The sequence below is a fragment of the Candoia aspera genome, chromosome 9, assembly GCF_035149785.1.
Source record: "Candoia aspera isolate rCanAsp1 chromosome 9, rCanAsp1.hap2, whole genome shotgun sequence".
NCBI lineage: Eukaryota > Metazoa > Chordata > Lepidosauria > Squamata > Boidae > Candoia > Candoia aspera.
Window position 1 is genome coordinate 24,633,339 of NC_086161.1, and position 144,179 is coordinate 24,777,517.

Consider the following 144,179-nt stretch of genomic DNA (forward strand, 5'->3'; position numbering starts at 1 on the left):
ACATCCCACAGAACAATCTGACAGGTGAAGAAATCATTCCACCTGTAATTAGAGCTTACGGATTAAAATGCCACATTTTAATCCAGTCGACCAAAACAGAAGGTAATCTGTTTTTCACCAACACATGTCCCAAACTGCACCAAATTTAAACATATTTAAATTGCACCATGTCAAGCCCTTCCTACTCCTTCAGAGACGCCACCACTGCCAAGTAAAGCTGCTGACTGTATTTCTAAGATAGCAATTAACAAGTAATGAATTCGGGATGCTTACTGCCCTTTGAGATAGCTCAAGTTGCGCAGGATGACCTATCAAAGGTAATAATACTCTGTAATTTCTGTGCCGTAGCTCCTGTCAAGATTTTAGCATTCAGGTTTAAACAAAGAAATTGGGCGACTGCTTATACACACTGCTAGATTTTTTTATGCCCCATCAGTGTTAGTTATATAAGCTGCATAGAAAGAAGAAAAATGTTATTCGCAAAAGAATCATGAGGTACCTTTAAATAGAAATAATACTATGTTGTTGGCTGTTGGTTCAGCCTAGAAACCAAATTAACCCGTTTTTCCCCCAATAGATGTGTTTTGTATGAATGAATGCCTCCTTTTTTAGTAATAGAGAAGATACAAACAAGGTTCCTAGCCTTAGTTTTATCTCTGCCACGTGCAGCAGTCCCTAGTGGTAAATGCCACTCAGTTTGGGCATATTTTGGCCACCAGGCTCATGCAGGCTAGAACCTCTAATCCAGACTTCTTTGCAAGACAACATACTTGGGCCTGCATCCCATGACTTTGGCGGTACCTGTTCCTTGAGGCACTCAAAACCAAGTCCATAATTGTTTTCTGCCTTTGTACAATTGATAGAGAGACGGCAGAGTTAATTTGTCACAGCAAATACTGCAATGGGTTTGTAGACACATCAAGTCTATGTAGTCCAGGAGAACAAATGCCAAAATAAATTGGTGTGATAACACAATTTGTTCCTTCTTGACTTTGAGCTAATCGCTGGCTGTGTTTGCACAACGCTTTTCACCAACATGCTACACCTGGTTAGTATTAACCCTGGTTAGGTTTTTAAGCCTTAGAGCAGTGTTTTTCAACCTTGGCAGCTTGAAGATGTGTGGACTTCAACTCCCAGAATTCCCCAGCCAGCAAAGCAAAGCTGGCTGGGGAATTCTGGGAGTTGAAGTCCACACATCTTCAAGCTGCCAAGGTTGAGAAACACTGTCCTAGTGTGAAAATGGCTTCATTCAATAACTGGATTGCATTGTGTATATGCAGCCACCGTAAGGTATAGAAATAGAAACACCTACAAGATGCAGACTTTCCAGAAATTACTGTCCCCAGATTAGCTTAAGCAGAGATTGAGAGCTATTTTGATAACACGGTGTTCTCTCACACACCCTAACATCCCATAACTTCCATCTTCTGCAGCACCCAGGCAGAGTCCATGTTCTAAAGCAGCATTTCCATCACAGATGAAGTATTTCAGCTGCAGTTCTGGCCCCTGAAACTTCATTTCCATGGCTGGTTTGCTGAGAAAAAGCAGGTGTGTACATGGACATGCTAAGAAGACCTAGACTCGAGACCCTGCAGCATTTTAAAAACAGTTCAAAAGAATGCCTTCCTTCTGGCTGGTAGTTCCTTGTTTCCTAAATGGGATTTTTGGTAACAAAGACAATACAAATGTAAGATGGGCGGCGATATAAATTTAATAAATAAAGAAAAATAAATAAAATAATACAAACCGCACTCATAATGCTTCAATGCTAATGGATTTTATTAACTGAACTGGCTCAAAATTCCCTCTTCCTGGAAAACATTTCAAGACTAGAGCCGCTAACAAAAGAACAATCAAAATAGGGGTGGGGTGGGGGAGTAATTCTCTTATCCAGTTTTCCACCATGAACCTTGAAGCCACATCTGCCTATTAAGTGAAGACCTATTAAAGGAGCTAGTAGATAAACTGATGGACGAAATTCTCCAGTTTCTTTTGATTTTCTCGGGCAATGAAAGTTTCAGAGAGGTGAAGAATCGGTTCCTCTTTTTCTGTCACTTCCCTGAACACCTGGAAGAGAAATCAAGATGGGAATCCCTTTTCTCAGAGAGCAGATGGCTGGCAGATTTGACACACATACAGGGCTTTCCTAATTAATAACCAGTAATTAATCCTTTTATGGCAACCAATGAGGCTTTTGCACCATTATCTCACACACACTAGAAGAGAAGGGCACTAACCTTGAAGAAGGAATGTAAGAATGGTTAAGTGAACATCCACTTCGTCCAAGGAAGGAAGAGCAAGTGAGAAAGAAGCTCATGATAACCCTGCCTTGATTCTCTTTGGTATGAGACGGGCAGAGGGAAATTCCGGCAAGCTTTTGAGATTTTTTCACTATACTCTACATCAGTGTTTCTCAACCTTGGCACCTTGAAGATGGGTGGACTTCAACTCCCATCTGCTGGCTGGGGCATTCTGGGAGTTGAAGTCCACCCATCTTCAAGGTGCCAAGGTTGAGAAACACTGTCCTACATCAATAAAGTAGAATTCCAGCAGTCCTTGTGGTGTCTGTTTCCTGCCCTGGTCTTAACTCAAAGGGTTGACCCACATTTTGCACTGTGGTGGAGAGAAGATGACACAGATCTGGTGTTTTCTTATTTTCCAAAGGCTGGCTTCTTCTCAGCTTAAAACCTGCACAGTGTCCCCTTAGCAGTTAAGGGCATTTTTCAAAATACAAATTGATCTGGGACAATCACTGGAGAAAACATTTCCTTGTGGTTTTAGAAACTGACCTGATGCCTGATAAAGTGACCAAAGTTCATATGGCTTTGCGTGTGCAAAAACAGGGAAGCTGTATTTCCATCAGCCTGCACAGAATAAGAGATGTAAGATTGGGTCCCTCACCTTCGGTGAGAATCAGGAGCAATTCCCCCCAATCTTAATTCCTTTATCGTACAGAGCCAGCTGCGGCTAGGGAAGGCTTGCGCTAAACACAAGTGGGGAGCAAGAAGCATTAAGGGGCTGTCACAGGGAGTTCCAAGTGTCAGGAGATGTGGAAAATACTTCAAATTCGAAATGCTCTGTTTGAAATCCTGCACAGTGGAACTTGGATTCTGAAGCTGAGCTGTAAAGGTTTTTGCAGCCTGGAGAATCTCGAGAGTGTTAGGTTCTTACCCCTAATTCTTTGCAGATACGAAGGGCACTGGCAGTCAAGGTCCTATTGGCACATTCTGAAAAATAAGCAAAAGAAACTGCAGTAAAGCATCTGGATGCATTTCAGGGTTAGGACAGGAGACAGGCGGAAATGGCAGGGCTGGTGCGCAGAAAATAAGATGCTTAGCAAAATCCACAGGGTGAGATAGTGTGTTTTCTACACATCCTTGGTTAAATCACCAAAACAAGAACAGCTACTAGTATAATGCAACAGCTGGAAGACTGACCTTTCCAGACTGAGAAGTCCAAGACTGTTTTAGGCTAGCTATTCCCTCTGCTTCAGTCTAATTGGAGTTATGATACGTAACATGAGAACCACCGGAAAACTCAAAAACAGTGTAAATGCAAATTATGAGGATATATTGGTCTTTAAAGTGGATGCAACACACACAAGGATAGGGAGGTTTTGGAAGAGAGAAAAAAAGGATTGAAAAAGATGCTGGATAGAGGAGAAATGTAAAATGTGGGGAATCCTTAACACTGGTTAAAAGGGGACGCGGGAAATGGCTTGTAATCTGATAATTGAAGCCCACACCTGCCATTTTGCATTTTTATAGGCCTCAGCTAAGAGAACTGAATGATTACATAAACAGTAGATGTCGTGAATAAAGCCTGTAAGTATCTCAGAAAATCTTTGCCCTGGAACCTGCTAATATTTTTTTTGCTAAATCTGCATTAACAGTAGTCAGTGAGGGCATGGGGGGGGTGGTAAAAAAGTCAAGATGGCAGCTGCAAAGTTTTTTGGAACCCCCCTCCTTGAATGTCCCTGGTGGTCAGGGGTCAAATTTATGGGAACTGTGTTTTTCCTTTTTTAAGTAGAAACCCCCCCCCCCATCTCCACCAAGCAGTGAAAAACAGTGGCCTTAAAAAACCCCAAGAATATATTTTCAATTCCAGTAGTCAGATGAATTCTCGGAATTGAACATCTTCTATTGAACTCAGGCCAGATCTTGGGTGAGGGAGACTCCACCCAACTGGAGTCAACCATCATGAGATATTCCTGTTCCCCTGCTTAACTTCCTCTTCTGCTGACCCCAACATTTACCCTATGTTCAGCAAAGCTAGTATTCCGCTATTAAAAGTTACTCCCTTTCCTATCTTATGACAATAAGGCCAGCTAAAACAATGGAACTGTGTCAGCAAACCAATCCAGGACTGTCAGCAGCTTGACAGGGTTAAGTTCAGCAGAACCACAAATGATCATTAGCAAGTTCATTAGAGTTCAAACACCTTGTCAACTGCCATTCCAAACCTTATTTTAATGGACTAACTGGGGAGGGAGTTGTCCATTATTCACAAATGACCATTACACTGAAAGTAGATGACTGTGGTGATTATATATCAGTTGTGTGATGACAATGCCTACTGTCAAATAAAAAAAATGTTTATTTATTGGATTTCTATCCCGCCTTTCCTGCAGGATAGGGTTCCTTCATTTCTTTCCACAACAACAATCATGTGAAGTAGTTGGGTTATGAGGTCCAAAGTCACCCAGGGAGTTTCGTGGCTGTGGGTGGACTAGAACCTGGATCTCCTTGCTGCTAGTCCAACATTTCAAAACTACTCCATGCTTGCTTTCACATTTGGTCCACTGCATGCAAAGGGTATTCTATCAAGGTCTGGTAAACTGAGATTTTACTATCATCTTCTTCTCTATAGACTTCTTCTGCTTCTGTTCCAGCCTATGAAGTCCAACATATTTGAAGGGGGTGCCAAATGGGGAAAAATACCAGGGTCAATGTTCTCCAGGCTGTCTTTCTTTTCTCACAGTCCCCTGCTAAGGCCATCAGTCATCCCACAGCAGAGGATGAGCTTCATCTGTCCCACGCTTTTGGCCAGACACATGGGGAGCTCTTGGTAGACCTTCTAGCAGGTGGGTAGGATACTTCATGTTTCAATTAGGGGAAGAGCGAGGGCCACAATGAGTAGGACAAGGATGTCAAGTGGGTAGATCCATGGGACCCCTGAGAGCAAATTACGTCCCATTTTTCCTGATGGGGAGTGGGGACTAATTTAGGATTCATACTACTTTTTTGTGTAATCTGTGATACGAATCAACATGTTGTTGATTTTATGCAATTATGGGGGGGGAGGCGTGCAACAAAATCAGCACGGGAGGAAGGGCCTCTCCTTCCCAACCCCCCAGGTAGGTAATGTATCTCCTTCTTGGTAGCTGCTTGGCCACCACACTTTTACCTTTATTCCAACTGAGTGCTGCATTTTGGTCCCTACATTTCGAATTAGGCTGACGTGCCAAGAGCAACAGACATTTCGCACTGGAACCGGGGCCTTCCTATTCCATACCTCAGCTTCTTAGCTGCTACTCTGCACCAATTACGCACTTACAACTCCACACTGCACCATCTGGGCTTCTAGACTCACCAAAGGAACGGTCCTCTCTTGCTAGCCTCACCAAGACCTGGTATAGCTCCTCCACGTACAAACATTCTACAGGGAAAATGGTTCACATAGTTAGAAAAGCTTGAGGAAGGGGCCAGACCGCCTTCCAAGCAAAGATAGCTCAAGAGGGAATCTTCCCCACTGTGGACAAATGCTCAGATATCACAAGTTGTCCTGCAAGTGAAAATCACTATATCAAATACAGAGCAGGGAATTCAGCAGCATCATTGAGTGCATTTTTAAAATTTCAGACCAGACTAAATCCCTCTCCCCAAAGTCTCGTTACAGCTTATCAATAAAGCACAGGATAAAAAAAGAAAAAAGAAAATATCTTTAAATTCAAGATAGTAACTTATGCCATATTCAATATTCAATGTATTCAATATTCAGTCGAAGGGACAAGCATATTTAAGCATGGTGGAACTGTTTAGACAACTGAAGAAGTTCTGCTGTTCGATAAACCAATATATTGCAAACGCACGGGGTACGAAAAACAGATACGCAGGACGTAGCTGTGTGCTATGATCCCAGAACACACCAGAGGTCCAGCAAGATCAGGAACAGGGAGCAACACTTCTTCACGGACGGCTTTCTTGGGACTACCGATACGCCCAAGAGAGTGTTAGAGTTGTTTTGTGGTGACGAACTCCCGTTTCAGAGTGACCAGTGCTCTAAAAATGCTCTGGAACCCTTCATAATTCTCTGGGGCTTCAGGCGACGAAGAGAGAGATCTCAGAAGAAGACTTTCTGAGAAACACTGCTCTCTCATGCTGATGGTACTGGCCTCTCACCCAACTGGGCACTGCTTTACTCACCAAAAAAGGCTGGCTGTGAGTCAGAGGCAAGCAAGAATTTGGACCAGAGGAAGATGTTCTCTTATCACAGAGGTCTTCCAAACAAATCCACAGCTGCCACCCACCTGCTCCTGCAATAGCTACCTGTCTTCCGTCTACACAGAAAGCTACTCAAAGCTCCAGAAGTCAAGTTCACACCCAGACTAAGAGCAAAACTTGCTCAAAGGCTGCCACCACTTTCCTGGAGAAAATTATGTCTGCCTCCGCCCCCAGGAACCCAGCGGTGAGGCCCACCTGGCTGAGGGAAATCCTGCTCTTGAAGGAAGACAACGGCTTTCTCTAAAGTCTTCAGCAGAGGGCCAAGGAGGCAACAGAGGAACACAAAAAGGTTGAAGCAACCTTCCAGCTGACTTACCTAAGGGAAGAAACAGGATTGCGTGAGGGACCCACCACAGACCTGAACCAGAGAAAGGGAAGGAACCTGCAGCCTGACATTTCTCATCACAGATGGGGAATTACTTGACCTTCTTGTGGGGGGCTCTTCCCTGGGACCATCCCACCTGAAAAGGGGAGAAAGCAGTCTTGTATTCTATTCAGAATACAAGGAAGGTTTGGGAAGGGTGAATGGACGGGTGGGGCTCAACCAAAGACCTGCATGCCCCCCCTCCCCACACCACTTTCCAAACAGGACAAAGGCCTCCAAGCAACTGGAGCAGATTTGAGCCAAAATAGGGGAAACTGGTTTCTTTTTTGCCTGAGATGCATGTTTTTCTTCTCAATAAGAACATGATCTCTTTTTCGATTTTTGTTTTCTCCTTTTTGAAGCGTAAGCTGCCAGAGTTGTCTGGAGTTGGGCAGCCACAAAATGAGTGGAGTGGAGTGAGGAAGGAAGGAAGGGGAGATAGAAAGAGGGAGGGGAGGGGAGGAAGGGAGGAAGGAGAGAAGGAAGGGGAGAAAGAGAGAGGGAGGGAGGGCTCCTCAGTATTTTTCATGCCCAGGTTGATGCTATCAGCAAAAATTTGGTGGGCCATTTGGGTGGGACACAACACAAGGAGGATGCAAGCTCCCCTCCCCTTGTGAAGATGACGGATCTGCTTTGCAGATATTTGTCTCATCACGTTTTAGGAAGCAGGCAATAGCTGTGGAAATTCTGTTCCTGGCTTGGAGGGTGTCTGCCTGCCTTCTGGCACCCAGAAGATGGCACTGTCTATCCAGAAGCTTGGGAGCTGCTGGGTGGGATAGGAACGGCAGCCACTGAGCCAGGCAAAAGATGCCCTGGCGGGAAGCGTGATGAGCTTGGCAGGCCCCCTCGTTCAGCCCCAGCCGCTTAATTACAGAGAGCTTCGCTCCCTTTTGAAAAGAGGGAAGGAGGTTTCAAAGCAGCAACCCACACTTCTGGCATTTGGAGAGACAGGTTGTGAACTCGGGAAGTGTCACGCCTGTGCCAAGAAACAAAAGAAAGAGGAATTGATATGATAATTTGATGTTCTTTTTACAATGGGGAAGAGGAAGAAGCCTTCAGGACCGGGGGTGAGTTTTTTCCTTTCTTCCCACATGATTTGGAAAGAGTAGGAAATGTGACAACAGCATGCTTTCCCCGCATCCTTTGCACGCAAATGCCACGCAGAACAACACCCAAGAGTGACGCTGAGCATCGCTCTTCCCAACAGGAGGGAAGTCCATAAAAGATCCATTCTCCAGGCGCAGTTATCCACAGATGAGATCGTTCTTGCAAAGCCTGAGCCTTTTCAGACCTAGATCTCATCTGCAGTTGCACTGGCCATGCAGAGCTCCTTCCTTTTTCTTAGCTGTTCCTCGTCCTCTGCCGTTGCTCGCTCTTGGTGAAGGTGGTGGGCTCCCCTTTGCCAGATGTGTTTGAGCAGAAGCTGGATAACCATCCTTTGAGTTGAACTTCACTCCTAGGGCTTTCCTGGATGCATTCGTAGAGTTTCTTTGGCGAGTTTGGAAGCACTTTGCCACTGGCTTCTTCTGGGACTTTTCTGACTTCCTGGTTTAGCTCACAGCCCTGGGACTTCCTGGTAGACTTCCATACCAAATACCAACCAGATCTGACCCAGCTTAGCTTCTCAAGATCCCCATTGGTCAGGAATGCTTTAAGGGTTGTCCTGAAACTTGGCTTGGAAGGACCCCTCCAACTCTACAGTCTACATCACAAGCCTGCACTTTTCACACTCGCATAGGGGAAGAAACATTATTGCCATGCGCAGCTTATCACACGATGGTTGGAAAAAGCTGCACGGCTGGGAATAAAAGATGTGGCAGCTGAGATCCCTTTGCCTCTGCCGTCTCTCTTGTTCTTAAAGAAATAGGTTAACCACTGGGCAGTGTCTCTCCTTGCATTTGATACCATTTCCTTGGTGTCCTACTCAAATCAGTTAACCGAGCAATGTTGCCACCTGCTTTAGGTTGACCTGCCAGTTTCTAACAGGGAGGCACCAGAAGGCAAGGTGTGTGGCCTGTCTGCACTCTGGTCCCTGGAAATGTTGAAAACAGGGATGCGTGAAACAAAGCCAGGCCTTCTCCATGAAGGAGTTCAGGCCCTGTGGAGGCAACACAGTTGGCTTTGCTGAAGAGGAGAGACGCTGTCCCCTCAACAAAACAACTGGGTGGCCTTGGCCACTTTGGGCTGGAGGAGAAGGCACTGTCCAAAGTCACGCTAGGCACAGCAGCTTTGGGACTGTCTGCAGCATCCTGGCACCACCCAAACCGGAAGACCATCAGCGCGTGCGGAATGAGCTCGAGGCTGCCTACCTCCTTGCGCAGGCTGGGACATTATTTGTGGGGCCACCCAGTTTGGAAGACCTTTGGATACTTCCTGCTTGCCCAAAATTGTGGCCATGCCAATTGAGCACTGAGCCGGGCAGCTTCAGTGCACACCCAGGGGGTCCAAAACTAAGTTTCAACTTCTTCCCCACTCCTCTCTCAGCCCTTGGCCATCACAAGGCATGCTTCCTGTTGCTTTTGCCTCTCTGCACACCCTTCCATTCCACACTCTGCCCCTTCCTTCCATTCTCTCCATCTCCACCGGCATGGATTCCATTCCTCCATGCTGTTCTGCAAAGCCTAACCCAGGCCAATAATATTTCCCGGGCTGCCTGTATGATCGGCAGGCGGGTGTGCAAGACCCCGTCAAGACCCCTTGGGTCCACGTTTAGCTCCACATCCTATCCCACCAGAAGGTCTAGCAAGAGCCTCCGAGGGATAAAGGTATGTGAGCCCAGAAGGAAAGGGTCAACCACCCAAATCCCTGAGCATGGAGCATTCGGCGGGCCTCTCGGTACTTTGAAGCAGGGCTTCCCAGCCTTGTCCCCGTAGTCACTGTCACTGTCGCCAAAGTCATCGGCTGCCTTCCACAGGAGCTTCTTGGTGAAGGCCGTCTGGGATGTGTCACACACCACGTGATCGCTGGGCACCTGCAGGGGAGAGGAAGAGGAGGCACCCGTCGCTGTCAACTCCTGGAAACGGGGAGGGAGGGGAGCAACTGAGTAAGTTAACGGGTCCAGCTGGGCTGCTGTGAGCCTAAAGCCCCCCGGCGAGAGAGGCCGCATCAGCTTCCCATGAAAGAACTGGGGCAACGCGGTTCGTCTTTCCCGCATTGCCAGAAAAGCTGGGGCAGCCAATCGCTCAAGGCCGGGATGTCTCTATGACAAAGCAGAACGAGGTACGGCAAGTCCTGCCCTGGACCGACATGGCTGCACACACCCCTCCTTTACGTGCCCGCACTGTGATGCCGCTGTGACACCCCCGCCCATGCTCAGATCCCACAAAAACTCCTCTCCCTCCCAAGATACAAGGGTGAGGCATTTCCCCAATTTTAATTTGGGGTTGGGTGGGGGGAAAGATATAGGTAGTGCTTGCTTAACAACTGCCCTGTTTAGTGACTGCTTGAAGTTATGATGTGAAAAACTATAGGTAGTTCTCGCTTAACAACCATTCATTTAGTGATGGTTCAGACTTAACGACAGTGCTGGAAAAACCATCTTACAACTGGACCTCACACTTATAACCGTTGCAGCGACCCCACAGTCACGTGATCACGATTTGGGTGCTTGGCAACTGGTTTGCATTTATGACCATCGCAGCATCCCATGGTCATGTGATCGCCATTTTTGACCTTCCCGGCCAGCTTCCGGCAAGCAAATTCAATGGGGAACCAAGTCATTCGCTTAACAACCACGTGGTTCACTTAACGCCTGCGGTGATTCCCTTAACGACCACTGCAAAAAAGGTTGTAAAATCGGGTTGGATTAACTTAATGACCACTTTGCTTGGCAACTGAAATTCTGGTCCCAATTGTGGTCGTTAAGCGAGGACTACCTGTAACTTTGTGGCAGGTCTTTGCACTTAGGACTGTCACAGCATCCTGTGGTCACGTGATCTCCATTTGCACACTTCACAGCCAGCTTCCAACAAGCAGTCAATGGAGAAGCTGGCAGTAAAATTGCAAGTAGCAGTCACATGATGTCTTGCTTAACAACCGTACTGCTTAGAGACAGAGTTGCCAGTCCCAATTGTATCTTGTTCATCATCAATACAGAAAAGGTAGGTGCAACAATGAACCCTTGTGCAGGTGACTCAGTTTGGTGACACTCCTTACCTCCTCAGCCACCAGCAGTCCACACTGAACCAGCTTGTCCACCGCCTCCTGGCAGTAGTAGTACACAGACTGGCAGGGCTGGGAGGAAGCAGGAAAAGGCGTCAATGTCGACATGGACAGAGGGCCGGCCAACGTGCGCCCCTTGGCCGAGAATGAATTATTCAAAAGTATTTGGCTCCTCCCGTCTCCCGCCTCTGCGATTCTCTGACTGATTTACTGAAATGCTTGCCATCTGTTAGCTTTAATAAAAAGGCCACAATCAGCTATCACAGGGGTGACCAAGATGCTGCTTACCCCCAAGATGGCACCCAAACTACAGAAGTGTGGTTTTCTATGATTGAGGGCCAAAGAAGGAATAAAATATGAGGGGAGGCGCCTGATCAACTTAATTTGAGTTACTGTTAAAGAACGGGTAGGCAGTCTTTCCTGACCCCGAAGTGGCATTCATTCACACACAAACACGTATTTCCTCACACAGGTATCCAATGTACCCGGACCCGTCTGGCTGCAAACATTCCTTATCCCCCCTTCCTCCCAATGTTTTGCAAGAGCAGCAGAAACCACCCCCCTGGTGAACTTCAGCCTTGCAGGGACCAACCTCCTTGGCTATCAGCCACTAATAACCCTTCCTGGTTATTGGGAAAGGGGTTGGGCCCCTTATGGCTATGTCAGCCTTGCGAGATAGTCCAGAGAAGAAGCGCACTCAGCAGTACTAGCTCTATCTTTATTGTAAGGTTATATTAACGAAATCTTGCAAGCCCAAAAGTACATCCCCCCCCCCTGCTCGCCTTTACAGCCCCAGTGTAATGGTTGCCTAATCCCAAATACTCAGTCTCACAAGCTCGGGCTTAAAGATAACTGATTTATTAAAGGAATAGTATGCAAATACAGAGAAAGCTGAGAATGAGCAAAAGCGCGCCAAATACAAACTTAAAAGCTTTGCCTGTGAGCAAGTTCCGCCCCAATCCCTCGTCAGTGCGCACCCCCTCCCAGGTGCTAGGAACCGTTAGACGTGCCTGGGAAAGTAACCTTGAGCAGGAGCGCAAACCCAAACACACATTCCAAGCCTTCAAAACAACGGAGGGCGGAGGAATGGAAAAAGCCTGGATGGGCGAAGGAACACGGGAAAGAAGATGACATGTGAAACGTTACAATGTTAACAGAACATTGAAATGGGTAACATGACACCCAGAAACTAGGGAGGGTCCCTTCTGAGACATTTGCCACGGCCCTTTTCCTTCTGCGGGCTCAGCTGCCTCTTATCTAACTCTTGCCTAGTCTTCAGCTCTTCCTCCTGTCTCCCAAGGTCATTCCCAAAGGCCATTACAGGCTCCTGGGACCCCACTTTCTGCAGCCAAGGGCCCAAGTCTGCCCATCCATAAGTTACAGAGAAGCAAAAGTATTTACAACAGATTTGCCACCCGCTAAAAGGACTCCGCCATCATTTTGATTATGGCTGGGGCACGTGGATGATTTTGCCTTCACAAAGCATTGGGATCACATTCCTGGGCACGGCTGCCCACAGTTCATGCTGCTCAGAGCCTCCCCCAGACCAGGAGTGACATTTGATGTGATGAGGAAACAGCGCACTCTGTTAGACTTGCAACGGCAATTCCATGTCCTGCAAGGGAACCTAACCAGGGAAGAACGGGCAAAGTGGAGCAGCTCCAAAACTTTATTTCTGGCACTAGTTGTTAACTATAAAGCCCTACATGGCATAGGTTACTTGGGGGACTGCCTGTCTCCCATAATATCTGCCTGGCCAATTTGATCCTGCAGGGTTGGTGTGTGTCAGCTTTCCCAGGTAGACCAGGCAGGAAACACAACCAGATGTGCTAATTCTACTTTATTGTAAGGCTACGTTGACAGAATCTTGCAAGTCTGAAAGTACAAATCTCCCGCCGTCTTTTTTTACAGCCTGAGAAACTAGGGAGGTCCCTTCTGAGCCTCTTTCTCTGCCTATTATGCAGCTGTGGGCTATGCCCTCTCTTATCTGACCATTCCCTAGGCAGCATCTCTCCCCAACCCCAGTCTCCCAAGGTCATTCCCACATACTATTACAGCATGCTCCGGGTTCCTTTGATTAAACAATGCCATCTCTTGGCACCCCAGAAGCACACCTTCTCTGGAGCAGCACCTGCCCTCTGGAATGAGGTTGCCCCCAAGAACCAGATGGCCCCCACCCTAGTGGTGTTTTGAAGGGGCTTGAAGACCTGGCTCTTCCCCCAGGCCTTTGGCAAGGCAGAGCGAGACCCCTCCCTTGATCACACTTGCCATCTTTTATCTTTACTTTCTATGTTTTATTGATTTGATTGTAATTTCGTTGATTGTTGGGAGCTGCCCAAAATCATTGCAAGTTGGGCATCTGTGAGGTTTCAGCCCGCCTCTGACTCAGAAAACAAAACTCTTTCTGGGTCAGAAGGGGAAACAGAAACTTACCAGGCAAAAACTGGGAAAGCAAAACCCAGAAATGACTTAGCAGCGCAGGAGAAGTTACAGACACTGACTGGCCAGTCTTCAGAGGAGGATTTGAATCCTCCAGTCAGCGTGCGCAAAAGACATGCAGAAAAGTGCGCGAAGAAGGCAGCCCAATTGGCTTCAGAAGGGAATAGGCGTGCAAGAGATCAGAACAAAAGGCAGACATGCAAAGAGCAAGTTGCCGGAGACAACCAATCCTTTGAGCTCACAGCCCCAGCGGAAGAGTCCTTATCTGCATTGGAAACCTCGTCTGTAGCCAGAGGGGAATCAGCGCCTGCTTTTCCTACTGAAGAGGGCCTGTATCCTGCAACCGCTGCCACAGAGGATCTTCTCCCTGCAGAATCCAGCAACCTCAGCCTTGCATCCAGCTTCAGACCTCACCGCTGCCATTCTGTGCGTTCCAGGCACGCTTCCAGCCTTGCCCAGAATCTTCATTCCAGTTTCATCGTGCTCTAAGCCCCCAGCCTGGCCCAGAATCTCCAGTTCCGTTTTATCGTGATCCCAGCTCCCAGCCTTGTCCAGAGTCTCCAGTCCAGTTTCGTCGTGCTTCTAACCTCAGTCTTGCCCAGGATCTCCAATCCAGTCGTGCTTTGGTTGCCTAGCATTGTTCAGGAACTTCAGACCTATCTTGTTGTGATCCGGGTTCTCAACCTTGTCTAGAACTTGCAGTCCAGTCCAGTCGTGTTTCAAGCTCTTTGCCTAGTCAAGAACCTCCAGTCCAGCCTAGTCATGTGCCAAGTGTCCAGCCTAGCCTGGAGTCTCCAGCCAAGTCCAGCCTTGTTTTGAGTTATCAGCCCTGTCCTGAGTCTTCAGCTCAGTGTACCCAGTCCAGCCTGGTTCATCCAGTTCAGTTCAGTCCTGCCTCTAGAGCCAAGTCTTTCCCAGTGGTTCCAGTTTGGTCTCGCCTAGCTTCCAGGTGCCAGTCTAGTTCGGGTGGTGTTCCAGATCACGGACACTCGTCTCCAGCTCCAGTTTTGCCATGTGCCCTATCCTCTTCCAGTTTCCCAGCTCCGGTCAGCGAATCCTGCTTAGCTGTTTTGCCACAGTCTCCTCCTGCAACCTTGTCAGTTCCCTCGTTGTTGCCCGGGTGGTCTTGATCGGAACCAGCCTACCGCTTGATCACAAGGACTTATTATTGTAAATAGTTGTTTTAATAAAGAGTGGTTTGGATAATAAACCTGTTTGGCCACCTCATAGTCTGAATAGGACAGCATCATACAAGTTTAATTATTATTATGATTATGATTATTATTATTATGATTATGATTATTATTATTAATTTTATCATACCACTTAGAGCAGGGTTTTTCAAAGTTTGCTCCATGGAATTTGCTGGAGTTTCACGAGAGACTAAGGGCAAAAAGTGGGCAAAGTCCACTCGTGTGCAGCCAATCTTCTGTCACTAGAGCTTTGCCTCTTGAGATCTGGGATGTTTTTTTTTTAAAAAACTAACAGGTTCTGCAGCCTGAAAAAAACGGAAAGCCCTTGACCGTGGCCATAATCAAGCTCTGGCCAAATGCTCCTCTCTTCCTTTATCTGCGAAATGGACGCTCATAATACTGACTTACATTACAGGGAGCTTGTTGCAATGACTGACTCTCCTTTCTTTAACTCACAAAAGCTGCCTGCTCACATTTAGGGATTACTTTGTGACAAACCTCTTAATACCTTTAAAAACAAAACACTTCCTAGCCCGCAGAATCTCTTTCCAAGTCCTTCAGGAAGAATGCAAATACAAAATGCATCCTCATGTCCTGAAAAAAAACTCACAGAGCAATAAAACCAGAGTTATCGCTGCACTTCCCCTGATCCGTAAGTCTCTCTGATTCCTTCTGTATTCCCCTTTCAAAACTGCAGATGGAAGCACATTACTGTGAATAGGAATAAAAGATCTTCTGTATTTTGGAAGAGACAAAAGGGACAAATAAGCAGTTGCAGGGTTTTTTAAAACCTGTATCAGGACCTGCCATTGAAAAGGAGTGAGCTGCAAGTAGAGAATCCATTAGCTACTGCAAAATTTATTTACTTATTTATATTTCAAATTTCTATCGCCGCCCATCTCTCCCGAAAAGGGGACTTTGCAAGGGCAAAGTCTGCCGAAATACCACCTGTTTCTCTATAGGCAGTCTATAGGCTACAGCAGTGTTTCTCAACCTCAGAAAATTTAAGATGTGAAGACTTCAACTCCCAGAATTCCCCAGCCAGTCAAAGCTGCTGAGGTTGAGAAATACTGGGTTAGAGATACAATCTGATGCTAAAGGCCCTCTGAAAACCTTGGGTCTGTCCCTTGCTAACTGAAGGGTAAACTGCAATTTTTACCTTTTTAAAAATAGTCTTTATTATTTTTTAACAAAGCAATCTTTAAGCTTAAAGAAAAAAATTAAAAAAGAAATTAAAAGTACCAACTAAAAATACAAACTAAGAAGGAAACTAAGAAAAAAAATCTAGCTTATATTTTATATTTATCAACAGTCACTGGTTTACCAATGAATTCACTATAATATAAGGTTATTGTAAGGTATCAGAGAGTTTCTGCCATAGTAACATACATTGCTGCATCCTTAGATTTGCAGTTGTTATCTTTGAAAAGCAGGGGGTTAACTGAATCATTAGCCCAATAAACTGGATTTGCTGGACAACTGAACCACAGAGTAACTGAATGGACTGGGTTTCATAAAGTAGGCTAAAATGGGATTGGCTCGTTTGTGAGGATGATGGTTTTGGTGCAAACACCTGAGAAGAACTTCTGCAGAAACAGACAAATATTCCCTACCTGGCGTAGGAGGAAATCTTTGGGCAGCAGCTGGACCAGCAGGACAGACTTGCTATGAAGTTCTTCCTGGGCCAGGACAACATCTCCAAGCTGCTCGGGGCTTCCCAAATAGGGCAGCATCTCCACCAGGAGGGCGTTGATGGAACAAGCTGCAAAGGAAGCTGGGGAGAGTCAATGTCATGAGCAGGAGGGGGCCCCTATCCAGGGGGGAAAACGCATGCGCAGTCTAGAGACTTTGAGCTGTCATTCAAAGAAACCCAGAACGGACCAGCCTTGAGTTCTGGAGTTTATCTGTCTGGGTTTTCCCACGCTTCTTCAGTTTAGTAGGATTTTCTGTCTACAATAGCGGTAAATAAAACACTAGAGACTTTCTCCTCGTCTCAGCGTGGTCTTTGCCTAGTCAGGACAGTAAATGTCCTAACAGCCAGGAACCACGCTGAGACAAGGAACTGGTCTCTAATGTTTTATTGCTTGTACATAACAGGAATCCTAACAAACTGAAGAAGTGTGGGAAAAACCCAGACCTATAAACCCCAAAGGTTAAGGCGGTCCCGATCTGTGTCTCTTTGAATGGCTGCCCAATTCCTCAGTGCTATGCATGCACTTAACAGTCTGGATGGGAGCCCCCTGCTCGCCATCCTTACTCATGACAGTAAACCTGCATTTGCCACCAGCCTTTCTCAACTTTGTGACCCTGGAGGAACCCTTGAAATATTTCTCAGGCCTCGGGGGACCCCTGCACATTCAGGCTCCAATATAGGCCAGGAGTTACAAAATTATTGTATTTGTTTCATGGATAGGCCTGTCTAGATGCATTAACAGTATTCTTAAACTATAAATAAAGGATGAAACCGGCTTCTTCAATGTGAAGTTGCATGAATTTGAAATAATTTTTTAAATAAACCGTGATCTCCCAGGGAACCCCTAGTGACCTCTCGCGGAACCCGAGGGTGCCATGGAACCCTGGTTGAGAAACCCTGTTTTACACAATGATATTTGTGTACTTCGTAACACACCACATGAGTGAGACCATTGTTTAGGAGAAATGAAAGACAAGGTTTTCATTGTCCTCCTGAACTCTAAGAGGAGCACTTGTGAACACACACCTGGACAAGATGGTGTGTTTCTTTTTGGCAAGGCAGCTGCAGATCTGTTTATTGAAAAATTCAATGGATTTCTCCCCATGTAAACGTAATTAGAACATCAGAAGATACACAGTTTTAAAGATAATCAAGTATATCAAGATACCTTACAACTGTAGCAAACCTTTTATTTATTTATATTAGAATTTTCAAATACAGTAAAAGTATAAAAAGTTAAAGATAAGAAAAAAAAGGGGGAAAAAGAGAAAGAAAATTATGACTTCTGCCCTTCTTTCTGTTGAGTAGTTGCCATCTTACTCTTTCCCCTCCCTCTTTTTTTCCCCTCTTACTTTGTAATGCCCTTCCCTTTTAATTCTTTCGAGCCCCCAAATCCATAAATCATCAATTCAGTCATTTCTTCTTTCAACAAAAAGTCCATACAAGGTGGACTTCCAAAAAAGTATTTTTTCATTTTTTCCCCAGACCAAATTGGTCCGTTTTGCTATTTCTGCAAGCTAACAAGATGGTGAAATTTACTGGCTCTGGAGATACTTGCAAACCTCACAACTTTTAAAAGAGGTCTGTATTAATAGACAAGTTCCTATTTATTATCAGTCAGTCAGTCAAGCTTTATTTCGGTCAAAGACCAATACCGAACAAAACTAGCTAAAAGAGTAATACAGAATATTATAGTCACTATTATTACCACTATAAACTACATCTGCAGGCCCAAACCGCCCCCCAGAATATTCTTTGTCTAAAACTAAGGTATAAAGCTAAAAATCTAAGATAGAAGTAGTGTCATGACCCCGTTGCAAGGCACAAAGAGCCTCACAACGTGGATCATGATCATTAAGAGAGAGAGGAAGGAGATAATTAAATCAGCGCTTAAACCAAGCACCCAAAGCACCCACACCCATGGAATCATATGCAGCTGAATAGAAGGACTTCAGATAAGCAGCGATAAGCCGCACCTGGTGCCCTGGAGGACACACCTGACCCAAGAGGACAAGGACAGCCACCGGGAAAACGCCCACACAGCCATCAAGAAACCCATCAAGGGGGATTGGGGACAATGAAGGGTGGAGGAGCACGGGACCCCGCAAGAGGGTATATACAGGGCACCTCACCACCGCACCCCCGTTCCCGTTTTTCGTTCTGTCAGAACCGTTTCAATAAACCAGAAATCCTTAATCCCTATTAAGTGAGTCCGTGTCTTATTCGGAGCGAGGCTGACCCTGACAAGTAAAGGTAAAGGTAAAGGTTTCCCTTGACGTAAAGTCCAGTCGAATCCGACTCTAGGGGGCGGTGCTCATCTCCGTTTCTAAGCCTTGGAGCCGGCGTTGTCATAGACACTTCTGGGTCATGTGGCCAGCATGACTCACGGAACGCCGTTACCTTCCCGCCGAAGCGGTACCTATTGATCTACTCACATTTGCATGTTTTCGAACTGCTAGGTGAGCAGGAGCTGGGATTAACAACGGGAGCTCACCCCGCCGCGCGGTTTCGAACCGCCGACCTTCCGATCGACAGCTCAGTGGTTTAACCCACAGCGCCACCGCGTTGGTGGCGAGGCTGACCCTGACAAGTAGGTTAAGCGAAAATAAAGTGACATCTATCTATATATACTTATTTGATTGTTTCGTTCTATACTAGTCTTTGACCAAAATAAAGCTTGACTGACCGACTAACAGACAGACAAGATCCTGGTGTATAACAGCCTTCCTCAAACCAGAGCCCTCCAGATGTTAGGACCAGAAAAATGACAGCTGGCACAGCCAATGGCCATGCTGCAAACTACAGTCCCAAGAACATCTGCAAGGTCCCAAACTGGGGCAGCCCAATGCTTAGCATCCACATGAAGTACGGCTGTTCGAGATGCATTGTAAAGCACCGCTATGGAAGGATGGCTGCTTCCTCCTTCCACTGCTCCGTCTGAGGTCTTGCCCTTTGCTAAATGTTAACTTGAAAGCAACTTCTAGCATGGTCCTGCCTTAGCCATCTGTAAAACCCAACAATAACCGTTTGGCTTTGTGAGGAAAAGAAATTCCCATGAGTTCTGCGCATGGTAGGAAACTAACTGGAGAGCAGCTGGTTTGTTTTCAGAAGTGTGTGTGTGTGAAAGATTGTTCTTCAGTAAGCATAATTCCTACACAAGTCTCAACCTCAAGTCCTGCTTGCTGTGGGACCAAGATGGCTCAGTAATGTAAGGCCACATCCTCAAGTCACCTTCATCTTGTCATACCCCGCTGCATCTTTAATTATTCCTTATTTTGAAGTAGTGTTTTCCCTCTCCTCCCAGCACAAATCTTGTGGTACAGACAATCTGATGATTCAGCCAGGATGCTCACAATGGTGTGACCTCGGCCTAGGATCTGACCAGCTGCTATTGGCCACTTCAGGCAGCCCCCCCCGTCCAGCCACTAGGCACTGTCCTTTTCATCCGTTTTGGCTTGGGCTGCAAGAGTGACTGGATCCCTGGCTCACAGGTGGGGATCTGGCCAGGTAAAGTCTAACTAGGACTTCAAAAAGCGTAGGTCAGGCATTTGGTGGGGTCCTTATGTTTTTTATTCTATTTTTTAAAAATGTGAATTTGTTATAGCTGCTCAACTCCAACGGACTCTTACATACACCTATGTGGAGGTCTTTCAAAAGATTTGAATTAGGAAGGCAGGCAGGCAGTGATTGTTTTAAAATGGGGAAGAGGTGTGTCACTAGTTAAATCCCAAATATTAGAGCAGTGTTTCTCAACCTTGGCAACTTCAAGCTGTGTGGACTTCAACTCCCAGAATTCCCCAGCCAGCATAGCTGGGAGTTGAAGTCCACACAGCTTGAAGTTGCCAAGGTCGAAAAACACTGTATTAGAGGATTTTCACTGATCCTGCTAGGAATGGATTTTGCACAGCTCTTCCATTGGCTTTATTATTTTCTGGTGGTTGGGTGCTGACATTTGGGCTACTTCAGCATCATTTTGCACACACTGTGGGCTATTTACACATATTGCTGGTAGTGGGGTTCATCTTTACGAAGTTCACTTATGGGGGGGGGTGTCTGTTATACATGGGTCTATCCATTGTCCAAAAGTTTTAGATTACCAACCAAAAAACCCCACAACCAATTGCCTGATAGGAAGGGTGTAGGAGATTTTGTGTAATGTGGGAGGGAGCTCTGTTGCCGGTGTGCCTGTGAACACTCTCTGGGTTGATGGGTAGATTTATTCATCACACTGGAACATCGTTTTCCAGAGGATCAATATTCTCATCTTAAAAAAAACACAGTTGCAGCTGACTGATCGATGGACAATCAGAAGGGGTGTGAGTGAGGCAGAGGGAGCTCTACCGATGTGCCTATAAGTTCCTTCCCAGTTCATCCTCCAACTTCTTATACCAAACTGACCATCATTTCTGGTATTTTTTACTGACAGTGGTCTTCAGGGGGACGGACAGGACCATCATCACTCTGACCATTTGGAGTCTCACCCGGAGTGTCCCAACCTTACTCCACCACATGTTATGGCAGTGACGGGTGATGGGTTTTCCTACCGGAAGAGGGGAAAGGAAACAGGGCTTGCTGCTCTGAGATGGCTCCATGTGAAATCTGTAAGGACAGGATCACCCTCTAGCCTCATGGCTGAAGCACAGTCAGGTTCAGCCACAGGAGGGCCAGGGCAGTAGATGAGGACATTCTTTTTTGCTGAGTGTAGAATGGGAGGAATGCACATTAACACCGCGGTTAGGAGTGCCTAGAGTCTGACCGTACCTCCATACCCAGTGACTGCCACTTCCAAACCCCAGCTCTCCTTGTATGGAGAAACAAACCAATCAGCACAATTTGAAGGGGTGGCAAGATGGTCAGAAGGGCTAAGAACAGGGCCTGATGGTGACCGGCCATAGGGAGTGAGAACCAAGGGGGAAAAAATGGCTGGGAAGGGAGCCATGGAGACAGAAGGCTGATGGCTCTGATAGGCAAAGAACCACAGGAGAAATCCAGAACTCAGAAGGTGGAGCGGCCTGGAGAAAAGTTCCTGCTAACTGCTTCTGGCCATACACAAAACTATCCAGCCAGTCTCTCTGGCGTGGTTCTAGCTAAAGTTCTTTGCTACTCCTTTGAAACCATCAACCCAACAGCAAGCCAGATATCTAAGTAGGCTTTGAGAACTGGTATACTTACCCCCAACAGCCTCCTGGATGAAGACAGGCAACAGAGCCGTGCTATGCTGGCTCAACTCCCTGATGGCTGCCTCGGTCTTCTTGGGAGCCACCAAGACATCCCCCAATGAGAGGCTATAAAGGGAAATGCAATCTCGCAGCAGGAACAGACCATGAAGCACCACATCGCGCACCCGGCCAGAAAACGCCACGTCACAGTTGCGCAACAGGATCTCTTCGGTGATCCAAACAAAGTCACGCATTAGTTGAGAAAAAAGAACTCCCTGCCAGAGGTAGGGGGAAAGAAAGCCAGGAAAATAAATACATTATTGATACCTTGCGATTTCCCCTCTTAATTGGGAAAACCCTGATGGGCTTGGGACCACCCTGCCCCTCCCGTGGAAGCCTGGACAAGTTTCAAGATTCTGTTAATATGCCCTGCAACAATAAAAGAGCATTCCTAGAATTTTTGGAATCTCTTTCTCTCTTGGATAGGTCTCCAAAGCAGGGTTGAGTTTCTTTCTCATGCTCCCCTCAGTCTCTGGACTGTGTAATATCTTCTCCAATCCTTCCTTCACGGCTCCTCTTCATACCTTCCCCACGGACAGCTCTGGTTTCCTTTATATGGAGCAACTACACTTTAAGTAGATGTCGTCCTTGTCTGAAATGGCAACACAGCTACCAAAAGAATTCGGCCGTTGATTTTAATCTACTTCTGGGATCGCTAGTCAGGACAGAAGTCACCACGACGGAGGAGAGAAAAGTGCTGGGTCTGGTGCAATCAGCAGCTTTCTGGATCACTCTGGACACGAGTGCTGGGAGAGGTATAACGCTCCCTGTACTTGAAGAAAGCCCAGACCCTCGCTGGCCCTTCTGGAAAAATACCTACTGCAGGTGTGGTGTTCCTTAACAGGTTTATTTTTTGACTGGGGACGCACCCTCAATAACAGGATCTACATCCGGTCATCATTCTTAGAGGGATCGTTCTCTAGGATGCTGTTGGCTTTGATGTTATTAAAAGACAAAACACTATTTCTGAAGATCTTCCATGACTTTCTTACAGTAAAGATGTCACAATTTGGCTAGGACGACTGAAAGGGTAGGAGCAGCAGCACAGCGAATCTTAGGCATAACAGCACTGCTGAAGAAGGGGCTGTTTTTTGGGAGAGCAGGAGAGACAGCCAGGCCTGCAACAGGTCGCTCTCCCTGCTAACTACATGGCCAAACTCCAGGCTTCCAATACAGATGGGGAGAGTCATCAGGTAGAAGTAGATTAAGAAAAGGCAATCTTGCGGACACAATTCCCAGGTCAGCTCATGGCAAATGTCCACTCTATTCTGCACTGGCCAGACTTCCTTCAAGGACTGATCCAGTTTGGGGTATTCCCCTTTAAGGAAGGTTCGAGTGCACAGATGCAAGAGAAAAGAAAGGAAACGAGGAATCCATAGTCCTCTGAGGAGAGCTGAGGACAACTGAGTGTGTTTAGCCTTGGGAGGAGGAGATGAGAAGCACAGGAGATACAGCAAGTCATCATGCACCTTGAGGTTCTACAGAGCAAGCCATTCCCCAACATTTCCAGGGTCTAAAACCCTAAGCTAGACCATGGGAGACAGTGGGAACTCCCCCCCCCACCCCCTGTACTTTCCATTCTTACCTCTTGGTGCTTGTGAACCAGAAGTGCAGACAGGATCTCCACCACCGTGATGGCTGAGCACAACGTACCTGCTGGACAGTTTAGAGCGGGCAGAGTTAGTGAAGGGTATCGTGATGAAAAGCAGAATTAAACCACTGCAGTTAGTAATAGTAATAATGTTTATTTGGTGTTGACCAGCAACATAAAATTAATAAAAATAACAAATAAAATCAAAACAAGTCAAATGAGTACAATTATACAGAGACACCTGTAAATTAAAACAATTATAATATAATCTATAGATCCCTATTACAATAATGATATATTTATTTACCATTAGTAGATCCAGTATATTAATACTATATTGTAAAATATATCCTCAAAAATTTAACTAAACTAACTAAACAAAATATTGATAAAAATAGAAAAGTAAGCAAAAATCCCTACTTATTAAACCAGTTTTCCCTTACTGTCACTGCAGCAGCACAACATTTAGCTACTGCAGGTGTGATGGCTGGTTTTGAGTCCTGAAGAAGATGGTTCTCGTAAAAACTGCCTGGTCTCCCTGGAAATCTTTCTCCTAGGGGGCCACTGCAGTTAGTGACGGGGCTGTTCTGGACCAGCTCTTAGGAAAAGGCTGCTAAACAGGGCAACGCACCCAATCATCGGATCAGGGGGTTTAACTCTGGCCCGAAAAATATGTCACGGAGCCCTTATTTCTACCACTGAAGGCACGCGTGCCCAACTGCCATCTCAAATAATGGAAACGGGTGAAGCTGTGTGAAATTTATTCCACGGGACCCAATTTCTACCCGTTTCATAAATTACGGCAGTCAAGACTGTTATATAGCCATCTTGCAAAGCAGTCTGAAAACAGGCATTACTTTGCATTATTCGCTCTATTTAGAAGCCAGCAAAGATTCCCAGGAACTGAGGTTTGCAGCCAAAAACTTCATCTCCTCTCATAGCAACACAGCGTTAGAAAAAAAGGCAGCCCTAAAATAAGTGAGACATGCTTGGATTGTAGCTGATTAAGTTAACTAATATTTTGGAGGTGGAAATTAGGAGGCACAGGACATAGGGGAAGAACTGTACCTTCTTCATTATTATTATCATCATCATCATCACCACCACCACCACCACCATCATCTCTGAGTCTTATTACTAGGCTGACCATACGTCCTGTTTTGAATGGGACGGTCCCATTTTTTTAACATTTCCAGACCATCCCGTCATTTTAACATAAATGTCCATTTTGTCCTGTTTTCTTAAAAACCTTACTTAAAAATTTGAAAGTTCCTGCGAACCTGTCAGAATGCAGTCTGACTGTGAGTGGAAGGAGGGGGAGCTCAGCAGAAACAGCGGGAAAAAAGCCGCAGAGCTCAACCCGGCGGGAAAAGGAAAAAACAGGATCAGCTGATAGGCGAGCCGACTGGGCGAGCCGACTGGTTCCTGCCTTGAAAGGGCGGGAAGAAAAGAACGTAAAAGCATGGCCAGAGGAGGAATGGCTTTCCTCCGTTCACTAGACTCTCCAGCCCAGCCTTGCCTCTCGCAAATGAAGGAATCCGAAGATTCCCAGCCCGAGAAAACCGGAGAAGTTCCTGCCTGCCAATCCAGCCCGTCGCCCGGCCCTGCCCCGTTTTGCCATCCAATGTCCCATTTTTGTCTCAAGGAAATATGGTCAGCCTACTTATTACCTTGTTTAAATGGGATTTGTCTGGCAACGACACAAAAAAAAGGAAGGTGCAAGAAAATACAACATGGATCCAAAGAGATGATGTCATCTGTACCCCAAGAATGCAGTAAGCGAGTCAAAAAAAGTACCTTTGTGCTACAACTCTATATTCACTTACTGAAAAGCCAATTCTACTGAAAGCATTAATTTTTTTTTTTTGAGAAGAGCGAGCACCATTACTTTGCATCAAGCAGTGCTGCCATGCTGAGTTTCATCCATCCCCGTTTTCTGAGACTGGAATTACCCTTGTCATTTTTACCATCGGTAGTAATTTTGCCTGCAACCTGGAAAAGGATCCTGGTTGTCCAAGTGAAAATCCAAAAGGTCACCATGAGAATCAACATGCAGGCTGGCTCAAATCATGCTCGGAACTAAAAGGGTAGTAAACGAGCAGCAAAGGAACATGGAGCCAAGCTGGAATGTGGAGGAAGGAATGAGAGAGCCGCTAAGGATCTGCAGAAAAGATGTCTCAGTCCCAAGAAAGAGGGAAGTGTGAGAAAGAAACTCAAAATAACCCTGCCTTGATCTTGCTCAGTATAAGATGGACAGAGAGAAACTGGGGCAGGCGGTCAAGATTCTGTTCTTCTACCTTAATACAATGAAAGGCATTCTTGAAAACCCTCCCGTGCCTGTTTCCTGACCTGGCCTACCTTAAAGGGCTGACATCAATCTTGAAAGCCTCTCCCAGTTTCTCCCTGTCCCATCTTATACTAAACAAAATCAAGGCAGGATCATTTTGAGTTTCTTTCTCATGCTTCCCCCTATCTTAGGACCGAGTAACCTTTTCTTCAAGTCCCTCCTTATGGCCTCTTCATACCTTCCCCAAAGGCATCTCTACATTCCTTTACAAGAGCTAACAGCCAGGACATAAACACCCAGAATGTTCCTTGAATACGCTTTGTGGGACCAAAAATAGGGCACGTTTAAAATAGGGACGCGGTGGCGCTGCGGGTTAAACCGCTGAGCTGTCGATCGGAAGGTCGGCGGTTCGAAACCGCGCGGCGGGGTGAGCTCCCGTTGCTCGTCCCAGCTCCTGCTCACCTAGCAGTTCGAAAACATGCAAATGTGAGTAGATCAATAGGTACCGCTTCGGCGGGAAGGTAACGGCGTTCCGAGTCGTCATGCTGGCCACATGACCCGGAAGTGTCTATGACAACGCCGGCTCCAAGGCTTAGAAACGGAGATGAGCACCGCCCCCTAGAGTCGGACACGACTGGACTTTACGTCAAGGGAAACCTTTACCTTTACCTACTAGGCTGGGGACACGAACTGAGTTTTCCCTTTGGGCAGCCAAGGAGAGTTCTGCTTCTGTAAGCCACCACGGGGCACCTTCTACTCTTCTGTACAAGCTGTACTGCACTGAAAGGAACATTATACACGAAGCTGTATCACACTCATAAATCCATTTGCACAGGATGGTTTCTTGCTGGATTGTAATAAGGCACGTACATTCTCTTCAACCTTCTTGCTCTTAAAACCTTCTTCATGTTATGTTTTGCCTTCAGCAGAACAGCTAAAATTTCCTTCTCTCTGAAACAGCCGTGCCCAACCTGGTTCCCTCCTGATGCTTGAGGGTGGGTGGGTGGGATCAGAAAGCCAGGCTGGTTGTGAATGCTAGGAGTTACAGTGCCCCAAAAGATGCCAGTCTGTTTAAGGCTAATCTAGACATTGCTTGGCCTTGATTCTTCCTGCCATATCAACTCTGAACTAGGTCCTAACAATAGTATAGCTCCATGCTACCCCAAGACCTCCACGTGTCCCTGAGCCAAGGAAGCACAGAGTCTCAGCTGGTCCTGCCTTCTATAAATGGAATAATGAGTAAGGAGATTGGTAGAAAGAGGTGGAGGGAAGCTGGGCTACGTCACGCAGGCAAAGATACAGTGGAAGTCATGGGTCAAAGGAAGATTAAAACCAAGCACCAGAGGTGGTCTTGCAGGAGAGAGGAACTTGAATGGGCCAACTGCTCCTTAGGGAAGTTCACCGCTCAGAAGCTGAGCTCTTTCAACACCTGCCAGTTGTCCACCAACTCTGGTCACTTAGAGGTCCTCCCATCTTTTGTCCAAATGGCAGGATTGGGGGTTCATAAAGAGAAGGGCATGAAGCTGGGGGTGGGGGGCTTCAAAGGGCTAGAAAGAAAAAGACAAAAAGATCAGATTCTCAGGCTGCTCCTTAGTTTTAGGAAATTGCCTAACAGCACAACTATTCTTTCTGAAATGTTTATAAGCAACAGGAGAAAACAAAGTTTTTTTGGCTGTTCCTTCTAGCAGAATTCAATGGAATCTCCATACTTTCTTATCACCGCTTTTTTTTCTGCATAGCCTTTAGTAACACGCTATCTTTGCCAGAGAGAATATTATAAGCAAATTTCTATTTCATCCTGAATCCTACAGGCAGTCCTCACTTACCAACCACAATTGGGACTGGAATTTCAGTTGCTAAGTGAAGCAGTCATTAAGCAAATCCGACCCAATTTTATGATGCTTTTTGTGGTGGCCGCTAAGCGAACCACATGGTTGTTAAGTGAATCACGCAGTTCCCCACTGATTTTGCTTGCCAGAAGCCAGCAGAGAAGGTTGAAAATGGTGATCACGTGACCATGGGACACTGCAACAGTCATAAATGTGAACCAGCTGCCAAGTGCCCAAATTGTGATTACGTGACCATGGAGGCACTGTGATGGTTGTAAGTGTGAGGACCGGTCATTAGTAGGTTTTTCTAGCACTGTTGTAAGTCCAAACCATCACTAAACGAATGGTTGTTAAGTGAGGACTACCTGTATTTTCAATAGCAGTTTGGTGAGCTACAAAATACTACCATTGTGCTTCTCTAGGGAGCAAGCCATTGATACAGGTCAGCCTGGCAATGTTTGTGTTTTCCCAGGGTAGAGCAGAAGACAGCAACTCAAATAATTAAATAGCTGGGTTGGCTGTCCACAAGAAGACTGCTGCGCTTGGAGCGTTTTAGTTAGAAAGAAGGTGGGGAAGGTAAAATAGCAGTGTCTGAAACCATACATGGCCTGAGAAACTGGGATAGAGTTTTTCTCCCTCTGTCACAGTACTAGAATTTGGGGTTCTCCATGGAAGCTAAGAATAAAACATTTCCAGGTAAAAAAGTTCTAACTGTGGAACAGCTGTTCCAAGTGCACCAAAAAGCAGCCTGACCTTGATTTGGGTTGGTCCCACCTCTGTTCCAAGATTGGAATGGCCCAATTTTAAGTCTGACTAGTTCCAGGACACTTTGAATAGCCTATTTTGAGATTGGACCACTTCCAGTAGACTTGGAACAGTCATCCCAAGGTTGAAATGTCTCAACCTCCAAACCTTTTACGAGCCTTTCAAGTTAATGCAGGGAGATTCAGAGCCACTCAGAAGTAGTTCTCTGTCTTCCACCTGTTTAGTTGGCTTTAAAAGACCAATTCATGAAGAAGTATGCCATCCATCATTATTAGCTTTGATGCCCACACACCACCTCTCCAGTCAAGGCAGCAACAAAAGCCACCCAGTGCACAAAACCTGTGGAAGAGGATGATCTTCTAACCTAACCCTAACCCAACACATGGACAGACTCAACCATAGTTTCAACTGGGAAACGGCGAGCATCCTAAACCAAGCCAAATCCAAAAACGCCAGAGAATTCCTGGAAGCCTGGCGCTCAGGCAAAGCAGCCATCAGCAGACACATGGAGGTAAACAACATTTACGTACCATTCAAAAGAGACCATAGAAAAGCCAAAAGACCAGAACACTCCCTGGCCAGCAATCAACACCCAGATAGGCAAAAATCAACACTAGGATTAACACAAGATGAACCATCAGACAGCACAATACACCCCAATCAAGGAACTATTAACTCAGGCAATCAACCCAGCAGCAAACAACAGCCCAATGAAGGAACTCCCAAGGAGAGAACAACACCCCCACCAACACAAGCCGGGCAAGCCACGGTCTATAAACTGAGAGCAGGGCCCTCTCCTGTTGGCACTGAAGATGTGGCCTAGCCTGGCAATGAAACGTCTGCAAGAAAACAACAAGGCTCAGAGAGCACCAAGGACACCACAGGACGATCACCTTCTTGTCCTCCTTGTAAACTTGTAAAATCTCACTGGCCACCGTGTGATCCAGAATGCACTTCTATATGGAACCTGGTCTAGCAGAGTTCTTGGGTGGACTCTGTCTCCCACCCCCCAGTAGAAAATACGGCCACCAAAGTGTTTGACAGCGACTTTAATGTTCCCCAAGGAAGCAAGCAAACATGAATTCTGCTCTCAATTCATCCTCACAACACCATCCATGTTCTGAGATCTGCAGCACCTCCATTGGGTATAATGCCTCTCATTCCACATCTTACAGCCATCCATCTTCTCAGTGAAGGAAGAACCTCATGACAGAACTAGATTTCATGGTTATTATTTGAAGAGTACTTTTAGGGAAGGACTGATAGGAAGAGGTTTTGGAGTGTTCCCTCCTCCAAAACTAGAATGGACCAGAAATGCAAAAGACGACAGCTACTGAAAAGTAAGAACACCTTTGAAGATTAGCCGTAGCTTGGAACGGCTGCTTGCATTTCATTCTTTTTGGAATGCCTAAGCAGAGGTGCTCTTTCCTTTCTTTACTTCCCTATCTAGTTCCTTCTTCCTCTCATCCTGTATCCATCCAGTTTTTTCCTTTCTCTTCCATCCCTTCCCAGCGAAGCGCCTCTTCTTCTTATCTCCTCCCCATCCTTCCTGAGTCTAATTTTTTCCTGTTACTGGTAGAATCAGAATATGTGCATGCATGTGTGAGGGAAGGGTAGATGTACACAGATGGAGGAATCAATTTTATAAACGGGATACTTTATTTTGTAGGCAATTAAGTTTACCCCATAGTTAATAATTCATTTTTGCAAACCTGGCCCTGCTCTTGTTTGGAAAATGACTCTTAGGAAGCATACAAGAACACACATTCAGGTACAACACATGCACCCATCTATTAGGGAAAGTGAAACCTCCAGGAATATTTCAGCTGGAGTTGAGAACTCTAGGTTGAGAAGGTACAGTTCTGTTGAATAGGATTTTTATCCATGTTTATATACAGAATGTGTTCACACACGTGTTTATCTGTGTTTACACACATTTTTACTTGTGTTTACATATACAGGTAGGTTGTGATTAGTGCAAGTTTGAATAATGCAATATTTGATAAATTGATACAGGTCGTGTTTAATGTGACCCAAAATTCAGTTAAGGTGAGGCTGCAATCAAGGCTAGGACATGCGCAATTGCGATTGGGGTTTTAGATGCTGCTAATCTTCATGTCCCCTTCCTGGATCACTGCCTTGTCATGGCAAAGGGGCTTGTGTATCTCAATGAAGCCATGAGCTATGCCATGCAGGGCCACCCAAGACGGACAGGTTATGGCGGAGAGTTCTGACAAAACGTGGTCCACGGGAGAAGGAAATGGCAACCCACTCCAGTACCCTTACCAAGAAAACGCCATGGACAGTATCAAAAGGCTAAGAGATATGACGCCGGAAGATGAGCCCCTCAGGTCGGAAGGTGTCCAATATGCTACTGGGGAAGAGCGGAGGGCAATTATGAGTAGCTCCAGAAAGAGTGAAGCGGCCAGGCCAAAGCCGAAGGGACGCTCAGTTGTGGGTGTGTCTGGAAGTGGAAGTGGAAGGAAAGTCCGATGCTGTAAAGAACAATATTGCATAGGAACCTAGAATGTAAGATCTATGAATCAAGGTAAGCTGGATGTGGTCAAACATGAGATGGCAAGATTGAACATCAACATCTTGGGAATCAGCAAACTACAATGGACGGGAATGGGCGAATTTAATTCAGGTGATCATTATATCTACTACTGTGGGCAAGAATTCCTTAGAAGAAATGGAGTAGCCCTCACAGTCAATAAAAGAGTGGGAAAAGTAGTACTGGGGTACAACCTCAGAAACGACAGAATGATCTCAGTTCGAATCCAAGGCAAACCATTCAACATCACAGTAACCCAAGTCTATGCCCCAACCACTGATGCTGAAGAAGCTGAAGCTGACCGGTTCTATGCAGACCCACAGCACCTTCTAGAGCTAACACCAAAAAAAGATGTCCTTTTCATCACAGGGGATTGGAATGCTAAAGTAGGAAGTCAGGAAATAACCGGAATAACAGGCAAGTTCGGCCTTGGAGTACAAAATGAAGCAGGGCAAAGGCTAATAGAGTTTTGTCAAGAGAACATGCTGGTCATAGCAAACACTCTTTTCCAACAACACAAGAGACAACTCTACACATGGACATCACCAGATGGTCAATACTGAAATCAGATTGATTATGTACTTTGCAGCCAAAGATGAAGAAGCTGTATACAGCCAGCAAAAACAAGACCTGGAGCTGACTGTGGCTCAGATCATGAGCTTCTTATCGCAAAATTTATTTATTTATTTATTTACTCTTATTTATATTATTTATTATTGTAATTTTATACTGTGTATTTTATTCATTGTATGATTGTTGTTTTAATTGATTACTGTAAACTGCCCAGAGTCCCCCGGAAGGGAGGAGATGGGCGGGGACAAATTGGATAAATAAAATAAAATAAAATAAAATTTAGGCTTAAATTGAAGAACGCAGGGAAAACCACTAGACCATTCAGGTATGACCTAAATCATATCCCTTATGAATATACAGTGGAGGTGATGAATAGATTTAAGGGACTAGATCTGATAGACAGAGTGCCTGACGAACTATGGACGGAGGTTCGTAACATTGTACAGGAGGCAGCAACTAAAACCATCCAAAAAGAAAAAGAAAGAAAGCAAAGTGGCTGTCTGATGAGGCTTTACAAATAGCTGAGGAAAGAAGGAAAGTGAAAAGCAAGGGAGAAAGGGAAAGATATAACCAACTGAATGCAGATTTCCAGAGAATAGCAAGGAGAGAAGAAGGCCTTCTTAGATGAACAATGCAAAGAAATCGAGGAAAACAATAGAATGGGAAGACTAGAGATCTCTTCAAGAAAACTGGAGATATCAAGGGAGTGTTTTGTGCAAAGATGGGCACGATAAAGGACAAAAAAGGCAGGGACCTAACAGAAGCAGAAGAGATTAAGAAGAGGTGGCAAGAATATCTGGAAGAACTATACGAGAAAGATCTTAATGTCCCTGTTAACCATGATGGTGTGGTCACTGACCTTAAGCCAGACATCCTAGAGAGTGAAGTCAAGTGGGCCTTAGGAAGCATTACTAATAACAAAGCTAGCGGAGATGACAGTACTCCAGCTGAGCTATTTGAAATCCTAAAAGATGCTGTTATTAAAGTGCTGCACTCAATATGCCAACGAATTTGGAAAACCCAACAGTGGCCACAGGATTGGAAAAGGTCAGTTTACGTTCTAATTCCAAAGAAGGGCAATGCCGAAGGATGTTCAAACTACCGCACAATTGTGCTCATTTCACATGCTAGCAAGGCTATGCTCAAAATCCTACAAGCCAGGCTTCAGCAGTATGTGAACCGAGAACTACCAGAAGTACAAGCTGGGTTTCAAAGAGGCAGAAGAACTAGAGATCAAATTGCCAACATTCGCTGGATCATGGAGAAAGCAAGAGAGTTCCAGAAAAACATCGACTTCTGCTTCATTGATTATGCTAAAGCCTTTGATTGTGTGGATCACAGCAAACTGTGGCAAATTCTTAAAGAGATGGGAGTACCGGACCACCTTACCTGTCTCCTGAGAAACCTGTACGCGGGACAGGAAGCAACAGTTAGAACCGGACATAGAACAACCGACTGGTTCAAAATTGGGAAAGGAGTACAACAAGACTGTATTTTGTCACCCTGCTTATTTAACTTATATGCAGAGTACATCATGAGAAACACCGGGCCGGATGAATCACAAACCAGAATTAAGACTGCTGGGAGAAATACCAACAACCTCAGATATGCGGATGATAGCGCCCTAATGGCAGAAAGTGAAGAGGAACTAAAGAGCTTCTTGATGAGGGTGCAAAAGCTGGCTTGAAACTCAACATTAAAAAACTAAGATCATGGCATCTGGCCCCATCACTTCCTGGCAAATAGAAGGGGAAGAAATGGAAGCAGTGACAGATTTTATTTCCTTGGGCTCCAAGATCATCACAGATGGTGACTGCAGCCACGAAATTAAAAGACACTTGCTCCTTGGGAGGAAAGCTATGGCAAACCTAGACGGCATATTAAAAAGCAGAGACATCACTTTGCTGACAAAGGTCCATATAATCAAAGCTATGGTTTTCCCGGTAGTGATGTATGGCTGTGAGTGTTGGACCATAAGGAAGGCTGAGCGCCGAAGAATTGATGCTTTTGAACTGTGGTGCTGGAGAAGAATTTTAAGAGTCCCGTAGACTGCAAGGAGTTCAAATCAGTCAATCCTACAGGAAATCAACCCTGACCATTCATTAGAAGGACAGATACTGAAGCTGAAGCTCAAGTACTTTGGCCACCTAAAGTGAAGAGAAGACTCACTGGAAAAGACCCTGATGCTGGGAAAGACTGAAGGCAAAAGGAGAAGGGGACGGCAGAGGATGAGATGGTGAGATAGCATCACCGATGCAATGAACGTGAATCTGAGTAAACTCTGGGAGACAGTGAAGGACAGGAAGGCCTGGCGTGCTGTGGTCCATGGAGTCACGAAGAGTTGGGCACGACTTAACAACTGAACAACAACAACAAATCTTCATGTGTGCAAAATTGAGAAAAGGAGGATTCTGTCAGAGGAAAACAGTACAATTTATAAAAAGAAGAGGCTTGTTATTACATTAGAGCAAAAATTTGATGTAACTGAACAACATGAACGTGGTCATAGCAACACTAAAACAGAATGAGATGCTGGAATGCCTGAATCTACGGTAGAATTTTGTTGTTTTTATTTTGCTTTCTGTAAGTACTCTGTGACTTCGTTAACCCTAAATTTAAATTATATGTGCATTCTTTTTATCCTTTATTGTGATATTTCATTAATATACAGTACATATAAAAAAATCACGTTTAAAATTTTTCATTGCCTATTTCCGTCGAGCTGGAACCGATAACCATGTTTTCCACTGAGGGATCACTTTGAACAGTGTGAATCTGAATAATGAGCCCATTTCGTGGGATTCATTAATTGCACTGAGACCTACTGATACTGCTCTCCTGTACACTCTTCCTTGGGTGGGGTGGAGGGGAGGATAATCTAAAAGTCAGGGTCATTTTCCTACGTGAATGCAGGGAATCACCTCTGCACCTTCAATCCGAAAGTGACGGTAGGGGAGTGATTTCCTGTCCCTTGTATTTGTCGGCTCTCATGGAATTTCTCTGAAGTAGTGAACTCACTTTCCTTCCATAAAAATCTAAAAATGCACGCCCAAATGCCAGAGATTTCATGGCTGCTTTGGCCAAATTACTTACTTCCTCTGTAACTGATGAAGGTTTTAAGGGGAAAGGAATTGCGTCAGGGACCGCCCAGATGGCCTGTTTTGGGGCTTCCTGGAATTTCAATCAAACGATTAAAGGAAGTGTGTGGATAGTCTGCACTTTGGACCTACGAAACCACCACTCTGGTGTCAAAATTCCTTGTTGTATTTCTTTCTGTTCAGCCCGTAGAAACCTTTCCATTCCCAGCACACGCCGATTCTGCCATCAGAAAAGAATGCAGCGAACCTCTATCAGCTCAGCTAACAGCAGTCCTGACCTTGCTTGACAACGTATTAGCAGAGAGTAGGAACCTCCTATGGCTGGCCTTAGAAGTCAGGCATTTCATCCGCAGACGGGGATGAAATGACAACCAATCCACAACAGGAGAACCACAGATTGCCCATTTCAGAGATGTATACCCTTCAGCACCAGCTTTGCAAATTCCAACTCTGGTATTTATAACAGCTTTTCACACGATACCCACAGACTGGCCTTTTGCCCTGATGTCCTCCTAAGTCTGCAGTCCTACCTGTGCCTGCAAGAGTTTTAAGTTGCCTGAAACTCAGTGGGACTTGTGGGCAGGCAGGCCTGAAATTGTTCTGGAACGCCTTCCGAGATATTCCTGGGATTGATCCCTAGCCAAAATGCACATCTTTGGCGCATTTGCAGTGGCCCAGGAAAGAGAGCATAAAAGAGGCCGAGCGCTGTCTGAGGTTTCTTTCCCAGTGGCCAAGAGACCAAATTATGCTCATTTGCTCTCCTCTTTATTTGCACGCAGTGGTGACTTAGCCAGCTCACTTGGCTGAAGCAGTCTGCAGGATCTGCAACTTTCTGGGAAGAAATTCTCCTCCAAGATATCAGCGCAGCCATCCTATAATCATCTGTATATACCTTCACAAGACACTGCAAACTCAAATTTATGTTGGAAATGTGCACAACATGCTTGGTGGACTTGCAAAAAAGCATGACACTTCTGGGTTCAAATACATAGAACGATACAGAGAATTTTAAAGATCACCATTCAACTGAAAGCAAATTTTTTCTTGCTGGGATTAATGGACAGTCAATTAGAAAAGAGCCATGGAAGATTATTTTTTTAAATAAGATGACTGTTGTGAGGCTATTATATGCGCAAAAATGGAAAGACTCTGAAATACCCACAATGGAGGAATGGTTGGTGAAGCTGACAGAGTTAGCAGAGATGGCAAAATTAACTTGTTTGATTAGAGAAAGATGAACTACATTTATCAGTGACTGGAAACCCCTGATGGGTTTTTCTTGCTGAAAAAAGAGAAAAACTTGTGATTTATGGGTTTGAAGATTGGAAAGGGTAGCTTTTGGAAAAAGGAAATTATGATGTAACCTTAAAGAGAGAGGGTAAAATATAAATGCATTTATAACTGATCGGAAGCTGCTTCTTTATAATATTTTTTCTTTTTCTATTTTCTTTCTTTCTTACTATTCTTCCTTATTTTCCTTGTTTCTTTTCTAATATTTGTATTGCTTTTATCTTGTTAAAAATTCCTTTAATAAAAAATGTATTAAAAAAACCCAAGACATTGCAAACTCAATGCCTACCTCCTGACTGAGACAGTCCCTCTCCCTCAGTCCTAGGAATAAGGAAGCCAGAGCAAACTTCTTCCGAAAATGCTGCCTAGAAAACTGCAGGGACTGGTCCATGTAGGTCACCAGAAGTCAAGAATGACTCAAAGTCAACGTAGAGTCAGTCTAATCTAGTGGTGAAGGTGCTGGATCAGGAGCAGGGAGACCGTGAGTTCTAGTCCCACCTTGGGCACAAAGCCAGCTGGGAGACCTTGGGCCAGTTCCTCCTTCTCAATCCAAGGAAGAAGGTGTCAAAGGCAAACCACTTCCAAAAATGCTGCCTAGAAAACTGAAGGACCTGTCCATGTAGTCACCAAAAGTCAAGAGTGACTCAAAGACACGCACATCCATGCACGCACAAAGTTGTTATCCAGTCCTCAAATGCTAGGCTGAGATTGCTATCCGGATACTGGACATAATTAGGGCATGCATTGTTTTTTTTCCCCCCACATCCCAGCTAGAAATGTCTTCTGGTCCAAAGTTCCTCCCTGTTCTTCTGCTCTTTCTCTGGATGGGAGGGCATTCTAACCACTTCTGGCTCAATATGTAGCTTCATAATGGCTTGATCCCATGTGTCCATGGTTTTTGTGCTTGAAGGTCAGACCTGATTGTCCTTACTATGTTATACATCAGCTAAGTTGGACTGGCGAAGCTTCAAATTACAATGGCTCAACCTCTCGGTTGGAGATTCTCAAGTTTTCTGCAACCATTTCTCACTGAGTCGTTTAGCAATGCCTAAGATTGCCAAGCAAATTCCACACTTGCAGAAGGGACTCCTTTCCAGCTCTGACTTCTTGAATCCATCTAGAATTGTCTTTCTCTCCACAAGAGCAACCTAAGTCCAATCAAATAACAACATGCCTTCTTCTTCCCATAAAATAAGCAGGCCTTTCTGCCTTACCATCTTCTCTATTTTAGGGAAAGAAGGCACCTAAAGTTCTTACGAGAGCCAGTTTGGTCTAGTGGTTAAGGCAGTGTTTCTCAACCTTAGCTACTTAAGATGGGTGGACTTTAACTCCCAGAATTCCCCAGCCAGCCTGGGGAATACTGGGAGTTGAAGTCCACCCATCTGAAAGTTGCTAAGGTTGAGAAACACTGGGTTAAGGCGTCAGGCTAGAAACTGAGAGACCGTGCGTTCTAGTCCTGCCTTAGGCATAAAACCAGCTGGGTGACCTTGGGCCAGTCGCTTTCTCTCAGCCCTAGGAAGCAGGCAATGGCAAATCACTTCCAAAAAACCTTGCCAAGAAAAGTGCCGGGACTTGTCTAGGCCGTCTCTGAGAATCAGACACAACTGAACGGATTTTTTAAAAAAACCTTCTTGTGGCTGTGATGGACCCCTACATGAGCTATGACTTCATCCCAACTGTGTGTTAGGTGATGGAGGGCCTCACCTCTCAGCTCCTAGCAAAGAAAATAATGCTACCAACCAGTCAGGTTGGTTATCAAAGCTATCTTAACTTGAAAAAAAAATGCTCTTAAATCCTTACTAGCAAATAGTAAGTCAATAGAAACGGAACCATATTTGCAAGAACATACCCAGAGGGTTGGGTAGACCCAAATTGTTTTTCCTGCTGAATAAATTGATTGCAATAGGTCAGGACAGGCCATTTGCTTTTTAAAAATTTATTTCATTTAAAGGAAAAAAAAAAAGAATTGCCTCAGTAAGGTAGGCTTTTCCCAGGCAACACTCTCATCTTCCCAAATCGTAAAAAGAGAGACGGGGAGCGCGTGTTCCTGAGCCATTACACAAAGTCACGCAGGCTGTGCATTAGCGCAGACAGAGCAGTTCAAGCTATTATACTAAAATAACTGGTAATTGGGAAGTTACATCCACACTCAGGGAACAGCGATAAATAAAAAGCACACCTCAACACGTGAGCCCCATCTTTTATGTGACAAAGACCGTTAAGAGAGCGACTGGCTAGTAGCCAGCATATTCTGAGTGCTCCAGTTTCACAAGGATCATCTCCATCACACAACCACTGGCAATATGGTCACGTCCCACAAGAAGGGCTATTCTCCAGTGGAGGAACCTCACTTTTCCTTTTTTTTTAAACCTCTCAGAAGCTGGGAAGAGCAGAAACTTCCTCTGGGCATCAGAAGTGTTTTCAATGCTGCCCAAACTGCAACATCGCCCAAGTTTACACCTGCTGCTCTGGAGCTTGGAGCTGTGGAGTGACTGCTCTACAGAAGGACTCAGCACTTAGAAGCATGCTGAGGCTCGCCATAAGGTTATTGGAAGCAATGCAGTTCTGGGATAAGGTTGATGGAATGGTCTGTGGGAATGTTCTTGAGAGACAGGAGGAAGAGGAGGAGCAGATTAGACAATGGTTAGATAAGAAGCAGCTGAGCACAAAGGAGAAACGGGGATTGGCAAAAATCTCAGAAGGGACCCTCCCCAGTTTATTAGACTGTAAATGTGAGGGGGGAGAGATGTACTCTCAGACTTGCAAGATTCTGGTACTGTAGCCTTACAATAAAGGTAGAGCTAGTACTCATGATTGGTGATTCTTGTCTGGACTACCTCGAAGGGCTGACAGCTGAAGAATCCACCCAACATTTGGCTGGCTGAGCTCCTCCTCCTCCTCCTTTCAAACATCCTTGATGTATCTTACCCTTTCCATGCACAGTTTACAAACCCAGGATTTGGGTACAAGGTCTGAACAGCCCCCCTCTTCTTCCACTGCTGCCAGCTGACGCTCTCTATCTAAGCAGCTCCTGCCATGTCTCGCCAACCTGATGTGGGAACAAGCCATCTGCACGTAGGCGTCTGTCTGCCGTCCTTGACGAAGAAACAACATCCTCCTCTTCACCTCTGGGATGTGGAAGGGACCCAGATGGCACGTCATCCAAGTGGGTAACATACAGGCAGGCGCAGGCGGCAGAAACACAACACAAACGCATCCACCGTAACGTACCAGAGCTGGGGGAAAACAAGCTGCCTCTGCTTAGAGCTTTGATGTCTAGCCAGGGAACTGCACTAACCCAAGAGACACTGAGCTGGGAAACCTCACTTGGAAATACGCTTCTTTAGTGGAACATCTCTGAATGAAGCGTTCTGGGAATCCAGAAGGTTTCTCAAAATCTCGTTTTTTGTTTTCCAACTTCTGAGAGCCAAAGAACACACGTTCTGTGCTAAGTTCTCTAGGCTTACTTCGTCTTTACACTGAAAAAGGTGGTATGTTTGTACTTTATCCATCACTTTACTTTCCGGCCCCTCCCTTGCCGTTCTTCCAAGCGGCTGGAGGGAGAAGACAAAAGCAAGTTCTCCCCATTTTACTCCCCAAATAACCCTTGGGATTGGTCCAAGATAATTTCTGAGATGCTCTAATGCAGGGTTTTTCAAACCATGTTCCACAAAGCCCTACCGATGCGTGAGAACTTGATGGGGTCCCTGAGAGACAATGGGGTGGTGGTGGTGGGAGTTCACTCAGACACAGCCGATTTTCTGTCACTAGAACTTTGCTTCTTGATCAGGCCTTCTGAGATTTTATGGCGCTGAAAAACTTTGAAAACTTCTGCTCTGCAGGCTGGTTTCATGCTTCAGGCAGGACTAGAACTCACGGTCTACTGGTTTCCAGCCTGGTGCCTTTAACTACTATACCAAACTAGCACTCATGATTTTAACTACACCAGCCTTCTTTCAACCAGGTGCCAGCCTGAATTATTCAACTGTGGCCTCATCATCTTAGCATGCCCTTGGCCAACATGCCCTTGGCCACTCAGGCTGAGGAAAGTGGGAACTGAAGACTAACCATCTGGAAGGTACCAGCTACACACTCCATCCTGGTGGAAAAGAAGCCCATTCTTTGCTTCTGAATGAGTCAACCATCCTTTTGACTGGAAGTTGGTTGGACAATTCCAGCATTAACATGAAAAGTGATGCCTTGCTATGCTTCTGAAGCAGGCAGCCAAAAGTCAGAAAGTGTCTGGCATCCTTTTCAGACTGAACGTTGTATTAAAAGTGTAAGCTTTCATGCACAAAAGCTGATGCCTTGTAATAAAATGTGTTTCTCTGTAAAGGTGATACTTTTACTGTTTCTGGTTTTTGGCTACCACAGAAGAACCATAATGTAGCCTACTTTGAACACATTGTGCAAACAGCCACCTCTTTGGAGAAGGCTCTGATGCTGGGAAAGGTGGAAGGAGGGAGAAGAAGAGGATGACCAGCAACAAGGGGGAGGGATTCAGTTACCATGGCGATGGATGCGTCAGTGGAAGACCTGAAGGACCAGGTTGGGGACAGAACTTCCTGGAGAAAACCTATCTGTGGGGTCACTAAAACCTAAAGCAACTTCATGGCACACCATCCATCCATCTATCCATTTCTATCTGGGCAAGTCACACAATTCCTAAAGAAATCCAAAATCCTGGAAAGGTGGGAGGAAAGAGAAGAAGAGGACGACCAGCAGCAAGGTGGATGGACTCAGTTACAGTGGTGATGAGTGTACCATTGGTAGACCTGAAGGACCAGGTTAGGGAAAGATCATCATGAAGAAAATCTATGTGACTGCTCGAAGTTGATTACAATGGCATATAATCAATCAATCAACCAACCAGAGGAACACAGATGCCTGACTCCAGGTTTCTCTTGCCAATGAGATCTAGGGATCTATTTTTGCAAGCAGACGAGACAGGGCAACTACTTACCACTCAAAGTGTGTAGGCTCAAATTGTCTAGCAAAACTTGTTCCTCTATTGTCAGTGCCATGATGTCCTGGGAGCTCGCAGGCCAACATTCAACTTTCTCATAATCCAGAATGCTGGAGCTATTAAACATGACAGGAGAATGAGGATATGGTGAATAGGTTGCTTTTTGGATCAGTACTGCTATCACTCTCTCTCTCTCAAAACTGAGCTTTTACTTCATCCTTCCTCCAAAGCAAAAAGATCATACAGGTAGTCCATGTTTAACAACCATTCATTTAGTGACGGTTCAGACTTATAATGGTGCTAAAAAAAACCATCAACTTATGACCAGTCCTCACACTTATAACCATTGCAGCATCCCTGCGGCCATGTGATCATGATTTGGGTGCTTGGCAACCGGTTTGCATTTATAACCATCGCAGCATCTCGTGGTCACGTGATCACCATTTTTGACCTTCATGGCTGGCTTCTGCCAAGCAAAATCAGTGGGGAACCACGTGATTTGCTTAATGACCACATGGTTCACTTAACACCTGCAGTGATTCTCTTAACACCTACTACAAAAAAGGTCGTAAAATTGGGTCAGATTCACATAATGACCATTTTGCTTAGCAACCGAAATTCTGGTCCCAATTATGATCATTAAGCGAGGACTACCTGTACTTAGTCCATTTAAACTGCAAAAATGTGCAGGTTTCCTGCAGATCATTTGGTCTACAAATTCCATTAATTCCTGTCCATTGCTAAGGTACTTGGAGTTTAAAATAATATTGTTGTTAGATTAATATCCCACCTTTCTTTGGGCAGGTCAAGGTGGTGTGCATAATACTTCTGCCTCTTATTTTCTCCACAACAACCCTGTGAGGTGGGCTGGGCTGAGAGAGAATAATTGGCCCAAAGTAGCCCCCCAGCTTCCCTGCCCAGATCCAAAGCTTTTCTGAGGATACGCACTGATTCTTTGGAGGGGGCTAAGCAGGCAAAAAGGTGGACATGAAGTTGCAGTGCAAGTCCACCCCTTTCATACATGTACATGGGCCCTTGGACTTACAGAAGGAGTGGGGCTTGAACTACTGTACAGCCCTGTGTCCAATTTTTGCATCTTTTGAGCCCTCCTTACAGATACTGCTTCACTGTGAAGAGTGACAGCCTCGTGTGGCGCAGAGTGGCGGGCGGCAGCACTGCACCCGAAACTCTCCCCACGACCCAGGTTAGGTCCCAGCGGAAGCTGGATTCTCTCTGGGCAGCCGGCTCAGGTCGACTCGGCCTCCCATCCTTCTGAGGTCGGTGAAATGAGCACCCGGCTTGCTGGGGAAGGTGATGGCTGGGGAAGGCAACGGCAAACCACCTCGCTCTATAGTCTGCCAAGAAAACATCGTGAAAGCGGCATCCCCCCAAGGGGTCAGATGTGACTCGGTGCTTGCACAGGGGACCTTTCACCTTTTCACTTTCACATGGTTCCTGTAGAAAAATTCTTAGGGTTCAGAACGATTTCGGGCAGCCTTGTGTTATGATGAAAAGTCCTCAGTCAGCAGAAGGCCCCATGCTTAACAAGAAATTTACTATTTGCGCTTCTCCAAGCCGACTATTTCTTCCTGTATCCTCATGTTTGTAGTTTAATGTGCAACCTGGAAGACGATTAGTGCCATTTTCTGACGTTATAGAACTCACGCCTCTGTGTAGAAATTAGCTCCTATTTGCCCGAGTTTCATTTTCTTCAACGGAGCCCTCTAACAATTCAGCCACGCTGGACTCCTAATTCCCAGCCATATCGCAGAAACTAAAATAAGCTAATTGGTGGCCAGCTTGAGAACTGGAGAGAACAACTTGACATATTGCATTAAGTCATAATTAACCTCAGTAAGTTGAATCAGGTAGAGCTGCCTGGGCTCACAGAACACTCTAAGCCATAAACTGTAGTTTATAAGCCACCATGTCCAAATTTACCCAACACATAAAGGCAAAACTGAACAAATCACCTTATGGTTTAGTGTAATGCGTGGAAGGCATACAACCAGGACTCAGTTCAAAACTTTAGAGAAGCCTAATTTCCCAAGGGATGGCATTTAAATATTGCACTGCTAGATAAGGTGTTCAATAGAGCAGTTGATAATATATTTTATTATTATTATTGATTATTGATTTATTTATTACCCCACCTTTATTATTTTTATAAATAACTCAAGGTGGCAAACATACCTAATCCTCCTTCCTCCTCTTTTCCCTACAACAACAACCCTGTGAGGTGGGTTGGGCTGAGAGAGAGGGACTGGCCCAAGGTCACCCAGCCGGCTTTCATGCCTAAGGTGGGACTAGAACTCACAGCCTCCTGGTTTCTAGCCCGTTGCCTTAACCACTAGACCAAACTGGCTCATATAGTTGCTCATCTATATCTCAGAGGGGAAGGTCGTAACATATATTAAGCTGGATCTTCAAGTAACTCATTCAAAGGCCTTTCTGCATCTCTTCCTTGCTAATTTATTCCATCGTAACATACTTCCACCAAAAGCAGCAAAGGCCCCTCCCTCCTTCCCCCCCACCCACACATCCATCCCTCCCCTGCCTGCCATCCCCTCCCTCCCTCCCTCCCTCCCTCCCACCCACCCACACTAAATTAGCAAGGAAGAGCCTCTGAATGAGCTACTTGAAGATCCAACTTAATATGTGTTACAACCTTTGTCTTCGAGATACTGTACATATCCCCTTCCTTCCTCCCTCCCTCCCTTCCAGCCATCCCCTTCCTTCCTTCCTTCCTTCCTTCCTTCCTTCCTTCCTTCCTTCCATCCATCCATCCATCCATCCATCCATCCATCCTTCCATCCCCTTTCTGCCTGCCTGCCTGCCAGCCAGCCAACCCCCCTATCTGTTCATTCTGCAGCACAACTCAAGATCTGTTCAGCTGCTGGCCCTCACCTGCCAGCCAGTCACATCCTCGCTAGCAGAAGGCCTTCTTCAGTGATGACATCTACCATACAACTGCACCAGCACAGCAACCTGTATAAACTCAAAGACAAGCAGACATTCCTAGGCATGGAAATACGCTCTCCCCACCTTCCAAAAACAAGGCACTGTCTTGATAAAAGAAGCAGTCACAGCTGTAGATCTACACGGGAGAAAAACGCCCTTCAAATTCTTGCCACCTGTGGGTCCCAGAAGAGAACTTGGGGCTCCCAGGATGGGAAGAGGAACAGATGGAGGAGGAGATGATAAAGTTCTCTGTATAAACTGAAGATACGTAACAATGATTAAAAGATTAAGAGAAGCTTTGGTTTATTTTGAGGAAGGATAAATTCTAAATAAGTTTGCTTGGATGGATTTTTGGTGACGAAGATGAATGCTTTGCCCAGGATGTTATTCTCACTTTAGGTTATATTGATATTAATAATGGAAGTATCCTTAGTAGTAACAAGATATTTTTTTGTTCGATAAAAACGTAAGATGAAGATATTATTTGTCATTTATAATGGATTTATAAGAATGTGAAGAAATACTGGGATTAGATATGTAGTTTAGTATTGAGAATTTTTAACTGAATAAGACTAAGAGATGTTTTGGAGGAGTTTCCTCTCTGAGGTAGGATAAATTCTTATTACCGTAGTTGATATGGATTTTGGTGATTCAGATGAATGCCCAGGATGTTCTTTTTATTTTAGACCATACTAACATCGATAATGGAAGTATTATTTAGGTAGTATTCGAAAGATTTTTTTTAAGATATATAACGTGAAGGCATTTTTTGTCTTTTAAGAATGTTAAGAATTACTGGGAAAAGGTATGTACTGCAATTTTAAATGTTTTTAAGATGAATGTATAATATCCACTGTAAGTTTGAGGAATATTTAGTTTGAAAGAATAGTTTGGATCTTGTTTCTCTTATAATAAGCGTAAGATTTTTTTTACGGACAGTGGTGGAAGGTATTATTCGGGGAACACTGGAAGATTAATTCAGTGGATTTGGCAGAGATGGCGAAACCGACGATAGGGATGAAAGGTAATATTTAGTTTAAATCTGCTTCTGGTAGAGAATTGCTTTTGGGCATTTTGTTTGTAACGGAAAAAAACGAAGTTTTATTTCTGGATTTTGATCATTAGGTTGAAATGGATTATAGAAATAATGTTTATTATAGTTGAAATTGGACTAAGACTGATGTGTTCTTTATATATATCTTTGTTGTAAAGGGTCGGAAGTCATCCTTTTTGTATCTTTTCCTATTTACTCCTGCACTTTTTAGTTTCTCTCTTTTTTCTTTAGTTTTCTTTCAATCTTTTTCCACCTTTCCATGTTTTATCTTTACTTTGAAAATGCAATAAAGTTACTATAAAAAAAATTATTGCCATCAGTGGATTAAAATTTGGAGACATGTTATGTTACCTCCTTGGCGGCTGCTTCAAGTTGTCTCTTTCTAAGCAAGATCCTCCCAGAGAAGATTTATTGAGAAGAACCGGATGACCGCATAACCAAGATTAATTCATCAGAAAATTTTGTTCCATATTTATTTTGGACTCCTCAAAAAATGTTTAAAAAATGTCAGATGCCAGATTTCTTGGGTTGGTGTTCCAAAAAAATTGAGAATTCCCTAGGATTTGGTCATGTCCCCTTATGGCTTTTTTTTTGGCTTCAGATCCTTTTTTTTTTTTAATCCATTCAATTGTGTCCAATCCTCAAAGACTGCTTGGACAAGTGCCTGCAGTTTTCTTGGCAAGGCTTTTCACAAGTGGTTTGCCATTGCCTGCTTCCTAGGGCTGAGAGGGAGGGACTGGCCCAAGGTGACCCAGCTGGCTTTGTGCCTAAAGCGGGACTAGAACTCAGGGTCTCCTGGTTTCTAGCCTGGTGCCTTCACCACTACATCAAACTGGCTCTCTCAGGCCATTACATATGTAATATAAGCCTGTGAAAAAAGACACAGCAATTAATGATGTTAACGTGATGAATTACGCTGCAGAAATATAGAACTGAGCATCTTATGAAGAATACTAGCTCTACTGAGGCTGAGGTTCAGCAAAGAGAATTATCCTACGTCGGTGGAAAGAAATTTATACAGATCCAACCAATGTGCTCTTTATCAATCTTGAAAGGTCTGTATGTATGTAAAATGAGAAGATGGAGCAATGTGTTTTCATACAGTCTAGATAAAACAATGGGCCAAAGGAATGATCTAGACCAGCGTTCCTCAACCTTGGCGACTCTAAGCTGTGTGGACTTCAACTCCCAGAATTCCCCAGCCAGCTTTGGTGGCTGGGGAATTCTGGGAGTTGAAGTCCACACAGCTTAGAGTCGCCAAGGTCGAGGAACCCTGGTCCAGAACTATATTAATATTATATGGGTCTTTTTATCTTTAATTGTAGTTCATTTGAATCATTATTTGAATCATTATTTCATTCAAATCATTTGAATCATTCTTATGTATGAATGCTTTTAACTGTATTATCACTGTGGGAATTTTTTGTTTATTATATTTTGGTGGTTGTACTTTATAAAGGGACAAAGTCTTGCAACTTCCAGCAATGAACGACTTCTCTAGAGGCGATCTGTGTCTAAGTTAACTGAGGAGACCTCTTGAGTTCCTCTCTTGATGTCTCCCCATGACCCAGCCAGATGTTGTCTCTTCTCCTGCAGCTGGGTCGTCTGCATCTTCCCCTGCCTGGGGGCAGATGGCCACAGCTTTGTGTGTCTCCACAACTCATGCAGACTCACCACTTGCCGAGAATTTCAGGTAAGAGGAGTTCCTTCAGGGGCTTTCTGGAGCTGCTCTGCCGGAAAAAGCTGTTCATCACAAACTCCTAGGAAGAAGAAAGAGAACTTGATTGCAAGGACATTGGAGGCAGGTGTACAACCTGTTGGCTGCAAACACATACACAACCACACGCAACATTTTCTTCAGGCACTGAGGTCTACAGTCTGCGGTGATATTGTGGGTGGGGGGGATAACCTCACTTTGTTCCACTCCTTGTGGTCTTCTTTCCCCACCCCCATAGTGGAGACAGTAATACATGGGGGCTAAACCTATCAGAACTTGATGCATCTATTTTACTACTTTAAAACAGAGTGGAGAATTGTGCTGCCATTATTCAGCAGTTTGCGGCCAAGTTCCAGTGCCATGATTTTGGCTGGGTACGGGGTCTCCATTCTAGGCAGGATTCACTACGGTCAGCCCTTTGAGGTAGACCAGACTAGGAATCCAAAGCCATGCAGGTTAATCCTACTTTTATTACAAGGTGATGGTAACAGAACCTTGCAAGTCTGCATGCGCTTCCCCCTTCCTCCCTTTCTCTTTGTGAGAACTAGGGAGAGTCAAGTCTGAGATGCTTTTTTCAAATTACACTTCTACCCTAGACTCAGGTTTCTTTTATCTGGCCATTTGTCTTGGTTGTGGCTCTTCCTCTTGCTCTTCAAGGTGATTCCTTCTTCCTTTTACGACCACTAGCCAGCAACCACGTTTCCCCACAATTCAGGACAGGGGTGTCTGTGGGCGCCCATGTGCCTCACAAAACTCAAGATGGCAGCCACAACTGCACAACTGAAGCCCCTGCCCCTTCAGAGTGTGCACCACACATGCAAGACTGAAGGGCACCAGAATACACACATAACAAAGGCAGGGCTTCAATCATGCCATCACGGTTGCATCATGATGTTTCCAGTGCGCACCCTTGCACAGATGCCGCTGAGTCAGGGGTGAATGTCAGAGCCCCCGCCCCCTCCATACCTGCAAAGAGAAGGGCTGAGCAAGATCGATCCGGGCATAGCCCAGTCCTCGACAAGCTGCTTGGCAGAGTCTCCACACGGTGGCCCAGAGTCCAATAGTCTGGGTGGGGTTCTGGGAAACAGAACAAGCAATCCGGACATCAGTTGTGGCCACCATTGTGACTTTTCTGACCCCCTCCCTGTGGACACCCCTGGTTGCGGCTGAAGGTCATTTGCTTGGCTTCAGTTTGGAACCTGGACCAGACAAGGGCAGCAGAATTAGGCGGAAACCTCCGGAGGCTGGGCCATTACAGGCTGCAGGTGGGAGATCAGAATTTTTAAATTGTATTTGTTGCAATCCCAAGTAAGATCTAGGACAATGGGGGACATTTCTAGGCCAGCCTGCTTCCTAGCCAGTCCATTTTCCTACCTGCAGCTACTTGTCGTTATGCTTCTTAGGAAAGCCTTAAAAATGAGCTTCTCCTGCCTGAAAGGGCTATGGAGCTAAGTCACCCATCATCCTGAACCTGGGAGAGAAAAGCTCCATTCGAGGATGGCGGAAGCTCTGCAGAATGGCCTCATCTTGGCCTCCAGCAAGCTATCTCTACCTCTCTCTTTTGACTGGTTCCCACTCAGATAAAACAAAAGAGGATTCCCTTCACACATGAGCTGCAAATACAGACAACACAACAAGCAACAGGGGTGCCCGGAATGAATTAAACTGAATAAATTTAATTTCTATTCATTTCTATTTCTAGACCCTCCATCCACTGCTCCCTTCTGAGGTCACCTGCATATACAACATTAAGATAACAGCATCCCTCAGGCCAGGCTTCTCCAGATGTGTTGGAAGAGGGACCTGCAGAATTCCCAATTCTACCACATCTGAAAGATGCTGCATTATGAAGGATGGCGATAAACAGATATAGTCCTTCCTTCTCCAAATGCTGTAGTTATGTAGCTTGAAGGGGACCAGATCTACAGAACAAGGAAGTATTACCGGGCTAGTGGGGAGACACACACCAAGCTTTGTAGAAATGTGAACAGCAACAACAAATATTAAGGGGAAGAGAAAAGTCTAACACCCAGTGTCGGGGGTAGGCTAAAAAGGAAAATGCTGGAACTTTTCTAACAGAGCTGGCAGTGGATCCTACACTGATCAGCCCTAGATGACCTCCAAGTTCCCTTCCAACCGTAGGATTCTTGGATCCTCCCCGTCAACGTTTTCTTGCAGCAGCCCCATTTTTTTAAAGCATGAAAAGCATTTGCAGGGCCCTTTGGCCACAGCTGTTCTTACCTCCCACCCCCTTTGAATGCAGTCAGGAGTTCCCTCATAGGAGATGCCAACGGGCACTATCATGACGTCCGGGACGGTGCCAGCGTGATAAGCGTTGAGCACCAGGCTCAGCCATGCTCGACTGGAGGGGGAGAGCTGCTGTAACCCAGAACAGACCTCTTCCAAGAAGATCAGCAGGGGCTGCTTGCTCAGGAGTAGTTCTTCAACGTACTGTTGGAGAGACAGGGAAACCATCTACAGCAAGACCACCCTTTCCCACGTGACCGATTCATTGGCTCAAACCTTTATATGCAGCTTATGCTCAGCATCATGCAGTGATTGAAATAAGGAGGCTGGTAGCACCTTTTCAGACTAACCAATTTGATTAAAGGTTATCACAATGGTTTTTAATAAACCTTTGTCAGTTTGAAAAAGGGCTATCAGAGTCCTCCTTAAAGATCTGGAGTTCTCGATACGCCTACGGCTCAGGCAATGTTCATGGAGCTCTCGATGCTTTGATGAAGTCAGCTACAGCTCACCAAAGCTTCTGCCTTTTAGTAAGATGGGTTAGTTGGAAAAGCTCTCCTGATTTTGGGATACCACAGACTAACATGGCTCTCCTCCTACAGGGTGGTGATTAAGGTGTTGACCTATGAGATTCGGGTTCAAGTTCCGGCTCAACTCCAAAGCCCCCTGGGTGACTTTGGGCAATCCTTCCCCCTCAACCCACCTTACTCCACAGGGTTGTTCTTGCTATGGGGATAAAATAGGAGGAGACTTTGACCCTCCAGAGCAGGGTTTCTCAACCCTGGCAACTGGAAGACGTGTGGACTTCAATTCCCAGAACTCCCCAGCCACCCATGCTGGCTGGGGAATTCTGGGAGTTGAAGTCCACACGTCTTCCAGTTGCCAAGGTTGCAAAACCCTGCTCCAGAGAAACAGCCAATATAATAAATCTACAAGCCCACTTTATCAGACACGATTATTGCAGGCAGATTAGATGAAACTGCCCACCTGCCCATCAAACAATATAAAGAGTGAAAAAAAAATCCTGGAAACAATCAAATGCAAAATGATCAAAGGATTTCTAACACTTGGATGTAGACTGAACCACAAGGGGCCATTCATAACATCTGAAAGTGACAACATCTTCCTTTGTGTATCTTTAGAAGAAAGGAAACAGCAACCTCAATTAAGCCCTTCAATGAAGGGAAAGCTCAGCAGCTCTTTTTTCTATTCCTCCTTCCCTTCTTTTCAAAAAAATCATCTTTGAAGATAAGATCAGAGGCGGGAGGAGGTCTGAAGATGGCTTCCAGAGAGTGCAGCAGGCTCTCACTGACCGCTGTTTGTTCTTCCTCATGACCAGGAAAACTTGAAAAACACATTGCGGGTTGTTCAAACTGCTAGAGAACTTGCACCGTTCTTGACTGGCCTGATTTCTGCAGGTTCACTTGGAATGTTGAACATGGGATTTTAATTCTGGAAGTGTGTATGGAATAGATATGCTTCTCCCAGCTTCTTCCCCCAAACAGGCCCAACAAGGGGAGGGGGAGTATTCTTTCAAAGACTGCATCTGGAGAAGGTCTACAGAAGAAGGCAAGATCTTTTCCTTTCAGAGTTGAATAGCAGTCGGGGAAGGCTTCTGGGCTCAGAATCTTGCCTGAGCCACCAGTTAAGCACCGCGCTGCCAATCTAGCCGAGAGCCAGCTAGAAACAATCTGCCACTGGAAGTCCCCTTTCAAAGTTGAATAGCAGTCCCATCATCATCATCGTGAACAGAATGCCGTTCTCTCCATCTCCCCATAAGAACTGAAGGAGAAGGTTCTTCTCCAATTTGGAAGGAGCAAAAAAACCAGGCAGGGAATGACATAACCAAGGTCCATAAAATAATAAACTGTTTGCAAACACTGATTGAGAAAAACCTTCCCTCCAGGACTGTCAGCTCAACATTCTTCTTCATGTGGCTTATTCTTCACCTAAAATTTGCATTTTTAGTTGCAAATTAAAAGTTGCAGTTGCAAGAAGAAATAAGAACCACAGAGAGATGCCCACAAGTTAAAGAGGGAAACGGAACCAAGGATCTACACATCAGGACCAGAGAGCCACATTCTACAGCCAATCCCCAATGATCAGCAGCTGGAGGCAAAGCATCGGGGCACAGCCATCTCCGTCTTTCTCTGCTCATGAGTGCCCAGGGATAGATACCTGGCCAGCGAGAAGGACCTTTTGTCTGATCCCATGTTCTCACCATCTTTGGAAACAAGCCTTCACACCTGGTCAGGAAAACGAGGAGAAGTGACAATCCCACCAAACATCCTGTCACCAACCAAATGACCTGCTTCTCTCAAGCTCCCATCTGAGCGTGGCCACGTGTCTGGAGCACGGCTGTTGAAAGCCGAGCTGAGTGAAGCGCTCCCTCTGCGCTCCCTCTAAGCAGTTTGGCAGAGGGGGCAAACTCTACTGCCACGGTTTGCAGGTGCCAAATGTCTGTTTCTGGTTGAGGCAGGGGTTTCAATCTTCTCTCCAGCTGAAAAAAAGCAAAACCAACAAACGCTGGCCTGGCAAAAGCTGCCAGTTGCTTGCACACTCATTGAATCTGGTCCAAGCACCAACCTCTCTCTCTCTCCCTGGATTGCTCCTAGCATTACCAATCAAAAGGAACTGGACAGCTGTTCTGTCTTTGCCACCTTAATCCATTTTTGGTGGAAAGAAAAGAGTTCTATGAAGTGGCAGGAAGAACACCGGGGACATCCCTTAATACTAGGAGGGAGGGAAGAAGGAAAGGAATGGAGGAAGGGGAAGGATGGATGGATGGAAGGGGGGAAGTGGAAGGGGAGGGGGAGGGGGAGGGGGAAAAGGAGGGAAGGGCAGGGAGGAGAAGGGGAAGGGGAAGGGAGGAAGGAAGGAAATCCAGATGCAGAAAGAATAATTTCAGCTTACAAGGAACACAGATAGATATAATTATACCATACGGTGAACCATCCACATTGGAAAACATACAAAACAATTGCAAAGAAATCTTTTTTGAATAACAAGCAGGAGGTCTCCAGGCTTGAGCTACAAACAAAAGATTACCTTCAGCAGGATTTGTGACGTTCTTCCTTTACAATAAAATCACTTAACGGCAACAATGTAAGGAACTATTAAAACTACGATGCTTGGAATAGCTATATGGAACTGGCTGCGTTTGGCTGGCTTGCTGTCAGCAACCCGTACAAATCCTTCCAGTCCCCCTCCCCCACCCTCATTTATTTATTAAAAATATATTTTGGAGCTGCCTGGCAGCCCAGATAAGCCTCCCCAATCCACGCAGGGCTCTCCTGCTGGATCTAGGCAGGTCACGTTCTCCTAAAACGAGTCCTGCCCCTAAAGAGTCTCCATGTCTTCAAGCAATGGTGTCTGCATCGAAGGCAACGTGCATGCCTTAGGCATGTTAAAAGACATTAGGCATCATTTATCAGGAGCAGACGCAGGATCTTAGCAAGCGAAGAGATCAGCAGAAGGCAAAATGTGGACTTCAACACCCTCTTGGGCACAGGCCACGATCCCTGGAACCTCTGAAATTCCCAAGGTGGGCAGAGGCAGCTGCAGGGAGGGATCCAAGGCAGATACCCCAAACAGCCACCGTTCTTCTCTGCCACGGCTGCGGTTCTCCTTCAGCAGCGAAGAGGGCCAGCTCGTCTTTCTCCATCGCCATCTCAATGTTTGCATCGAGGGGATAATGAGAACTCCCCATGGTCAGCCCCTCTGGAGAGCCGGGTCAGAGGGGATCAGGGATCTCGCAAGGTCGTTTCAAAAAAATAAAGGGCCTCCACCCCGGTGTGGGCCACTGGGCAACTTCGGGCTGCTCACGCTCTTTCAACTGGTCTACCGCACAAGGCCATCGCAAGGAAAACGTGGATTCTTCCACACAAGCCTCTTCAAACTCCTCAAAGCGAACTTTACACTCACTGTGTAAAACGTAGGCAGAATGCAAGGCTGCACATTTGGGGATTGCGGTGGACAGACCTGGAAACTGAGGACTACCTGACGGGCGCTCTCACAAAATGGCTGGTCGCAAAACCTCCCCCTCCGCCAAGGCAGGCGGTCAGGCCCCCCCAGCCCCACAAGATGGTCCTGACGGCAAGTCCTTGTTCAGCCAAACTGCTGGGCTGAAGCCAGCCAGCATTTTTATGTTTGGTTTATTCAATTATTGCATTTTATTTTATTCAGTTATTTTATTCTATTTTACTTTACTTTATTTTATGTCAGCCAGTGGGGCAGAGGCATTTACACGCATTAAGGTAATGCTGGAGCCCGGGCCTTTGGTTGCAGAATATTCATTTGTTGAAAAGATGCAAAGGTTATTGTAAGCAGCTTTTAGATTTGCAGTTTGCCTCTCCTTCGAGAGCTCCAGATGGTGCCTGTGCTCTCCAGCCCACTCTTTTCCCCAGCGACAACCCTGCAGTGCAGTTGGCTGAGAGTGATGGGCTGATCATCACATGAAGAGGCAACCCAGCAGGATCCTCCAGGTTCAGAATGATCACATGAAGAGGCAACCCAACGGAATGTGCTTCTCCAGGTGATCATTCTGAACCTAGAGGATCCCGCTGGGTTGCCTGCGGACACTTCCCATTACATTGGATGAGGTCTCTGCTTTCTTGCATGTTTAATCTGAAGAAGCGCTAATTGGAATAGCCAATTTAACCCAAGGATTAAAGAAGAAGCAGTTACGTTCACAAGCCTCCAGCCAAATGTCTGAAGTCACTTCAAACTGCCTGGACAAGCCCTTCCTTTGGGGAGCTCCTCCTGGGTCATTCCATAATTAGCAGCAAAGACCCCAACCCAGCTCGCCCCCAGCCGTTCACGTTTCCCTGTCCTGAAAGATAGAACGCTCAACTCACTGCAGCCACCACAGCTCTGGCGAGGGCACCTTCCTCACTGCCCCTTCTCTGCCCCACTCCCTGGGGCAGGAACACCCCTCCCAGAGAGGCCAGCAGGGCCCTGGATGGGGAGGAATAAGAAAGCGGTTAGTTCACACTGAGACAAACAGCGGCTGGCCTTGCACACATTCGGAAATGCAGGGAGACCTTTGCTCCACAGGGCAGGATTCTACCTCTTTTGGCACGCTGAAGTAGGAAAGCCATTTTCCCCCCCAAATATGGAGAAATACAGTTTCAAACGTAAAGGTCAGGGATATATTGCCTGAGAGGAAGGAAACTCTGATCAGGGCTTCAGCTCAGGGGCTCAGAACTAAGAGAAAATGCGCAAAAATAAATACAAGCATGCATTTAAGCCTGCATTTGTACGTCAGTCTGCAGGCTCTCCTCAAGTTAGAGCAGTGTTTCTCAACCAAGCATGGCTGGCTGGGGAATTCTGGGAGTTGAAGTCCACATATCTTCAAGTTGCCAAGGTTGAGAAACACTGAAGTAGAGAATTAAGAAAGCCTTCGTTGCAAATTGTGCATTTCCTAATAGGGTAACTCAAGACCCCCAAACTTCTCCAGATGGGAAGCCACATTCCCCACGTTCCTTGTGGGCAGAACACATCCCGCAAATTATTAAAACGCTGCTATTTCTTTTAATAACACTTGTGAAATTGGATTTATTAGAAACAAATGGCACTCAGCATCGGCAGAAGTGGTAAAAGCTTTTTCCAAGACAGAGCCTCCTACACAAATTGCAAAAAAAGGAGAAAGGTAAAAGGAAGGGAAGGGAGGACTCCGCAGGAAATGAAGTGACTGGCAAACCAGGAGTTGGGAGGGGGAAAATATCCGAAGCAGAGAAGCCTTACTTAGAAACGTTAGTTTTGCGAGAGGCTTTCAACAGCATCCTCTCCTCCTTCGTCTTGACAAATGCTACAGTCCTCACTTCCGTATACTGTACATTCACATTTCAGGCACCCCACGCACTGAGGAACAGTGTTTAATGTCACTTAGTGAGTTTATGGCTAAAATTAGATCTGAACCATGGACACCCTGACTTTCATTTTAACTACTGCCCCACGTGGAATCCTAATTCATCCTGCCCTGGGTTTGCATGGGACAACGGGGTGGATTATATTTTTGGATAATAAACCGGAACAAGGGAAAGCTTCACCAACTATATTAGTCTGAGTTTCCCCCAAATAGTTGCTTGTTAAATGGGCAATGAGCATCTTGGAGAAATGTGTGAAAAAGCATCCTCAAGGTGCAAGTCCAATTTATAATTGACCAGCATGTCAGATTAATATATCATTTATTTTCTCTTTTTTCTTTTTCTTTATCATGCACAAACAGTAATAAGTAACCATATAGTGGAGACCTTAGTATTAAATAATCAGCTTAAGACAGAATTTTAATAAATTCTGTCAATTTAATTTAATTAATTTAATTAATTTTGTCAAATTAATTTAACAAATAATTTGATGTACATTGCAGTTGTTTATTAACACTATACGTTAAATAACCTTAACTTTATAAATCTTAAACGACCTTATGTTCATGAACGCCGACATTTCAAATCATAGTTGACACTGAAATAAATCCCTTCCTTTTCTCTATCTTTAAAGGTTCAAGTTATCTAAACATTAATGTGTTACTCTCTAGTCCAGTGTTTCTCAACCTTGGCAACTTTAAGATGTCTGGACTTCAACTCCCAGAATTCCCCAGCCATCAAAGTAATATAATGTATTACTTCGGTCTTATAATATAATGCAACAGATTTTTTTAAAAGATTAAAATATTTTCCAATATGTTGAATCTACCTGCAAGTTGGAGTGAAGGTTTTGTTCTCCCAAGCCACTCTAGGCATAGATATGCCCTGGGAGATGAACAGGAGAGGAAGCCACAGCCCATCAAGTTGAGATTTGTGAGTTGAAAGAAAAACCATTGGGGTATTAGCCTGGTGATAGGGGAAAAATATAGAGATTAAGTTCCAGCAAGAGGGAATATTTTCCTTCCTCCCTCCCTCCCTCAAATTTGTACTACCGCCCATCTCCCCGCAAAGAGGGACTCTGGGCAGAATAACATGGGGATGCGCTCCCAAAGGGGTATATGAGGAAGAACTATCTCAGTCCTCTGAAGATGAGCGGTTCCTAAGCTTTGTCGCAAGCATTATGGCTCCCAAAGAGTTGGAGAGGGGAAGGATGTGTGTGTCAGAGAGCTCACTTAGCAAAATATAGCTTTTCCTTGGGTGCTAAGGAAATACATTCCATCATAAGCAAAGCGAAATATGAGATATAGCATGCTGGCTTTGGAATTCTGGGAATTGAAGTCCATGCCTCTTAAAGTTGCCAAGTTTGCAAAACACTGCTCTAAAGGATCAAAACAAATCCAAAGACCTGCAACAATTCCACTTATTAGGTCCACCGATTAGGTGGGGGCTGAAAAACCACAGTAGAGCAGTGTTTCTCAACCTGGGCAACTTTAAGATTTGTGGACTTCAACTCCCAAATTCCCCAGCCAGTATTTAACCTTTGTGGAGTCCCTGGTGCTCTCTGAGCTGGGTTGTTTGCATGCAGATGTTTCATTACCTGACTAGGTAACATCATCAGTGCTGGTGAGTGTGGGGTTTGCTCCCTGCACAGGGATTAACACCGGACAAACAATCAAGCAGGAAACAATGCCCCAGTCAGGCTGGGCACTAGGGTTGGTGCATTAGGGTTTGTGAAGGGCAAGTTGCCATTTCAGATCTTCCATCAGCCAAGTGAACCTTCCCCAGATGATGCTGTCCAGATGTTTCAGACACCATATCCATTAATCCTGAACACTGGCCACACTGAGCAGTGGGGGTGGAAACCCAAGTCCAAAATAACTGGAGGGCATCAGAGAGGGAAAGACAACCTCAGAAGAAATGTCCAGATTACACCCAAATCTATATGACAAACATTGAAATAGAAGATGCGGCAAATCAAAGGTTGTTCTTGTTATTATTTATTGAATATGTATACTACCGGAGCAAACCCCATGCTCACTGGCACTGATGATGTTACCTAGTCAGGTAATGCAACAACTGCAAGCAAATAACCAAGTTCAAAGAGCACCAAGGACTCCACGAAGGTTAAATGTTCAACATTTAAAGGATGCCCCTTTGGATGATGCCGAAAGGTCGATGTTTTCATCACCCAGAAGCCTTGCCTAGCCGACTGCACATCTCCCCAATGATCCATGTCTTCCCCCAAACCACTCCAATTGGAAAGACCAGCTCTCAGGAAGACCTACTCTCTTACCACCTCTCCTGCTCTGCGCACCATCTCCAGCTGCCCTTTGTGGACTATCACTCTGAGGAACATCTGGTTCAGGAATTTTAGCAGAACCCAATGACAGAACCTAAAGGAAGAAAAGGTGTTAAGGGCCAGAGAATCAGAACACTTTGCTCAGCAATGGTGTGCAAGCTTCATTAGCAGCTTCTAAAGGGGCTTGCTGGGGTTGAGCATAAGCTCCATAGTCAGGGAGAGATGGGTATTCTATGATCACCTTGCTGGATAGGTTCTCTTCCAACCTAAGAAGGTAAATCAATGACGCTTTGCATATTGTGGTCTCACTTTGGTAGCATCACCTGCTTTGGGACTTGATAAAACCATGGCTGACCTGAAGCTGAGGATCTGGGATCAGAAGATCCAAAAGGACACAGCCAAAATCTCCTGTCCCTTTTGTAGCACAATAGCATCTCCTCCCTGGACCGTCCCCAGATATTTCTTTAACATCTTATATGTTCCACACAGATCACTCTTTACTTTGGCCCAAATTGGGTGCTCCCTGTTAGGGCAATAGGCTGTAGATCTATAAGCCTCCCATATGAAAGCTGAACTTGCTTCGGTTGAGACTTGGAGGCAGAATCTGTCTCAACGTGTGCTGTTAAAATGTACACCCAATGGCGATCAAGCTTAATACGCCCAACTGTCGATAATTCTAATTGCTATTGTGACCAGGAGGCTGTTATCTCCTGGTCTTCAGAAACCTCTAAGAAGGTTGCAGATTTTTTAACGATAGCTATAGCTGTTAGAAAACATCTGGTTCCTCCTCCACACTATTAACTGTTAGCTGCTAAACGCTTTAGGATTTTCTTGCAATTAAAAAAATTGCTTTTATGGACACTGTACTGTATACTAGTCTTTTATTATGTTTGGTCTTGGAGTATAAATAAATTTTGATTGAAATGACCTGAAATTAACTGAGCATTCTCTTCCTTACACACAGGCACACTTGCAATGTTGATTCCCCACCCCTGTTGCTGTCCCCCAGCCTGTTTCCTCAACTGGGGTCATAGCAAGAGACTCATCAGACTCCTCAGCTCTTTTTCAAATTAATTGCATGCACAAAACCTCCGTGCTTTTCCTATTAATTCCTAAGGTGTGTTAATTTGAAGATGATGAAAGGCAGAGACGTAGTAACAACCCTCTCGGTCTCTTTGGTTCTTATCTTCAAGCTTTGAAGGCATTTCTTGAAGGAAGTCTTCTATGATTAGCAGCCATCTACACTCATAATAAGCCACTGTGTGGGTCTGTCCATTCATGGTTTGTCTCTGCAAATTTATCCCCCTCCCCACCAAAGACATCATGGGTTTACAATTAAAAGTGACACTGGGCTTCGCGCTAAGCAAAAGAATAAACCAGGTTATGACTGAGCATGGCCTTGCAGAATAAAGTGATGTTAGCAAAGGGGAAGATAAGCCTTAGAAATTTATTAAGCAATTTGTGTGGCTCCTAAGGGTCTGGCGTACAAATCTATGCTCAGGGAAGATCAGGATAAAATCCTTAAAATTTCAAAATCATTTTAAAAAAATCTAAAAGGTTCCTAAGATATGGGGAAGAGGGGCAGGGGGCTTGTCTCAATTCAAATGGTGTTTTGTTATGAGAGATAGACCCTGCCATGGAAAATGGAAAATTGACTGTTAAAGTGAAGGCTTACCCATCATCAGACCTTCAAAAAGAGGTGTCCTGTTGAAGACCTGATGACACTGGGTAGACAAGAAGCAGTGCTAGGTAAGGGGTCTGCAAAGGGGTCAAAAAAGTCAAGATGGCAGCTACAGCCATGCAATCAAAGCCCCACCTCTTTTTATGTGCGTTGTACAGGACACAACCAAGATGCAACACCTGTCATTTGCATCCTGAATTTTAAGATTAAAATTAATATGTTTAATTCTAATATTGCCAAGACTCTCTAACAGCACAGTGAGATTTCCTTCCAAATTAAAGACAATCAGTGGAAAGTAGTTGCCTAAAAATATTCCTATATACCATTCCTTTCAACTTCCTACATCCACAGCCCATTTTTCCAGTTTGGCTACCTCTAAAAAGAAGAATTCCATCAAAATATGGAGCCACTGCCTCTTTTCCATCTCTCACTGGGGCAGTTCTGCACTGTTATCAAAGGATTCATAACAAGCTATTTCTCTCCACCGTGAAAGGAAGCATTAAAGACCCCCTCTGGCACCATGAAGGGATCCAGTGTTAATTGCTGGCTAACAGACTAATAAATTATATCCTAGGTATCATTCCAAAATCATTTTACATAATCACAAGGTCTCTTAAAGAAAAATAAAGGCAGAAGAAGGATTAATTCCCCAGCAGTGAAGCCGGGCTGTCCTGTTGCTATAATGCTTGATGACAGGAGGCGAAGGAGGGCACATTTAATTAAAAGTCTTCAATAAACTGTGTATTTGCTTGCTTTCTTTGTATCGTTTTTACAGCAACCTCTGGCAAAATTAGCTTTGATCACGGCTGAACCTTTGGATGCTTGACATGAACTAAAAAAATTAGGACTGCTAAAAAACCCCCCATAACTATCTTCTCTCATTGATTTTCAAAGCTCAGGAGTTACCCACATGGTTTTTCACACAGCCAGGCCGGCAAAACCCACTGACTTACAGAACCAACACCCCCTTATTACCTAGCAAGCTCGGTTAGCGTTAACCTCCATTTCCTTTTTATTGCTTAGCACTGTCTCCAAACCAAGCCTGTTTGGCCTGTCTGTTCCAAAATGGGCTAAGCATGACGGCTGGCCATGGCCCTGGTGCTGAAGCCTAGGAGTGTTTATTATTTATTTATTGCATTTTTGACAAAGTACTCTTAGGCCTCTACGCCTACAAAGATCAGAATAGCACAAGCCAGGGTATTCCCTGCGACACTCTATGGAAGCAAAAGTTGGACTTTGAAGGAGCAGGACGGGAAGAGTATTGACGCCTTTGAACTTTGGTGTTGGAGAAGACTCCTGAGAAGACCGTGGACAGCCAAGGAAACAAACTGATGGACCATCAAACAGTCAACCCAGAGGTCTCACTCGAGGCAGCAATGACCAGGTTCTAATTATCTATTTCAGACACATTATGCAAAGACTCTGGAAAAGGCTTTAACGCTGGGAAAGGGGAAGGAAAGAGAAGAGGACGACCAGCAGCAAGGTGGAGGGACTCAGTTACAGTGGCAATGGGGGCACCACTGGAAGACCTGAAGGACCAGGTTGGGGAGAGATCATCCTGGACAGGGTCTATCTACATGGTTGCTAAGGGTCAACACTGACTTGATGGCACTCAATCAATCAATCAACTCTCAGGCCATGTCAATTCAGAAAATCTAAGTGGCTTATAAGTTAGCAAAAATACACAACATGAACAGTAACTGTCCTATCATCAATTACTGCAAACACAGTTCAATCAATCCCCAATATAATTTTCATAAAACCATAATAAGTAGCCTCAAAGTCAACCCAGATCCTTAATCTTAAAACCCCTAAAACTTTATCTGCAATCACTGCATGGGCAAAGCAGTGATTGCAGATAAATTCTCTTTAAAGGCCTCCAAGCACTGCTATCAAAGTTCTGCCATGCACATCCTGGGACGCTCCTGGGCATCTCTCACACAATGGGACAGACCCCTTAGGAGCTGCCCCCATTTTTCCCAACTCACAAGACTCCATGGACTGAACACGGAAAGGAAGCTATGAAAAGCATTCCTATGAGATTTGGGGCCAGGGCTGGACAGTGCTCCAGGAATCTCTTCTGGTTGTGAAAAGTCAGAAAGAAATACACTGTGGTTAAATATCCTCCAGAGCAGCTTTTCTCAACCTTGGCAACTTTACGATGACGCCCATACGCCTTAAAGTTGCCAAGGTTGAGAAAAGCTGCTCCAGAGGCATTGAATAGCAACCCAGAGATCTACTCAAAATCTGAAGGTCCTCAAGCTGGAAATGGCCCTGGACACCTTCTAGGAGAACGTGATAGAAAGACCTCTCCATCATCTGGACCTCCTTTGGATTGCCAGAGAAGGTGCATGAAATGTGAAAGTGTGAAAGCAGCGAGCTGGTGTGGGCTAAAAGTGAGAAAAGCACAGCTGCCCCTCTTTCTATTTCAAACCCAGTTCCAATACTGGCACCCCTCAACTTGCCCAAAGACAGGCAAGGCCAGGATGTGAACCTACCTCAAGAAGAACGGGGAGAGGGAGGCTTGTATCTGGTGGAGGATTCTCTGGATCTCTTTCATCCACTGTTCTGCAGACAGGCTGGTCCCTGGAGCATCTCCTGCGCCTTTTGGAGACGCAACATCTTGCACTCTGGTTGGAAGAGGGAAAAAAAGAGGGTGGGGAGAGGATGAAAACATCTTCGCAAGGCATCCGGGAATGCTCCAGAGCCAATTCTGCGAGCATTCATGTTATAACAGGTTTGTTGTTGATGTTTATTCGTTCAGTCGCTTCCGACTGTAGTCTTGCTGCAGTTGCCATATATAAAATCAATTTTCCCTAAGTCTTTTGTGCTTGGTTATCCATAAGTCCCAATAAAAAAGCTCTGGTTTCATCTTAAGAGTAAAGAAAAAAGAGAATAAAAAGTGTACAGAAAAAAAAGAAAAGAAAGAAAAAGAAAAGAATAAGAGAAAGAAAAAAGAAATATTTAAAGAAGTAGCTTCTGAACTTCATCACAAGTTGTTGTTGTTTATTCGTTTAGTCGCTTCCGACTCTTCGTGACTTCATGGACCAGCCCACGCCAGAGCTTCCTGTCGGTCGTCAACATCCCCAGCTCCCCCAGGGATGAGTCCGTCACCTCCAGAATATCATCCATCCATCTTGCCCTTGGTCGGCCCCTCTTCCTTTTGCCCTCCACTCTCCCTAGCATCAGCATCTTCTCCACGGTGTCCTGTCTTCTCATTATGTGGCCAAAGTATTTCAGTTTTGCTTTAATATCATTCCCTCAAGTGAGCAGTCTGGCTTTATTTCCTGGAGTATGTTATGACAGGTACAACCACAAATAAACGCTTGCATTTTTTCTTATAATACTGATCAATGCCAGGGTCACAAAATCAGCACAAGAGGGATGCCTAACCACATCTGTCCTATCTTAGAGCGAAGAACCATGCTGAGACGGTATCTTGGTCTCTAGTGTTTAATGAACTACTCTAGCAGACAAAAAATCCTGCCAAGCTGAAAGACCGTGGGAAACCCACACAGATAAATCCAAAACTCAAGGCAGGTCTGCTCTGAGTTTCTTTGAAGGAAGATTCAAAGCCTCTAAACTACACATGCATTTTCCCCCTGGAGAGCGGCCCCCTCCTGCTCACCGTCAGCATGCATGACACTCTGCTAAGCCCAAAGATCAGTTCATTTTAAGTAGCCAGGCCTTGGAGATACCAGGCTTCAAAAATCCTCTGGAAAGGCAAAGATGGTATTTTCAGTGGCACTTGGGTGTGTGTGTGTGTGCGTGTGTATGTATGTATATACAGGTAGTCCTCGTTTAGCGACTACCTCATACAGAGACAGTTCAGTTACGATGGCAATGAAAAAGTAATTTTGTGACCAATCCTTGCATTTACAACCTTCGCAAAAAAAGCTGAAGTCAGGTTGTAAACCTGGTGTTTCGCTTAGCACCTGCTTCACTTAACGACCAAGTTGCCAGTCCCAACTGTGGTCGCTAAACGAGGATGACCTGTATACATATACATATACAGGTACATCTATCTGCCTCACTGTAGGAAGTGCAGCTACCTTCCTGCCTGAAGACACTTGCTGCAAAAAGGGGGCCCCTCTGAGCATTAAAGCCTTCAGCGCAAGAATGCCGCTTGTCCTGGATAATGCTTATGTATTTTGTAATACATATTGGATTTCTAAGGCCACGAAAGGAAAAGTTCAAAGCAATGGACAGAGTGAAATCATCATAAAACAGGCAAATATAAAACCAAATGCATAAATGGAGAGAAAAATAAAAATAGGGTTCCATCTACCCATTATTCACCAATTGCCATGGCATAGATGCAAATCCATGTTCCGTGTGCAATAATATTTTAAAAATATTATTAAAATGTTAGGATAGCTAAAGGAAGGTCCCTTCAAGTCAAGCTTGATTTCTGGGGACCTCCTAGACCAGACCAACTTGTCTGGTTGGCAGCACAGAAGAGATTTGACACTGCCCCTGTTGGGGAATTTTTTTTTTTTTAATTTTTCAGTCTAGCTCGCAGCCCATAGATTTCCTAGTGGTCTCCAATCCAAACTACTAACCAAGTCAGATTCTGTTTAGCTGTTCTGAGATTAGCCAAACTCATCTTGGCTGCCACATCCTTGGACAGAATGCAAAGCAGAGTAGCAAAGAGCCAGATTTTGATCATCAAAAGGGTAAAAGCTCAAAAGCGAAGGAGCCCTCCTTTAATTCCAAAACAAAGTGAGCAAAATTAATAAATGAGGTGCACAGCTGAATCCCTTGTGAAAATAGGATGCCCCCCGTAGCTTCTTTTTTGCCCTTTTGAACATGCTGCAAACGGGAAGGTCAGATGGGAAGATCTTTTCTGGACTTTTTTTTTTACATAAAGGGTTGCAAAGGGTAAGATGTTCAGCGCGGCAATTTAGAAACATAAAATATTTGTGTTTTTGAAAATCCCACTATCTGGACTTGAAAAAAATACATCATGGAATTCTTTTGAATTTGCTCCAGTCGCTTAGAATGTTGAAAAACACGTGAAAACATGTCAAACATGTGAAAAACATTTTCAACATTTAAAAAACATTTTTTCCAGAAAAGGCAAAGTCTCTCCCCAAGGGATGCATGGTCTTACAAAACAGATGGCGATAACTCCATAAGATACATGTTATTTTACCAATAAATCTTTCTAAACCTAGAGATGGCTTTATTATAGCCAGCGGTCAATTAACATGATTCCCCCACCCCATTTTTTTAGTTAAAAAAAAAACATCCAAGCAGAAGGCAGCAAAAAATAAAAAATGAGGTTTAATTATTTTTTTGCTGGTAAAAACAAACAAACAAACAGGGGATTTCAGCAACTTCGCCTTCACAAACTCTGTTTGCAACAAGCCAGCCTGTAACTTCTCCATTACAGGCCGGCTCCAGGGTTCAAGCGGCCAGCCTGACAATCCAGGACTCTTCCCCAGGAACTTTGGATGCAGATGAAACAGCCCGGCAGCAAAGCAAGATCTGGAAATAGCTTAAAAGACAGGTGTGCTTGCGTGTGTGCGTGTAAAGCATATCACCTGAAGATCTGCACCCACAACAACCAACATTTTCATCTGCTTGGGACTTTTAGGGGCAAAATGGCTGCCTTAAGTCAAAATGGGTGCCTTTCACATGTTTGTGAAAATGTTTTTCACGTGTTTTTCAACATTCTAAGTGACTGGAGCAAATTCAAAAGAATTCCATGATGTAATTTTTTTCAAGTCCAGATAGTGGGATTGTTAAAAACACAAATGAAACACTCCCCTCAAAAGCCCTGCCCAGTCTGGTGACATCCTAAAACTCTCAGGAAATGCACCCTCCAGGCCAAAAAAGTGACCCAGCCACCCGCCCACCTTTCCTTCCACCCTCTCTCCCTTCCACCCTCCCTTTCTTCCCTCCCTCCCTTCCTCCCCCCTCCCTTCCTCCCCTCCCCCCTCCCTCCTCTTCCTCCCCCCTCCCCCTTCCCCCTTCTTTCCTCCCTCCCCTCCCTCTTTTCCTTTCTTCCTGAATGCACTGATACGGCTGCCCATCTCAGATGTGTGCCTCTGCGTGCTGACAATCAAAACAGAACGAAAACACAACCCATCATTACATTTTGGAGCAATAAGGGGCGGTACTCTAAGAATAAGCGGGTTCCGATGCCAACAGGACATCGGCAGCAGAAGGAGCCTATCCTTACAGCACATGGCCCGGTGATGTGACTTCACACAAACCCCTCCCTGGGATGCTGTTTCACTGGTCCCAAAGGAAAGTTCTCCGCGCAAACGCACTCAGCCACCATCCCCCAAATCACCAGGCAGACACTGTTTCAGGTTTGGGTTGTTGTTTTTTTGTCCCGTATTTTAACATTTATATTTGAGTTTTATTGGTGTTTCTGTATTTCAAATTCTGTACCTGTGTTTTATGGGTCTGAAGCTGTAAATAAATTCAATTCAAGCACAATGCAGTATGCACAGAGGTACTGAGATCAAGCAAGGGAAGATCGGAAACAGCAGCTCCAATCTGCTGTTGGAGATATATGGACACTAGCCTGTGTACAGATGTGTTACACACCTACCAAGCAAAGGGTCTGAAGGTGAGGAGCAATGCTGGAAAGGGTCAGGATGGGCAAACAACTTCCTGGTTAGGTGAACTGAACAAAGGAAGGCTGTGCTGACCGCTTAAAGACTACAGGTGGTCCTCACTTAACAACCATTCATTTAGTGACAGTTCAGACTTATAACAATGCTGAAACAACTGACTTATGATCGGTCCTCACACTTACGACCATTGCAGCATCCCCATGATCACACAATCACGATTTGGGTGCTTGGCAACCGGTTCACATTTATGACCGTCACAGCATCCCGTGGTCATGTGATTGCCATTTTCCACCTTCCAGGCCAGCTTCTGGCAAACAAAATCAATGGGGAAGCCTCATGATTCACTTAACGCCCACGGTGATTCGCTTAACAGCTGCCCCCAAAAAGTCTGTAAAATTGGTCATTCACTTAATGACTGCTTCGCTTAGCAACCGAAATCCTGGTCTCAGTTGTGGTCATTAGGCGAGGACTACCTGTAACCAATTTTACTATATTGTATATAAGCCAGAAGTAGGCAACTGAGACACCTCCCTTGGTGGCCATCAGCCACCTGTCCCACCCAACTTTTTCTAAAATATTATTTTAAGTCTAAGAAATGAATCTGATGTCCAAAGCACGAGCCTCCAGCGTTATGCCGCTTTGCAGAAATGCCTCTGGAGCTCCTAAGGATGCCACTTCTGGCCAATGTCTCCTGTGGCACCCTTCTGCGAATGTGCTAACCACATGATCTCCAAAATGTGTTCCTGGGCCCCAAAGGTTGCCTATTCCTGCCGTAACGTTTCAAGAATCACATCTACTTCACTAAATCAAAGGTACAAAGTCCCATAAGAGAGACATTTTAAGTTCATAGAGCAGTGTTCTTCAAACTTGGCAGCTTTAAGAGGTGTGGACTTGAACTCCCAGAATTCCCCAGCCAGCCATGCTGGCTGAGGAATTCTGGGAATTGAAGTCCACACCTCTTAAAGTTGCCAAGTTTGAAGAACACTATCATGGAGCATCCAGAAATAAGCAGATTTGCCCGTCCTGAAGAACTGCACGAAAGGATGCCGGATGGCCCCTTGTTACACCTTGCAAGTCTCTTGAACTCCCGAGCAGGTTGATCAAAGAGCAAAGGGCAGAACTTCCTGCCTTCTTTCGATGCATGCTCAGGAATGCACGGGGCAGACCCCAACGCTGAGGAAACAGCAGCTTCTTTTCTAACGGGGAAGATCACACGCTGGCGCTTTAAGGGGCATCAAGCAGAGGGGTATGGCAGAGATACGCCAAACATCAGAAAGGGACAGAGAGACGTCCATCTCAGAAATCTGGCGGGGGGATGATCCAATGAAACTGAACAGCAAGATAAAAGAGATCCCTTTTCTCAAAGTAAGCATTAGCCTGAACGATGCACTGGCATTCTGGACTGCTGGAAGCTGAGTTAGATGAATTCTCAGGGGATTAACAGTAAATTAATAATTAATTTACTATTATTAATATACAAATATAAATTATTAATTTATAATTAATAAATTAATAATTCAAACTTTTTTCCCTTGTGCCATTGCTCTGTTGAACTCCTAATTTTATTATATTTATTGTATTATGTATTATCGTGCTTTATAGTTTTATATTTTTATTTATGTTTGATTGTAAACCGCCCAGAGTCCCTTTTGGGAGATGGGCGGCGATAAATTTGATTAATAAATAAATAAATTAATGTAGCATGATATAACGATTGACAATGTATGGTAAGACCTGACTGCTAAGATGTGACCAGTAATGCTCTGTTAAATGTGAACTTATGTTAGACAACAGATGCCGTATACTGTCCCTGAATTCTCCCTTTAAATATGAGTGTGTGTTAGTTAATAGCCGCAGTATTATTTCCTTGATTTTTCTTTCTTTGATTGTATAGTTTTAGTAAAAAACATTATTACTTTACTATTGTTTATTTTTGATGTTGTGTAAATATATTGAGGGCTCTTCCACAGAAGTCAAATTCCTTGTATGTCCAATCATACTTGGCCAATGAAGCATCCCATCCCATCCCATCCCATCCCATCCCTGTAGCTGCTACTCTGAAGGCGGAATACGTCTTTCTGCGCTGGGGGGCACCGTGCTGCAGAAACAACGGTCCGGTTCTGCTCAAAAGCAGCCGACCCGCCAACTGGAGGGACAGACCTTGTAGAGAAGAGACATGTTATGGCTAAGATGGCAAAACATCTGAAGGAGCATCTTTTCCGAGTCACAAATTTTATTAAGCTTGTGAAAGCTTATGTCTTTTCATAAAATTTGTGACTCGGAAAAGGTGCTCCTTCTGATTTTTTTCTGAGAAACAGGCAGATCACCTAGGTCAGTGTTCTTCAAACTTGGCAACTTTGAGACTTGTGAACTTCAACTCCCAGAATAGCTGGGGAATTCTGGGAGTTGAAGTCCACACCTCTTAAAGTTCCCACAGCTGAAAAACACTGACCTGGATGGAATTCTGGTTTGTTGGAGTTCAGCTTTCTCATGGCCCCAAGTTTTCAAAACCCAGCACTAGATTAACCCAATGCACGTGGATGCTTATTTATGGGGGATGCGGGAAGGAGGTGTCTTGAAAGCCAGCCTCCCTGCCCTCTAAACGTCAGGGAAATAAGGTGGCCCGCCAGGGATCAATCAGCATAAACCTGGGTGTGAAAAGTTTTAACTGATGCCCCAAGAAGTTTTTTAACTGCAGCTGAAATTTGGCTTGGAAATGTGCATTTTAGCTGCATGTCCCTTGCAGGTCAAATGCTGGTTATCAAGAGGGCTCTTTTCCTTATCCTTCAGGTAAGCGTATTGTTTGTCTGTTTCCTAAAGCTGTGCCAATACACTGAAACAAACCAAAAACATCTCCTTCGCTTCTCAAAAAGGCATAATTATTTTTTTTAAAAGCAGCCGCTAGTTTAATGACATGGCAGGTTGAGTTCATCTGTTGAACAGGGTCACCCTACACCTTCCCTAATCAAAAAAATAAAGAGTAAATAAGTCCTGAGTCAACCTTGACTTCTGGCAGCTATATGGACATCTCCACATTGTTTTTCCGGCAATCATATGGTAGCAGTTTGCTACTTTTTCAAGTTTCTAGCCTGGCCAACTGGCCAACTGCAACCCTGTTGTTTTTTGGCATCAGCCTACATTACTGGATTCTGCCACCAGCCAGAAGGACAAGGACGCAGATATTAGCCGACAGGTCCTTAGCACCAGCCATATGCCAAACTGACTATCTGAGACGTACTGTAGATTGGTCCTGAAATGAGCAGAATGACCGCCTGCTCCAGAAGATTTGCTTTCCAAAAAATAATAACCACCCCTCAAATGGCTTCATCAGCCTGGTCAGGAAGTAAAACAGATTGTTTTGGTGTTTCACAGAACATTCTGCCCCCTAAATAGTGATTTTAGCAGATCTTTCCGACTGAATCTAGCACTTCTGTACACATGCTACAGGACGTGTACTGCCTCAAGCCTCAGCTTTCTCCCATAGATAGGAAATACATGCAACTTCCAGGGCAGAGAGAGTGTGCGCACTGTTTGCACCACAAAATCAGTCAGTCAGTCAGTCTCTCTCTCTGAAAGAAGGAATCCCAGCTCCATAATCCAGGCCACTTGGCGCTTAGAAATCTCTCGTCTCACGAAGGATGAAAGGGGTCTGCTACAATCATGCTGCACAACGCACATTCTAACGTTGAGCACACCATTGGATGCAGAGCACGCTCAGTCATGAAAGCACGGCAGAGCTGGCTCTCACCGATAACCCTGGAGGGACTGCTAAACTGCTAGCAAGCCACCCCTTCCAACTCAAGGATCCCACAGCGGAAAGCCTGTTTGAAAGTAAGGAACAGGTCCACCCAATGAGATCAGGGACAGGAGGGTTGCTAGAAGCCTTCTCCATCGAGGGAAATCGGTCGGTCTCTCTCCTACCTGGGATATCTGGACCATCCCCTTCGGATTATGTTTGGGAAGAGCTGTGCAAAGGTAGCTTTTCGGGAGAGCATTTTGGGAAGATCCCACAATCCCTGAAGGGTGGTGCGCTGGGTTGGTTAGAACGTAATGTATGCTTTTGATTTGGTTAACTTTAACACTGCTTGGGTCAATGGGTTATACGCCATCCAAATCCACAGAGCAGCGTTATCAACCAGAGTGAATGAAATAGACAGGTCAATGGAAAGACGCCCAGCGTTCGTGGGCTAAACCTCTGAGCGAAGTCTGACAGCAATACCTTTGGGTGCGGAAGAGCCTTTCCTGGAGACTGGGGGGCATTTCGGCGGAAAGCTTCCAGTCACACACAGTTAGGAAGTGACACAGTCTCCTTACAAGCCAGCCTCTGTACCTGGAACCAAAGGTCCACATCCATTAGAAATGGTCACCACCACCACCACAATTGTCTTCTTAGAAGTCATCCATACCACCGGTCAGGGGTTATCCGCCAGGGTGATTGTCAAGGAAGTCAAAATGAAGGCCAGAAACATGCAATCAAAGCCTACCTATCGTCCATTAAAAGGGGGCGGGGCTTTGGTGACATGGTTGTGGTCACCATCTTGACTTTTGACCCCCTTGCCACAGATTAAAAATGGGGAAAGGAGAGTAGCTGCTCCAAATGCACCACTGGTACACGCCCCACTCCCAATCATTGACAAGGCTGATCCCTCCTGAAGCTTAACAAAAGATGGTCCTGTAGGTATCAGGAGCAAAGCTCAACTCCAAGGAGGTTCTGCCTTTGTTAGAGTAAGCGTGAACTAAAATTCAGGTTCCCAGATTCCCCTATCGTCCACTCACAAGGCCAGAGGGATCCCTATGGGTTCCGCTTCATTTTCTCTACTACTTGGGTTGTGGTTATGAACAAACCTGGAACTGGCTGGTTTATGAACCTATGGTCAATCCCCTTCCCTCCTGGACTTCAGGAGAGCAGTTTAAGACCTGGCTTTTGCATCGCACCCAGGAGGAAGGGTTGAATGTTGGAATGCATTGGTGGATCCAGGAGGTGGTAGGTTTCCTTTGCCCCTTATGACGTGCTTGGGATTATTCTTCTTTCTGAGTGGACACATTCATTCGATTTTTGGTGGGGGATGTTCTTGGAATGATGTTTTTGACCGTTCGCCACTCAGAGCCTTTGGGGGTGGATGGCATACAAAGTAAGTAACTAAGGAAATTGGGGTAAATAAAAAGAAATAAGCAAATAAAAGTAAATGGTAAATGTGGCTTAATATTCATCATGGTTTGTTAAACCAGCCAGCAAAGGCAACCCAAGGACTGACCCTTCCTTGTTTAGCAGGGTCAACAATCCTTCCTTGTTGAGTTGGTTTTAAACCTTGATTCTTGGTTCGTACTTAATGATCAAGCTGGAGAAGTGACAGTGAAATCTGTTCTTTTTACTTATTTTATCAGGCTTACAGACCACGCCAATCATGAATGACCCTGAATGGTGGTCATCCCCACTTCCATGAATTGGGTTAAAAACAACACAATCAAAAGAAGAGAAATCAGTAAGATCATGCAACCTACATTCAGCCCTGGGAATATTCGTAAGCCCCAAAGAAGACTTTCTCCTACCAGACAGAACAAGAACGCAGCATTCTGGCCAACAGGACCTGATGAAATAACCATGTTTAATGGCCACCATCTTGACTTTTTCAACCATACCCTGAGGACACCACCACTTGTCTCTGTGCCCCCAGAGATGGCGCTCCTGGGATGAAGGGCCCTGAAGAGGACCCACTCTACCCAATCTTGTGTTGCTACAAATATGTAATCATAATTGTGGTCACAGCCTCATTTCCTCGGTCTTTGGAGTGTCATGTCTGGCTTCTATCTCATTACCTATAAACCCAATTCTTGGCTGCTTCTAAGGACATTCAAGATGTTGACAGGAGAGAAATACATTTGCATAATCTATCTTTAAAATGCAGAACACAGTAAATTACTGCTGTTCTTCCTTGCTGCAGAATTCATTCTGCCTTGTTCCAGGTATCTCTCAGAAAGCCTATATGCTCTGATGCCATGGGATAACGTGATCCAGATCTAACCTTCTGTCATCTGGCTGAGGTAAACGAAAAGCCGGGAGTTGCAAATCCAATGCATCGAAAGGATGCCAAGTTGGATCTGGAGAGGCCCAAGTGGCCGGCCTCCCATTTGAAACAAAAAACAAAAAACACTCGAATCTTTGCTTTGGCTGTGGTATCAATCATGTCTTTTCTCTCCTCTCCGCTGTTAATAACACCGAGCACTTTAGGGATTTCAGTTTTCAAAGAACTTCATGAAGTACAATTAAAGTAATTAGGAATCAGGCTAACGAGAATAAAGTCTTTAATCCTCACTCAACTCCTATGAGGTAGAAAGCTTTGTTATCTACATATTAATTCAGAAGAGATGGGAGACAGGAGGGGGAAAGAAAAAGTGTTTAAAAATCAAGACCCACATGGAATCGGCGATTAAGTCAAACCCAGCAGCCTTTGAAAGATCTTTCCATAAACAGCGGCTTAATGAACAAGGCCTGATCCTATACATCCCACTGACACAAACAGGGCGTGCAGAACAGAGTGAGCATTATTTGAGAGGATCTCTTTGGGTTAAGACTGGCTTGTTCAACAGCTTCCCTCCCTCCAGTTTACTGCTTTGGATAAAATGCAGACTATACTGTGGTAAAGACCTAATTAAGTGCCATTAAGGATGACCTGTATGACGGTGCACACCGATGGAAAGGCACTTGCCTAGTTTGTACAGTGTGATCTATCACTGGCTATTTTAGCCATCAGCATGTCTAGTCTGAGCATGGCAACATGGATTTTCTGTGCACAGCAATACTCCTGGAGGAGATCATCAAGATTTGGGCGCACCGGGGAATCTAAAGTCCACCGGGCTGAATCCCATACTTGAAGGGCTGCCACAGGGAAGAGGGCGTCGATTTATTCTCCATGGGACCTGAGGGTAGGACAAGGAGCAACGGGTGGAAGCTCGTCAGAGGGAGATCCAACCTGGAAACAAGGAGGAATTTCCTGACAGTGAGAGCTATCAAGCAGTGGAACAGCTGGCCTCCCGGAGTTGTGGGTGCTCCATCGCTGGAGGTTTTCAAGAAAAGATTGGACAACCACTTGTCCGAGATGGTATGAGGAGGACTCCTGCCTTGGGCTTGGGCAGGGGGTTGGACTAGAAGACCTCCAAGGTCCCTTCCAACCCTATGATTCTACGATTCTCTAATTCTAAACCAGAAGACAGTGCTAGGGATTAAAACATGGCTGTAAACAATAAGAAAGAATATTCCAGGAAAGAAAATGTGGAAATCCTGAACACATGGTGGAGATAATTAACCATGGACATCTACACACTCCAGGGTCTGTATACCAATACAGACAGTTTGGTAACAAGTGGGACAAACTAGATATGTTAGTATGGAAGAGGAATATGCCTTGACAGGTATCACAGAAACCTGACAGGATGAGAGTCAAGACTGGAACTTAGAACTCAGCCAAGCCAAGAGCGTTTCTAAGTGATTCTGCATTGTCTTGGAAGGGAGTAACAAGCGGGGTCCCCCAGGTTTCTCTCTTCTGCCCAGTGGATGCAAGATCTTTGTAAACAAAAAACAAAACAAAAAAAAACTAAAGAGTTATGGACTGGAAGGGAAGCTTACCAGATTTGCAGATGACACCAAGTAAAGGCGATTGGCTAACCTCTTAGAAGACAAAATCAATAGGCTGGAACGTTGGGCTAAATCAAACACGCTGACATTCAACTGTGAAAAGTGTAATATCCAACCTCTGGTAGGAAACATCAAATGGAAGGTACGGGATTGGGGAGAGCTGACTTAGCAGCAATGCAAAGGGTTGGACTAGATGACACAGAAATTCTCGGTCCTACATTTTATGTTTCTCAAATTCCTATGGAGATTGCAGCATAATACACCATCCTTGGAGCACAGTGGGTTAAGCATACAGACAAAGGTGGAAGCCAAACCAGATGGCTTTGCAAGCTTAACCATGAGTACAAAAGAATGAGTTGAATTCATCCACCTTTCCTCTCCTCAACTTACCTGGTGTTTTTTTCTGTTATCTTGATTACATCGCAAAATCCCATAGAGGTAAGGTGTTTGTGAAAGAAAGACTCCTGAAGACCAAAAACAGACACAATTAAAAAACAGCAGCTCCTCTGCCTTCTTCTGGCCCCCAAAGTCAAGGGCCTTCTCTGTTCTCCCAGCTAAGAGAGAGAACAGCAGCACAAGACGCTAAAAATGATCATGGACTTGCCCTTATTATGACACTGATCTTCCTAACTCAGAACAAGGGAGCCAAGCTTTCTCTCTCCATTAGTGGCCTACCATGAGTCCTCTGGGAAGTTCACAGCTATTCCACCTTTGAAAAGGAGGTTTGGCAGCCACCAGCCAACCTCATCCTCGGTCTGGTCCAACATGGGGCCCTCCAGGTGTGTTGGGACACAAGTCCCTGAATTAAACATTGGGGAAAGAGATATAGTGCACTTTTGTCTTTCCTGCCCTTACTGTCTTACTTCCTAAGATGCCCCTGACTTCTGGTATTCCAGGCAGTCCTCGCTTAACAACCATTTGTTTAGTGACAGTTTGGACTTACGACGGTGCTGAAAAAAACCAACTTATGACCAGAACTCACACTTAGAACCGTCGCAATGTCACCGCAGTCACGTGATCACGATTTGGGTGCTTGGCAACTGATTCACATTTATGACCATTGCAGCATCCCATGGTCACATGATCGCCATTTGCTGGCTTCTGGCAAGCAAAATCAATGGGGAACCGCATGATTCACTTAACGCCCACGGTGATTCACTTAACGACCACCACAAAAAGTAGTAAAATCGGGTCAGATTTGCTTAATGACCGCTTCACTTAGCAACTAAAACTCTGGTTCCAATTGTGGTTGTTAAGCAAGGACTACCTGTACAGAATTCATGTAGATCATATCATTATATATTATTAAGTTATTTCAAAACAAACTATATCATTTATTTTAAAAAGCTCACCTACTAAGTATTACTGTTTATTTCAGCAGTTGTTCTGTTTAACTCAATTACCTCTTTTTTTCCCAAACTGAAAGAACAACTACTCTACTGTTTTCCACAAGAGTCTTGGCAGCAGCAGTCACAAACTGGGCCCTTGACTCACAAACAAGTAATTACAAGCTGCTCCATTACCCCCAGGATATGCCCAAATTTCTCCCTTGAGGGTAATTGCTCCCAGTTTAAGAACCACTAATCTATATAATAATTAAAGGAACAATTTCAGAAAAGGGTTTTGTTTAAAAAAATAAATAACCATGAAAGAAACAAAAAACTGAACAGAAGAAAACAATATTTTGATCTAAGTTTAAAAAAGGAAGGAAAAAAGAACCATTAATAAAAAAAATATCAGGCTATTAACAAGAAAAACTTCTTAAAAGAAAAACAGTTTAACAGTGGAAGATTAGGCTCCCATTCTAGATTTATTCAAATAGAGGCTAAGGAACCTTTGTCTGAAATATTTTAATCAGAATTGTCCTAAGTTGGGAGTTGAAGGTGAAGACCTAAGTGACCTCTTCCAACTCTAAAACTCAATGAGTTAACTAATAATTGCTTATCACATTATCCAAGCAAAGAAGTGAGGGCATCAGTTGTCTCTGTACAGGTAGTCCTTGCTTAACGACCATTTGTTTATTGATGATTCCGACTTACAACGGTGCTAAAACCCGATATGCGACCATTCCTCACGCTTACGACTGTCACAGTGGTTGCAATTCAGGCACTTGGCAACTGGTTCTCGTTTATGACCATCGCAGCATCCCACAGTCATGATCACCATTTTCGACCTTCCCAGCTAGCTTCCAGCAAGCAAAACCAATGGGGAACCATGTGATTCACTTAATGACTGCGCTGGTTTGCTTAACAACTGTTGCAAAAATGGTCGTACAATTGGACTGGATTCACTTAACGACTGCATCACCTAGCGACCAAAATTCTGGTCCCAATTGTGGTTGTTCAGGTAAAGGTTAAGGTAAAGGTTTCCCTTGACATTAAGTCCAGTCGTGTCTGACTCTAGGGGGTGGTGCTCATCTCTGTTTCAAAGCCGAAGAGCCGGCGTTTGTCCGCAGACACTTCCGTGGTCATGTGGCCGGCATGACTAAATCGAACGCCGTTACCTGCCCGCTGAAGCGGTGCCTATTAATCTATTCACATTGGCATGTTTTCGAGCTGCTAGGTTGGCAGGAGCTGGGACTAGCAACCGGAGCTCACCCTGTCACGCAGATTCGAACCACCGACCTTCCGATCGGCAAGCTCAGCAGCTCAGCGGTTTAACCCACAGCGCCACCTGTCCCTAGTTCAGTGAGAATTACCTGTACACTAATCTCCATCCTTTGATGGTTTAAGAAGACCTGTTGCAAACTGAGCTGCTCCTGGATGCAAATTTCTGGAAATTTCAAGGACATTAAAAAATAAATGTACAGGCACTAGATCTTTGATATAGATGGTAATAAAGCAAACTTTCTTTATCCATCACTTTTCATCAATGCCTTACCCAGCTCTTTGGAGTACATTGTTGGCAGCAGCGCCCAACAAATGGACGGTGTTTGCCCAAAAAGGGTATGACAATTTCCAGCTTGACCCTCAAGTCCATGGTCAGGTTCTCATCTGAGGAAGAATCAAATAATGTTGATTACTCATATGGAAGTAATAAAATGGACAATGTTTTTTAAAAATAGTATTAGACAAAGGGTATTTCACTTAAATAGATTCCCTTCAGCAGAAATCAATCATACAGTATGCTAGCAGTCCAACTGTTCGTTCCGTTGTACCCTTATGTGTAAAAGCAGCTTTTGGGAAAAACTATGGAAGGTGGAAGATGGAAGCATTAAGTGGTTAGTGGTTGAATACTTGAATGATGTCTATTACTCAAGACTTCAGTACTCCAGAGCAGCGTTTCTCAACCCTAGCAACTTCAAGGTGTGTGGATTTCTGGTAGTCTCTGCTGCCATCTATCTTCCAGGAGGCGCCTCGCCTGGGGTCTTCCCCCTTCCCCCGGTGTGTGTGAGAGAATGGGCTCTCATTTATGTTGCCTTTCTGGAAATTAAAAAGTAAAATGGAAAGAAAAAAGGATTTCTACAATGCAACCTCCTGGCCTCCTAGTATAAAGGCACAGAACTGGTGATTTCAGCCTTTCCTCCCTGCCCCTTTGGGAGATAAAGCCATCTCACAAAAGATGAACAAAAACAAACTTCATTTAATAGAGAAGAGGCCTATGCGGTTCTTACTGACTCCAAAAAAAGAAATTTACCAAAGTGAATGCAATGTTTCACGTAGGCCACAAGATGGTGCTGCTCTGCTATGATTCATAAGCCTGGGCCAGAAGCAGGACAAGAGACTCCTGCTAGATTTCATTTTAGCCCGCAAGAAGTTTATAAAGAGAGAACTAAACCTTCTTAGGCAGAGCCTGAGCTAGGAATAAAAAGGCTGAGGTTATGCTGAACTTCTGGCTTGAACAGAGAAATTAGCATAATAAGGCTTAACCAGCACCACACAGAAAAGTAAAATCAAACTCCTAATTTTAACAGTTTTCAGGCTGGAAATATTTATCTATTCCTTAGAGATAAATGCATTCTAAAGCAAAAGTCCTTTGCTTACTTCTTAGGATTTAGAATTAGCTTATCTGGTTATGATTCCTATCTGGTTTACCCTGTTAGGCCAACAAAAGTAGCTTTAGACTTCCATGGAGTCTGTTTCTTGGTCTGGTCTACATCGTGGGACTGACAGGCTAATCCTTTCCTCTTAGTATACTGGGAATTCTTTGGTATGACCTTGGGAGACAGGAGGAAGAGCCGCAGGCTAGGCAACGGTCAGATAAGAGGCGGCTGAGCCCAAAGAAGGAAAAGGGTCATGGCAAACATGTTAGTTTCTTGGGCTGTAAAGCTGGGGGGTAGTGATGTACTTTCAGACTTGCAAGGTTCTGCTAATGTAACCTTACAATAAAGGTAGAGCTAGTACTCCTGGGTGTGCTTCTTGTATGGACTACCCCGAAAGGGTGACCCGTGTTCAGTTGCCCACTTTCCTCACTTTATCCGTCTCTCCATTTCTTTCTTTGCCTGTTTGCCGATAAATGTTTGCTACTGCGTAGACCGAGTCAGCCTGTATTGCCTTTCAGCCATCTTATTCCCCACGTGCCCACTTTGCTGTATTTATTTAAAATAAAAACCCTTTATTACTTCTTACTCTACTGCTGGCTTTGTGCTAGGACCGCCAACGCCAAAAGCTGCTTGGGGTTGGCTAAAGGGGGAAACTGAAGCCACATGCTAGTCCTGGGGGAGGGGCTGGTTGACTCTCCTGCCCCCCAGATGCTAAGAAGGGAGGGAGGGGACCCCCTCCCACTAAGAACAAGGGGCGGCAGCTTCGCTCCCTGCCCAGGTGGAACTCCTTCACCTGTGGGACAGCTATCCCCAGATGCCCACTCGGGTGACGGGGCACACAGAGAGAGACCCAGAAGGGGATCAGAAAGTTGTGCTATGCTCCCCTACGCTTCCTACCTCTGCTTGTGGAAAAGCCACCCAGGAACAGTTTTACAGTTCAGCTTTTTAATAGAAGGTAATGCTTTATGTTGCAATTGCTAGGCACGGTTTGTGCACCACCAACATCCCCTTGGTTATTGGGTGGTCTAGAATAATAAAAAGCAGGGGGGGTGTTATTCTGGGCTTTCAGAAAACTACCTATATACGCACCCACAAAAAAGGAGTATAGAAACATACGCACACAGTCACCCAAGAGCGGGGGTTGAGGCAGGATCCATTATTCTTTGGGGAAAAACCAGCAGCGTTTAGCCCCCGTTCCCTGCTAAAATGATATGGTAAGCAGCGTACGGAGGATTCTGCTCTAAGCAAGCCCTGCTGGCTTAGAAAATCAGGGCTTGGTGGGATCCAGCCAAACCCGCCTATAAAAGATGATCCTCTCGTAACTGGCCAGCAGCATATGAGCAACCCACTTTTATTCCAACCTTGGAGAGCACAGAAGATTGCCACCATCCTACTCCCCTTTCAAAACCCTTTGTATTTGTCTACTTCCATCCCACTCGTGTTTTAATTTGTTGTGCACATTTGCAAGAGAACAGAGGAGACCACATTATCATACAGCAAAACAAGAAAAAAAAAAAAGGGGGTGGGGAGAGAGAAGGGTACCCGTTTGTTCACAACAGCCGCAGGCAGGTTTTTGCTCAATGCAGCTGCCCACACACCATTCGAGCTCCCAGGATAAGCCCCCAGCCAGCCAGCCAACCAGAACTGAAATATATTGCTTTTCAAGCCTGTATTTTTACGAGACCCTCACCCAGAAGCCAACAAAGCCCAACTGAGCTAGAAGAAGAGGTCGGGCCCTTAGGTAGCCCGCCATCTTTCTTGCAGTGGCCTTTCAACAGGAGAGGCTTAACGCCTTCCTAAAGAGATCAATTGCTCCACAGAACGGAGAAGAGAAAAAGCCCCATCAGCAGGAACAGCCAAAGTCCAAGGAGATGTTGTGGATGGGAAGCAGAGAGAAAAGGATTATCTTTGTATTGCTGCTTTGATATCATTTCAACTGACTTTTCCTTCCCACATCCTCCGCCAGCTAAGGGAGACAGCCTGGCCTGGGTCCATTAAGGAAACAGCAGCTGAATCTAGAGCAGTGTTTCTCAACCTTGGCAACTTTAAGACAGGTGGACTTCAAGTCCCAGAATTCCCCAGACAGCTCTGCTGCTGGGAATTCTGGGAGTTGAAGTCCACCTGTCTAAAAGGTGCCACGGTTGAGAAACCACTACTCTAGAGTATTGTCACAGGGGCACAGATACACAACCTTGTAAGGAACTCACCTGCTCAGGTACCGCATCACTAGGGCGACTTTGGTACCCAGGCGAATGCTTTATTGCCAAGCTTCTTCGCACACACACACACCTCATGTATCAAAAGTGGCAATTTGCATCAGCGGGTGGTGGCAGAAGCTAAGCACACTCAGGCACGTCTTCTCCAGGGAGTCCCAGGGTGTTAGGCTAGATGGGGAAGTCGGAATGAAAGCAGTGGCAAAACAGTTCTGTAATTTCATTGGACAAGTCCCTGCAGTTTTCTTGGCAAGGTTTTTCAGAAGTGGTTTGCCATGGCCTCCTTCCCAGCGCTGAGAGAAAGGGACGGGCCCAAGGTCACCCAGCTGGCTTCGTGGCCAAGGTGGGACAAGGACTCAGGGTCTCCCGGTTCCTAGCCTGGTGCTTTCACCTCTACGCCAAACTGGCTCTTCAGATGGGCTAGGTTCACACTATCACATGGTATCATGTGCTTTGTGGGGTTCTGACTGACTGTTGAATAAATCTAGCCATCATGATTTCAAACAATATCTATCTATCTATCTATCTATCTATCTATCTATCTATCTATCATATTTTTATCACCGCCCATCTCCCCCACATGGGGGCCCCTGGGCGGTTCACAGTATTTATGCTTGGTTTAGAGAAAGCGAGAAGGTATTGCTCATATTGGAGATACACCAACCTTTCTAGGATCACCCACCTCTGCAAGCATTCTGACATGCCAGGAGCATCTGCACACCTTTCTCCTCCCCTCGCCTTCCTGACGTCACTCCAAGGTCTACATCACCAGTGGGGCCTGGACTCTTTCCTGCTTCTCATCTTGAATCTGTCCTTCCAAACCTGTTGGCTACTGACCCCACATGCCATGCCAATTCACATTCACAAAAGCCAGTCTCATTTCCTCCACCCAAGTACCTACAGAGTCAAGCAATGGTTGGGGTGGGAGACATGTCCATGGAACAAAGTCAAAGGGCAGGATGGCAGACGCTGCATCTGCCATTTCACCTTTTTGGAGCCTCCCTTGCAGATGCCGCTGGGCAAGGTTATAAAAACCAGTTGCTTGCTTAACAGAAGGAGGATTATATGAAGCTGAATCTCTACCAAAAGGCTGGATGTTGATTATGAGAACTGAAGTCCAACTTACACCTACATTCCTGGGAGCAACTTTGAATGAACTTAACATTGTTGTTTATCACCTCCCCCCCGCCACACACTCACAAACACGCACACAGAGTATATGACCAAATTAGATCAGGTTTGCCATTTTGGCATTCATAATTTTCTGAGCCAGTAGGCATGCTTCTGAATTGCAGTAACAAAATATATGGGTTTGCAACCTGTATCATCCAAACTTTTGGCCATGTAGGCCATGAACTGCAAATATTGTCACTGTATTTTTACTTGGTTCTTCTTTTAAGTCATGCAACAAGACTGAGCAAGATCCCTTTAATCTGATTAAAGCAATCAGCGCACCTACATAAAAGCAACTTTTTTGGGTTCTAACGGCAGACAACCGCAAGGACTATGAAAGAGGAATACAAATATATTATTTTCTCCACACTTATCCCTAACGTAGCAATGCTCCCAATAATCTTTTCATCTGCTAGGGAGGGCGGGGTGGGATAATTATACGTAACAATAATAATACTCTCCGAACTGATCTTTGCATAGCAAACAAACCTCGTGCCGGGAGAAAAGATGGATTTTTAAGAAAATATATGTCAGGTTTAGAAATAAAGTTTTCAGAAATACCGAAGCTGTGGATGAGCTGGATAGGTATGCAGAGCCAAAAGTATAAGAAAAAAAGAAATATATGCAGTACTTTTTAAAAAACATATTGAGCAAAGTTATTTTACTCTAACAAGATAAAAGGCATCCTTTGTAATTCAACACATAATTATCCTATCTGGCCGATGTATTAAATCTGCAGGGCATTCTTCAGGGAGAAGCTGCATTCTGCCCAATATTGACTCTCATGCCCAAGATGTAGGTTCAAAATGCATACATTCCTATGTTACTACAAAGTTATGAATACAGGATACCTAATACTAGACTCAACTGGAAAATGCTGCTTATAGTTTCCAATTGTTCTACTGGAATTAAAAAAAAAGAGGGGGGGAGGAAGGGAAGATTAAACCTCAGGATTTTTTTTCCAGAAATGCTCAGAATTCTCCCTTCGGTATTTCCAATTATGTGAATTAACTTTATGCACTGCCTTTCTGCCCCAAACTGTCCTTATTTTCCATTTGACTTCAAAACAGGAGAATGAGTTAAAAATGTCAGAAGGGCTTGGGGTGAACCGAGATTAAATAAATGAACTTACTCATTGACTTTTGCATCATGCTAATGCTCCTTGGGGAGATACCACAAAGCTAACATGGGGGTAACCCCATCCCCTCTGAATTCCTAAAAGCAATTTGAATTATGCCAAGGAAAAGGTCACGTACAGATGGGATCACTGCAAAACAGCTATTTTTTTTCCCCCTATGCAAGTAACAACATGGATTTTGTTCTCTGCTTTTATGTGCAAACATGCCGAGAGGGAGCGAGAAGCTCCACTGCAGTTCGTTCTAGACATTGTTAACCCGTGCAGAATTTTAAAGTCACTTGTTTGTGAGATGGGCGGCTATATAAATTTGGCAAATAAATAAATGAAGCAAGCAAGCAAGCAAGCTAGCGCATCAACATCCACCACAAGCAGGTTTCCTATCCTGGAAGGGCTCACATCAATTCTACGTAAAATGTCCTTTTAAGACCAAGCCCACATCTGCAAAGGCTGAAGGCAGAGGCTAAAGAGAATCATTCCATCAAGTCGCATCTGCAGCAGATCCTGGTTGCTGGAAAGATGACTTGATGCAACATGCATCTTATTGTATAGCTCAGTGTTTCTCAAACCTGGCAACTTTAAGATGTGTGGACTTCGACTCCCAGAATTCCCCAGCCAGCCATGCTGGCTGGGGAATTCTGGGAGTCGAAGTCCACACATCTTAAAGTTGCCAGGTTTGAGAAACACTGGTATAGCTTTATGGATTAGTCAATTGACCATATCAAGATGCAGCATGCATGGGGGGTAAAACCCTGCATGCTTTTCTAGCACACCCCTTCCCCACCACATGGTCAACTGCCATTCTTGCAGATGTAGGCCCTGTTGAAACGGCTGCAACTTGGATTTCCCAAACAAGTAGGGAGATACCAAGTCAGGGAAGGCCAGGCATGTCTGAAATGGGGGTGGGGGGTGGGTCATTTTGACTTTTTTCAACCTTCTCTCCCCCCCACTGTGGCCACCCCTCCATAAGGTTGTGATACGCATGGTCCAAAGACACAATGGCCACCAGACGAGTGAAGCTGAAGCCCGGGGACGCTCATAAGAAACAGGCGGAGCTTCGCTGCCCCACTGTGGCCTTCAGCTTGACATTTTTGACTACACCCTCAGATACCCTTGGATGGTTCCTTTGCAAACACGCTTCTGCTTCAACTCTGCTCTGCTGTAGATTAAAAGTTCCTGGTGCTGAAATTCAACGCATCTGCTTTTCCCAGGGAAAGAAGGGATGTGTGAAAGATCACTCACCCTCAGAACAGACCCAGCATCTCCGAAGGGGTGGCGTGGAGGTCCCCCGTGTCCAATGAAAAAAGTTCCCATTAGCATCCAGTTGATCTTCCTCATTAAGCAATCCAGCCTCCGAAAGATGCTCCTAAAAATCTATACTATTTGGAATATCTAAGTCTCTGGGGTTTTAAAACTTCCTGTCCAATGCATGTTAACATTTCAGAGGCATCTTCCTTGGAACAAAGACAAGGCCGTTCCTTTTCAAATGGGTCTTAGTTACCTGTTAAAATTTACATTCCCACAGGAACCAATTATAATAGGGTTGGTACCACAAGGTAGAGTTTTCCTACTATCCATCAGGCATAAAACGCCACTAACGCCCAACACGGCCAGAAACTGAGCATATTTTAACATTTTAAAAGGTACTGTAAATAAATACGCATGACTACAAACTGAGTTAATTAATGATAAAGATGTCACTCCTAAATTCCCAAAACTTTATTCACACCATAGTTATTAGGTCACCAAAACTGCCCACTTTCAAGAGCTCTAAGGAAATTGACATCAGTGAGCTTTCCAGGATCAGTTTCATCAAAGACTTACTTATTCATCAAGGAATAGGGTTTGTATTTAAAAGCGACCATCTTTATCATGATCAATTTTAGGCAGTCTTCGAGTTCCTATGTAAAGCCTTGGAAAAGATATTCAGATGCTGTGATGTGTCTATACCTATAAGCAATGGTATTCCTTGTGATGCTCCATGGAAGCGAAAGTTGGCTTTGAAGATGCAGGATAGGAAGAGGATTGACCCAAGCGAACAAATACATGGATCATCAAACAAATCAATGCGGAGTTCTCACTTGAGGCACAAACAACCAGGCTCAAATTGTCCTACTTTGGACACCTTACATGAAGACCTAGCAGCTCTCTGGAGAAGGCTCTGATGCTGGGAAAGGTGGGAGGAAAGAGATGGGGAGATGGGTGGTGATGAAATTTGAAATACATACATACATACATACATACATACATACATACATACCACCAGCAGCAAGGTGGACTCAGCTGCAGTGGCGATGGGGCACCATTGGAAGACCTGAAGGACCAAGTTTGGGACAGAATGACATGGAGAAAATCTATCTATGTGGTTGCAAAGAGTCGACACTGACTTGATAGCACATAATCAATCAATCAATCAATCAATCAATCAATCAATCAATCAATCAATCAATCAATCAATGTTCTTATGTAAGAGGAAGCAGATTGGAGGTGTAGAAATCCAGTCAGTAAAGATCCTTCCAGGTGCAAACTGTGGAACAAACTATTATTAATGTCAAAAATACGTATTACACTTAGAAAATGAAAGTGATTTTAGACGTGCCAAGGAGATTCAAACAGGGGATACAGTCAAAATAGAAGGTCAAATATAAGAAACAAATTCTTATCCTGAAATTACTGCAAAAGAGAAACTGAGAAATTATGGAAAGAGGTAAGAGTTCTTTTAAAAACTGAAGCAGAAAAAATATGTTTCCAAAACTTCAAAGAGGAAAAGAATCCAAGTGGCTTTCAGAGTAAGCTCTCGTAACAGCCCACAAGAGATAGAGGATGAAATCTCCATCTCGCAACAAACTGGACATATGATGACTAAATGTAAACTTTCAGTGCCAAGCAAGAAAGGACAAGGAATGATACCTCAATCAATAGAGAAAATAACCAAAAAAGGAAGGTGTTTTTAAGAAGATCAGAGAAATCATAACAGACCACACAGCTGAACTCAAGAATAATCATGGAAAAGATCTAATAGAGGCAAATGGAATTAAAGGAAAATGGGGGAAAAAATATTATAGGGTGAGAGAAAGAAATTGTGGGGAAGGAATACATATGAGAATGGACTCCACTAGAAAGTGAGACAGGAGAGGCAACAGATCAGAGGTCAAATCTTCCTAACGTTTTTCCCGTGCTATGGCAGGGTCAGCTTGTCGGCATATCCGTCTCCAGGGTCGGCAAGATCCATCCAAGGCATCTTCAGGGGGGACGTTCACGCATTCCATGTCCTCCTTAATGCGGTCCATCCACGGTTTCTTGGGTCTACCACGGGGCCGCTGGCCGCCAGGGTCCAGGCACCTGGCTGTTCTCGCCACTGAGTCTTCTTTGCCGTGTACGACGTGTCCATACCATCTGAGCCTTCCTTCCCGCAGTTTTGCCACGATTGGGGCGACTCCCAGTCGTCGTCGGACGTCGTCGTTCATGGCGTGGTCTAATTGCGTTAGTCCAAGGCCCCATCGGAGCATTCGCATTTCCGTCATGTGCAGGGCCTGCGTGTGCTATGCTGTCGCTGGCCAGCACTTCGATCCGCAGAGGGCGACTGGGCACACTACCGTTCTGTAGACCTTTGACTTGAGGCGTAGGGGCATCCGGCGATCACACAGGGCTCCAGTCACCTGGCGCCACTTCATCCAGGTGGCGCTGACACGGGCACAGGCATCCGGAAAGCTATCGCCGTCGCTGCATATGAGGGAGCCGAGGGACTTGAATTGCTCTACGTTCTTCAAGTCTTCTCCACCAATGCTGGTGGTTCCATCAGTTTGGGGGCCGCGTTCCATATATTCCGTTTTCTTGATGTTCAGTCGAAGCCCAAATTCGCCGAGCCGCTCATTCCATTGCCGCATTTGCTCTTGGGGGTTGTTCATTCGCCAAGAAGACGTCGTCGGCATAGAGGAGTGACCATGGATGAGGCGATTGGAGGTCCAGCATCACAGCGTCCATGCAAAGGACAAATAGCAGGGGCGAAAGCGCCGATCCTTGATGTACTCTGATGTTGACGGCGAAGGGAGGCGATGTTCCCACTGCGCATCGGACCAAGCTGGTGACGTTACGGTACAGTAGTTGGATCCACCGGACATAGGCTTCGGGGACATTATGAGATCGTAGGGCGTGCCATGTGGGTTTGTGTGGGACATCAGAGGTCAAATAGTGCAGGTGAAATACCCACTGAACTGTTTAAAGCTGCAGAAGAGGCAGTTAAAGTGCTAATAGCTGCAGGTCAACAAATACGGAACGTGGCTGTAAGGCCCAGAAACTGGAAAAGATTGACATATACGATATACCTAAACCAGAGAAGGGAGATGTAAGAGAACGTGCAGGTTGCTAAGTTAAATCCTCACCAAGCTAATGTGTAAATTACCAAATTAAATTCTAATGGAAATAATGTTTTACTGAAGATCTTACAAAGCAGAATAGAGCCATAAACGAAGGGAACCGCGATCAGAGGCTAGCGCAAGATGGATAAATGCAGAGAGAAAAAGAAATGAAGAAGTTTAACTTTCGTTTATTGATTGCAGCGAAGTTTTTGATTGGGTACATCATGCCATACCTCGTTAGATACCTTCAAGCTATGCGTTTGGAGAATGTTAAGAGGGTCAAAAACTGCATGAACATTATCCCAAACTACATGAAAGTGACATCATCATTAGGAGTGTGGTGAATTACTAGCAGGAAGGAAGGAAGGAAGGAAGGAGAGGGAGGGAGAAACTCCTGTTAGCTGCTTCTCCTGTTCCGTGGACAAAAAGCCGCCCCTGCAACCGAGTTTTCCCGCGAGGCCCACGCAGGAGGGGAAATCCACGCGTGCACCGTATTTCCCCTCCTTATTCGGGCTCCACCTCGGAGGGTCTCCCCCCGCTCTGGCTTCAAGGCGGCTTTGGAGCGTCGCGGGTATTCAAGCCCCCCCGACCGGCGCCCGCAGTCCCAGCCCCCCTCGAAGACCCCCGGGGGCGCGGGAGAGGCAACCCAGCCGCGCGCGGGCCAGCGCCGGGAAAGGGTCGTCTGAACGGGGCCAAGGCGCTGCCGGCGCCCGCCATACTCACCGAGCCCGGGCGGAGGGCGAGGAGCGGCCCCACCGCGCCCGCCCTTACACGCGCCGAGGCAGAGGCTCCGGCCGGGTGGCGCGTCCCGCCGCGGAAGGCTCCCGGTCGCAGCCCGCGGGGCTTCTTCCCGCGGACGCCGGAGCAGAGCTTACCTCCGCACGTGCGAGGCGCGCGAGGGCACGCTCTTTCCAGGAAGAAAAGCCGCGCAAGCTTTGCACTGGGGCCGGGGGAGGGCTGACTTCCGAATAAACGCGCACATGACCCCCCCCCGCCGCCCCGCAGGTGTGAATGCGCCTTTATTTCAGGCTCAGCCTGCCTAACGGGCAGGGGCTCGAGCGGGTGCAGCGCTTTGCGAGCTTCCGCAGGACTTATTTTCGGGAACGGCGTTAGGCCGGAGGTCTGACCAGACCCCCAACGGGCTGGCTACACGCATGGCGCGCCAAGCCGTGGCTTGACCAGACAACCCCGCTTGGCTGCGTTCTGCGCGTCCCGCTCTCAGAGCGGCGCGGCAATAATCAAAGTGGCCGCTAGATGGCAGTACAGAACAAGGCTTCTGGCGCTCTGGCGGTTCAGAGTTTTGCAGGGCAAACTTGGGGCTCAGCCAGGCTTAACTGGGTGGTGCCACCCAGCTGGGCTATGGTGGGGGGCTGGACAAGAGGTTTTACCTCTCCTCCATCCCAAAATGCTAGGAAATTGGGGGGCCATCAGGTCTGAGAGGGCCAAAAAAGGGAAGGGGGTCTTGAAAGCTGCAGGTGACCCCCTTTAACCTGAGTGTCCAGCCGGATGGTCCAGTTGGTGACTTGGAGTGAGCCTCATGTCTTCCCAAGCACATCTTTAAAGCAGAGGCCTTACCTCCAGAATAACTCTCTGTTCCAGATTTGGACAGCCTGTTCAGATCTTTTGGATGCAGCTGTGGTGTACCTTAACCACCCCAAAAGGTGGCAGATCTCGAGAAAGCTAAACAGCGTCAGGCCTGGTTAGCATTGGGATAGGAGACCACTAGGAGATCCCAGGGCAGTAGGTGAGACCAGGAAGTGAGAAGAAATAACCTCCAAGGCAATGACAAACCACTTCTGCGCTGTAGCCAAGAGATCCTAGGGACAAGGATGTGTCACAAGGGTCAAGCTGAACCTGACGGAGACTCCATTTACTGCTTTGCTAGATGCTGATGCTGGGGAGAGTGGAAGGCAAAAGGAAGAGGGGCCGACTAACGGCCAGATGGATGGATGAAATTCTAGAGGTGACGGACTCATCCCTGGGGGAGCTGGGGGTGTTGACGACCGACAGGAAGCTCTGGCGTGGGCTGGTCCATGAAGTCACGAAGAGTCGGAAGCAACTAAACGAATAAACAACAACAATTTCAGGACAAAGAGAGCCAGTTTGGAGTAGTGGTTAAGGCAGTGTTTCTCAACCTTGGCAAGTTTAAGATGGGTGGACTTCAACTTTTATTGTGAACTGCCCAGGGTCCCCCGTGTGGGGGAGATGGGTGGTGATAAAAATCTGATAGATAGATAGACAGACAGACAGACAGACAGACAAACTCTCAGAATTCTGGGAGTTAAAGTCCACCCATCTTAAACTCGCCAAGGCTGAGAAACACTGGGTTAATGAACCAGACTAGAAACTGGGAGATTCTGAATTCTAGCCCTGCCTTAGGCACAAAGCCAGCTGGGTGACCTTGAACCAGTCCCTCCCTCTCAGCCCTAGGAAGGAGCCAATGGCAAACCACTTCCAAAATCTTGCCAAGAAAACTACAGGGACTTGTCCAAGTAGTTGCCAGGAGTCAACACTAATTCAAAGGAACCAAAATAAAATAAAATATTTCCAGGACAAAACAATACAGCACAACAGTTTCTTGGGTTGATTGGACAGGGGAACAGGCAGCATTAGCCTGGGTTACTGAATGCATGCGCAATAGTGTACATGGGGTGATTTCTAAAGAAGGGAAATTAAGTGGAGAAAAAAAGACAGCGGCAGTTGCATTATGAATGGTGATCACCTACAAAACAGTTGTCGGTGTTGCAACAGATGGAAATTAATACTTGTTTAAAATCCACACCGAGATTGAGTAAACCAGCCTTTCCATCCTACCCCCAGATGCAGCACTAATTATTCCATGCCTTTTTAGTTATTCCTACTTTCCCCAAAGAACAGCCAACCACAACATTTGAGAATATATCACTGCAAATACAGTAAACCATAAATGAACGTATTGCTTCTCCTTTTCATTAGCATCATTGCTCATTGTTGTTGTTTATTCGTTTAGTCGCTTCCGACTCTTCGTGACTTCATGGACCAGCCCACGCCAGAGCTTCCTGTCGGTCGTCAACACTCCCAGCTCCCCCAGGGATGAGTCCGTCACCTCCAGAATATCATCCATCCATCTTGCCCTTGGTCGGCCCCTCTTCCTCTTGCCCTCCACTCTCCCTAGCATCAGTATCTTCTCCAGGGTGTCCTGTCTTCTCATTATGTGGCCAAAGTATTTCAGTTTTGCCTTTAATATCAGTCCCTCAAGTGAGCAGTCTGGCTTTATTTCCTGGAGGATGGACTGGTTGGATCTTCTGGCAGTCCAAGGCACTCTCAGAATTTTCCTCCAACACCACAGTTCAAAAGCATCGATCTTCCTTCTCTCAGCCTTCCTCATGGTCCAGTTCTCGCAGCCATATGTTACTACGGGGAACACCATTGCTTTAACTAGGCGGACCTTTGTTGTCAGTGTGAGGTCTCTGCTCTTAACTATTTTATCGAGATTGGTCATTGCTCTTCTCCCAAGGATTAAACATCTTCTGATTTCCTGACTGCAGTCAGCATCTGCAGTAATCTTCGCACCCAGAAATACAAAGTCTTTCACTGCTTCTACATTTTCTTCCTCTATTTGCCAGTTATCAATCAAGCTGGTTGCCATCATCTTGGTTTTTTTGAGGTTTAGCTGCAAGCCAGCTTTTGCACTTTCTTCTTTCACCTTCATCATTGCTCATAATCTATTTAATTTGGGGTGCCTGTTAAGCTGCGTGCAAATATTAATTACGCTGCTAGCAATTATTGGTTCCACAGCAATAGACCTTGAAGGATCCGCTCAGATCAACCGTGGCAATTGTCCTCAGGGCTGCGTTAATTCTCTGCCCCAAAGAAAACAGAGTAAGGCAATTGAATATTGCTTCTGAAGGCTACAGCTCCAGTCCTAGGATTTTCATCAATCTGGTTCTCAGCTGGGGCTTCTGAACGAGCCAACAATAATGACATGTTCACTTTTCTTTCTTTTCAGCTTCGGTGTTCGGCATTGAGATGTAATTCTAAAAATGTACGCTCTCTATGTTTGAAAGTCTCAGTTATCCCAAGTCTATTAAAAACACATTCAGGTATTGATTTAAGCTCATGCAAATTCTTTTTCAAGTTTGTCACTACTGCATTAAAGTAACAGAACAGAATAACAACGGTAATGTGTTTATTCTGCAGCTGATCTAAGATATCTACTTTGGTTTAATTAATATTCTTTCCTTCCATTCTGATGAATTCTTAGCTGTGTAGTCCATAGCCAGACAAGGAAGGGCGGCTCTGAAAATCTGGACTGCTTCTGGTATTTGGTGCCAATGGGCCAGTTATAATAGTTTGGCCTCAAGTCAATTTTATTCTCCAAAACCAGGGGGATGGGATCCTAGGATACTAAAGGAACTTCCTTGTGGTCTGGCCAAGCCTTGATCTTTGAGAAATCGTGAGGAACAGGTGAAATGCCAGATAATCAGAAATGGTCAAGTACTGTCCCTATTTTTTGAAAAGGTTGTGAGGAGAAGATCCATGGACCTACAGACTAATGTGATATTGATACCTGGGAAGATTTGCGAGCTGATCATGAGCAGTTGGTAGGCAGCTTGAAAACAACACAGTGCTTCATAGAAGTAAGCATGGATTTTTCAAGAACAAGTCTTCCCAGATTACCGTTATTCCAATTTTTTTAATTGGGTGATCTTCTTAATAGAGTTGGGGAATGCTTTGAATATAATATATCTTGGATGCAACGAAGTGGTTCATAAAGTACCCCATGATATTCTGGCTTGCATGCTGCTGAGAGATGGGTTGCGCAGCTATTGGGTTGGTCCACAGTAGAGTCAAAATTATACTCAGTGTGCTCAACCAGGGTTCCCCATCAGATGGAGGGAGGTTTCAGCTGGGATTCTGCAGAATATGTATGATTCAGGAACTGGCACTGTTCAACATGTTAGCAAAAGATAAATCAGTCAGTCTGGGAAGAGTCTCGAACAGATCCTAAACAGATTGATCTATAAGTACATGGAGAACAATGCAGTGATTTTATCATGCTTGGTTGAGGTCTAAAAAAGCCAGAAATTTCTGGGTTCAAATACATACAACGATACAAAGAATTTTAAAGATCAACATTCAACTGAAACCACAATTTTTCTTGCTGGGATTAAAGGACAGTCAATTAGAAAAGAGCCATGGAAGATTATTTTTTATATATGATTACTGCTGTGAGACTATTATATGCGCAAAAATGGAAAGACTCTGAAATACCCACAGTGGAGGAATGGTTGGTGAAGCTGACAGAATTTGCAGAGATGGCAAAATTGACTTGTTTGCTTACAGAAAGATCAAGTATTACATTTATTAGTGACTGGAAACCCCTTATGGACTTATGGACTTATTGCTGAAAAAAGAAAAAAATGAACTTTTGATTTATGGGTTTGGCGATTAGAAAGGGTAGGTTATGGAAGAAGGAAATTATGATGTAACTTTAGAGAGAGAGGGTAAAATATAAATGCATTTATAATTGGTGTCAAAAAGATTGGAAGCTGCTTCTTTATAGTCTTTTCTTTCTGTTTATTTTTCTGTTTTCTTTCTTATTCACTATTCTTCCTTATTTTCCTTGTTTCTTTTCTAATCGTATTGCTTTTATCTTGTTAAAATTTCAATAAAAATTATATTTAAAAAAGAAAAGAATAGAGTGATTATTAAATATATGCAAGGATTTGTCAAGAACAAATCTTGCCAACAGGGCAAAATATCTTGAAAACAACAGAGCGATTATGAAACGCAGGCAAGGATTTGTCAAGAACAAATCTAGCCAATATGGCAAGATTGTTCTTGACAAATCCTTGCATACATTTATTAAGCACTCTATTGTTTTCAAGATATTTGCAAACCGTATTTGCAAGATGTAATATAAACACTTAATGTACTGCCACAGCTTCGCAGGGGGCCTAAATGCTCATAAACGCCCCAGATTGGTAGAGGCACATAAAGGGGGAAATTAGAACCCAAACACAGAACAGTAGTTTTTAAAGTTTTTTTCTTTTTTGTTGTGGTTGCTGTTTACTTAGTTGTTGTTTCTTTTTGTTTTAAAATGCACAAACGATAATAAGTAATAGTCCAGGGGAGACTTCAGGATTAAGCATTAGGCTTAAGATAGAGACCTTTATTGTATAACCAATGATTCAATGTATCTTGTGGCTGCTTATTAATGCCACATTTAGCTTCAGATGTGAATTTTAAACGATCTCAGGCTTACCCACATTAAGGTTTCAGAAAACATTTAAATGAACTCCCTTTTGTTCTGTACCTTTAAAGGTTTAAGTTATCTAAACATCAGAGTGTTAACAATCTGCCGTCCACACTGTATAAATACCGCTGTACCCAAATAATATAATGTATTACTTGTGTTTTATAACAATACAATAAAACAATATCAAGATAAAAAAAAGAAAAACTCCAAGAAGGAGAAGGAGAAGTCATCTTGCCAGATGAACATTATCTCATTTTTTTAAAAAAAATTGGCTGACTTTCTCACTAGAAGGTGTGAATACTGGAAATATAACACATCTTAATTTCAGCACAGAATGAGCGATTAGCAAGCTAGTTGGATATGGGGAATAAGACAATTATGGGAACACATGCAGGGGTGTCTGCAGGGGGGGATCCATGATGTCAGGATGGTGGCTGTGACTATGTGATTGAAGACCTGCCCCTTTTTAACATGTACCATGATTGTGTAGTTGCAGCCACCATCTTGACTGATTTGATCTCCCCAAGGCCACAGCTGCCTCAAAAGGGCTTATCAATGTCTCCTCACTGAATTGAGTAGAGATATCACATAGGGTGCCTTAATGGGTCACTCCGGGGTCCTCTAATTCTCAATATCATTTTTATTAATGTCTTGGATGAAGAAGAAAATGCTTATCCAATTTGCAGATGGCACAAATTTGGGTGAAACAGCATAACCTAAAAGTATTAAATAAAATTCCAAATGACGTTGATAGGTTAGAGAAATCCTTAACCCAGTGTTTCTCAACCTTGGCCAGTTTAAGATGGGTGGACCTCAACTCCCAGACTTCCCCAGCCAGCAAGGTTGAAGTTAAAGTTGCCAAGGTTGAGAAACACTGACCTAACCAGAGATTTGACCAACCAACAAATGGTGTTCTCAGACAAAGGACTCGTTTTTTGGAAAGAGATGCCATGAATGACCAAGTGTCCAGATACTACAGCATCCAACCAAAGGATGTTCTTCTCTAGGCTAGATTGGCACAAGGAAATAAAAGGCAGGTAAATGTAGGGATGGTTGGCGAGGGAATTCTGGGAATTTAAGTCCACCCATCTTAAACTCACTAAGGTTGAGAAACATTGCCTTAACCTAAAAGAATGATATTTGATGGCAATTAATGCAAAGTGGGCAGAAAATAGAATGAAATTTAACAAAGAAAAATACAATGTTTTTCTCTTGGGAAACAAAGATCAATTGCACAGCTATAGAAAGGGGATCTCTGGCTTGTACTTGTGAAAAAGAGCTTGAAAATATAATAGCTTGCAAACTGCATCCAATGTCACTGCCCCAAAGGCCAATGTGCTTGTAGACCGCATCAGCAGGATTTTTCAAATTCATGGGAAGAAATTGTGTTTGAAGCCATTTAGTGGCCTGCTAGAACCACCTAATGGAGCAGAGCTTAACACAGAGGAGGAGCTGCACACAGAAAAAGGATATTATCTTAGATAGCTTTAATGAGCATATCAGAGAAACACAGGTTATTGATCTTACACACTTAGCCCTCCCAAGCATAAAGAATTAAATGCTTAGACAAAGGAGGTTTAAGATAAGTAAAAAAGAGTCTTATTGACTTTATTCTTTGGTTCAGTTACATCCATCTTTGGTGGAAAAATGATGTTCCTTGTTTCTTCTGTACTTTAACTATACTTAGTGATCTCTTAGCCCTACAGCTGCTAAGAACTGCATGGAAGAAAGGGCTAGGCACATGGCTTTAGGCCCAAGATGGAGACAGAGGAGAGCAGCATGCTTGCCGCCTCCTCAGTAGGTAGAAGAAGGAGGAAGAGAGAGAGAGAGAGAGAGAGAGGAAGTGGGAGTGGCAACAAGCAGCTTCTTCAATAGCATGGAGAGTTTGCATCCTAGAGCAACCGTCCATATGCTAATGAGGCATGCTGGATTTGCCAGGATTTCCAATAGTGCTGACCCACCTCAGATGCTGTGTACAGTTCTGGGCATCACATTTTGGAAGGAAGATCCAGGGCCTAGAAACTAAGATTTACTGACAGATAGAAAAGATTAAGTATAGTCAACTCTGAGAAGAGAAAGATGCCTGATAGGTCTTCAAATACCTGCAAGGGTGTGCCAGAGAAGAAGGTCAAGGCGGTTCTCTCTTGCGGAAAGTAGAGACATGATATGATGGATTTACGTTAGAGGGGGCAGATTCCAATGGAGTGTTATGAAATGTTAGTACAACATTCCTACCAATAGGAGCAATCCAACAGTTGGAACTGAACTGTGCAGAGAAGTGGTGGGCTCTCATTCAGACAACCAACTCTTAGAGCAGTGTTTCTCAACCTTGGCCACTTTAAACTGTGTGGACTTCAGTTCCCAGAATTCCCCAGCCAGCAATGTTGGGAGCTGAAGTCCACACAGCTTAAAGTGGACGAGGTCAAGAAACACTGTCTTAGAGATTCCAGCACTAACAGAGGGTTGAACTCCATGGCCTAGAAGAGAATCACAGAGTTGGAAGAGACTACAGGCAGTCCTTGCTTAATGACCACAACTGGGACTGGAATTTCCATTGCTAAGCAAATCTGACCTGATTTCACAACCTTTTTTGCAGTGGTCGTTAAGTGAATCACCATGGGCATTAAGCAAACCGCATGGTCATTAACTGAATCACTTGGCTGAATCAATGGGGACATTGATTTTGCTTGTCAGAAGCCAGCTGGGAAGGTTGAAAATGGTGATCATGTGACCACAGGATGCTGTGACGGTCATAAATGCAAACCGGCGCCCAAATCATGATCATGTGATTGTGGGGATGCTGTGACAGTTTTAAGTGTGAGGATTGGTCAGAAGTTGGATTTTTCAGCAACGTCATAAGTCCGAACCATCACAAAACAAATGGTCATTAAGCTAGGACTACCTGTATTTAAGCCCTTAAGCTTCAAACAGGGGTTTACACTAAAGAGGAGTTTAAGGGGGTGCCCCTAACCAATTTTCCCTCCTTGTCAAGGCTAACACGAGAACCTGAACAAGAAACAATTGAGCTAAACCATAGTTTATTTAATTCTAACTGTCTGAGTTCATGCAACACCTTAATACCAACCGGACCGTGATACATGTGACTTGATCACAGAAGAGGGGGCAGACCTGGTGTGTATTACTGAAACCTGGCTGGGCATGGAAGGAGGTGTTGTTTCGAGTCTGGCATCAGCCGCGACCTCAGGGCAGGGGAGGAGGGGTGGCTGTTGTCATCCAAGAATCCCTAGTGGCCGTCAGGGGTCCGGCTCCACAAGTGACCGGGTGTGAGTCCCCGTTCTTCAAGCTGGCTTCCCGAGAACAGTTGGGAGTGTTGCTGCTGTACCAGCCTCCCTGCTGCGTGGCAACCTCCCTGCCTGAGCTGCTGGAGGCCGTCTCAGGTCTGGCAATGGAGTTCCCCAGGCTTATGGTTCTAGGGGACTTCAACCTCATCCCTGGGGTGTGCCTTGGAGGTGGCTCGGGGGTTTATGGCTACTGTGGCAGCCATGGGCCTGTCCCAGATCATTCAGAACCCGACTTGAGACAGTGGCCTCACCCTGGATTTGGTTTTCTTATCGGAGCAGTGGCAAGGTGATCTGAGGGGAGAGTTAGATCTGTCCCCGTTGTCATGGTCAGATCACGCCCTGGTGACCCTGAGATTCTCTCGTGCCGCCCCCCTCCGCAGGGAGGCCGGACCCATTTGATTGGTCTGCCCCTGGCGACTGATGGACCTGGCTGGGTTTCAGAGGGAACTGGGGGTTATACCCAAATCTCTCCTGCACGGTCCAGCGGCGGCCCTGGCTGCTGCCTGGAATAGGGAGGTGGCCGGAGCCTTGGACAGGATCGCGCCTGTGCAGCCTCTCTTGCCCACCCAAACCCAGCACTCCCCGTGGTTTACGGAGGAGCCAAGGGTTTTGAAGAGGGTGAAGAGATGCCTGGAGCACCGCTGGAGGAAGACAAAAACGGAACCCAACCGAACACAAGCTAGAGCTGCGATCAAGGCCTGCCTTGTGGCGGTAAGAGCGGCGAAGCGCCAGTACTTCTCCGCTCTTATTGCGTTCACAGAATGCCGCCCGGCGGCCCTGTTTAAGGTTACCCGATCCCTTTTAGGGAAAGGGGAGTCAGACATCCATCTACAGGGCCGTGCGGAGGAATTTTCGGGGCACCTGCAGGATCAAATCGCTCGGATTCAGACCGAGCTGGGCTCCAAGTGTGAGACAGAGTCGGAGGAGATACCCAGGGAACGTACTTACCAGGTATCTGGGAACAGTTCGACCCTGTTGAACCCAAGGAAGTGGACAGGATCCTCTGGATTGTAAATGCCACCACTTGTCAATTAGACCCATGTCCCTCCTGGCTGGTGAAAGCAGCGTGGGAGGTGACATGTAGCTGGGTCCAGGCGATGGTAAACACATCCTTGGGAGAGGGGATGTTCCCAGCAGCCTTTAAGGAGGCACTGGTGCGCCCCCTCCTCAAGAAACCATCACTGGACCCTACTATACTGGACAATTTTCGCCCAGTCTCCCACCTCCCGTTTTTGGGGAAGGTGGTTGAGAAAGTGGTGGCTTTGCACCTCCAGAGGATTCTGGATGAAATGGATTATCTAGACCCCTTTCAATCAGGTTTCAGGCCAGGATATGGGACAGAAACTGCATTGGTCGCACTTATGGATGATCTCTGGCGGGAGCGGGATGGAGGCAGTGCATCCATCCTTGCTCTCCTTGACCTCTCAGCGGCTTTCGATACCATCGACCATGGTATCCTTTTGGGACGGCTCAGGGAGTTGGGGGTGGGCGGTGTAGTTCTGCGCTGGTTCACCTCCTTCCTCCAGGGCCGGTCCCAGTCGGTGGTGATAGGAGAGGAGAGATCCAACCCTCGACCCCTCCATTGTGGGGTGCCGCAGGGTTTGGTTCTCTCTCCTCCCTTGTTTAACATCTACATGAAACCACTGGGTGAGATCATCCGTCACCACGGGTTGAGGCATCATCAGTATGCTGATGATACCCAATTATACATCTCTGTCCCTGGTGAGGTAAGTGATGCAGTGACTGCCCTTTCTCGGTGCCTGGGGGCTGTGGGGTCCTGGATGGGGGACAACAGGCTGCGGCTGAACCCGGGGAAGACGGAGTGGCTGTGGGTTGATGGGGCTTCATCTTCCGAGAAACTGTCATCTTTAGTTCTGGATGGGGTTGCACTGCCCCAGACAGACCCGGTGCGTAACTTGGGGGTCCTCCTGGACTCACGGCTCCTACTCAAAGAGCAGGTGGCAGCAGTGGCTAGGAGGGCCTTTGTGCAACTTCGTGTTGTGTGCCAGTTACACCCCTTCCTGGAGTGAGAGGCCCTTTGAACGGTCACTCATGCCTTGGTTATCTCCCATATAGACTACTGCAATGCGCTCTACATGGGGCTACCCTTGAAGAGTATCCGGAAGCTACAGCTGGTGCAAAATGCAGCCGTGCAGGCGATCTTGGGTTTCCCAAGATCAGCACGTCACCCCATTACTCCACGAGCTGCATTGGTTGCCAGTATGCTTCCAGGTCCAATTCAAGGTGTTGGTTATCACCTTTTAAGCCCTACATGGCACGGGGCCAGGCTACCTAAGGGACCGTCTCCTCCCCATCACATCAACCCGTCCCACCCAGTCATGCAGAGAGGGCATGCTATGGACCCCGCCTGCAAGACAATTCCATCTGGTGGGGTCCTTCACTGCAATAGCACCTGCCCTTTGGAATATCCTTCCCCCGGAAGTGAGATTGGCTCCCTCCCTCCTGGACTTTAGGAAACAGCTAAAGACCTGGTTCTGTAATTATGCTGGGGCAGGAGGGAGAGTAGCCATTCCTGTGGATTCCCAGCTCTGCCTGCAAATCATAAAGAACTTCCAGCCATCGAGGTTTTTATCATATTTATTTTATTTTGTGTTTTACAGTTTTATATTTTTATTCATATTTTATTGTAAACCGCCCAGAGTCCCTTTTGGGAGTTGGGCGGTGATAAATTTGATAAATAAATAAATAAACAAACAAATAATACAGCTTTGCAAATTCAGTAGCGTTTCTAAAGTATTACACCAAGGGCTTTGGCCAAGGAGCTAATTCTGCAGTAATCAATAGCTCCTACTTCAAGGCCGGGTGTGGGGGATGTGGCGGTCCACATCCCGGCTCTGTCTCCTTTTGATGTCAACCGACTCGTTATTGACTTTAGCAAATGCTAGATCAAACTCTGTAGGGTATCAACTCACCCAGGACTGCAGGCAAATCTTTTAAGGATAAAAGTTCTCCTTTAAAAATGTTGGAATAAATAGCAGCTTTGCTCAGCAACCCTTTTAAGTCATCAATAGCCCCTTAGCCATCTGTTTTCTTTGCAACGTTTTCCTTTCAGGGGAAAGCCTTGAAAAAAGGGGGTTCAGTTAAAAAGAAGAATGAACACACTCCCTTCAGAAGCATTTAGAAATGAATGGCAAAACTACCAATTTGAAATGGGCAGAAATGTGTCCTGAAACACAATAGCCAGGATTGACCACCCCCAAGCACACACCCCTTCAATTTGTGCAACATGGTTTTTATCAAGAAGTTGGTAGCCATGTTTTGACACTCAAATCTATTAAAGTCAAATTAAAGGGTGCCTGAAAAAGTTGCTGATACAGTTTGACTGGTGTGGGCAAGAAACACTCCAGATCAGTATTTCTCAGCCTTGGCGGCTTTAACATAGGTGGACTTCAACTCCCAGAATTCCCCAGCCAGCATTGTTGGCTGGGGAATTCTGGGAGTTGAAGTCCACCCATCTTAAAGTTGCCAAGGTTGAGAAACAGTGCTCCAGATAAATAGCAAGAATGGGAAAAAGTTACTTCTTTTCAGATGCAGGTAGAAGTGCAAATTGTAAACTGGTTAAAAACAGGGAAATGGATTGGCTGCAGCAGGGGTGGCCTGCAAGATGCAACTGGATGGCCGGAGCCAACTTCAAAATATTTCCAGGTGGGTCTCTAACGCTTCCCTGCACAACCTGCCCAATCACAGGGATAAACCCAGAACTTTTTAATCCTCTTCTCTTGCTGTAAGGAAGAAGGAAGCCACAGGCTTCCCTGATGCATCTGGGTTTTCCGTTCCCATGTGCAAAGCAGCAGCAGTGAGCAGTGGAAGTGAAGAAAAGTGATGCCTGCAAAGAGGGACATAGAGTCTAGGTGGGGGCTGTGAGGGGTATGCAGGTAAAAAAAGGGGTGGGGTTTGCTCACACGGCTGCAGCCACCAGGTGGACTTTTTTGACCCTCCTCCGTGGACACCCCTGTGGAAGAGGAAGGCTTGGGAGCTGTGCTTGTGTGAACTCTCGTCGTCATGGCTTGTCAACCGTAGTTTATGGCTTAGTGTGTCCTATGGGCCCAACAACTGCAACTGATTCAGCACACAAGGGTTAGCCCGGGCTGAGGCTGATGGGGGAGTGCTCCATTCCCACCAGGGAGGCCGCCCATGGAGTCTCGGGATGAGTTCTTGTTCTGACTGCCGTTTGCAAGCACACTGAGTGCTCCAGATGTGAGCAGATGTTCTGAGAAGGAAGCAGCCAACCCCCCCCCCCCCCTTGCCTTCTATTGCACTTTCTGCTCATTCTGCTTTCTCTCTTTCTGTTCTTGGCCTTTTATTCTCCTTTCTCTCTCCGGCATTCCAGCTCTGCAGTGTGGTTTCTCCAGGGCATCACAATGTCCTGCAGCCAGAGTTGATCTGAACATGACCATTCCCTTTCCCCACGCTTGGCTTGCACATGGACACTGGGGTTATTAAGTCGGTCTTTCACTCCCCCCTCTGCCTTTACAGCTCAACCTTTCAAAAATGTGCTTGGAAGTGTGGTTTATTAAGTCCTGGAGCTAGCTAGCTAGCTAGCTAGCTTCCTTCCTTCCTTCCTTCCTTCCTTCCTTCCTTCCTTCCTTCCTTCCTTCCTTCCTTCCTCTCTAATTTTTATTAAAGATTTTTTCATAAGTAAAAAAATCTAAAAAAGAAAAGAGAGAAGAAGAAAAAGAAAAAAAAAGAAAAGAGAATAAAGTGCAAAGAAAAAAGCAAAAACAGAAAAAAAAGAGAGATAACTAAAGTAAATGACTTCCAGCCTTCTTTTTAACAGATATTAACAAACCCATCATCTCCCCTCCCTCTTCACTATTCCAAAGAATGCTTCAGCCCCTTATTTAATCCTCATGTTTTTCAGTCATTAAATCCATAAATCACCGTTTTCCATTTTCACCAAAAAGTCCATAAAAGGTTTCCAGTCTTTCAGAAAAGTACTTATTGTTTTCTCCCTGACCAGAGGTACTCTCTTGTAGTTGACCCAATACGCAGCACTGCGACAGAGCAGTAATAATGGGGACACGGCCAGGTCGAGGTTGGAATGGCGGGATCTTGGTTTTTGTGGGGTTTGGTTTCCCTTTTGCAAATGGTACATTTTTAAAAAGTGCCTTCCATGCAGCCAACTAGAACATAACAACCCGAATCCATGCAAAGAATAATTTTCCCCTGCATCAGTAATGTCTCAGAAACCGCTAGCAGATTACTTCAGCCACTAGGCATCACAGGAGCCAGCAAAGCACCTCTGTCTCTTCCAAGTGTTTTAAGCCACCCCAGAGAACACAGAACAGAAATTATTTACAAAATACAAGGCGACAACAGGCAGAAGATTAGCAGACTTGGCAGTCAGAAGACATGATGAACATGCTTCGGTTTCACAACACATAGACAAATTTAACCACAAATTCAGCTGGGGAACTGGAACTATTTTTCGACTGAGGCAGATCCAAGAATGCAAGGGAATTGCTAGAATTTCTGGCATCTGTTAGATCAGCCATGAACAGACACACAAGGATAAACCTGGTTAGGGTTACCAGCAAACTTCACTCTGCCATGCCTGGATGATGTTGTCTAGCCTGGTAACAAAACATCTGAAGAAAAACAACCAAATTCAGAGAATAACAAGAATCCAATCATTTAAGATGAAACAATCAGAGACAGGCACACAGACTACAACAACCCTTATCAAGACAGGTATGACAATCTGCTCCACATAGAAAGCCAGCAAATTCCACTCCCTGGTGTCAAAGCACTGATGATGCTCTCTGGTTTGCAGGAGGAAAATATGGTAGTGTTTTCTTGGAGAAAAAACAAGATCTTGGGGCTTTCCACCCACCACCACAAAGTATGTTTTACTGAAAGTTGCAGTGACGAGCTGGTTCTGAGCGCTGGGAATCTGCTTCTCTTCCTGCTACCCAGCATTTGTGAGTGTCCGACTTGAGCCATCATTGCTGGCATTTTTAACCCTTTGCTCAAAAAATGGGGGTGAGACAAGGAAAACAAGATGGGGGTCTTAAGATAATTCAAGCCATCCAGGATGCTCCTCCAGATCTGAGGATGGAGAAATGGGGTGGGGCTTGCATTGTGATGTCATCTCTGTCATCTTGCCCTTTTGGAACCCCCCCCCGTGGGTGCCCCTGAGTCAACAAACTATGATTGGACAAACACTGGTTTATCTCAGCTGATTAACCCAGTCACTGACTGGTTTGTAGATGGTCACTCCCTGAACAAAAGCTGCCCATCTCACAGGACTGTTGTGAGCGTTACAGTAGGAAGGGAAATTGTCTCTTTAAAAGATAATGGTGGGATAAAAATGGAGTTAATTATAAACTGCGGCCTTTTGTGGAGGGCTATAATTGGATCTCCAAATCCAAGCACGATGCCAAATGGTCCAGGATGTGGCAGATAAGCTAAACTTGACTCAGGAAATGTAGAAGCTTGAGAAATATGGTCCTTTAACTCAAAAGGCAGCCACTTAATTGGAGTAGCTGTAGGCAGTTTAATGCCACTGTGACGTCTGACCGAAAGAAGCAGACTTAGTTAGCAAAGGCTGCCCTTAGCTGTAATCGGGCAGCTATAAAAGTTGGCTTTGCATGCTCTTACTTCGACAATGCAAGATCAGCTGCCACATTAACCGGAGTAGTAATTTAGTGGTGTATTCTTGGAGGGGCGAGAAGAGGAAGGGGTTTGAAAATTAGGGTTAGAATACAGTATGGCAGCTGAGAGCAGGGGGTCACCCCGTCGGACGTGGAACAGCGCAAAGGTCTTCGTCCCAACGACAGCACCCAAACTGCAGTTGGAGGGCATTGTCTGAAATCAGACATGGACTGATCTTAGCTGCACAGTTCTGCAGAATTTTTGGGAAAGGTACAGAACAGTGTTTCTCAAACTTGGCAACTTTAAGAGATGTGGGCTTCAACTCCCAGAATTCCCTATCTCTTTTACTTCATGGGGAGACCAGTTGAAAGGGACAAAGACAGGGATACTGGCATATAAGTCAGAAAAGACCCTGCAGCATCCCTCATTATTTTCTGAAAACTGCAGGATGGAAAGGGGAGCAGCAGCACCCTAATGTAAAGCTCATATGCTCATCCTCAGTCCTTCCTTCCTTCCTTCCTTCCTTCCTTCCTTCCTTCCTTCCTTCCTTCCTTCCTTCCTTCCTTCCTTCCTTCCTTCCTTCCTTCTAAAAGTTTAATATTCTTTGTGGAATAAGCAGAACCGTAGAAAAGGAGTAAAAAAAGGATGAAAGGATAAAAAAAATAGCAAGCCAGAGAAATTAAAGGCCTGTGATAAGAAAAGAAATACAAGTTTTCAGCAACGCGGTTCACGATTCCATCCTTTCTCTCTTTGCGCACTGTCCCACCACATCCCCAGACCTCTTCACACATGGCCTTTTGTTCACTGTGCTTCTTGCCCCTTTTTGAGGAGCAGATCAACGCCACCCACTCGCACTCCCCGTCTCCCCCTTCCTCTCAGCCCCCTCACCCTTCCCCCATTGATTTGTCTTGTGATTTAATCTGTTCTCCCTGTAGGGCCAAAGCATCGCAACATACACCTTTCATACTGGTCGCCCCTCCAATCAGAGCCAACACCCAGGTCGCTCGCTCCCTCCAGCCATAAATCCCTCAATGTTCACTTTGGGGGGCATCAGCAATCACCAAAACAGGTAAAATGGGAGGAGAGCAGGGACAGGGTGAGGCTGTCAGGCCTCCCAGGCAGACCAGACCGGAAACACGGCCAGATGAGCTAATTCTACTTTATTGTAAGGCTGCGTTAACAGAATCTTGCAGGTCTGAAAGGACAAATCTCCTGCCACCTTTTTTTACAGCCTGAGAAATTAGGGAGGGTCCCTCCTGAGCCTCTTCCTCCACCCATTATGCAGCTGTGCGCTATGCCCTCTCCTATCTGACCATTCCCTAGGCAGCATCTATTCTTAGATTAAAGGACAGAGGACTGCATATCAACCATCTACATTCTCTAGCTATCAAAAGGACCCAGAACTTTCTGGAGCCACTGGAACTAAGTCTGTGTATAAGTAGCAGTCCCCAAAGGAGTGACCTCTGGCTATTCTGGCTTTAACCCTTTTATATAGACAATGGCAGCAAAATAGAGATGGAAAGGGGGACACCAGGTGATCCCTCCTCTGTTCCTCACTATTAAAGAAACAATTTTGCTGGATGGGGATGACATAGCTAACAAAATTTACATTCTCAGCACCTTTTTTTCTTCTTGATATTTTGCCACACACAAAATACACCCCATCCTCATTGTGTTCAAGTTACTTTTATGTTTCTCCGGGCATCCCCGCTTCTTTCTTCCATATAACAAACAAAATAAACATTTTATTTATTTATTCAATTTATATGGCATGTTAGCATAGACCTGCTTGCTTCTTTCACATCTGTTCTTTGCAACAACTTATGTAGTACTCACTACCCTTCAAGTAGCATTGGCAGGCGAGAATTTCTCTCTCTTTTTTTAATCTTTAAAAAACATTTTACGAAGGTACGCAAATGTATCTACTTGCTGTATGAATACTTCATGTTTGCATGATTTGCTATCAATCACGCCATCTTCCTGTCAAACACAAGTTCCTTGGTATTTGATATCTTAATTTTCTAATCTAAACCCTTGTCGCCTTGGGCAATCTAGCATTTAGTCTAAATCAGTGTTTCTCAACCTTGGCCTCTTGAAGATGGGTGGACTTCAACTCCCAGAATTCCCCAGCCAGCATTCTGGGAGTTGAAGTCCACCCATCTTCAAGTGGCCAAGGTTGAGAAACACTGGTCTAAACAATCTCAGCCAAAATACATCACCTTCTGCACACAGAAGTACACATACGTTCATGGCTTAACTGACACTTCTCCATGGTCACCACAAATGTACCTTACATATTTATCTGGAGGTACATCAAGCAATAAAAGGGACATCACCCATTCAGTGTTGAGTCATTTGATTGATGCCCTGCCCTTTTTTTATGGGTGTGGGCAAGCCGAACATGCAAATGAGCCTTTAACCCTAATTGCTGCTTGTTCTCCTTGACAGCATCATTTGCAATGATCTTTTCTCTGTCTACCCATTGTACAATAGAGGTAGTCCTTGCTTAACAATCATTCATTTAGTGATCGCTAGGACTTACAACGGTGCTGGGAAAACCGACTTACAACCAGTCCTCACACTTATGACTGTTGCAGTGTCCCAGTGGTCACGTGATCACGATTTGGGTGCTTGGCAACTGGTTTGCATTTATGACCATTGCAGTGTCCTGTGGTCATGTGATTGTCATTTTTGACCTTCCTGGCCAGCTTCTGGCAAAGAAAATCAGTGGAGAACCGAGTGATTCACTTAATAACCATGTGGTTCACTTAATGCCTGTGGTGATTTGCTTAATGACCACCGCAAAAAAGTTCGTAAAATCAGGTTGGATTCGCTTAATGACCGCATCACTTAGCAACTGAAATTCCAGTCCCAGTTGTGGTAGTTAAACAAGGACTACCTGTATCTTTCCCTCTTCAGTTTTAATTGCAACCAGCATGATCTTATATTGACCTTTCCCCCTTGCTGACAGCCCCTTGCGCTTCTTTGTTCCACCAAGTATCTTTTTCCACACTTCCCATTGATGTAACTCCATGTGCCTCTGGGTGTGAAAAATGCTGTGGGATTCTTTTCACTTCCCCAGCCTCTTTCTTTATATCCAGTTTCTGTCTTCCAATATGTTTTTTCATACCAGACTCATATTTTTTTCCTTGCTGCCCTCATTCTGTTTGCACTCTGGTTTACTTTACTTCTTTCCTTTTCTTCCATGTCTGTTTTGCCCCAAGATTCACTCTGGATCCTATCAAAAAATGCTTTCTCCCCCATTCAGAACCTCTTGTAATTTTCACCGATTCTCTCATTTTTTCATCATAAACAGTTGCACGAATCCTGCTTTTTTGAGGCATCCCTTTTCCAAGTGCACAGATGAATTCACTTACGCTTAAATTGCATATTTGAAGCAAAAGGATCTTTTCCCAAGCAGATACTCACCAAACAATCACTGCTCTCATTTTGGGGGGGCCTCTAAATGGCTCAATTGCTTTTTCTGTGTTCTTTTGTCTCATTTCCACTTGTCCATTCATATCACCAAGCAGAATATTCTGGTTTTCCACTGGATTGCATGAATTCAGAATGTTGCACCGTTTCCAAATTCACCCCTGGGTTTTCTATTATCATTAGTCACTGGAGTGGAACACGCTACCTATGGATTTCTACTTCCGTACAAGCCCAGGACAACCAGTTCATACTTTCTAAAATGCTATTTAGTGCTTTTGTTCATAGTTAACCCTATCCCTCCCCTTTCTACATGTGGCCATTAGCTCCTGTCCACAAGACCTGCCCACCTTCATTTGGAACTATTAGAACCTTCTCCCTGTTAACTTTACAGACCCACAACTCTCCTGCTTTTCTTTCATTCCTTTTGTTCACTGGTTCCGGCTCCACAGCCTTTGCTTATTTTTAATTTATTTATTTATTCAAATTTATTATAGCTGCCCAACTCTGATGGACTGATTGTTAGGTTTATATACCTCATCTCTCATTCATAAAAGGGACATCACCCATTCAGTGTTGAATCATTTGCTAAGCATTCAATTAATTCCCACAGTCAGAGGTGTCTGGGGGGGGGGCACATGTGATTGACGCCCTGCCCCTTTTTTATGGGTGTGGGCAAGCCGAACATGCAAATAAGCCTTTAATCCTAATTGCTGCTTGCTGTCTTTGACAGCATCATTTGCAATGATCTTTTCCCTGTCTACCCATTATACAATATAGGTAGTCCTCTCTTAACAACCAACTCAAGTCCTCACTGAACAACAAGCTCAAGGTGACATATAGAGTGCTCCCTGCTCCTGCTTTTTCCAAAACAACCCTAGGAGGTAGGCTGAGCTGAGAGAGGTTTTATTGGTGATAGTTTATTTATTTAAAAGATTTATATGGCTGCCTATCTTGTAGCATGCAATGACTCAAAGGCGCACACACACACATAACCCATAGCCTGGACATTTTGTGGTGGCCATTCACTGTATCAGAGATGTTTGAAAAGGCCACATCCAATCACCCTGGAATTGAGCCTACTTCCCCCCTCCCAATGATGGGATTTAGGCTTATGGACAGGTGAATTTTAAATCCAAAACGATCCATCAAGATCACTAGCCATCTGGCATGCTATGCCTGGGAAGGACAAGTGAGGCAAATAAGGTCCTTTCCCCCAAATAAAATGAGTCAGGGGGAGAGGGAAGAAAATAAGGTGAACTGAGTCCCCTTTTCGGGAGAGATGGGCAGTGATAGAAATTTGAAAAACAAACCAACAAACAAACTGACCAGGAATGGCAGCACATAAAACTGAGCCCTATTTTTAAGTTCAAGGAGTTTAAGAGAGAACTTTACTCAGCATCCAAGTCACGAGGCTTTTCTTTGTATGATTGGTTTGAAGTAAAACCCTGGCTCTGACACGATCATTTTAACAATGCATTACATAAGAGCGAGGAAGTTACCAGAATGAAGTCAAGAGGCAGAATTTTGGAGAGAGATGGATGAGATAGATGAGATGATAGACAGAGATTTATTTATTCCTATCTGAAGCATCACAATTAAAATAAGGCATACTGTAAAACACAGAATTTAAAATATAAAATATCAAAGTTAAAATACATAAAAGTTAAACAGATCTTGCCCTGAAACTGGCAACATTAATTGTGTTCTTTCACGCTGTCATGAGGTCCTCCAGTGTGCATCGATCAGGGCACAAAGGACACGTGTACAGATGTGTTGTTGTCTGCGTGTCTCCACAGTCAGAAAGGGCAGAGGCCACCGGGTGCCAAACCAAAGGTCCTTAAGGCAACAGCATTAGCCCTTTGTTACTCAGCAGACGAGTACGCCTGCCCAGTTTGGTATAAATCGGCACATGCTGGGAAAGTAGACGTTCCTTTGAAGAGATAGAGATGATGGATGGATGGATGGATGGATGGATGGATGGATGGATGGATGGATGGATGATAGACGGATGGAGTCTAAAAAGTGAAAATGGAACAATAGAAAGTATTGTGCTTTGGTTTTTTTTCCTTCTTTAACTGCAACAATTCAAATTCCAGAATGTGTTGCCATCCAAATAAGACAGCAATTTACCATTCATCTCACAGAGGCATTAAAACCATCTTGTGGGATGAGATTGAAATGTCTTTCAGTCCTATAAGGTGGTTTCTTAATAGTTGTCTTGTGAAGAAAAAAAACATAACTTGTTGCTTGTTAACTTCCCACCCATCCTGCAGGGGTGGGAAGAAGATGGTTTAGGGAAGGGATGAATTGATGCTCCGCATTGAGTTCATGGGACTGACAAAGAACCGGGACAAGGTAATGGATTATGATCAAGGAGACTCAGGTTCAAATGCATCTTCCGCCATGGAAGCTCACTGGGCCACTTTGGACAAATCCATCTCTCAGCCCAGTCTACCCCACAAGCTTGTTGTGAGGATAGAGAGGATATAGAGCCAATGTGGTCTAGTGGTGAAGGTGCTGGGCTAGAAACCAGGCGACTAAGAGTTCTAGTCCCGCCTGAGGCGTGGAAGCTGGCTGGGGCAGTCGCTCTCTCTCAGCCCAAGCTACCTCACAGGGTTGTTGTTGTGGGGAAAAGAGGAGGAGGAAGGAGTATGAGTTCACCGCCTTGAGTTATTTATAAAAATGATGAAGGCAGGATAGAAAATAAATAAATAAATAAATAAAATAAAATAAAGTGAGAGGAAATCCTCAGGTACACCAACTTGACCTTCGAGAGGAAAGGTGGACCCTAGGAGCAATAGGATGGATGGATGGATGGATGGAAGAGGAGGGGAGGGAGGGGGAGAGGGAGGGTCAACTTGATTAATGCTTGCCATCTGGGAATCCCAGGATTTCAAGTTAGCCTGAAAAGCTCCCCCCACCCCCCACTTACCCATCCATAAACCCCTAAAGAAGAGAATATCAAATAATTTTTGTAATGCTACCAAGTAACCTACATGGATGTGGTCACCATGAGTTGATCTCATAGGTTAACTTACTTGAAAAGATTCCCCACAGACAGTTCTCTTGAAGCTAATCCTCACTTCTGGGTTCTAGAGTGAGGGAGGGGCACCTAGACAGGTTGCAATATTCCATCTACATTGCTTCATCCAATCCTTTTTTAATCCCCCTCCCAATAGGGATGAGCTGGGTCTGTGCCTTAAAGGTGCCATTTGGGAAGAAGCTTGTGTAGTGCAAGTCACCAATACAGCTTGGTACTGTTGACATTTGAGGTGGGCAACCTGCAGCCTTCAAGACACCCCCCCCCTTCTTTTCTGGCCCTTGGTTCATGACTGCTGGCCCAATTTCATCCCACTCTGAGGTGGGAAATGCGTAAAACCTTACCCCAAACCAAACCCTGCCCACCTGTATGATACAGCACCATCTGCAGTGTGACTCTTTAGCCCATGGGTTACTTTCTTCTCCTTCCAGTCATGACTCCAGATAACTGAGAGATAAGAGGAGTGGGTATGGGTGTGAATGGGTGTAGCATTACAAGATCTGGGCTGCAAAGCTCCAAATGAACACTAGGGAGCAGCAAGCAGATACTGGAAACTCACATTCTTTGCTGCCAACTATGGTTATCTGGAATTCTGCAGATGTGATGGAATGTGAGAGTCCCCTTGGGGGATGGGGTGAAGAGATGCTGCCTGGGGAAGGGTCAGATGAGATATAGCGTAGCCTGCAGCTGGACAGTGGGCAGGGCAAGAGGCTCAGAAGGGACCATCCCCAAGTTCTCAGGCTTTAAAGGAGACAGCGGGAGATTTGTACTTTCAGACTTGCAAAGTTCTGTTAATGTAGCCTTACAATAAAGGGGAATTAGCTCATCTGGTCATGTTTCTTGTCTGGTCTACTTGGTAAGACTGACAACAATCTTGCAAGTCTGAAAATCCAATTCTCCCCCTGTCTCCTTTACAGCCTGAGAACCTAGGGAGGGTCCCTCCTGAGCCCCTCCCATTATGCAGCTGTGCGCTATGCCCTCTCCTATCTGACCATTCCCTAGGCAGCATCTCTTTGCCCCACCCCCAAAGGTCATTCCCACATACCTTTACAGCAGCCCAGATATGGCAATTATACTCTATGAATCCCAGCCTGGCAATGGTGGTAGCCATTTGCCCCTTGATCGGATGCAAAATCCAAAGAATTTCCACTGGATTTGATCATTAACTTTTATGTAATAAAAGAAGGAAGTGGTGGGGAACCTGTGGCCTGCCCTAGGTTGCTGAACGACTGCTCCCTGCGTGTCTTTTCATTGGCTGTGTTGTTTCATCCCCTACATCCAAGAGTCACATTTAATGTTGGGGGTCGGGCAAAGGCCACAGTGGGTACAGCACAGGGGCAAAATGTGAATGGGGCAGGCTATTCCATTCCTCTCCGGTGGCCTGGAGATGTCTGAAAGCTTCTGCTACAATTTTTCTGCATTTACTGCCTCAAAAGTATAGGAAACCCAACTCAAGATTCATGTCGGTAGTATGGTCGTAGTACAGCCCGTACGAATTACTTGGGCAGGATGAAAACCTTACAGAAAACTGGAGGAAGCCTGCTGGTGACTTTTTAAAGGATGTTGTGAATGGTCCATTATGCTGTAATTGCGAGATGATTGATACTTACAGGACTTGGAAGAGCCAATTTCTCCAACCAGATGTGTTGATGGGGTCATTCCCAGCTCTCCAGCTGGCATGCATTCAACCCATCCGGGGAGCAACTTACAGAACATGCCTTGGGAGAAAAGATAATGTTACTTCAGGACTGCAGGAAATTCTCCCTACGGAGAAGAAGTTTCCTCTCTTTGGGAGCTCTTCAGGCAGGAAATGGGAGCACTCACATAAAATACAATAGAAAAACAAAATGAAAAGGCTTTTTATCCGGTTCTGCAGAAAGCACGTCTGAAATTTGTTGTGTTCCCCCAAAGAGGCTTTTTTTTTCGTGGCAAGGAAGAGGAGCATTAAACACAAGTAAGTTGGATAGCCTTTTAAATCTGGGTAGTTGGAGAGAATGCATTATCAGACAGATAAATGTTTAACTGAAAAATTGCTCCATTTATCTTCCTTAGAAGCTTCGCTTAATGCTTTACCTTCTATTAACACCACTTCTTCCTTTTGTCTTTACACATAAAATGTATAACTATGCATTTCAGTCCAGAGGACACTTGGGTTATATCAATCGTTCTCTTTGGCCCTGTATTTCCTGGCCCAATTTCCTTCATTTCTGGGATCTGGAAGCCAGATAATTATATAGTGGGATAGGACATGCCCCTTTGCTGCTTTAGGAAGAAATCGCCCTGTTCACACATGCTTAATTGGGCCCCGATGTCATGCAAACACCCTAACTCAGACTAGCGACCTAGACAAGTAACCTGGGGGCTGTCTGGGGCAAAACTAACTGCTTTCATTTAACCAGGTTATCTGAGCAGGAGAAGTTGGCTTTGACTGGTCCTTAGAAGATGGAGACAGTGTCTTTGAGAAGCCTCAAGAAAAAAGGGCTTCTCTAGGAATCGTGACTCTACCATCATTTTAGTTGTCCCCCCCACCTCTGCAGCCAAAATGGGGCGGGGGGGCAGGGGAGTGAAAAAGAGGGAAGTGTAGGGTTGATTTTCAACTAAGGATTTTTAAATTTCTTTTTACACTGATGGACTGAGGGGGAGAAATTGACAATTTCCCAGCTGTTGCATAGAACTTCAAAAATGATCACCCCTTGATTGACTGGTTCACCAGAGGTCACACCTGGGTGTCTACCTGGGTCAACCATGTTGTGTGAACATGTCCAATAAATGCAAGAATGTCACCTTTACCCAGGCGAGTTTTTTTCCAAATCTTCTCTTTTGAAAGTTTTTCTAAATCTATTCTTTGTTAACAGAAGGCATGAGTACAACAACAGAAGAAGAAAAGTTTGGAGTGTTAACATCCAGCAGTACAGGTAGTCCTCACTTAATGACCATTCATTTAGTGTCAGTTTGGACTTATAACGGTGCTGAAAAAATCACTTTATGACTGGTCATCACACTAATGATCGTTGCAGCATCCCCGCAGTCACGTGATCACGATTTGGGCGCTTGGCAACCGGTTTGCATTTATGACTGTCGAAGCATCCTGTGGTCACGTGACTGCTATTTTTGACCTTCCTGGCTGGCTTCTGGCAAGCAAAATCAATGGGGAACCATGTAATTCGCTTAACGACTAGATGGTTCCCTTAACACCCATGGTGATTCGCTTAACGACTGCCACAAAAAAGGTTGTAAAATTGGGTCGGATTCACTCAATGGCCACTTCACTTAGCAACCCAAATTCCGGTCCTAATTGTGGTTGTTAAGCAAGGACTACCTGTTCGTTAAAACTCTAAATGCAGGAACATCCATGGCAAGGGGTTCAAAAAAGTCAAGATGGCAGTCACGAGTGCATGGTCTCTTGCGTGCTTTTTGTGCTTAACCAGAGGATGGAGTCTAGAATGCTTTGTGTTGCCCAGAAAGATTCCCACCCAGGTGAGAGTTTCTAAAATTGTAGTCACTCTTACATTTGAAGCAAAGAAGTGGCTTTTACTGACATTATCTGACCCATCAGTCTGTAAGGGAGGACCTGAGAGCTTGCAATGGGCATTTCTCCAGGCCAGGCGCATCCGCTATGGAGCCCTTGGATGACTCCCAATAATTCGTAGGATTTTATACATGGCCCAAAGCCATCCTTCTAGTTTACAATCACTATTTAGGAGACATGCAGATTCTGTGCTGACAATTCTTTGGTTGTGACTGAGAGGTTAGCAGCTTTCCACCTCCTAAGGATGGCACTGAGGTTGGTGTCCAGGTGAACTTCTAATTTACGATCCATTTACGATCACCAGCCCATTTGCAAGTGCCCAAAATGCAATTTACAATCGTGTTTACGATCACCAGCCCATTTGCAAGGGACCATCTCTTTCAGACAATCCCCTACAAAACAGGAGCATACGCTGTGTTACCAAAATGTGAGGCTTCCCTCATTTGACTTGAAAATGTAAACAAATAACACTGGTTAAGACCGAACGTGTCTATTTTACTAAAGTCTCCCAATTCTGCAAAACTGAAATTAAAGAAACAAAAATAAAAACCTTTGCTCTTGTCTTCCACAGCCCATGGTTTTCTGTGGCCAAGATAATTATACAGAATTTCATCTGCAAAAGCCCTACCGGCCCCTGCGCAACGCTTTACTTCCTTATGCAGATTTCCGTGAGTTAGGACTTTATCTGGTGCCATTGCATGTAAGGCATTGCCTGGGTTTCATTGCTAATTCACTTTTATCGTTGCGTTGCGGCTATTGTTGAAATGTTGTGGGAGATTTCCTGCTACGCCACCTTGGAAGCTTATAACGTGAACAAAGAAATATAATCAACACGGTCAAAGAAATATTCTGTGAGGCTGCAAGCCGACAGACATTTACCAGGATGGAAGTCCCATCAAGCAAAACACAGCTGTGGTTTCTCGAAAGAGTTCCAGCGATACCACTGTGAGATGGGCAACGAAAGTTTATTACCTGTTTATATATTTAGGAGGAGCGCTGTATTCTATGTTGCATAATGCATAGCTCAGGGTATTTGCTATCAATAAATTTCCTTGACCAACTGCAAAGATGCAATCATATCCAAATTATCCTCCAAAATTACTGGAACTGCAGAGGGAATTGGGAGAGTCAAAGGTCTCTCTCTCTCCCCCAAAATCTACTATCCTGGCAAAAGGTGGCCTATGTAGGCTCATCGATGTGTGGCTTGTTAGTCTCTGCTGCTTGGTGATCACAATTTATCGTGCACACTGTGATTAGCAGCTCTGGTACCGAGGTATCTGCAGGCTGTGGTCAAAAAAGTCAAGATGGCAGCCCTAAGGGGTGCAGTCAAAGCTTCACCTGCTTTTTCTCTCTGTGGCAGAGAGGCAGATACGATTGCCCCATTGTGGCTGCCATCTTGACTTTTTGGACCTCTGCAGACACGCCTGCAATGCAACATTGCACATGAACTCCATCCCTTACAGATTTGAAAGCTACATGTCCCAAAGGCCAATGCTTGCTTTGTGACATCTCTGCGCACGTTTTGTCCTTTGGGCATCTTTCTGGCCCACAGCGGATCGCTCTGTCCCTATGTGCGCTACGATGCAATTATTTTTTGGTATTTTTACTTCTCCAAATGTTGTAGGGTAATTCTCCGAACAAACAAACAATTTTTTAAAATGCACATATTCTGTGTTTGTCATTTCTCTTTCTGGGGTATGGAACTTTTTTTATTTTTCAATATAAAACTATCGTTAAAAAAAATCTGTTCTCTTGTTCACTGGGAGACCTTTCATGAGGGGTGTGCCAGAGCTTGAACCCACTGTAATGATATGTGGGAAAGACCTTGAACGACAGGGCAAAGGGATGCTGTCTAGGGAATGGCCAGATAAGAGGGGACATAGCCTGCAGCTGCATAATGGGTGGAGAAAGAGGCTCAGGAGGGACTCTTCCTAATTTCTAGAGCTGTAAAGGTGGCAGTGGGAGATTTGCACTTCCAGACTTGCAAGATTCTGCTAATGTAGCCTTACAATACAGTAGAATTAGCTCATCTGGTTGTGTTTCCTGTCTGGTCCACCTGGTAAGGCTGATACCCATCCAGGCACCCACCGCCAACCTTGCAGGCAAATGACTCGTTTTCATTCTCCTTCTGTGAGCATGTGCTTGGCCGACATGTGAGCAATGGCAGGAAAGGAGTATAGGAAGTTAATGTGATACCCAACTTGCTTCCCCACATATATCTTATGTCTCCTTAGGAACACACGGTCACAAATGGACATTAAACTGATAACACGATAAGTGAAGCTCTTCTCTAAACACACTTCCTCACTTGTAGGATAACCACTTTAACAGAAAGTAAGCAATAAATGTGTCTGCTTTAATTTGCAGTTCCTGTTATCCTTGACTTTTATGTTTTGTAGAACGAAGTGCCAGGGGTCCCCCTAAGGAGAACTTTCTTCTAAACCAAAAATCCAAGGTGCATTATCCATGTCAGAGTCCTGAAGCGAGGGCTAAAGTAATGTGGAGGCTGTCTGATGTGCTAAGTTACACACATATGCACAGGCACACAACCTATCGAAGGTTCACCTTAAGTTGTGCAAGAAGAGTTCCTTTGAACCAGATCAATGTTGAATCTAAATTTTCCTGTAGCTTTGCTGGGGTGTCAGTGTTATGTAAGGACCTTGCCATTTAACCATTAACAATAACCATTTAACCAGTTTAGTTAAAGATCTAGCACAGGGTTTCTCAACCAGGGTTCCATGGCACCCTTGGGTTCCGCTAGAGGTCACTAGGGGTTCCCTGGGAAATCACGATTTATTAAAAAAATTATTTCAAATTCGGGCAACTTCACATTAAAGAGGTAAGTTTCATTCTTTATTTTCGGTTTAAGAATACTGTTAATGCATATATACAGGCCTAAACATCAAACAAATATAGTAATTTTGTAACTTCTGGCCTATATTTGAGCCTGAATGTGCAGGGGCTCCCCAAGGCCTGAAAAATATTTCAGGGGTTCCTCCAGGGTCAAAAGGTTGAGAAAGGCTGGTCTAGCAGGCTTTCTCTTTTTCTTTCTTTCTTTCTTTCTTTCTTTCTTTCTTTCTTTCTTTCTTTCTTTCTTTCTTTCTTTCTTTCTTTCTTTTTCTTGTCCCTCCCTCCCTTCCTTCCTTATCTTGCTTACCTCAGAGCATTTGATTAGGTGATCTGGTTTAATAGACAGTCAAGAGAAAATTTGGAATTGAGGCCAATGTCTAATCAAGGGAGCTCCCAATCACTGAAGAGATGGGGTTTTCCAGATATCACAGCATTGCAGTGTCCCCAGCATTTCATGATCACGATTTGGGTACCTGGCAACCGGTTCACATTTATGACCATCGTAGCATCTCATGGTCACGTGATCACCAGTTTTGACTTTCCCAGACAGCTTCTGGCAAGCAAAATCAATGGGGAACCACGTGATTTGTTTAATGCCGTGTGGTTCACTTAACACCCATGGTGATTCACTTAACAACCAGTGCAAAACAGGTTGTAAAATCAGGTCAGATTCGCTTAATGACCGCTTTGCTTAGGAACCAAAATTCTGGTCCCAATTGTGGTCATTAAGTGAGAACTACCTGTACAGTCAACAACTGTACTTCCTCTTTGCTTTAATTAAGTAGGCTAAAGGTCCAGCAGAGTTACAACATGGTGACTTTTCTCCTTCAACAGCTATTTTGTTCTTTCCATTCCATTCCCTTACAAATACTTCCCATGCTTTGCACCAGTGTTTTTCAACCTCAGCTGTTTTAAGACATGTGGACTTCAACCCCCAGAATTCCCTAGCCAGCATGAAGCTAAGGCCAAATGCATGCAAATGGGGAGGAAAAACTCATACATTTTTCTGGCTGATCATTGCCTTCTCTCTTATTTTCATCTTGCAGACTTTACAGGACAGGAACCTGTCACCGTTTCTAATGGAAAGGGCCCTGCTGTCCTGCTAGCAACAGACCTGGGCCAGGATATCGGGCCAATTTTCAGGGAAGTTAAAAGAAACCCCCTTTCAATTCAAGATAAGCTGCAGTGGCTGACATCTGCAGTGCTAAAACGAGCACAGCATTTCACACCTTCAGCAAGACTGGTGTCGTTCTCCCGGGAAGAAGTTCTCCATCTTGCTGTAAGCCAGGAGAGCAACATATGGCACGGATTTTGGAAGTGTGCCATAGCTGAATTGCAACTTGGCCACAGAGATGATGGCATTTTGAACACAGTCCAAGATTTGGGTTTTATTTTGGTGAGGATACTGTCACAGATGATGTTAACTGGGAAGTGAAAGCCATTTCCTTATAAGGCTGAAGAGCTGCTCGGAAAAGGCAGATTTCAGTATGAAAGTGTCATGTTCAGTCTGAGAGTGTTTTAGAATAGGCATTCATTACATAAAGCTGAGAATCACCAAAGTTGTACCATTAGCTCCTACCAAGATCAGTTTCTTGTGAGGGAAAATAGTTAATGATGGCCGAGTCCAAGCTCATGACCGGGGCTCTTGAGGAGCCGGCTAGCTTGATGCCCGAGTCGACGGTCAAGAGCGGAGAACTGAGCCTCACCCCAGAACCTTCAGATTTCTGGTAGGATTCAAGCTCCAGCCCTGAGGTGGAGGAATCTAACGATGGGGGAGAACCAGAGCAACCGGCACCCAGCGAATCGCCCGCAGAGATGATCACCTGGGATGCAATGGGAGACCCCCAGCCAGGGAAGTCCCAGGCGTCCTGGAAGCATCGGTTCCCGCTGACCCCAGACGTAGAATCTACCACAGTATCAATGGAGAGACAGCCTAACACGTGAGGGAGGGAGGAATCTCAAACCCCTGAAAGGCTAAGAGTGGTGGAGGCCAAAATAGAATCGATGGAGTACATGTTAAGAAACCTGTCTCTATCATTGGGGGGGCAGGGGAGGCATGATGGAGGTCCCAGCTTCACGCAACCATCCCCCATCCTCCCACCTGGACCGCTGGCGGAGTGGGGCCGGAGACTGCTCCAGGATGAATCTCCACCCCGCAGAGCGACAACTACCGTAACCTGGGGCCCAAACACTCAAGCAGCCGCCGGTTCTGCTCCAACAGGAGTGGGGGTGAAAGGCTTTTCTGTCAAGTTTGATGGGGATCCAACCAAGTTATCTTTCTTTCTAACCAATGCTAAAAGTTACATGAGGCAGTTTGGAGCATACTTGCCTTCCAAAGAGGCTAAGATAACTGCCATTGCCACCAAGTTGAAGGGTCGAGCGGCTGACTGGTATGTTCAATTAAATGATGCTGACTCCCCTGCACTTGATTATTTCGATGATTTCATGTGGGCATTAAAGCTGCATTTTGAGGATCCTCTGGCCAAGGCAAGAGCTAAGAAGGCGCTGAAGGATCTTACCCAGGGCCAACTGTCTGTAGCTGATTATGCCCTGGAGTTTAAGGCTTTAGCTGGGAAAATCCCCGACTGGTCTCAGTCAATCTTAATAGAACGGTTTAAAGAGGGACTCAACCGGGACGTCCTGCGGTGGGCGTTGTGTAGGGACGACCCAGAGTCATTGTATGAATGGATCTGTCTGGCCAGCAAGGCTGAGCACACCCAGAATAGGTAAAGGTAAAGGTTTCCCTTGACATTAAGTCCAGTCGTGTCTGACTCTAGGGGGTGGTGCTCATCTCCGTTTCAAAGCCGAAGAGCTGGCATTTGTCCGTAGACACTTCCGTGGTCATGTGGCCAGCATGACAGTCACAGAACGCCGTTACCTGCCTGCTGAAGTGGTACCTATTAATCTACTCACATTTGCATGTTTTCGAACTGCTAGGTTGGCAGGAGCTGGGACTAGCAACAGGAGCTCACCCCATCATGCGGATTCGAACCACCAACCTTCCGATCAGCAAGCTCAGCAGCTCAGTGGTTTAACCTGCAGCGCCACCCCACCCACACCCAGAATACCTTCATGCAAACCAGACGACCTGAAAAATTGCCAGCCTCCATGAGGGGACCCCGAAGTGCTGCAACTGCTGCCCGGCCAGGCTATAGAGCCTGGGAAGAGGAGAGAGATTGGCGCTATGTGAGGGGTCAGTGTCTCCGATGCGGAAAAGAAGGGCATCGAGCAGCTGATTGCCCAAAAGCCAAGGTTGGAGATCGAGCGGGCAAGCCCCCCCCCCCCCCCGCGGCGGATGACAGCAGCCAAGGGGGCAGCCAACGCTGAGGAAGTATTCTACTTCTCGGGAGAGGCTGAAGATGACTCTAAGGAGCCAGCGGGAAATGCCAGCCACCTGCCATGAAGAGCACCTGTGGGCAGGTGGAGGAGGATGGGCGCGAGGATGCTATGGTGAGTGCTGACTGTCCCACTTTAGCAGTAAAAGTGAAATTGGGCTCCCACACAAAGACTACAGAGGTCTGGGCTTTAGTTGACTCTGGGTGTTCCAGGTGTCTAATTCACCCTGATCTGGTTGCTGCTTTGGACCTGCCTAGCTTCCCCCTCCAGCAGCCTTTGATCTTTACACAGTTGGATGGTTCAACAGCGGGGGGGGGGGCGGCAACCCATTTCACTGGAACTGTCGCAATGCAAATGGGCAGCCGCCATGAGATTTTAAAATTTGTAGTGGCACCTGTTGGCAATCCCTTGGTAATTCTGGGGATCTGTCATGAGTAAGGATGGCGAGCAGGGGGCTCCCATCCAGACTGTCAAGCGCATGCGTAGCACTGAGGAATTGTTCAGCCATTCAAAGAGACACAGATCGGGACCGCCTTAACCCTTGGGGGTTATATGTCTGGGTTTTTCCCACGCTTCTTCAGTTTGTTAGGATTCCTGTTAAGTACTAGCAATAAATATTAGAGACCAGTTCATTGTCTCAGTGTGTTTCCTGGTTGTTAGGACAGGATCCCCTGGTTGACCTATCGAAGCCCATATATAAACTGGGAACACAGAACTGTGACTTTTAAGGATGGGTTTTACCAAGCTCCTACAGCAGAGAGACCTTCACATGCGGGGTTGGAAGGGCTGCAATTGCCACGCCGTGCCCTAGTTTGGCACATTTAGAAGGCTTGCCCAATCAATACCAAGACTTTGCAGACGTCTTTGGGGAAATGGAAGTAGATCAGCTACCCCCCATCGGAAAACTGACTGTGCAATAGAGTTGGTTCCCAACACTCAATTGCCCAAGCCAAAAATTTATCCAATGACTCAGAAGGAGCTTGAGGCATTACGGGACTTTATTGACAAAAATCTGTCAAGGGGGTTTATTGAACCTGCAAATTCCCCAGTTGGGGCCCCTGTGCTATTCCGGGAAAAGAGAGATGGCACGCTTCGACTCTGTACGGACTATCGGGGGTTAAATTCCATTTCAATTTGCAACAAGTACCCTCTTCCACTCATGAAGGACATGTTAGCTCATTTGTCTAAGGGCAAGATTTTCTCCAAGCTCGATCTTCGTGAAGCCTATTTCCGCATCCACATACGAGCTGGAGATGAGTGGAAAACCACTTTTAATTGCCCACTGGGTCCATTTCAGTACAAAGTCCTCCCTTTTGGGTTGGCAGGGGTGCCCAGAGTCTTCATGCAATTGATTAATGAAGTATTGTTGCAGAATGCTGGGAAAGCCTTTAGCCCAGGAGAGGTCAAAAAAGTCACACACCAAGCATTTCTATAAAAATAATTTATTTACAGAAAACAAAAACAAAAGCAAAACATTTAAAGGACCTAGCTCCCTTTTTGAAGCAAGCCTTGCTGAGCTACATTTCCAGCAGAGAGAAAAAGAAGAAGTGAAGAACAAGTCCGGGCAGGTCCTCCCCCCAGGCTATTTTGCATGAAGCACGTGAGAGGAGACAATCACTTGCAACCTTTCACCCGGCCAAATGATTAGGTATAATAGTAGCTTAATCTGTTAGTAGGGAAACCTTAACACTCCCCTTTTTACACTACAGATTAAGATGCAAATCAATCTTCTCTGACTTTATATGTCTTTCCATTCACATTACCATTATCTCCCCTTTGGTTTAACAGAAAGCTACCATTCTTCTTCCTGTGTTTTTCCAAACCTAGGTTGTTATAATTCCAAGGCTTTTTAATGTGAAATGGCTTTTCATGCAGGCTTCAAAATCAAGCCTTTGTTTTTCTGTTGATGTGAACAGCAGCAAATCATCAACATAAATGCACAGATACATACAGCCTTGTTTGTCCTTCCTCATATATACACAGGGATCTGCTTTTCCTTTTTCAAAACCAAAATTCTGCAGTTTTTCATCTACTTTTTGGTTCCAGGATCTAGCAGCTTGTTTTAACCCATAGATTGACTTCTGCAGTTCACAGACTAGATTCTCCCCTTTTTCATAGCCAGGGGGTTGCTGCATGTATAATCTGTGGTCTAAATCACCATAGAGAAATGCAGTTTGAATGTCATAGTGGTTAACTGACATTCCCTTGAGTGCAGCAACTTTTAACAGTAATCTAATTGATTCACCTTTAGTAACTGGTGCAAAAGTCTTGTCAAAGTCTAAATCTTTCCTTTGAGTGAACCCTTTTGCAACCAACCTTGCTTTATATTTTTGGATTTTGCCATCAGCATCCCTTTTCAGTTTGAAAACCCACCTACAACCCAGACAGCGTTCATTGGGAGGTAGATTTACCAGTTTCCATGTTTTATTTTCTTTCAAGGATGCTAATTCCTGTTGCATGGCAGAATGCCAATTTTGTGCAATCTCAGGTGGTAAAGCATTCACTTGTTCTAAAGACTCAGGTTCTGTGAATATGTGAAAAGCCTTTACTGTTTCAGCCTGAAAACGTGATGGAGGAACGCCTTTATTACTCCTCTGAGATCTGCGAGGTAATACAGGGCTTAAATTTTGACTCCTATCACTTTCCTGAGAAGCATCTATCTCATCAGACAGATCTTCAGTTTGCTTTTCTGGTTTAATGTCCTCATCAGGCAAAAGATCACCATCAGCAAGTCCTTGCTGTTCTCTTGTGGTGGTCAGTTCAACTGGAGAGCTAGAATTTAATCTCCCCCAGTTTTGTTCAGCAAAAGAAGCGCTTTTGCTAATTATTAATTTCTCTCCCATTATGAACCTGTAGCTCCTCTGGCTTTGTTCATAGCCAACAAAGATGGCTTTCTTTGTTGTGGGGCCTCCTTTCCTTCTCTGCTGTTTTGGAATGTGAACCCATGCAGTGCTACCAAACACTCTAAGATGGCTTACCTTTGGTTTCACACCATAAAACAAATGGAATGGAGTGTCCTGAATCATAGAGTTATACAACCTGTTCTGAACATAACAAGCAGTCGATAAAGCTTCTCCCCAGAACGTAAAACATAATCGTGAATCTTTTAACATGCATTCCATCGCATTTTGCAAGGTTCTGCCCTTTCTTTCAGCAACACCATTTTGCTGAGGGGTGTACGGGTTAGAAAGAATTTGTTCTATCCCTTTTTCCACTAGGAACCTTCTGAATTTGTGAGAAAGGTATTCTCCTCCTCTATCACATTGGAGTGCAGATACAGGCCTAGGGAATTTTCCATTTGCCCATGTCACAAAACTTTTAAATTTCTCAAATGCCTCATCTTTATGTTTTAAGATGTAGATAAATGTGTATCTTGAGAAATCATCAATGATGGTCTTTGCATACCTTGCTTGTCCAAGACTTGGAGCAAAAGGACCAATAATATCAGAGTGTACAATTTCCAAAGGTCTAGTTGTAACTCTGTCACTGTGCTTACTCACAGGAGCTTTCAGTGTTTTGCATTCTTTGCAAACTACACAATCTAAGTATTTATCACAGGGTTTTATCTTTAGGTCAGCACACAGCTGTGGCATTTGTGCTATATACTTGTAATTAGCATGACCAAGTCTCCTGTGCATCAGGTGTACACATTGGTCATGATATGGTGTGTTGCCAACTGCAGCCTTGCAGCTTGGCTTCCTTGCATTTTGCACAATGTACAAGGAGTCTTTTAACATACCAGTAGCACACAATTTCCCATTTTTACGTATCTCACAACCATTTTTCTTAAATGTTATGATATACCCTGTTGCAGCCAATTGTGCCACAGATAAAAGGTTTGATTGTAAATTTGGCACATACAACACACCTTTTACAGTTTCTCCTAAGCAGGATAAATACAAGTCACCTTGTCCCATAATTTTGGTCACAGACCCATCAGCCAAAGATACACTTTGTCTTTCAGTTTTAGACAGTGACACAAAAGAGCTTTTACAATTACATAAATGACAACTGGCCCCAGAATCTAACACCCATACATCAGAATTACCCTTCTCAGCAACCTGTGCAATTTGGGTTGTCTGAAGAGCCTTCTTCTGTGTTGCCCTTGTGTTCTTCTGCTCTGTCTTTCTACTCTTGGGTCTCATGGCACAGTCTCTTTGCAAATGTCCAGCTGAACCACAAGTGAAGCATCGCTGGCTTGCTAGCACTGTGGCCTCAGGTTCCTTTCCCTTCTTTTCCCTCATTTTCTGGTCTTGCAGCTTTCCAGAAGAGATGGGGGGGGGATCTTTCCTCTCTCTTCTCCCATTCAGCGAGTAAGCGCTGTGTAACATACGATGGGGTGAGGTCTGCTTCAGGCATAGCCTCCAGGGTACATATCAGCGTGTCCCATGTTTCATTTAGTGAGGACAGGAGGATATAGGATTTTGTGAGAGGTGTAAATTCCATTCCTCTCTCCTGCAACTCAACAAACAGCTGCTGAATATAATGCAGGTGCTCAGGAAGGCTTTCTCCTTCTGCAAGGTAGGCTCTGTACAGCTTTTTCGTCAGAGTAACTTTACTCCCTGCTGTTGCCTTTACATATAAGTCTCTCAAAGCGTCCCAAAGTTGCTTTGCAGACTGCATGCCTCGCACGTGGACTAGCTGATTGTCCTCAACTCCCAAGATAATGGTGGCTCTAGCCCGCTCATCCTGTCTCAGCCATTCAGCATTGGGATTTTGGGGGGTTTGCTCACCAATTTGCAGCCAAAGATTCTCTCTGCGAAGATACATCTCCATCTTCAGGGCCCAATTCAAATAGTTGGTCTCTGATAGGCGCTCCAGAGGCATCGCTGAGGGCTGGGAGGTAGCCATGGCTTCTTCCTTCTTTTGCAAGTCACCTCAGCTAGCTTCTAAGTCCTGCAGACCGGCAGTTGCTGGAAAATCTCCAGGTGGCTCCAAAGAAAATCTTCACAGGTCTTTGCTACCTGCCTTTAAATCGTGCACGAGGTGTGAAGCTGACCTCTCTTTTCTCTCTGGGTTTTACTGCGTTGTTTACTGGGCACATAACCTGTTGCAGAATGCTGGGAAAGCCTTTAGCCCAGGAGAGGTCAAAAAAGTCACACACCAAGCATTTCTATAAAAATAATTTATTTACAGAAAACAAAAACAAAAGCAAAACATTTAAAGGACCTAGCTCCCTTTTTGAAGCAAGCCTTGCTGAGCTACATTTCCAGCAGAGAGAAAAAGAAGAAGTGAAGAACAAGTCCGGGCAGGTCCTCCCCCCAGGCTATTTTGCATGAAGCACGTGAGAGGAGACAATCACTTGCAACCTTTCACCCGGCCAAATGATTAGGTATAATAGTAGCTTAATCTGTTAGTAGGGAAACCTTAACAAGTATTACATGATCATTTGTTTAAAGGGGTCCTGGTTTATTTAGACGATGTTCTCATTTACACTGAAACCGAGGAGGAACACGAACGCCTCCTCAAACAGGTGTTAAGCAAGCTTAGAGATGCCAAACTTTATGCCAAGTTTTCCAAATGTGAGTTTCACAAGACCCAACTTGACTATCTGGGCTATAGGGTGTCTGACAAGGGCACTGAAATGGACCCTGCAAAAATTCAGGCGATTTTAAGTTGGGAACGTCCCCGCACCGGAGGCAATTGCAAAGTTTCCTCGGGTTCAGTAATTACTACCTTCAATTTATCCAGGGGTTCGCTGAGATTGCTTTGCCTCTCACTGATTTACTCCATACCAAGGGCTTGGGGGAGACACGCAAAGTAAAAAACCCTGGGGCAGTGCTGAATTGGACACCTGAATGCCAGGCAGCATTTGAGAAGTTAAAAACCCTCTTCACTGCTGAGCCTATTCTACAGCACCCCAATCCTGAACGCCCCTTTGTGGTCCAAGTTGATGCTTCTGACTCCTCAGTTGGGGCTATATTGTTACAGAGAGATTCTGAAAATCACTTAAAACCCTGCGCTTATTTGTCCAGAAAATTTTCTGAAACTGAACGCCGGTGGCATGTTTGGGAAAAGGAGGCTTTTGCTGTAAAAGCTGCTTTGGAAGCCTGGCATCACCTCCTGGAAGGCGCTAAATGCCCTTTCAAAGTTTGGACCGATCACAGGAATTTGGAAGCCCTCTGCAGCCCCCGGCATCTCAGTCCTAAACAAATTTGCTGGGCTCAATTTTTCAGTTGCTTTAACTTCCAGTTAAAATTTATTCCGGGAAAGAAAAACTTTCTGGCCGATGCTTTGTCACATTTACCTCAGGACCTTGACCACGTGGCAGATGTGGTTGGGACTGTTCTCACTGAACCACAACTGGGCTTAGTTGCTGTCACCCGGAGCCAGACCCGTGCGCAGGCATCCCCGCCCCCAGCCCAGTCTGGGAAGCGGAAAGTGCAAGTTCCTTGCCAATTACAGAAAGACTTTCTCCAGGCGCTGAAACCTGACACTTGGTTGCTAGCTAATAAAGACACTGTTTCTTTTGAAAACGGTCTGGCATGGGTGCAACACCACCTTTATGTACCCGAAACTTTACGACCTGACATTTTACAGCGTTCCCATGATGATAAACTTGCTGGGCATTTTGGTTTTGTTAAAACATTGCATTTGGTTCGTCGTCAATTCTGGTGGCCCACCTTGGGACGCGATGTAAAAGACTATGTGGCTTCCTGTCCTGTTTGTGCAATGTCAAAGTGAAAAGGGGGGAAACCGCAGGGGCTTCTGCAGCCTGTGGCCAGCCCATCCCATCCCTGGGATGAGATTTCTATGGATTTTATTGTGGATCTTCCTCCCAGTCAGAAGAAAACTCATTTGGGTTGTAAAAGATTTTTTTTCCAAACAAGCCCATTTCATTCCATGTGCGTCCATCCCATCGGCCCCGCAATTGGTGCGCCTATTTCTCATCCACATCTACAGTCTCCACGGTAGCCCCTCCCGTTTGGTCAGCGACCGCCGGACACAGTTTACTTCCCAGTTTTGGAAATCATTTTTAAAATTGATTGGCACCAAACTGGCACTGTCCACCTCGTCCCATCCTGAGACTGACGGATCTACTGAGATTTTGAACTCCGCCCTTGAACAATTTCTTAGAGCATATATTAACTACCATCAGGACAATTGGGTGGACTTGCTGCCTTTTGCTGAAGTGGCTTACAACAATGCTGTCCATCAGAGTACCGGGCAACCCCCTTTTCGTGTGGTTTCTGGTCATGACTTTCTTCCCATCCCTGAAGTGCCACAACCCCCTCCCCAAACATGTTCTGCCTCTGACTGGGCTGTTAAGCTTGCTGATTCCTGGCCGGTATTTCAACAGGCTTTGGTTGATGCCCAGGCTGCTTACAAGTTTCAAGCGATAAGCATCATTCTTTGCAACACGATTTCAAGATTGGGGATCAAGTGTATCTATCTACCAAATTCATCAAGTCCCCACAACCCTCTAAAAAACTTGCTCCCAGGTTCATTGGTCCTTTCCCTATTGTTGGTCTTATCAATCCAGTTACTGTTAAGTTGGATCTGCCTCACAATTTGAAATGCTTGTACCCTGTTTTCCATTGCAGCTTGCTCAAGCCTGTCCACTACTCTTCCCGCTGGCATCCCCAACCTCCTCCTCCTGCTCCGATCATGACTGATGGCCAACAGCACTTTGAGGTCAAGGAGGTCATTGATTCTTGCAAGCTTCGTGGCACCCTCCAGTATCTGGTCCAATGGAAACACTTTCCCCATCCTGAATGGGTGTCTGCTCGCCACATTAATGCCCCTGATTTAATTCGCCGTTTCCACTTGGCGTACGCTTTAAAGCCTGCTGCTTAGTGTTTTCTTTCTTTTGGGGGGGCAGTATGTCATGTTCACTGTTTCAATGTGCACTGTACATCGTAACGTTTTACATGCCATGGCGCTGATGTGTGTTTCTGTTTGGGAGGGAGCTGCTGTGAAACCTTGTACCAAGCTCTGTATCTGTGTTCATTTCAATGGAATGTGTTTAGGTTATGGGCTCTGCTCAAGGACTTTTCCTGCAGACCATCAGAAGCCGTTAGGAGCACCTGGGATTGTGAGCTTGGGAAGATTCTATGGGGGGAGGGATCTCATTTTTACCGAGGGTTTTTAGTTTGCATTTGGCGCGCTTTTATCATTCTCAGTTTTCTTTGTGATCCTGCATACTATTCTTTAATAAATCAGATATCTTTGCATTCCTGCTCATGAGTCTGAGAGTGTTTTAGAATAGGCATTCATTACAGAAAGATGGTTTCAAGACGCCACCTACAGGTTGGTGCCCTCCAGATATATTAGGGGCTCCAACCTTCTTTCTTATCTTAGGTGTTCAATGACCAATCCTCAAACTCAGACCAAGGGTATCTGCAGGGTGTCAAGTCAAGAGGGTGGCCAGGATGGTGCAATCAAAGCTCTGGCCATTTTTATGTGCATCCCAGTAACCCTCTTGACTTTTTTAACCACACCCTGTGGACACTCCTAGCTTAGACACAGTCTGGGGTTGACTCATCAAGGTTTACTCAAAATAGAATAGGCAGGAAAAGATTATCATGTCAAGAAGCATTTCCTTTTTTTATTACACAGAGGATGAGCTTCCAGTTCAAAGGGATGAACCAGCAAGACATGTCCTAGGACAATGGTCTTAAAATGTATGTATGTATGTATGTATGTATGTATGTATGTATGTATGTATGTATGTATCTATCTATCTATCTATCTATCTATCTATCTATCTATCTATCTATCTATCTAGTCCTTGTTGCTCTGCTGGCTTGCAGACACTTCATTACCCAACTAGGTACCATCATCAGTGCTGGTGAGTGTGGGGTTTGCTCCTTGTTTACATACAGTAGCTTGCCCGACCAGTGCTGGTGCGGGTGTGGTTTTCTCCTTGGTAGTTCCTTGATTAGGGTACTGTTCTCTGCTTGATTGTTTGTCTTGTATTAATCCCTGTTTATCCGGGTGTTGGTTACTGGAGAAATGTGTTCTGGTCTTTTTGTTTCCGTCTTAGCTTTTTTTAAATTGTCTCTTTTGAATTGTGTGTAAATGTGGTTTACCTCTATGTGTCTGCTGATGGCTGCTTTGCCTGAGTGCCAGGCTTCCAGGAGTTCTCTGGCGTTTCTGGATTTGGCTTGGTCTAGGATGCTCGCCGTTTCCCAGTTGAAACTATGGTTGAGTCTGTCCATGTGTTGTGAGATTAAGGAGTTCTCATCGTGTCTTCTGACTGCTAGTTGGTGTTGGTGGATGCGCTCTGTTAGTCTTCTGCCTGCCTGTCCTACATGTCCTACATAAAAAGTCTGCATTCTTTCCCACAACAGTAGACAAAGGATTCTCTTTTGGATATTCAGTATTAGTATAGCTTAATCTGTTATTTTTCAGATAAAAATAAATATAAGTAGACATTCCAATACTTTCTTCTCACACTCCAGTGGGTCATCTTATGCACCCCCTCAGGTGCCTGCTCCCAAAGGACATTCACGAGAGGATCAAAAAAGTCAAGGTAGTAGGCACAACTGTGTGATCAAAACTCTGCCCCCCCTCTTTTTACATGCGTGGGAAACATGTTAAAAGGGGCGGGGTTTCAGCTGTGCAGGTGGGCCCATCCTGACATTCTTGACCCTGGTGCAGGTGCTCCCAGTGCATCCCACTTTGGAGAACCCTAGGCAAGAAAAATGTTAATTGGCCAGCCAGGAAGCCATTTCAGGTTCATAGCTCAGCCTCAGAGGACGCCAGCCCAGTCTACCGCTGATATTTTTCTAAGATGGGACTGGGCTCACACTAAGACCAGCCACTCTCAGGCCCACCCGTTCCACAACTCACTTGCACTCTCAAGGAATCACTCCACACAACTAAGACTAAGCTTTAGGGCAAGCAGATTCAGTGAAGACACTTGATCGCCTCTGACCCTGAAGCATTCTCCATATATACTATAAACAGATGCAAGCAGATCTACTCAATTTCCTTTGGCCAAATCTAGCTTTTCATTCCTCCCAAACAGTGCTGCCCAAAGCTATAACATCTTTACATTTTCTGCATTCTTTCCCACCACAGTAGACAAAACATTGTCTTCGACCTCTTCTCATCCCTGTCTGGGGCTAGAGTAGCCAGGATTAGGATGCTGAACTATTTAGGAAGAAGGCCTGATTCTCAAGTAGGCGATTACCAACCCCCCATTCCATTCTTTTTTAAAATCTGGGGTCTTCCCTCTTCTTCCTTTATTGTTTACGCATATGGTTTCTCCTGATTCTCACTCAGTTGGATGAAAGAAGATTTGGCTTGGAATTTTCTTTCCAAAGAGAAGAAAATTCCTGGATGAAATCTTCATGGCTGGTGCCACAGGTGCTCCAGTGCAGGAGGGCAAGTGCCCAAACTCGTGTGCAACATCACAATGCCAGCACAAAAGGCAAGGTGATGTCATTGCATGTCTCATCATTTTGGCATCACCGTGCTTAGGAAGAGAGGCCTACGGGTACGGTGGGTGTTCTTGCCCTTATTTCTTCACAGGGTGGCCGAGGGATGCATGTGAATGTCTTTCGAGGCACAGCCTTCTCTCCGGTGGTTTGCAGAAGCCTCTTGTTCAGTCCCAAAGGAACTTCTCAGTGTTTTTTGGAGTTTCAGGGCTATATCCCGACGAATGGAGAGTGGGGAGTTGATGAATTTATCCTTCTTCTCTTGAAGAAAACCTGAGAAATCATCCACCCATTTTTTCTGCCCACAAATTGGATGGGGAACATTGAAAGATCACTGGCATCTAGCTCAAATTTGACATTTGTTGTCAAAGTATTTCCACTTTTAAGAAAATTACAGGAAGAATAAGCACACACCCAAGTGGACACAGTTACCTGACTTAAAATAAAGATAAATGCAGGGATCGACCAAGGCATTTTGCTGCTCCTCCTTCAAAAATCAGAGGGTCTGATGCCAATCCAGCTCTTTTGGCACCCAAGACAGAAAATCCCACAAACATATTAAAATGTGCAAAAATAAGAAATAAATGAAGCACCCCAACTTTGAAGACAGCAAGAATCAGCTGCTTAGGGCCCCCTCCTCACCCTGCACAAAAGAAATATCAGAGCAAAGATGGAAAATCTGCTTATATTTTTCTACTTTTAATTATCTAGTTTCACCTTTTTAGTACCATGGAGAGGCCCATAGAGTTTCAAATGACTGGTTCATAATGTAATTTTAACTACTAATATTGTATGGGCTGCCTTGGAGACGTGGTTAGTGCTCCTTCTGTTCTCCATAAAAGTGGGGGGGAGAAGCGATAATTTCTTACACAGCCTCTACCCTCAAGGCTGGGGCTGCAGCAGGAAAGGTGCCACTTTTGAAATACAAGAGAAAAAAATAAGGCGTTTTTTTTAAACACCCACACAGACACACAGAAATTAGATCAAAGGGAGAGAAATCAAAGGGCCAGTTCAGATACATCAAGCTCATAGTAGTCCCCGACTTATGACTATTCGTTTAGCAACCGTTTGAAGTTACGATGGTGCTGAAAAAAGTGACTTGCGGCCAGTCCTCGCATTTACAGCCATCGCAGCGTCCCTGAGGTCATGTGATCAAAATCCAGGGGCTTGGCAAACAGCTTGCACTTAACGACGGTTGCAGCGTTCTGGGATCACGTGAACGCTATTTGCAACCTTCCCAGCTGGCTTCTGACAAGCAGAGTCAGTGGGGGAAGCGGGATTCACTTAACAACCACAGTGAGCCGCTTAATGACCACCGCAAAAAAGGTCATAAAATCAGGCATGACTCACTTAATAACCACCTTGCTTAGCAACAGAAGTTCCAGTCCCAATTGTGGTTGTAAGTCGAGGACTACCTGTACGGCTTCTTCCGAGAGGGAGGGATAACTTTTATTACCTTCCAAAATAGGAAATACGTTATTTCTAAGACCACAAGGCCACCCGCTTTTGCTCATGTCCATTTGTTATGCAGGCTGGCTGAGACCCAGAAAGACTTCTTAAAAGGAAAAAATGAAAAGGATGCCAGCGTAATGCCCGTGGGGCTTTCCCCTTTGCAGTAAGCAGCGTTTCTCGAGAAATTCAAAGCAAGAGAGAAGGGAAAAGGAAAGAAGATGAGCTAAGAGTGTGTGCACCAGTGCCATTCAACATTACTTCTCCCTATCTTTCTGTTCTCACAGATCAGCTTTACTTTCTCCGCTCCCATTCGAGAGGGCTACCGGCTGAAGCGGCTGGGGCTGATTTGATGGGCCGTGAGTGCAGAAGCACCCTGTTCTGTGAAAAAGTTGATTACCAATCACGTTCCACGCACTCAGCTCAATAGTGCAATCAAGGACACGTTGGTCTAGCTCCTGTTAAAATTATCACCTCATGTCTGAGGCTTTTTCTCCCACGGAGATCCTACTTCCTGGAGTCGGCTCCCCCTTGCTTGGAGCCCAATTGTTAGACGTTCCAAAAGGCCCTTAAAATGCTACTTTTCGCAGACATTTGATTCAGCTTTTCCTCTTGACAACTGCGTCAGGGTTATAGCAAAGCCCTTGTACAAGTATAAGAATCATTTTAAGGATTAGGAAATGTCTTCCATGGAATATAGTGTGGTTTTAGAGTGACGTTGATTTATGGTGAAAGGTCCCCTGGGCAAGCACCGAGTCACGTCTGACCCTTTGCGGGGATGTCGTTTTTGCGACGTTTCCTTGGCAGACTATAGAGCCAGGTGGTTTGCCGTTGCCTTCCCCAGCCGTCACCTTCCCCAGCAAGCCAGGTGCTCATTTTACCCACCTTGGAAGGATGGAAGGCTGAGCCGGCTGCCCAGAGAGAATCCAGCTTCCGCTGGGATTGAACTCGGGTCGTGGGGAGAGTTTCGGCTGCAATGCTGCCGCCTGCCACTCTGCGCCACACGAGGCTGTTCCTAACGTTGCTTTATACTGTATATAATTTTGATTTACCTGTACTGTGCTCAGTTATCAGCATATGCTAAATACAACCAACTCCACATGCCTCTTAGAGTTGTAGAAGTGTGCAGTTGGAAGGGGTCACCAGGATCATCTAGTCCAACCCTCTGCAATGTGCAGGAAAATCATTTGAGCCATCCTTGTGTGATGGCAGTCCAGACTTCTCTTAAAACCCTCCAGAGATGGAGAACTCATAACCCCCATCAGTTGCCACGTTGTACAATTTTATCATCAGCTTCTGGTTTTTGTGGCATCTTCCTTATAGCCCAGTTTTGTGTACCTGACCACTGACATCACATTTCCCCTCAGCCTCCTTTTCTCCAGACTGAGCATCCCAAGATCCTTCAGCCTGTCCCAGAGAGCGAGGCTGAAGGAACCTGGGACCCCCCATATCATCTTGTTGACTTCCTGTTCTAACCTGCCAGGATCCCACTGGGAAAGGGGTGCCCAGAACTGCATGCAGGACTCCAGGTATGATCTCACCAGAGTAGAGGGAATAAGGACTTCATTTGTCTTAGATAAAATATTTTTCTAATGCTGGACTGTACTGAAGTATGTAGTGCTTGCAAGCCATGAATCTTATGGGTTTGTCCTATGTTTTTCCTCCCTAAATGAATCCCTCACATTTCTCCCTTTGGAAGGACACCTTGTTCCTCTCAGCCCAGGCTCCAACTCTCCATATTAGACTGCAATCTTGTTCCATCACCCTGGGTATTGGCCAGACCTCCAAATCTGATAAGCAGCCCCTCAGTCCCACCATCCAGGTTATGAATAAAAAGGCTGAATAATATTGGCCCCATGTCAAATCCTTGTAGGACCCAGTGTTCATGTTCTCTAACTTGAAGTGGACACTGTGAATGTCCACCCACCTTACTGTAGGGCCATCCCAGCCACACTAACAGCATGTCAATGATTTCCTCTGTTTTTCCTGGTCATTTACTTCTCTGTTTGGAGTAAGCAGTGAGCTCATGACTGCCTTGAGTCTTCCTCTTGCTCTTGACCCACTTGAACAAACCCTTCTTGCTGGATTTTGCCTCTCTTGTCAGCTGTGACTCATTTTCTACCTTGGCCTTCTTGACCAATTTCCTATAGTGGTGCGCTGAAAGCTTATGGTCTTCCTTGGTCATTAGCCTTTCATTCCATTTGCACAAGCATCTTTCTTTAGCCTCAGCTGCTCCGCAAGCTGCCTATTCCGCAAGATTGGCTCTTTTAGATATATCCTAGTTTTCTGCCTCATCTGAGGCTGTGCTAGCCTTAATTTCCTTTTCAAGAAGCCCCAGCCAGCTACTAGAACTTTGCCTTCTGCATCTTCTCCCCACGGTGCCTTCCTGACCATGTCTCTTCATTTATCAAAGTTGGCCTTTCTAAAATCCATAATTTTTATATGACTGTTTTGACCAAGCTTTCTGTTAAACGCAAGATCACTAGCAATGTGTGGTCACTTGTACACAACATTCCTACCCCTTTCATATCATCAGTGAACTCTTCCTCGTTAGTCGGGGCCAAATCTAAGGGAGCAGATCCCCTCATGTCCACTTCAACCCTTTCGAAGAGAAAATTGCCATTAAACCAAGTCATTGTAATGGGTAGAAGGAATAACCTTGAGGAACAGGAAGAATAGCTGCTACCAAGACAATGGATCAGAGATGAAAGAAACCTGAAGAAACCTGAAGAAACCTGAGTCTGGGTCAGAACTGTAACGTGAGAAAGCATCTCAGGCAAGACCTTCCCCTGTTCTCACGGCGATAAAGGGAGGGAGGGGGGAAGCGCCTTCAGACTTGCAAGTTTCTGTTATTGCAACCTTATAATAAAAGTAGGATTGGCCTGCATGTTTTCTGTTTCCTAGTCTGGTCTACCCTGAAGGGCTGACATCAATCTCGAAAGTCTGAACGCTCTTCCCCCCTCCCCGCCTCCCCTCTCATCCAACCATTACTTTTTCGGCTGCCCCGTCCTCTGAACCCATTCTCCTTTCCTTCATATCTTTATTTCCCGTCAGGTCCTCGTGAGCAAACCATTTCACCATGCTTTTTTTCGTACCAGTCCCTAGATTCTCTATCCAAGCCACATCAGTTCAGCATCTAATCATTCTTGATCCTATTTCTTCAGTATCACAATCCCAGTGTATTCACCTTTTATGTTTCGCCTGACATGTCCATTTCTCATTTCTGTAAAGCAAAGTGGGAAGAAAAGTGCTCTTATATTCACTTCTTTTGATGATCATTTCTTGCAGTAGGGCACACACTCTGTACTATATTTCTACCAAGGCTGGTATATCTTTAAATTTCTCTCTCCATTTCCCCCTCTGTAGTTAAATTCCACCAAGGTAAAATATGCCCCAAATATACCTGCAATTGCCATTTTCAAATACTGGACATTTACCTAGTATTCAAGCATTCCCACTTAAATACTGAATGTGAAACTTTGAATTCAAAATCCTATCAGCACTTTAAATGTGAGACAGCGCGTAACTCCTGCTCAGTAGTTTTACAAGCATGAAAGGAGATCCAACTGCGTACTATTATATAGCCATCAGCCATGAAATACTGTTAAATATTAACCATCTTGCAGGTTGTCTATCCGGTGGGGTGAGATCTTAATTTTTATTGCATATCAGCTGCCAAATGCTATCAGATAAGGAACATACTTGCACGTCAGCTGTATAGATCTTCAAATATGAGCCAATGACTGCAAAGATGGTACAATGTCGGACACAGACATTAAACATCCCACAAGATTTAAAGAACGTCTGCAGAACAGTTGAGGCTAACATCAGCAGAGGTCAGTTTTAAAGAGAGTGCAAATATTTCAGCTCTGCTCTTATAAAAGTGGTTATGAAGTGGCTCAAAATATTTTCCTCGAGATCAGTGTTTCTCAACCTCAACAACTTTAAGATGTGTGGACTTCAACTCCCAGAATTCTGGGAGTTGAAGTCCACACATCTTAAAGCACGCTGGCTGGGGAATTCTGGGAGTTGAAGTCCACACATCTTAAAGCACGCTGGCTGGGGAATTCTGGGAGTTGATGTCCACACATCTTAAAGCACGCTGGCTGGGGAATTCTGAGAGTTGAAGTCCACACATCTTAAAGCACGCTGGCTGGGGAATTCTGGGAGTTGATGTCCACACATCTTAAAGCACGCTGGCTGGGGAATTCTGGGAGTTGAAGTCCACACATCTTAAAAGCTGGCTGGGGAATTCTGGGAGTTGAAGTCCACACATCTTAAAGCACGCTGGCTGGGGAATTCTGGGAGTTGAAGTCCACACATCTTAAAGCACGCTGGCTGGGGAATTCTGGGAGTTGATGTCCACACATCTTAAAGCACGCTGGCTGGGGAATTCTGAGAGTTGAAGTCCACACATCTTAAAGCACGCTGGCTGGGGAATTCTGGGAGTTGATGTCCACACATCTTAAAGCACGCTGGCTGGGGAATTCTGGGAGTTGAAGTCCACACATCTTAAAAGCTGGCTGGGGAATTCTGGGAGTTGAAGTCCACACATCTTAAAGCACGCTGGCTGGGGAATTCTGGGAGTTGAAGTCCACACATCTTAAAGCACGCTGGCTGGGGAATTCTGGGAGTTGAAGTCCACACATCTTAAAGCACGCTGGCTGGGGAATTCTGGGAGTTGAAGTCTACACATCTTAAAGTAGCTGAGGTTGAGAAACACTGCTCTACATAGCTTCTAACGAAGGGAGAGTTCCACAGTGGTCAGGATCTTGGATTAGGACCAAAGAAAAACAGATTCAACACTATACTCAATCACAGAAGCTCATGAAGTGATCCTGGACTCTTGCTTAGCTCTGCCTACCTCTCAGGGGTCTTCTGGTAAGAAAATGCAAGAATTTTATATTTTATAGATTGTCAGGAAAGGTGGAATGCAAACCTAACATATAAGTAAATAAATAAAGGAGTCTATGTCTACTCCCTCCTTTTGGGGTCATTAATTCATTCTGCTTCCCTGTTCCAGTTCACCTCCCTGTTGGTGGACAACTAAGAGACAAATTCTCCTGCCACAGATTCTCAATGTAGAATCTAATTTTGCTAAGGCAGTGCTTGGAAAGGATATAAGAAAAATGAGCAAGTGATACAGGGCAGGGGATGTCTGACCCTTCTGATATTAGGCTCTTCGGTAGCTGCCTGGACCAAAAGTGGTTCTTTTTCAAGAATGATTCTCAGTCTCTTTAGCAGAGACTCTTTATGGAGATGAAAGGAATCAAGTTACAAGAAATTTAGCAATCAGACTATTTCCCATATCAAGTCAATATATTTCCCTGTACATTAGGAAGGAGAATTCTTGATTTTCTTTTGAACAGATTTCCTATGATCTGTTCAGGTTACAGTTTTTTTTCACTGAGAAACCTGTAGCTGGATATTGACATTATGGTCGGTCTAATCATTATCAGTCTGGGAACCAGCCTTACATCTAGTGTCAGGTGTGCTGATGTGTAATGGCCTGCGGGAGTGACCCTGGGAGATGGGAGGGAGAGCCGCAGACTGGACCGCCATCATGCAAAAGGTTTCTCTCTTCCACAGAAGGAGAAAGGGGGCGTGGGAAGCGTTTCCGAAGGGACCCTCCCCGGTTTTCCGGAGAGTAAAAGGAGAGGAGGGGAGAAATACTTTCAGTCTTGCAAGATTCTCTTAATGCAACCTTACAATAAGGATAGAGCTAGTACTCCTGGGTGTGCTTCTGTCAGTTCACGTGTGCAAAGAGAGTGACAGTGTGCCAAAGGTGCCAACTCCCTTCCATGTTAAGAGACAGTCCTCTTCCCCCCACCCCTGACAATGTTTGCTTGTCTTGACAAAACATGTTGCTACAATGCTTCTCTCCTCTTTCCTCTGCCGTTTCAAGCACTTGCCAACCCAGCTGCGCCTGCAGAGCAGCTTAAACTGGGCTAAAATGGGATTGGTAGCTAGGTGGTTCAGTGGGCTGTGAGAACCCAGCCACTATCTGAGCATAACGTGTGGACCAGGCCATCATGAGAAGCCAAAATAGAGTTTGATCCTTTGGCCTTAGGATATTATCTGAACATACCAATGGTGACCTTTAACCTGGGTTTAGGATTTAACATGTCTAAATCCAGCTGATGAGTTTGGCCTGATTGTTTGGGGGGTGGGGGGGTGGGAGTGGGGGGAAACACTGCTGGGTATGCGATGGCCCCAAGGGAATGCAACTCATACTGAGTGAACTCAATGTATTGGGAGGCACAGCACAGAGGAGAGAAAAGGAGGAGGAGGTGGAGGAGGAGGAGGAGGAAGAAGAAATTCTTATCCCACATTTATTTATACACACACACACACACACACACATATATACACATACACCTTGAAAATTGTCTACGTTGCTTTTTGTCATGAGCACTGATGGCGAGCAGGAGGGGGCCTCTATCCAGGGGGGAAAACGCATGCGCAGTACGGAGGAGTTGAGCAGCCATTCAAAGAGACACAGAACAGACCCACCTCGACTTTCGGGGTTTATCTGTCTGGGTTTTTCCCACGCTTCTTCAGTTTGTTAGGATTTTCTGTCTAATGTAGCAGCAATAAAGCACTAGAGACCTGCTCCTCGTCTCAGCGTGGTTCCTGGCTGATAGGACATCCTCCTTGTAATAAATTCTCCTAAGCTGCTTTTCTTCCTTTTCTGCCAGCTCCAGCACCCTCTCTCTGGCCTGATCTGTTTTTGAATCTCCCATGGACACAGAATTAATTTTTCCAAAGTGCTGGATTCCCTTTTGATGCAAAGATGTCTTTTAATGGTGGACAAAATACCAACCAGCCCCACCTGAAAGGCGAGGTAATTATTTCATTGCGGAGTCAAAAGAAAAATGCCTCTGAAAAATCCAGTTGTGGGCAGGCCTGAGGAACTGCTAGACTTATAGGGGGAGATTTGGCCAGTTTTGAGCAAAAGAAAAGATTAAATCTCCACTCTACTTTGCAGACAGATGTCTCTCTCCTAGCAGCTGTTTTCTCTTGGAGTGAGAAAGTGCCAGACTTAACAAGCAAGCCTCATAATTACAAGCTAGCAATAATCATTTCAGAAATCCAAAGAAATTGATGATTGTAAAGGAATTTAGAGCTAACCTTGAGGAAAATAAGAAAAAAACTGTTGAGGAATCTGCAGAAAAGATGTCTCGGTCCCGAGAAAGAGGGAGGGGTGAGAAAGAAACTCAAAATAACCCCGCCTTGATCTTGCTCAGTATAAGATGGACAGAGAGAAACTGGGGCAGGCGGTCAAGATTCTGTTCTTCTACCTTAATACAATGAAAGGCATTCTTGAAAACCCTCCCGTGCCTGTTTCCTGACCTGGCCTACCTTAAAGGGCTGACATCAATCTTGAAAGCCTCTCCCAGTTTCTCCCTGTCCCATCTTATACTAAACAAAATCAAGGCAGGATCATTTTGAGTTTCTTTCTCATGCTTCCCCCTATCTTAGGACCGAGTAACCTTTTCTTCAAGTCCCTCCTTATGGCCTCTTCATACCTTCCCCAAAGGCATCTCTACATTCCTTTACAAGAGCTAACAGCCAGGACATAAACACCCAGAATGTTCCTTGAATACGCTTTGTGGGACCAAAAATAGGGCACGTTTAGGCTGGGGACACAAACTGAGTTTTCCCTTTGGGCAGCCAAGGAGAGTTGTGCTTCTGTAAGCCACCACGGGGCACCTTCTACTCTTCTGTACAAGCTGTACTGCACTGAAAGGAACATTATACACAAACATGGGACAGAGAGAAACTGGGGCAGGCTGTCAACATTCTGTTTGCAATATTCTACAACAATTTAGTAGCATTCCTAGAATTGTTGCAGTGTCTGTTTCTTAACCGGGCCTACACTGAAGGACTGACCATGATGAACCAAAAATGACTCTTTCAAGAACTTGCTGCTATTTGGATGAGAGTAAATATTGAAGTGAGGGGACCTGCCCCCCACCCCTACTATTTCAAGTAGTCTGCTAACTAGGAAAGGAATAACCAAGATTGCACCTCTTGATTGAGCGCTTTCTACTTGCCTCTAATGGGCTGCCTATAAATCCAGCGATGCCGGGAAAAGAGACGTCAACAAGACGCAAGTGCATTGTCGTTTCCATTCATGTATCGTAAGGATAGACAAAGTGGTGTCTGTGCTTTCATCTGTGTCCTCTTGGCTTCCCGCCTTAACTTTGAAAGAAGATTATTTTAATATAAAGATAGAAATGGAGATGCAGATGCAGATAGAGGTCTGTGGTGTGAGGGATTGTTTCAAGGCTGGGAGAGAAATGGAAGAAATAGGAGGAGAAGATAACCTGTGATGTCCAAAAATCAGAAGGAGTCTTGTCGTATCTTTTTAGACAAACATATTTTTTATTCAAAGTTAAAAGGCTTAAGCTAACCTCTTCCATGCATCTGATGAAGTGTGCCTGTAGCACAGGAAATCTCAGCCTTTCAAGGTAGACCTAGTCAGGAGACAGACACAGCTAGGAATACTGGAACTCTGTACGGTACGATAGCAGAATCTTGAAAGCCTGACCAATTTTCCCTCGGTCTTTCTTGCACCGTGCAGAATCGAGGCAGGGTTATTTTAGATCTCTTTCTTTCACTTACTGCTCTCCCAGGGCTGAGATTTCATTTACTGTCCCTTTTATCTGTAAACGATTCTTGCATTCGTTATACAAAAAAGATTTTTTTTAGAGAATAAAAACAATACAAATGTTGAAAGAAAAGAGTAAGGAAAGTAAAGAAAAGTAATAAGTAAAAAAAAGTGCAAAGAAAGGAAAGGAAAGGAAAGGAAAGGAAAAGATTATAAAGAAGCAGCTTCCAATCTTTTTGACACCGGTTATAAAGCATTTATATTTTACCCTCTCTCTCTAAGGTTACATCATAAATTCCTTCTTTCCATAAGCTACCCTTTCCAATCTTCAAACCCATATACCACGAGTTCATTTTTCTCTTTTTTTCAGCAAAAAGTCCATAAGGACTGATAAATGTAGCTGTTCTTTTTCTAATCAAACAAGTCAATTTTGCTATCTCTGCAAATTCTGTCATCTTCACCAGCCATTCCTCCATTGTGGGTATCTCAGAGTCTTTCCATTTTTGTGCAGCAGTTACCATTCCTTTGCCCCTGTGATCTCTGCCTCCCTCTGCACTGAAGCATATGCCTTCTAATCAAAGGTGTTAGACTGAAAAGATGCTACCAGATGCTTTCTGATTAATGGAGGGAATGTTAGACTGTTACAAAGAACTAACATTGTTGGTAGCTTATCTCCTAAGCGGCAACTTGGTCCAGATGGCAAGACACCTGGGAAGAAGCTTTACAAAATGTTCCAGGAGAGTCTGCCTGAATGAGTTCACTCACAAATGAGAGTTGGGGATTCCTCTTATGGTTTCCAAGATTGGGGTAAATTCAAAACCCCTTGAAACATTTTGAGATTGCCCAGCTGGGTGGGGTTTGACTGAGGGCATGCTGCAAAGCAACGCACCAGCCTCACCTCGTAGAAGGATAGTCCACCTAAAATAATAGAATCACAGAGTCAGAAGTGGTTGTGAGACCATTCAGTCCAACTTCCCATTCACTGCAAGCATCCAAGTTTCAAAGCATTCCCAACATATGGCGGTCCAGTGTCTTTAGTGAGCACGTCAGATTGGTTTCCAATGGGAGTTGAAGACTCAAAGTCATTTTGAGCTTATTTCTACCAGCTCCTTAAATACACTTAAACGGGTCAAGTTAAAAACCTAGTTACATTTCCATGACGTTAGTTTTAATCTTGGCTAGACACATTCTCAAGGATTAAAATCAAAAGCCTGGCTTTCAACTTCGCTTTTTTCCCACCAAATTATCTAGAGGCTCAATCTTCATTGATACAGAAGGCAAAATAAATAAATAAACCACAAATTAAGCTTTTCTAAAGGGGTTATTGTTGTTGCTTAACAGTATATTGGAAAAGTCCCCTTGCAGGTCTACTGAAAAGTATGAAAAGTATGGCGGCTAAAAAGAAAATAATATATCAAAATCACCGCTGGCTGATTTCCAGTCCACAGCAAGTCTGAAATTGCGGAGTTGTAACATGCACAAGTCACCAGCAAAGATGAATTACCTTTCAAAAATAATAAACATCTCTAAATTCTGTCTCTATGTTCAGAATTTTGTAGGATCTAGCATCTGAACAGTAAGACCAGCTATGCATGCTGGGCAGGGCAAGTTTTCATAACCTGCAAATTGGCATTTCATTGTGAGGTTTCCTGTTCTCCAACTGCTTGATAATATTACACAGTTCTAGCTTAACTGCTTTTTTTCATCCGATATATCACCTAAAATTAATTTCCAGTGCTGTTGATTTACAGATCCCGATGTTCCTCTCTACTTCTGCTCTTTGCCAGCCTGGAGTCACCATGAAAGCAGACCAAATTGAGGGAGTCAGTTCTTTAGTTATGGAACAGGAGGCTGGGCTGGGCTGGGCTGGGCTGGGCTGGGCTGGGCTGGGCTGGGCTGGGCTGGGCTGGGGTCATCCATTATTTCTGTGTCCCAGGATGCTGGGTATAATTTGATGTCTATATTTAAAATCCAAACTACAATCTTCATAGCCGCAATACTTGGCTAAATGGTTGGACTTCTTCCAAATAGTTCCTCCACTTTTCCCACCACCACCCCATATCAGACATTCTGGAGAACTCAAAACCTGAATACTTCTGGGTAATATTTTGGTTGCTCCTATTAAAGATACTACCCAACTTTAGACCTTAGATTCTCTGAATCAACAAAGTTAAGTCTTGTAACCAGGTTTACATCTCTATCTTACTAAAAAGCATTATGTGAAAGCCTCAATTGACCAAAACCATTATGGATGGCGGAAGTCACTAGAAGCCCATCTGCTGACGACCATGGCATATGAAGATTGCAACTTGGAATGTAAGAGGAGTCAATGGTAAAGAACCTAAATTAATGAAGGAACAGGGGAAAACATGTATACTGTACATCTGTGCAACTCAGGATAGATCTGAATGAAGGCTATTAATGAATACATGTAGAGAAGTGAAGGTATGGTTCAATTCTGAATGAAAGGGCGAGGCTAAAACATACAGTATGTCAGAAGGTATAACATGGTATCATCTAGGTTGTTGTGGGTGGGTATGAAAGATTGGTGATAGTTGCGTGTTACATTCTAGGGAATGGTAATAGTGGAAGAATTAGAGATGAGTTTGGGGAAAATTGGGCAATATTCCAAATGAACATGATTCGGGGAAAAATATTCTGAAAAATGACACTGAATGGAACTGGAAATGAGACAAGACAGTACAGAAAAAAAATGGTTGACCAGAGATCTGAAAATGAATAGGAAGGGTGACTGTTCAATGAAAATCCACTTTAAAAAGTCTGCTTGTTTCAATACAACATTATGAATATGTACATATGTACACTTGATAGAATATGTTCTAAAGATAAGGAAATGGTGGGGAAATTTTAAGATGTGCAAATGCTAGCTGAGAGTCATAAATGTGAACCAGTTGCCATGCGCCCAAATCATGATCATGTGACCACAGGGAGGCTGCGACAGTCGTAAGTGTGGGGACTGTTCACAAGTCATTTTTTCCAGCACCATTATAAGTCTAAACCATCACTAAACGAATGGTTGTCAAGCAAGGACTACCTGTATTTCATGTCTTTATTTTAGTTGGTTCACTATTTCTTAATCCTTTTCTATGTTTTGCATAAAGTTGCTTACTCTGAAAGAGAGGAGCATGATGGGTATCTATGTCTACATGCTTGCATCAGTTATGGCTAACTCTTTTGTTTGGTGGCAGTGAATATAGCATAGTATCCTGGAGTGTCTGGAAAGTTCTTGGTGTAAGTCCCCATTTAGCTAGGAAATGCACCGTGTGCTTTTGAGTCAGTCCATCTCACTCAGCCAGATCTACCTCCTAAGGACTGAGACAATGGAAGTGGGATATTCAGGAACATTGCCTTGGAAGGAAAAGTAGGACACACTTCATTATGTAGATATTCCACTGGGCTCACTGCTTGTTCCAAATGGAGAAATCTTGACAAATAACAAGAAATCGCAGAGGAAAACATTGAGAAGCTGTTAAAGGATGGTTTGGATGGCATTACCCCCTCTGTTCTCACAATGTCTTTATGAAGTAGGTTGGATGGAAAAATACTGCTTGCCTCAAAGTCACCCAGGATGATTCAGAATTGAATGGGAACAAATTTAGGTCTTCCTGGTCCTGGGACCCAGGCCAACAACCTTCTAACCATTGTACCACACTGGTTCTAAATAATAATAATAATAATAATAACAACAACAACAACAACAATAATAATAATAATATAATAACAACAACAACAACAACAATAATAATAATAATTTCATGTCTGATTCTCAGAAACTGCCTGGACTGCCTGGAGACTGCCTGCAGCTTTCTTGGCAAGGTTTTTCAGAGGTGGTTTGCCATTGCCTCCTTCCTAGGGCTGAGAGAGAGTGACTGGCCCAGGGTCACCCAGCTGGCTTTGTGCCTAAGGCAGGACTAAAACTCATGGTCTCCCTGTTTCTAACCTGGTGCTTTCACCACTGCACCAAACTGGCTCTCATAATAATTATTTAGAAGCAGACTACATGGAAGGTGGTGATGGAGCAGAAGGGTAACTTGGAAGCTAACTGTGTGTCCCAGCATGCATGTGGATGCATTACCCTGGACCTGTGCCTTTAGCATAAGCAGACTTGGCTTTTTGACCCACCTGTGGACATCCTTGCATACATGTTTCATTGTACAAATGTTTCATTTTTATTAAAATTCTGCCCTAAAGCAAGAACTCTTATCTGTTCTGAGATTATTTATTTATTATAGGAATGTCTACCTTAATCAAAATCCCTGGGGTGATTCACATAAAAGGTTTTTAAGCAACGTCAACAACAAACAATTAAATTTAAGCTAAAACAAATTTGATACAAGGAGGCTGCAAGAGCTGAAAAGCAAAATAAAGCAATTAGTAGGACTCTTTTTCATTCTTCTCCAAACTGGTGCCCTCCAGAAATTTGGGACTACAATCCCCACCTTCCCCAGCTCAGCTTAATTTACCTTTTTGGCTGCAAGTTGGTAATAGTTGTAGTTCGTGTGTCTGGAGGTCATAAGATGGAAGGGATGGGGAGGCGGGTATGTAGAATTCAGCGGCCAACGTCCATGTCATTCTCCTCCGAAAAATTTCCAATTTTTTCAAGTTGTTTTATTGCATTATTAAATGTGAATAATACATTATAGAATACAGATAATAACTGAGTACAGTGGTATTTCTACAACAGAAACTAGAAATTGTTAACCCGATGATGACTTAGATAAGTTAAACCTTTCAAGATGAGGAAAAAAGTTTATATCAATGTTAAATACGATTTCTAAAACGTAGAGAACACAAGGCTGCTTAAACTGTACAATTAATGCTATGTGTGACATTGATAAACTATTGGAAAATGCACTGAATGATTTTATGATATGAGAAAGGCTTCATTCTTTGAGCTTAATAACTTAATAACAATACAACTCCATTGTATTGTTGTTTAGAAATGTTAAATGAGAGAAAAAAGGAACTGCTTGGAAAAAGTAGATAGGTATTTAATTTCTGACTTCCCCCTTCTGTATATTCTGACCTATTTACAGTGTTTATGAACACTGAGACCCCTTTAAAACATTATGTCAGTGTTTTTATTTGTCTTGCTACACGATATTTTTGCATATAGGAACCATTCTTGCTGGAATTTGGTGAGGGTTAGGGTTACTTTCAATAACCCTAACCCCAACCCTTCTGTTCTGAATATATCCTGTTAATTTTGCCATTGCTGCATATTCTCCAAGTTTAAGCTCCCAATCAGTTATCGTTGGTGATGAATCTTTCTTCCAATGCTGGCCAAAGTTTGTCCTTCCCACTGTGAGCATGTATCTCAGTAAATTATGGCATTTCTTGTTAATGTATCCTGGGATGATACCTAAAAGATTTCCATTAATGTTACTACTGATAATTTCTCAGTGCTAAACGCTGTTAGTGCTTTGCTGTTTCACACTGACTGACTATGCTTCCAGGCACCATGCCTCCACTCACAATTATATATACAGTATATTTTCAGGCCTGATTCCTGGAATATATTCCTTTCAGAAACCTTTGCTTCTTTCATTCTGCATAAAGCAGCTCATTATTTATTTGTAATTGTCTCTAAATCCGAGCCTACATAAACAAAATACTGTCGTTCTCCTTCCTCTATGCCTGCAACTTCGCACGCCCGCTTAACGGATGATAAATTGGCAATTGGGACGGGATATGTGAATGTTAGGCAGGAAGAAAATGTCTTGTGCCTTGCTAATGTGTCACAAAAGCTAATTTTATACCGCTGGGCACTTTGGAAAACGAAGTAAGGGTTCTGGAGCCTCAGAGTGAGATGGTGTTGCGATTATTGAACCATGTGTGTTTCTAAAATGAAGGTTAATGGGAAAAAGGAACCTAAAATGACTTGACATCCCAGCCTATTTGGTCAGCTGACACAGGAAAAATCTACG

At 44.8% G+C, this 144,179-nt stretch overlaps 1 protein-coding gene and 1 pseudogene across 1 annotated transcript; both read right to left on the bottom strand.

Moving 5' to 3' along the window:
- Positions 1-1,761: 1,761 nt before the first annotated feature.
- On the bottom strand, positions 1,762-75,562 carry GPAT2 (glycerol-3-phosphate acyltransferase 2, mitochondrial). Its single transcript, XM_063311203.1, has 20 exons — positions 75,455-75,562; positions 72,965-73,038; positions 69,161-69,271; positions 60,850-60,981; positions 56,665-56,764; positions 55,201-55,337; positions 53,361-53,460; positions 48,499-48,708; positions 47,224-47,334; positions 46,215-46,300; positions 40,523-40,641; positions 23,158-23,228; positions 21,526-21,787; positions 16,274-16,422; positions 11,023-11,100; positions 9,707-9,838; positions 6,699-6,819; positions 5,593-5,658; positions 3,172-3,227; positions 1,762-2,067 (listed from the first exon to the last, which is right to left on the bottom strand). The coding sequence occupies exons 1-20, from the start codon at positions 75,551-75,553 to the stop codon at positions 1,954-1,956; spliced, it is 2,328 nt and encodes a 775-aa protein (XP_063167273.1). The 5' UTR covers positions 75,554-75,562; the 3' UTR covers positions 1,762-1,953.
- An 8,676-nt stretch (positions 75,563-84,238) lies between these two features.
- Positions 84,239-85,229, bottom strand: LOC134502956 (uncharacterized; annotated as a pseudogene).
- Between the last annotated feature and the right edge of the window lie 58,950 nt (positions 85,230-144,179).

What these genes read in the sequence shown, in the direction of transcription:
- GPAT2 (XM_063311203.1), bottom strand. Translation starts at nt 75,553, where the DNA reads ATGGACTTGAGGGTCAAGCTGGAAATTGTCATACCCTTTTTGGGCAAA. An exon ending in ACCTTCACTCCAACTTGCAG is followed by an intron (nt 53,461 to 55,200) that starts GTAGATTCAACA and finishes CTCCCCATCCAG; the next exon opens with GGCCCTGCTGGCCTCTCTGG. An exon ending in GAGCCTACACACTTTGAGTG is followed by an intron (nt 23,229 to 40,522) that starts GTAAGTAGTTGC and finishes TAAACTGTCCAG; the next exon opens with CAGGTACGTTGTGCTCAGCC.